The sequence below is a fragment of the Theobroma umbraticum genome, unplaced genomic scaffold, assembly GCF_002168275.2.
Source record: "Theobroma umbraticum cultivar Fairchild unplaced genomic scaffold, ASM216827v3 scaffold_4.1, whole genome shotgun sequence".
Lineage (NCBI taxonomy): Eukaryota > Viridiplantae > Streptophyta > Magnoliopsida > Malvales > Malvaceae > Theobroma > Theobroma umbraticum.
Window position 1 is genome coordinate 6,466,956 of NW_018397258.1, and position 113,994 is coordinate 6,580,949.

At 35.2% G+C, this 113,994-nt stretch overlaps 16 protein-coding genes across 21 annotated transcripts in view; 4 read left to right on the top strand and 12 right to left on the bottom strand.

Moving 5' to 3' along the window:
• The window catches only part of UVH6 (RAD3-like DNA-binding helicase protein), a 6,416-nt gene extending 5,994 nt beyond the window's left edge, over window positions 1-422 (bottom strand). The window contains exon 1 of the mRNA XM_021423864.1: window positions 1-422. This exon is cut by the window's left edge and continues 329 nt beyond it. Coding sequence (XP_021279539.1) covers window positions 1-205 — 205 coding nt within the window. The 5' untranslated portion in view covers window positions 206-422.
• Window positions 423-787: 365 nt separating this feature from the next.
• Window positions 788-3,340, bottom strand: LOC110413152 (non-structural protein). 2 transcript variants are annotated; one of them, XM_021423868.2, is made up of 7 exons: window positions 2,975-3,340; window positions 2,667-2,724; window positions 2,272-2,574; window positions 2,143-2,191; window positions 1,963-2,057; window positions 1,659-1,783; window positions 788-1,083 (listed from the first exon to the last, which is right to left on the bottom strand). In XM_021423868.2, exons 1-7 carry the CDS (start codon window positions 3,118-3,120, stop codon window positions 1,026-1,028), a joined length of 834 nt encoding a protein of 277 aa, XP_021279543.1. In that variant the 5' UTR covers window positions 3,121-3,340; the 3' UTR covers window positions 788-1,025. The 2 variants fall into 2 exon arrangements, with proteins under 2 accessions (XP_021279543.1, XP_021279542.1); XM_021423867.2 differs by having other exon boundaries at window positions 802-1,083; window positions 2,272-2,577.
• A 539-nt stretch (window positions 3,341-3,879) lies between these two features.
• Window positions 3,880-11,585, bottom strand: SCY2 (SecY protein transport family protein). Its single transcript, XM_021424471.2, has 14 exons — window positions 11,397-11,585; window positions 10,190-10,708; window positions 9,955-10,043; window positions 9,197-9,276; window positions 8,992-9,081; window positions 8,681-8,772; window positions 7,595-7,678; window positions 6,910-7,051; window positions 6,455-6,571; window positions 6,161-6,290; window positions 5,382-5,505; window positions 5,146-5,252; window positions 4,824-4,946; window positions 3,880-4,738 (listed from the first exon to the last, which is right to left on the bottom strand). The coding sequence occupies exons 1-13, from the start codon at window positions 11,467-11,469 to the stop codon at window positions 4,857-4,859; spliced, it is 1,737 nt and encodes a 578-aa protein (XP_021280146.1). The 5' UTR covers window positions 11,470-11,585; the 3' UTR covers window positions 3,880-4,738; window positions 4,824-4,856.
• Window positions 11,586-14,085: 2,500 nt separating this feature from the next.
• LOC110414160 (uncharacterized) lies at window positions 14,086-16,516 on the bottom strand. 2 transcript variants are annotated; one of them, XM_021425227.1, is made up of 5 exons: window positions 16,313-16,516; window positions 16,114-16,176; window positions 14,708-14,879; window positions 14,525-14,614; window positions 14,086-14,417 (listed from the first exon to the last, which is right to left on the bottom strand). In XM_021425227.1, the coding sequence occupies exons 1-5, from the start codon at window positions 16,415-16,417 to the stop codon at window positions 14,275-14,277; spliced, it is 573 nt and encodes a 190-aa protein (XP_021280902.1). In that variant the 5' UTR covers window positions 16,418-16,516; the 3' UTR covers window positions 14,086-14,274. The 2 variants fall into 2 exon arrangements, with proteins under 2 accessions (XP_021280902.1, XP_021280901.1); XM_021425226.1 differs by having other exon boundaries at window positions 16,277-16,516.
• A 1,345-nt stretch (window positions 16,517-17,861) lies between these two features.
• LOC110413426 (Pentatricopeptide repeat (PPR) superfamily protein) lies at window positions 17,862-20,379 on the bottom strand. The gene is made up of 2 exons (XM_021424208.2): window positions 19,949-20,379; window positions 17,862-19,634 (listed from the first exon to the last, which is right to left on the bottom strand). The coding sequence occupies exons 1-2, from the start codon at window positions 20,237-20,239 to the stop codon at window positions 18,381-18,383; spliced, it is 1,545 nt and encodes a 514-aa protein (XP_021279883.1). The 5' UTR covers window positions 20,240-20,379; the 3' UTR covers window positions 17,862-18,380.
• Window positions 20,380-20,563: 184 nt separating this feature from the next.
• MIRO2 (MIRO-related GTP-ase 2) lies at window positions 20,564-26,658 on the top strand. Of its 2 annotated transcripts, none has more exons than XM_021424206.2 (14): window positions 20,564-20,912; window positions 21,305-21,437; window positions 21,540-21,689; window positions 22,049-22,225; window positions 22,311-22,562; window positions 23,049-23,117; window positions 23,266-23,321; window positions 23,858-23,939; window positions 24,578-24,789; window positions 24,944-25,013; window positions 25,316-25,428; window positions 25,733-25,883; window positions 25,979-26,165; window positions 26,282-26,658. In XM_021424206.2, the coding sequence occupies exons 1-14, from the start codon at window positions 20,707-20,709 to the stop codon at window positions 26,347-26,349; spliced, it is 1,926 nt and encodes a 641-aa protein (XP_021279881.1). In that variant the 5' UTR covers window positions 20,564-20,706; the 3' UTR covers window positions 26,350-26,658. The 2 variants fall into 2 exon arrangements, with proteins under 2 accessions (XP_021279881.1, XP_021279882.1); XM_021424207.2 differs by having other exon boundaries at window positions 25,733-25,877.
• A 16,065-nt stretch (window positions 26,659-42,723) lies between these two features.
• LOC110413842 (protein FANTASTIC FOUR 2-like) lies at window positions 42,724-44,038 on the bottom strand. The gene is given in 2 exon segments (XM_021424830.2): window positions 42,724-42,854; window positions 42,856-44,038. Coding segments are annotated over 2 exon segments (939 nt in total). The 5' UTR covers window positions 43,668-44,038; the 3' UTR covers window positions 42,724-42,727.
• A 4,071-nt stretch (window positions 44,039-48,109) lies between these two features.
• FZL (FZO-like protein) lies at window positions 48,110-63,936 on the bottom strand. The gene is made up of 11 exons (XM_021424285.1): window positions 63,235-63,936; window positions 62,449-63,002; window positions 62,267-62,335; window positions 52,517-52,714; window positions 51,560-51,691; window positions 50,925-51,011; window positions 50,368-50,808; window positions 50,088-50,255; window positions 49,708-49,938; window positions 48,992-49,107; window positions 48,110-48,717 (listed from the first exon to the last, which is right to left on the bottom strand). Exons 1-11 carry the CDS (start codon window positions 63,737-63,739, stop codon window positions 48,435-48,437), a joined length of 2,784 nt encoding a protein of 927 aa, XP_021279960.1. The 5' UTR covers window positions 63,740-63,936; the 3' UTR covers window positions 48,110-48,434.
• Window positions 63,937-64,689: 753 nt separating this feature from the next.
• Window positions 64,690-67,446, top strand: LOC110414186 (uncharacterized). The gene is made up of 5 exons (XM_021425262.2): window positions 64,690-64,875; window positions 65,586-66,005; window positions 66,117-66,200; window positions 66,352-66,423; window positions 66,981-67,446. Exons 1-5 carry the CDS (start codon window positions 64,828-64,830, stop codon window positions 67,164-67,166), a joined length of 810 nt encoding a protein of 269 aa, XP_021280937.1. The 5' UTR covers window positions 64,690-64,827; the 3' UTR covers window positions 67,167-67,446.
• A 1,842-nt stretch (window positions 67,447-69,288) lies between these two features.
• On the bottom strand, window positions 69,289-71,130 carry LOC110413747 (GRIP/coiled-coil protein). Its single transcript, XM_021424689.1, has 6 exons — window positions 70,972-71,130; window positions 70,703-70,864; window positions 70,469-70,591; window positions 70,110-70,346; window positions 69,848-70,012; window positions 69,289-69,756 (listed from the first exon to the last, which is right to left on the bottom strand). The coding sequence occupies exons 1-6, from the start codon at window positions 71,014-71,016 to the stop codon at window positions 69,445-69,447; spliced, it is 1,044 nt and encodes a 347-aa protein (XP_021280364.1). The 5' UTR covers window positions 71,017-71,130; the 3' UTR covers window positions 69,289-69,444.
• Window positions 71,131-71,679: 549 nt separating this feature from the next.
• CSP41A (chloroplast stem-loop binding protein of 41 kDa) lies at window positions 71,680-73,965 on the top strand. The gene is made up of 6 exons (XM_021424688.2): window positions 71,680-72,115; window positions 72,222-72,343; window positions 72,687-72,789; window positions 72,873-73,011; window positions 73,212-73,489; window positions 73,696-73,965. Exons 1-6 carry the CDS (start codon window positions 71,738-71,740, stop codon window positions 73,876-73,878), a joined length of 1,203 nt encoding a protein of 400 aa, XP_021280363.1. The 5' UTR covers window positions 71,680-71,737; the 3' UTR covers window positions 73,879-73,965.
• A 572-nt stretch (window positions 73,966-74,537) lies between these two features.
• On the bottom strand, window positions 74,538-78,511 carry RANGAP1 (RAN GTPase activating protein 1). The gene is made up of 3 exons (XM_021425379.2): window positions 78,356-78,511; window positions 78,052-78,123; window positions 74,538-76,520 (listed from the first exon to the last, which is right to left on the bottom strand). The coding sequence occupies exon 3, from the start codon at window positions 76,507-76,509 to the stop codon at window positions 74,896-74,898; it is 1,614 nt and encodes a 537-aa protein (XP_021281054.1). The 5' UTR covers window positions 76,510-76,520; window positions 78,052-78,123; window positions 78,356-78,511; the 3' UTR covers window positions 74,538-74,895.
• A 3,278-nt stretch (window positions 78,512-81,789) lies between these two features.
• Window positions 81,790-84,340, top strand: CYCP1;1 (cyclin p1;1). 2 transcript variants are annotated; one of them, XM_021424081.1, is made up of 3 exons: window positions 81,790-82,102; window positions 82,975-83,387; window positions 83,704-84,340. In XM_021424081.1, the coding sequence occupies exons 2-3, from the start codon at window positions 82,987-82,989 to the stop codon at window positions 83,957-83,959; spliced, it is 657 nt and encodes a 218-aa protein (XP_021279756.1). In that variant the 5' UTR covers window positions 81,790-82,102; window positions 82,975-82,986; the 3' UTR covers window positions 83,960-84,340. The 2 variants fall into 2 exon arrangements, with proteins under 2 accessions (XP_021279756.1, XP_089639175.1); XM_089783049.1 differs by lacking the exon at window positions 81,790-82,102 and adding an exon at window positions 82,163-82,356 and having other exon boundaries at window positions 82,965-83,387.
• EMB3129 (GTP-binding family protein) lies at window positions 84,301-88,502 on the bottom strand. Its single transcript, XM_021424080.2, has 9 exons — window positions 88,205-88,502; window positions 87,986-88,114; window positions 87,760-87,876; window positions 87,509-87,652; window positions 87,333-87,419; window positions 86,814-86,929; window positions 86,145-86,326; window positions 85,101-85,158; window positions 84,301-84,850 (listed from the first exon to the last, which is right to left on the bottom strand). Exons 1-9 carry the CDS (start codon window positions 88,358-88,360, stop codon window positions 84,727-84,729), a joined length of 1,113 nt encoding a protein of 370 aa, XP_021279755.1. The 5' UTR covers window positions 88,361-88,502; the 3' UTR covers window positions 84,301-84,726.
• A 226-nt stretch (window positions 88,503-88,728) lies between these two features.
• LOC110413314 (ARM REPEAT PROTEIN INTERACTING WITH ABF2-like) lies at window positions 88,729-93,981 on the bottom strand. Of its 2 annotated transcripts, XM_021424078.2 has the most exons (19): window positions 93,667-93,981; window positions 93,410-93,564; window positions 93,132-93,304; window positions 92,930-93,050; window positions 92,777-92,851; window positions 92,597-92,691; window positions 92,390-92,465; window positions 92,126-92,233; window positions 91,786-91,914; window positions 91,623-91,691; window positions 91,389-91,448; window positions 91,111-91,234; window positions 90,853-90,992; window positions 90,260-90,323; window positions 90,033-90,112; window positions 89,741-89,805; window positions 89,538-89,655; window positions 89,308-89,432; window positions 88,729-89,196 (listed from the first exon to the last, which is right to left on the bottom strand). In XM_021424078.2, the coding sequence occupies exons 1-19, from the start codon at window positions 93,908-93,910 to the stop codon at window positions 89,100-89,102; spliced, it is 2,118 nt and encodes a 705-aa protein (XP_021279753.1). In that variant the 5' UTR covers window positions 93,911-93,981; the 3' UTR covers window positions 88,729-89,099. The 2 variants fall into 2 exon arrangements, with proteins under 2 accessions (XP_021279753.1, XP_021279754.1); XM_021424079.1 differs by lacking the exons at window positions 88,729-89,196; window positions 89,308-89,432 and having other exon boundaries at window positions 89,537-89,655; window positions 89,741-89,857.
• A 16,975-nt stretch (window positions 93,982-110,956) lies between these two features.
• PLP9 (PATATIN-like protein 9) lies at window positions 110,957-112,950 on the bottom strand. Its single transcript, XM_021424663.2, has 2 exons — window positions 111,559-112,950; window positions 110,957-111,349 (listed from the first exon to the last, which is right to left on the bottom strand). Exons 1-2 carry the CDS (start codon window positions 112,486-112,488, stop codon window positions 111,125-111,127), a joined length of 1,155 nt encoding a protein of 384 aa, XP_021280338.1. The 5' UTR covers window positions 112,489-112,950; the 3' UTR covers window positions 110,957-111,124.
• Between the last annotated feature and the right edge of the window lie 1,044 nt (window positions 112,951-113,994).

A 113,994-nucleotide genomic window follows, 5' to 3' on the forward strand; every position in this document is an offset into this window, starting at 1 on the left:
TGATGGGGCTCTGTGGTTTGGAGAGAGAGTAGCTGGTGATGAGAGACAGTAAGGCGATGGTTTTGCCGGTGCCCGTGGGCATTTCGAGAAGGCAATGACCTCTGGCGTCTAGGGCTCGCTTCAGTTCGATCATGTAAGAGTATTGTTCGGGGTAGATGTGGTCATAGGGGAAGTAGACTGTGACGTCTTCGATTAAGAACTTCATGGTTTTTCTGGGTTTTGATTTGTTTAAATCGCTATATATGTATTTATACTGGATTTAGACGGGAGGGTTTAAGGTTTTGACGTTGGAGAAAGAAGAATGGAGAGAGAGCAGAGACAGTTCATTCAGTTTGGCTCGCTGCTTGTTGATCTTGGCAATGGCCCCCTTTTTTTCTCTTGCTTGAGTTGCTTCTTCACTTACCGGAAAAGAAAAGGAGAATGGACCCAATAGTTGGCTCGACCCAAGGCGTATGTAATGTTATGTTAATAAACCTCAGCCCTGGGCCCGCGGCCAATTTGCTTTCCAGTCAGATTACCTTAGAAACCAGTGGCGACTTTTTCCGTTTTTTTTTTTTCTTACTTGTCTAATGAAAAATAAGTTTTTTTTTATAATTTTAAAAGGCAAAAATAGAATCAACCTCTGCACTCCTGCGTGAACTAGTGTCACTTCACACAAACGTTTCAAAGCTTGTCTTTCTATGTTTTAACTTTGTGAGCTTGTGACAGAAAAAAAGAAAGAAATTTTTCCTATCCGACGTCTTCAAGTCAATTAATGCCTAATTCTTGACAAAATAAATTCAATTCCATCACACAGTATTTCACAAGTTGAAGATAATGCAGAATGCAGGTTAGCAGCTGAAGTTGAGTGCTGTAATCGGTGGCCACTTATACCCACAGCCACCAAACTTGCAGGTTTGTTTATCAATATGTACGAGCTCTTACACCGATGCATATGAAACGTTATACTTAAAAACCTCCTAATGGAACAGAACCAGGTAATGAGGTAAGAAGACAAATCTCTCGTCATGGGAAGATGAACTATCTCATTCTTCTTCGGGTATCTTGAATGCCATGCCCTTAATTGCATGCCGACATTGAAACCTATAAAGAATGAAATACACATAAGCAAGGTTGCGACAACCTCAATTGCATACACTCTGAAATGCTCCAGGATAATTTGATTGAATACTGAACCCCATGTAACACTGGCTTCCAAGCTATGCAAGCTTCAACTAGCTAATCAGCTGCCAAGTTTTCATTTGTAAAGGCATTAAAACAACATTGATAAAACCAGTGATACACACCAAACAATTTCCGAGGGCAAAGGGTAGTCCAGATGTTCTAGTAAGTGGCCAATAATCAAATGTAGGAATAACATTCTGCCTATGGAACTAGAAAAGTATAACCTGAACATATAGCTGAAGAGTTGAGAAAGACTGTGTTCTCAATGTCCTTGGTTCAGATCAATAAGTCAAAACCTTATTATGAAGACTGGACTATCTGGAGTTTGCCACCTTAACATATTATTAACCTTTCCCCTGTTTATAGTGTTTTACAACAAGGTTTAGTACCTAGAAGGGGGATATAATAAACGGTTTCCTCTGAACTACATCACTTACAGCAACTATGATATGGTGAAAATAAGTTAGGTGAAAACAAGATATCAATAACCATACCAAATAAAATCACTTGAAGAAGAATTTATCAAACCAGTTGATCTGCTGGACAGCGAACCATGACCAGAAGCATCTATTTCCAAACCTTGGGTTCTGCATCTAAATCGTAGTCTGAAAGGCACAATCTGGGAAGGAAAAATGCATTAAAAATTAAAGCTTAAGAAAATGGAAATAAACATGCATATCTCCACCACTAGTGTGTAAACAATTTGTTAAATTGTAGTTTATTAAGATTCTTAGATGATCACAGGATGTAAATAAAAAGGTCCACTCATGAAAGGCTCCTGTGTAGCTTCATCTTTACCTTTTTGCTGTATCTGAAGTCACGCTTTGGAAGAAAGTGCAAAGGCAGATTAAATGAGGTGGGAGCTTTAATCATTAGAAACAACTTCGTAGGGCCTAAAAAACAAAGATAACAGACAACCATCAACTTGACTTCCACGGACTGACTTGCATTAAGAACAACAATGTTTCAAGTAGCTACCTGGATACGAACTGGAACCTGCACCTCTTGAGATCAAAGCCCTAATAGCCTGTCAAACAGAATTACTCTTTACATGTCCCAAAAAATGTGCAATGTTAGGAGGAAGTAGAGATAGCAATCCTTAGATACCTTCCTTGAAAGCCCTTCTGCCGTTTTGCCTTTTATGAAATCAGCTTTAACAGAAGAAGCAGCATTTGAATGTGAAAAATACATCTGATAAACATGCTGCGGTCTAATTGGACTTGTCCCAAGGACCAAAATAACCTCCTGGATGTTAGGGATTTCGCTTATCATCAATTGCAATGCAGTTTGAAGACTTGAAACTGAATTCATAAACTTTTCCATCCTTCTAATCCCTTGTTTACACTCTCTCATTCTGCCAACGTGCTTTCTTCGCAAAGATGCCTTTACCTCAGTTTTTGCAAGATCCATCTCCTAAAACTGACAATTCTTAGTGCGCAAAAACAAAAGGACTAGACAAAATAAAACAAAGGCCAATAATTGACTCGACAAAGCTAACATACCAAGTCTTTATATTCAGTATGCATCGACTCGAATTCAAGACTGATATCCTGCAACATGCTGGATATAAAGTAATTGATTTCATTATTTCTGTCCCCTTAAGCCAAATATTTCATTAAAATGACTATATTATCAAGAAAAAGAAACCTTCAGTGCCCGAAGCAGATTAATTTCCAGGCAAACGATGAAGAAACTTGGAACGAGCAATTCAATCAAATTCATAGAGAAAGATCAAGAAAACTATGAGTTTCTTTTTTCTTTTTTGTTCCGATTAGTGAGTAAAGGAAAGGAGGAGTAAGAGAGAACATACGAAGGGATTTGCTGGTGCATGTAGAGAACGAAACCAATGGCGTCCTTGACGAGGTGGAACATGACAGATCCGTCCAAGAACTCAGCAGTCGTCTCAATCTCCGTGACCTCCACCTCTGAGCTTCCTTCTCCTTCCGTCAACGCCATTTTCTTCGAAGTAGAAAGAGTGTTGGTACTGTTTGTTGTTTGGATGGGGGGTTTTATTTGAATTTAAGTTTTGGGCGGGTTGAGGACTAACCGGAGCGGACGGAATACGAATAAAGATTAATAAAATGCCCGACCTCAAGTGCTTTTTATCAAAGGAGGAATTAGGAAGGTGCGACAATTGCCACCGGAAAAAGGACCAGAGGAAACGAAGATCGAGACTTCAAACAAATGTACTATGTAAAATTACTACTAAAGGAAAAATTTTATCTAGCTGACTGTTATGTTTAGCTTATTATTTAATGTTATTTGAGTGAAATTATGTCTTTAATTCTTATATTCTAAGTGATAAATTTAATATATATATATATATATAATAATTTGTAAAAATTAAGGACAAAAATTTTTCAAATTTAATTTATATATCCATCCAATTATTCAAAATTTTAAAATTTTTTAATTATCTGATTTGATATTTGATTATATTGACATATCATTAAATTTAATAATATAATATTAAATATGATACTATAAAATTATATTTGATGATGTGATATACAATAATGATGCAATAATTATATTTTTTACAATAATTATTACATCATTTATCACTATATTCAATATTACATCAATACAATTAATTACTAAAATAACAAAAAAAATTAACAATTAAACTGACATTATCAATTTTAAAAAATATAAAAATTTAATTTTTATAAATTATTATATAAGAATTAAATTTCCCACTTTATATACAAAAACTAATTACATAATTTTACCTTAAATAAGTTAATTCCACTCCTATACAGATTAAAAGTGTGCAAAAATCACTTGTTAAAATAGCGATGCATATGCAGGATCCAATTCCAGTAATCAATTATCCAAATATTTTGTAAAACTCTTTCCACATGCCCAAAGAAATGCAAAGGCGTGGCCGGTTAGCTACACTGGCCTGCTGGTAACATCATTCGTAATCTTTACAGGTTAGAAGAATCATAGGCCTTGAGATGCAGGATTTGGTTGGGCATCTACACCAATCTGTCTATGGATGATCCAAGCCACAATATTACAAAAGTTCGTGCAAACTATGTAGTGTGTAGTGTAAATGAACATAAATTCACATTCTCTCTCGTACAGCTATGAGCCCTGTGTGTTTAAGATGAATCAAACAAAATTACAGCCGTTTGGCTCTCAACCATAACCATGTCTACCCAACCGGGACTCCCACATTTTACATCAAATTGCCTTGCCTTACAACTTATATCAACCCACGGGTCAAATCTATAGAAATCTGGATATTCCATGTCTCTTCCCCATTTCTACGGGGAACCATGCTGCACCGGTTGTATATCCACTATGCATATTACAACTCTAAAATGTAAAATTCACTTCTCAGACACCAGAGAAGCCATGTCCAAATCCAGAAAAGATTTGAAAGAGCCGGAACCTGTTTGCGAGTTGTGTTGATTAACTAAAAAACCAAGTCAGGCTTTTCATCTTTCACTCCCAATGGCAGCAGCTCAAGTAACTTGTATGAATGAAATTGTGTTCTTATGTGGAACCAAGTATTTAACTCAAGGTACCACATAACAAATCAATACCAATATCTTGAGGAAGATCTCTGCACCATGTGAATAAATTTTCCTAATCATTAGCCAGTAAGAAGCAGGCATAACATTTTAAGGTGAAAATAAAATACAGAATACCTGGAAGGCCGAGAAGAGCCTCTTGTTGAAATGTTACACACCATATCGCCTTAGAGCTTTGCTTAAACTTGGCATGACATTATATGCTTGGTAGGATCTTCTTAGCTCAATTATAGAACCCACCTAATAAAAATGATGGTGGGATGCATTAGACAAAATGCAGAATAGACAGAACACTCATAATCACTCAAAAAGAATGGTATTTCATAGAAATTTACTGTAATTGCTGTAATGGTTTGACATCCTAACAAGTGTTCTAAACAATGTTAACAAACTGAGAGCATCGGTGCATCTACAAACAAGGCCTTAGAAATGCACTTACAATTATTAAAATTGATGTAAACCCAATTGCAAATCCCTCATTGATACGCCGCAAATAATGATCAAGTATGGTTGATGTAGTTGCCAAAATACTTAACAGTAGCCCTCCTGCAGATGTGTTCAAAAAGAAAAGCCAAAAAGCCCACAAGAAATGAGAAGTGGTTTCAACATATAGCCCTGACACTGGCATAAGCTTTCAAACTAAATACTGTAATTATTTCTCAGGCGGAAACATACCCCAAAAGCGGGTTGATGCCTGAATCTTTGAGAGATATTCGATAGTAGCCTTCCCAGGCTTTATATTTGGTATCCTGGCACCCATCTTATTCAGGTAATCTGCAATTTCCTTCGGCAAGTTGGCCTACACAGGAGTTTCCACACAAATTACAAATAGAAAGAAGAAGCAATGAGTACTAGCACAAGTTAATAGGTCCCAAGTTATATAATGCTTTCAGACCACATTTTGTAGCTTAATTAGTATATTTCAAAGTTTAGTGCAACTGTATACATATAGAACAAATTGAATAAGACAGTGGACCAAAGCTTAAAGTTCAAGCCCTGCTAGTATTAACCAATTCTGTTCTTTGCAGTAAGTATTCAAGCTTCAGGTTATCCCTACAATTCCATCGTCCAAGGTAAGAAAATACAGACAATACTTTGACAAGCTTTCTAATGCATTTTCATGCATCACTTGGTTCTCCATTCTTGTATTTGCCTATAAAGTGGGGAATGTTATGTTTTATATTCCAACTGTATATCTTTTCAAAATAATTCTCATCAAAAGTCCATCAGTCCAGCTAATATTGAAGATTTAAAGAAATAATAAAGCAAAACGAAGTATAAAATTCTAAAGAGAATCAAGCTTTATTTTCTTTTGGCATTCAGATACCCAAGTAACAAAGCAATAGCCAGAAGGAAGACATCATGGCAAGAGAAGCAATTTAGATAGCATAGCAGGTGACAATAAGCACATTATCATCAGAAACTTAGAATCATCAAGGCTCAAAAATACTTACAATATCAAATATATTGAACAGAAAAACAAAAAACGCATATATTGAATAGTAAACCCATGGCTCTGCACCAACAGATGTTCCAGGGTCCAATATCTCCTTAACATGCTCCCAAAAAGGCGAACCAAGGATACTGCCAAGAATGCTCTGTGTTAGATAATTGCAGGGTTCAACAATAGAAGACTTAAGGTGATTGCATAGGACAATGAAAAAACCCAGCCTATTCTAATGCATCAAAGGATATTACCCAACAAAGGATTCAAAATAAGTATTTAAATCACTTCTGGGCACAATCACCTTGCAAGAATACTTGGAAATGCTAAGAGATAAGTGGTGGTGAGAACAGGCTGCATTCCTGATGGATTAATATTGAAAGGGATATAGGGCTCTACTTCAGTAATTGGGGAATCTTCCCTGTTCAAAACACATAAGTAAGAAAAAGTGAACGAAAAATGATTGTATGACCATTTATTATCAGTTAATGAATGAACAGCAAAAGTTACAATCTCGTGGAATAAATTCAACTATGGTCACTGTTCACACATAAGTAGTCATCGTTCAGATTAGCCATGGTATAGAAGATTATTAATATACCTAGCTCCTAAGGGACTATCTGGTTTTCACAACTACCCACAGAAGTCCTCTTTTTCCTTGGCGTGCAAACTAAATCAACCAAGAAGAATTGAATTCAAAGCGTCTCTCTCTCTCTCCACAGAATGCATCTAATGTCTATGCAGTAACACTGGCTTTACCTTGCAGCAGATGCTAGTTTGAATCCATAGTACTGCAGCTTTATTTTCCTACAACCCTCAGTTACAACTACTGCCCACATTGTGACGACAGTAAAAACACCCAGTACAGCAAGAATGTATGGCCACCAACTCACAGCACTACCTGCAACCACTTGAAAACAGTGTTACACTCCGAAAATAAAAAATGTGTTACTAAAAACCAAGAATAATTGCAACAAATTCTCAGGGTACATGCTTTGTTGATGTAAAAATCTACAAAAAATCAAGAAGAATTGACAGTTTCTACATTACAGCAGAGCAATAATCATTAAAAGGCAGATCAATAGATAAATTTCACACCACTGTCATCACCTTCCTCTAACCCACATAGAGGATTACTTTCTTGAAAATATTTACAGAATGTAAGAACTGATCTCAAAAGGACCCACTCTTACACTGAAATTAAATGTTGGTACAGCAGCAACAGGCTGCCCACATAGTCAAAGCTTATTAATATGTTATTTAACAAATGTTCAAAATATATTTTTATTTAGTGCAATTCAGAATTTTGCAAGGAAAAAAAATCCAATAATCATTTCTTATATTAAAACATTGTTATATATTTCGAACTAAAGAATTACAATTGTGACAAAATCTCCACCCCACTTAAACAATAGCACGACCTCACTCAGCACACATGACATACCTGAGAGCTGAGTCAACATCTTGTATAGTGTATCAGTGTATCCGGTTAATATTCCAACACATATAATTAGAGACGAACCTTGACCTGGAACATGCACAAGCAGTCAATTAGGAACATTACCAATGCTCAAACTTTGAACTAACATGCAACTTCATCACTTTCAACATCTAAGAAGATGGGCATCTATAAATAATCACTCCAACCCATTGTCAATAATTGTCCTTGACTTTGGACAAGCCAAGGGCCAAAACTAGACCATCAGAAGCTGAAACTTTTGATGAATCTCTTCTGTTTACGATATAATCTACAACTTCTAAAAACAAAACTCATTTCTTAGTGATGATAAATTGTTGATTTCAATGGTTTACAGGAGCCACAAAGTTATTTTTCCAACAATTTGCTGCCTTGATATGGAGTGATCACCAAAAGGGCAATAGAGTCCTCACAAAAATTTGACAAATACATGAAAAATTTATAATCTTAAAAATGACATTTACTTGGAGTTCAACAGAAATGTTAAAAGATAAACTATTAATGACCCATATTACCCTTATCTGCAGAAAAGAATGTCTTATCCTTCGTGCTGATAATGACATAAAACAAATGTCTCGACTACAAAGGTGCACAAATTTTTTAGAGTCAATCCGACTATCCTATGGCAGCCATTATATATATATATATATATATATATATATCTGCCAAAGTATAGTAGGTGAAAATTATATGATATTCGGAAAACATGGAGTTCAAATTGAGAATGCGTTTTTGCAGCTTGCATCATAACAATTATGAAAATTTTTTATACAAGCATATTTCCCCTATCTCAAGGTGAATATATTACAATGAGAAGATTGCCACTATCTTCTATTATTTCTTCTCATCCAGATAAGCTCTTCTCATATCCTATAAACCTTTTTGCTTCAAGCACAATTTCCAGAGCTGTCTTTTAAAATTAATTCAAGAGAAAATGAACCACTAGTTGTTCATTAAATTTGGCTAGTTGTTGTTATTATCATGAAAAGAAAAAATTGTCCATAAAAATTAGCAACAATAAGGAATAAGGAATAAACATATTAAGAATGATACCGAATCCGGATTCTGATATCGTATCACAGATCCATGTCATAGTCATTGCACCACAAACCAATAGAAAAGCAGTCACCATCACATGCTTGACCCTGCAAAAACCATAGACTGTAATCAACAAATAAAGGCTCAGATATGGCATGCAGATGAAAAGAACATGCATGGAGCACTGGTGCAAAAATGGTTTTGACATTGACTTCACATGTAAATTATTCTAGGAAAGGCTGAATGCGTCTCATATCCTGCCAATTTCTTGCAAGAAACTACAAAACCAGAACATTGTCGACATCATGTTCGAATAGTTAACGTACCTGTCACTGGCTGCATAGATTGAATATGGAAGAGAATAACAAGCAACTATAATAGCTTCCAATATTGCAAAGCCAAGTGAAATCCACCATCTACGATAAAAATTACATGCTTTATAACTTCCAAGAAGTTTTATCAGGAAAAATACAAGTAAAAATTATGTAGCAAGGGCTCGTCTCACTGCTTGAGATGAAAAACTAGACACACATATAACTCTTAATCTTCTCGTGGCCATCCAATCCTTCCTTCCGCAACTTCACTAAGGACGGAACAACATGACAGAGCACCTGTTTTCAACCAGTTCATGAGAATCCACAGTATGAAGGTATTCAACAATCAACACCACAAGGTGGAAAAGAGAGGAAAAAGAATTAAGGATGCACCAAACAGTAACAAAAGAAACTTGCGCCAAAAGAAAGACTCTCTTCGGTATCTTTCTCTTGGCAGAAAAAAGCATGTCTGCTTTTAGTTCTTTTTGAAGCTAAGTTAACAAATATCTCTATAGAGATCACAGGCATTAGCACCAAGATTAAATGAACAAGAAAACTTTACAACCATTCATAAAGACATAATAGAAGAACAAAAAATAGCACAAATTATGAAGAGATTCCCAGTCCCGCACATTTATCCTATCACAAGGTAGTAGTTATACCAATTATTAGAAAGCAACTTCAGAACCCTAAAACACCACTAAACTCAGTACACAAGCCAAAAGAAGAATAACTTGGCACATCATGTGCGCTTCATATTAAAAATAATAACCTTTAGCCAATTGTACAACCATTCCATTCCATCTTATAAGAACAAAGCAAGGCCCATCAACATCTATCTACTGCTTCAAAAGTTCAATGTATAAATTGGAGGGTACCAAAATTGAATTCACAGCAAGAAAGGACAAAAATCAAGTATCAAGTTACACCATCAAGTAAATATAAATAAAATATAGCCAAAGAAGAGTTACAAACCTGCATAATTATGGATGCAATTATCTGAGGGCTGATACCAAGCTGAAAAAAGGACAGTTTAAGCTCCGCAGAAAAGTCACCCAGCTCATCTACCAAAAGCAAAATGAAAGGCCATACATTTGTTAACTTCTACAAAATTATTTATACTGACAAAAAAAAAAAAGACAGACAAATCTGAAAATAGCTTAAATGGCATAAGAATGCATGCAAGTTTTGAATAGATTACATAACTTACCAACAGACCCTGAAACAAAGCTAAGGTAATCTTGAGGTATCAACCTTCTATCAAATCCAGGGAGAGGAATAAAATATCCAACACGGCTAATTACTAGCAGTACAGCTGTCACAAATAGCCTACGTCGAATCTCACTCTTAAAGAATGATTCTGCAGCATTGTTCAGGACAGAACTCAGGCGTACAAAGTTTAGAAACCTATTTCTAAAATATTTTGGTCTAACATGCAGAGTGTCGATGTTATTAACACCATTAAAATTTGAAACATCTGACCCCTCATCCGATCTTGAAGGAACAACTTCAAGATTTAGAGACTCTGGGGTGGACTTGACATTCATATAGTCACTTCGAAGCTGGTCTGAAGAATTGGTTGACCACTTTCTGTTTGTTCTTGACCGTAAAAATCCATTTGGCAGCCAGAAATGGCCTCTACTAGGGTTTACCAATTTTATCTTGGGCGTATGGAGGGGTTTGGCATAGAGCGAATGACAAAATGGTAGGTCTGGAGCCACATGCCCACCTGCATAACAAATCACAGTTAGTGCACTGAATCGCTACATTAATACATAAAAGTTAACATTGTATCATTCCTCTTAGTTAGATAATATGCATGAGATACTGCCTAAAAATAATTCAAGAAGAGTTGGTTTAAGAAAATAAATATAAGCGGCAAATAACATTCTGCTCAAACAAGCGCCCAGTAAAGTTTCAATTCCCTTTCACCAAAAGTATACAGTGGCTTGCATTCAACTCCTACATCACCGCTCCCACCCACCCATTTTTGAACTAGCTTTTATGATTTTTTTTTAGCTGGAAAAGTGAAGCATAGTTAAAACAAAGAGAAAGAATCCATTTTTAGAAGCCTTGAGTTTCTCTAAACCTGAACCTAAAAGCACTTCTACTCAAAGCCACAACAGATACAAGTAATAGCTCCAATTTACCAGAACGGCATTTATCAATCCACATGAAAAAGCACGATATAAGCCGGTAAACTAACAATCCTTTCAAAAAAATTCCAAATTTCAATAAAATGGACATAAAATCACTAAAAATCACGCGTACATAAAAATTAAACTGAAATATCCAACTGATAGAAACTCTGAAAATTTGAACCAGTAGTTAACTCTTTTCTTTTTGTTTGTTTTTTTTTTTTTTTTGCTCACTCCTTCTTTTAGGTTTTCTAAGGAACCAAACAGTGGAAGACTGACCTGGAATATTAAGACGTTTTGTTGCAAAGAGGGGAGGGTGGTCGCGATGAGAGCTGAGCAGAGTTGCTTCCATTGTCGACCGAAGGAAGGAGGCAAATGACCGTTTTTGCAGTATCGGAAAATGCTAATCCAGTAATCTGTAAGGGCGTGGATCTTCTACTTTAGACCCTCAATACAACCCTTTCCTTTTCTTATCCTTTTTTTTCCAATTGGATTACATTCCTTCTACTTCACTACGTGACATCATTTTATTGGACGAGCATAATAAGACCGCGTTTGGTGGTAAATATCCTCGCGCTCCTAATTTTATTTTTACTGCTTTGCATAAATAACAAAAGAAAAAAAAATGACAAATTAGATAAAAATAATGATTGAAAAAGCGAGAGAAAATTAATAAATTATACGTTAGGGATAAAGTAACTTCCCAAGCTAAATTAATAAATTAGATATGATAAGTTTAATATTTAATTTGAAAGGACAAATATGGGTTTGAAATTCAAGTTAGAAAATTACTTTTCTTTGTGTAGGAATTTTCTGTAGATGGCTAAGCCACAAGGCCCACAACTTGTTCCACTGGCAGCTTTCTTTCACGCTAGTTATTATACTAATACAAAACAATGAAAAAAAAAAAGGAAATATCCTTAAACAACACAGTCCAATCTAGCTTTACAAATTAAAGTACCTGTCTCAATAGCTTTTTTTATTTTTTATCATCAATGATTTCTTCTTTTGTCTGACATGTTTGATGATCTTTGCCTCTTTCTATCTCAAGTTCTATAAGGAATGCACAATGAGAGAAGGTCATTAAGAAATTTGGTGGAGAAAACATAAAAGCTCATGCGTAAAGTATTGCCAAATCTGCTTGAGGTTCAACCTTTAGGCTTTAGGGCATTTTCTGCTTGTTTCATCAAGTTTTGACTGCTCTCTCTTTGTTTTAATAAATGGGTATTTTACTTGTGAAGAAAATGGGTTGGTTCTAGGACAAAAGTTATCACCTAGAATAGTCCACAACCAGTGACTTGTGGATAAAAGTGGAGAGAACACAAAAGTGAGAATAGATTTTAAGAATGTCCATGTGTCACGGATCGCATCTCAACAGATTAGAGGTTGCACAAGGATGTTTCGGAGTATCAATATGTGGGGGAATATTGCTGGGAGAAAACCTCCACTGGATAGCATAAGGTAAGTGCAGAGTGCCAGCAGGGACGCCCAGCACAGCCCCCTGGGCGAGCTAACCCGTCAAGATGCCAGCAGGGGCGCACAGCACAGCCACCTGGGCGAGCCAGCCCTACAGGATGACAGAAGGGGCGCACAGCACAGCCCGACAGAGAGCCAGGCAGACTGCGCGCAGGCGAGCCAGCCCGCAAAGCAGGGGTGCGCGGCACGCAGACCCACATGGTATGGACGCACAAAATTCAGGCCAGGCGCCAACCCAACAGGGGGTCGCGGCACGCGGGGACACACAGCATGGACACACGGTACGCAGGCCCAGGGCTCGCCGACCCAGCAGTGGTGCACGGCACGCAAGGGCGCACAATACTCAGGCCCGTCGGCCCAGCAGGGGTGCGCGGCACGCAGGGGCGCACAGCATGGGCGAGTAGCATGCAAGCCCGGGGCCTGCCGGCCCAACATGGGTGCGCGGCACGCAGGTACGTAGAATGCAGGTGCACTGCACGCAGGTGCGCGGCACGCAGAATGGCTCGACAGGGGCGCAGCACGTAGACCGGCACAGCGCCCAGACAGACTGCCTACGAGGGGCCCCTGCGCCCCAACTCGCCAGCGCCCAGGCACACAGCCTGTGCGCGGTCCAGACCCACCAGGGGACCTAGGAGGGTGCCGACCCACCAGACCCACTCTTTTGATGTATTGAGCTGCTGGAAATTTTAGCTTTCCCTCCCAAATGTTTTGGAGGGAAATATTTTGGGGGGAAATATTTGGGGAAAAATGGCTATAAATAACCTTATGTACGTTGTGTAAATCATTCAATTCATTTAATAGAAGTTCAGCTTTTCTTTTTCCAGCATTCTCTTCTCTTTTCTTCCTTTCTCTTTTATGCAAGTTTGCTTGCCGACTTAAAGCCATTGGGTGTAAGTGCAGGTGCCGGAAGGTAGTGTGCTGCGTGTGGGAGTGCTGGGTGCTTGCTGGGAGAGTGCTGAGGTACTAAGGCTGACTTAGGTTCTAGTACCGGGATAAGGGTTGAACCCAAGGCCGCACAGAGGGTGGTCTGAAGAATCGCCCCGTGACACATGGATAATATATTTGTTATTTTTGAGATATTTTATGTCAAATTTTATTATTTGATAAGGCATTTGAATTATATTAATACACTATTCAATTTTGATATTGTTACCTAAATATCTTAAACACTACCTTCTAATATATATGGAAAAAGTTGTCAAATAAAAACTAATACATATAAAATTAAAAATTATTATTTACAATCGAGTTCGATAGTAATTATCTAAGATTGGTGTTCGAGTATCATTATCTTGCTTATTAGAGTTGAGTAATGTTAGATATCGATTCACATATATAGAATGAGAAAAAAGTGTAATGTAGTAAAAGTAATAAATAAATTTTTTTGTGCCATGTGTCATTTGATAATTGGAGGCAAAACAAAGAAAGGGATGTCTCCAATTTTTTAGAAGCGAAGAGCATCTTATCCCCAAATTCTAAGAATAAGAAATGAATGGAGTATTTTTATTTAAATAAATTACGGTAATCAATCACATGGAGGATTTGTGCACTCATTATTTATGATACATTACTCGATCATTAGCACTCAGTAGCACAATCATAAACCTAATGCTTAATTTAGCTTTTATGAGTTTTGGGGGTAACAGATAAAATAAAGTTGGCCTTTGGAAGTCTTGAGAGGCTAGTAAGTCCATTCCTTGGGAAGAAATATCTCCGGCGAAGTATTTTCATTCTGGGAAATAACACAACGTTTTGTTGATACATCCTTCCCATTTTTATTATTCAATGAATTCAATTCTCCACGTCTTGTGTTATTTTTGGGATCTGCATGCAAATATATACCGTTTTAGCAACAAAAGTCAAGATTAAAAAAACTAATTAATTATTATGTGGAAACAAAAACCAAAGCTTAATTATAGTTAGAGGTATACCTCGCCGGGGAGAAATTTGCAGGCCTAATTCATGAACATTCAAGTTGAGAGCTTGAACAACCCGGGAAGGGAGGAGAACTGGAGAGCAAGCTGCACCAAACAATGAAACGTTTTAACATAATCGATTATCACAAATCTATTTGAAGCTTTGGGATTTACGTTATACTAGAATGGAAATGTTACCTGGTTTTCTGCTAGACTGAAAGTTGTTGCCAGCCCTTTGAGGAAGGAAAACACCAGTCCCGCCTGACTTTTGGCCAGAATCTAGGAAAAAAGCCTGCATTCCAGGTCCTCCTGATGCCCAGTTGCTCCAATTTCTTAGTTTGTGGTGTCGTCTTGAGCTAGCCTTCGAGTGCTTATGAAATATATGCATGTTAAAAAGGAAAAGAAATCAGAATCTCAGTGAATCAAAATCATTGGTTATCCAAGAAAATTAATGTGATGATGAATTGATCAGAAATACTAATAAAATATTACCAGAGAAATAAAAAAACAACTCCCTCGAAATAAACTAAATATTACCAGAGAAAAATGGCCAAGACCAATTAACATAAATGACTACAAATATGTTTTAATTTTATTTACCATCCTTAATTACAAATTCGCTTTATTTAACCACTCATTCAATTCGGTACATTATTATATTCAGTTACAATACATCAGAGGAAATTACTAGTTATAATTTTTTTTAAAATAATTATCGTTTGTGAAATAAATTGCACAATTAACCATAACATAAAAAATTCGATTTTTTTTTCATTTGTAAAAACTTTGATAAATGAACAAATTTAATGTTCATGTCTTCCTATGCACTTCGTCACAGATTTTGTTTATATTAGGACCATATGCATATAAATGAATAAATTTGAAAAAAATTTAAAAGATTGTGAATAAAAAAAATCAAATTATTTTAAACGACATATGAGAAAAAAAAATACATCATAAAGAAAATTACAGCTAATGATGTAATTTAATTGTCATTTTTGTGGTTATAAAAAGAAGAATACGGCCAATATTACTAATATTTCCTAAGTAGGAGTCATTGCTAGTTGGAAATTAACTTAAGGGAAGCTCAGACCAAATTTTGCTGTATAAAAAAGAAGAAGAATACAGTCACTAGTACTGATATTTCCTAATTAGGAGTAATCACTAGTTTAATAAAAGGGTAGATGAAGCCAAATTTTACTATAAAAGAAAAAAAATTACTAAAAATTTCCCAATGGATCCCATTTCCCATATGACCACTAAGAAAGTCCAGGACCGAATGGATAGTATCCTGTAAATTATCTCTCCAGTCAACAGATGCTTGTTTGTCATCCCATAATTTCCGGTCTCGAAAATTTTTATGATTTTCTCCCCAGATCCCAACATTTGCATCCACTTGTTTCAGAGTTGGCAGCATCATAACAATCCAAAAATATCTCAGAAGAATGCCCACTTTATTTCCCAAGAATATCCCAGAGCCGAAAGAAGAAAAAACACAGAAGAGGAGAGAAAGTTTTGCAGTTTCCATCAACGACGATCAAGTGTCTTTCATATATATAGAGATATATGGGTTTAAAAGGGAAATGAATAGAAGAGATGAGTACCGGTGAAAAGGGCTCAGTAGGCAACTTTGGACGATGGCGATGAGAATGATACTTCATATCATCCTGTAATTAACAGAAAATTCCAATAAATACACATAAACTTTCTGAGGAATCAATCAGCAGACTGTTTTAGTGAAACGACACTGAAGAAAGAAGATTTAGCTGTAAAGACATTGGTGAATAGAGCAAGATTCAAGACCCTATCCTTTTTGGTGTCCCATACTGCCTCATCGAGAACGTGAGAAGGCAGCCACGACATTGCTTCTTCAAAGCCAACCTCAGTATCTTCGACAACAGCAGCCATTGTCTGAATTTTCAAAGAGAGAGAGAGTTTCTTTCTTGGTTCTTTGGGAGTGGGAAGCCAGAGAGGCTGTTGAGCTCCAACTTCTAACCTGCAACTCAACTAAATTTTTACGTTGGAAAAGGTTGAGAGCAAAAGCGACAGATATATAGGAGCCAAGTGAGGCCAGATGAAGAGTTGCGTTTAATTCACTTTCAGGACGGAGCGCGTACAGTCCAGTTTCGGATTAGAAAATCCTAAAACGAACTCGTTTCTCGTTCATTCTATCGTGCGTCCAAATTAGCCTTGATTGGCGACTATAATTACGCATCAAACCACGTAACTTTCCATTTTGCCAAAATTTAGAACAATTCCATGTTGCACGTTTATGCGAACTGCAAAAGGTTACTTAATGTTAATTCCCAAGTCAAGTCGAAAGGGCCAAAAAAGAAAGGGTAAAATTGTCAATTGATCATAATTTATAACCACAAAATTTAAACCTTGAATAGCTTTGTAATTTTTGAAAGTTTGAATGGTTATTGTTTCAAATTGGAATGCAGGTCTGCAGTTTACATTATGATCCCTTTAAAACCATTGACCACCAGTTTTAATTTGAAATCTGCCCATATTCACCATCCGCTAAATATATGTGCTGAGATCTAGTATTTGTGAGTTTAAAAATGACTGTAATTTAAATACTAAATCAGAATAAATATTTCCACACTAAAGAGAAAAAGGGCATTTCAGTATTTTTGATATCATGCCAATCAGTTCAGTGGTATGGACGTGGGTTGGGTTGGGTTGGGTTCGGTGAACCCCCTCTCCCATTTTTGTTGTAGCAGTTAATAGTACATGAACACCTTTTCTTTTCCAGTTCTACAGTTTGTTTTAATAATGGCGATTTAAAACAAAAAATTAATGCGATTAAGCTTCAGATGGATAGACAAAGATTGATGACTTCAGGCATATCTGTAAAGCCATGCAAAAATGCAGCAGCTTCTGCCTGTTCTTCTTAACTACCGCACCAACTCTGACATTTTCACCCAAATCTTGAAAATGTTTGGTTTAGGAAAGTAGGTCCCCCCCAGCTAACAAAAGTATTCAAGCCTTCATCATAAAGGGTAAACCATAACAAATGGGATGATGTTGGTGAACTACAGACTGCTGGTTTGGCTGGCTTTTTGAGGACGTGTAAACCAGTTTTTTAGTTACATTCAGCAACCAAATGCACCTCAAACTTGATGTCAGCATTTACTGTCGACCTGCTTGTTGGCCGATGACTTCTGGTTTTGTCTCAAGGTGATGTCAAACTTACTAAATCTGTCAATAACAAGATATAGTTTAATCAAGTCATCTAATTATCCAACGCTTTAGCACTTGTCAGAGTGGTCATGTGATGTTCTTTTATTGGGTTGGCAAAGTCAGGTGAGATTTCGTGCTTCTGCTTTTATAGGGAACAACTGCTGGTATGCTAATGTTCTTAGCACAAAGTAAAAGTAAACCATCTGCTTTCTTGACAAAACTTCTGCTGGCAGTAACAGTTAGATATGTCTGAGTAAAACATGGAATATGTACTCATGTAATCACAACACGCACACACACACACACACACACAAAGGAGGAAATCATGGAACAGCAAGGTGATGTTCTTCAATTCAGCTAGAAAAAAGGTGCCGTTCTTCATTGCTTTCTTTGTGCTGCACATAGCAGGGAGTAGCAATTAACAGAGAACTTCCATGCTTAACAATAGCAATTAATAGACTGAATATGAAAGATGGTAATTCTGACTGAATTTTTTTTTTTGGCCAAGGAAATTCAGACAGAATGATCCATCGTTTCTGCAATTGTTTCAGCATGATAACATTTCGTCTATTCACAACAGAAACAATCAAATCATGAGTGCTGAAAGTCACTGCTAGTACTCAACTGTAGCCGTCAAAATAACTCTTCATTTATCTCAAAGTAAATTCACTCTGCCCTGTTCTCATCACAGACTACTTGAAACTTCACTGACACACATTTTGCTAGTTAAGTTTATGAGTTCATGCGTTTCCTCATCCAGTGGTACATTATCCTTCTGCATCCGCTCAGCAACTATAAGTGGCATTTTACCAGCTTTTGCATAAGCTCGTAGAAGTGAATTATACACCTTCGTACTGACATGGCCAGCATTCCGAAGAATAACTAACAACTTCTCCACCCCCTCAGTATCGCCGAGCTCCTCAAGTTTCTTAAATACTTCTCCAACCAACCTGTCATTAGGATTCCATTTTCTTACACTACCAACAGCTCGCTCAAAGCAATCCAATACTTTTTCAATTCGTTGATTCTTTAAATAACCCCATGTAAGCAGTTCCCAAGTAGTGTAACAAGGGGAGATACCCTTCTGCACTATTCGTTCATAAAAGCCTTCAGCAATTTCCATCCAATCTTGATTGATGTAAGCTGCAAGGAGTATGTTTGGAACTCTAGCATCAGCACTTCCAGAAACAGACTCCCACTCATTGTAGAGTATCTCAGCTTCTTCAAAATCCCCAAGTTTCACAAGCGAAGATATCATACATGTATACTCAGCATCATTCATTTTGCGGAAGCATGATTTCATCTTCTTCCAGATTCGTTGAACCCCATCTTTATCCCCCATGTTTGTATGCAAACTGAGAAGGGAGGAATAGGCAACTCGATTTTTCCGAGAAGCCTTCTTCTCCATATCCTTCAAAGTAGATGTTGCCTTCTCAAATTCTTTTCCTCTTATATAAAGATTGGTCAATGCACTATATGTCATCCAGTCAGGATCTATTTTTGCCTTCTTTAGGTCAAGAAGGATTTCTTCTGCAGTTTCGATTTTATTTTGGGAGGCACAAACGGATAACAATAAATTATAAGTAACGATATCTGGCGAAGCATTTTTCTTTAATTCCTGAACTATTCCAGGAACCTTTTCTAGTTGCCCTTCAGAGATGTATAGAGATAGCATGTGGTTGTAAGGAAGCGGACACTTCACAAAACCACATTCTGACATTTTCTCCGTCAGAGTCTCTGCTTTGGCAGGCAACTTGTTCTGGACATATGTGTGGAGAAGAGCTGTACATGTGGCTTGACATCTCATTTGGTCAGGAAGGTCTTCAAAGAATTTTTCCGCACTAGCTAAACCGCGGACCTTTGCAACCAAGTCCAAGTGAACAGCATAGTCACCAGGTAACAGCTTGATATCTTGCTGCAATCTCATCCATTCACATATCTACAAGAAAATAAACCACGGTGGCATATGGTCAATTCTCAAACATAAACATTTCCAAGCAGTTCTAGGTACCCAGTTTCGACAGGCAACGATTATTCTATAAATAGTACTCATCTCACGATGGGGGCAAAGATCTCACAGTAAAATATACTTTGACTAAACAATCTGTTCAAGATTAACCAGAATACAAGCAGCATTTTACAATTTTTAAGCCCTGTTCCCAACCGAAACTAAAATTTAGTTCAAACTTCCAAGGATATAAGCGTCGACAAATAAAACAAGAAGATAAAAGGAGGGGGTAATAAGCATTAGACCTCGAGGGCGTGCTTATATCGCTTGAGCTTGCGAAGCTCTCGAACGACTCTATTGAGCTCGTACTTACGGACCGTACGGCCTTCCTCTTTCCATTTCCGAATTGTAACCACAGCGCTGCGTTTTGGATACACGAGGCCTATAAGCCTCCATCCCAGCGTGTCTCGGCCGCCACCACCGCTTTTTACAGCGCCTTCTGTAGTTGCTATAGCTTTCTCCGCCGCCGCCGCCGTCGCTTGCGCCGAGTAGAAACGTGCGGCGGAGAGGGATGCGCGAACGTAGCGCATCAACATTGCCTGAGTTTTATTTGATTTGGCAAGCAAGCGATCAGGGAATAGGGTTTAAGGGAAGTAAGAATTAGGGAATCCAGATTAGAAAATGAATGAGGCTTGAAATCCAGTTCTTTTTCTTGTCTGCCCGATCCATAACCCAGTAAGGTTAGTGGCTTAAGTGGCTTTTATTTGGGCTTCAAAACTCAAAACGAACCCAAACCGACACGAGCCAATAGCCCGTCAACAAAGTCGAGTACACGCGCAATTGGTAGGCGAAAAAAATAGCCCCCGGCTTCCTCCCCACGCCAGTGAATTGAACTCTTCTTCGTTAACAATCGCCATTAGCCCACCACTCTTCCTACTGTCAGATTTGTTACGTCCAACGCGCCAATCAAAAAAGAAAATAAATAAATAAATAAAAACCACTTTCTCTCTCTCTCTCTCTCTCTCTCTCTCTCTGCTTCTCAGTTGGAACAGCAACATTCCAAATGCCAGGTAGATCAGCCGCGGGTGTCCGAACCGGCGTAAGAGTCGTCGTAGCTGGGGACCGTGGCACGGGTAAATCGAGCCTCATCTCAGCTGCAGCTTCCGATTCTTTCCCCGAATATGTCCCGGCGGTTCTTCCTCCTACTCGCCTCCCCTCTGACTTCTACCCCGATGGCGTCCCTGTCACTATTGTTGACACCTCCTCCAGGTATACTGATTTGGAGCTTTTCCCAGTTTTCTATGAACGTGAATGTTAATAATGGTTCTTTTGATCCGGCCGTGCCAAATATTTACAGTAACTTTTTAAATAGATGGTCTGTTTTGGGATTGTGGTTAACATTTTTAGAACCTATAATCTAGTTTTTTTCAAAAGAAAAAAGCACCTTTAGATGAAAAAGCAAACTATTTTTTTTCTCGAATTAAAAAAAATGTTTGAGAAACTAAATGCCTGATTTTATTTTTGTAACAAACAATAATGTATGAATTGCTATCTTATTTAAGTAGCAAATGCTAAAGCTAGTGGTAAAAGCAACGTAAGCGCTTTCTGATGAGTTTTAAATGTATGCTGATTTTTTTTTTTGCATTGCTATTTACCTTTAGCATGGAGAGCAGAGTAAAGCTTATTGATGAGTTGAAGCGAGCTGATGCTGTGGTATTAACGTATGCTTGTGATCAACCAATGACACTCAGTCGACTGAGTACTTTTTGGCTTCCTGAGCTTCGTAAATTAGAGGTTTGCTGTCAACATAATTTACTGACATAAGATGCATACTTTTTCTTGTTTACTCATAAAACGATGCTGCTTTCATTATGTTTATATGTTATATCTGAATAGGTTAAGGCATCAGTTATTGTTGTTGGGTGCAAACTAGATTTACGAGATGAGCGTCAGCCCATGAACTTGGAACAAGTCATGGGACCAATCATGCAACAGTTCAGGGAGATTGAGACTTGCATAGAATGTTCCTCTGCTACACTAATTCAGGTTTTTTTTCCTTGTTACTATTGTTTAATTTAACATAACAAGCTTACTGAATATTCTCATTTTATTTTCTCCAACACGCTACCCCATCTGTCTTTATGACATTGTGGCATTAGCATTTAGCAGTTCACTTTTTAATCAGTGGCTCTAGACTCTAGAGGGGTGCTGAGAGACAACCTTCCGGTCTTCTTTTGTGTTGGAAACTATTTCCTATTATATTATCTTTTGACCAATTGATAAATGTTGAACCCATTTACGTTGTCCTTATGTTTGTTAAATTCATTTACTATTTGTGTATTTGAGTAGCTACAAATATTCGGTGGGTCGAAATCTAAGGTTTTTTCTTCTTTTATTGTCTACAGGTTCCTGATGTGTTCTATTATGCTCAAAAGGCAGTTCTACACCCAACAGCACCATTATTTGATCAAGAGAAACAAAGTTTGAAACCACGATGTATCAGGGCATTAAAACGGATATTTATGCTTTGTGACCATGACATGGATGGAGCCCTTAGTGATGCAGAGTTGAATGAGTTTCAGGTTTGTTTTTCTTTTTGTTTCTCCTTTTCTAACCATCTCTCTTATGAAATTGGAAAAGTTTAACATGTTGAGCAATGATAAACAGGTTAAATGTTTTAATGCTCCGTTACAACCTGCTGAGATAGTGGGTGTAAAGAGGGTGGTGCAAGAGAGGATAAGAGGAGGAGTCGGTGACCTTGGTCTTACTCTTGAAGGTTTCCTATTTCTTCATGCTCTTTTTATAGAAAAAGGGCGTCTTGAGACAACTTGGGCTGTCTTGAGGAAGTTTGGATATGATGATGATTTAAAGCTTAGGGATGATATTCTTCCAACTCCAACCAAGCATGCCCCTGATCAGGTAGCACTTAATTTGGCCTTAGACGTACTATTATTTATTCGCAATAGGTGTTAAGGTTTATCGGCTTGCTTCTCCTTGCATTTATATTGGTGAAGTTCCTAAGCACTTGATTAAGTATTTGGTAATGCTTGTTTGGGTTTTTCTATGGTTGTTAATAGTGATTGGAAGATTGCTCTTTATCTGACTTGTGAGGGCTTGTTCCAAGTCAAGATTTAGCCTAGTGATTTACTCTAATTGTATTCAGCATATGTGTGATACATCATCAATATCAATATCAAGGAATTATAGAGCTTTTGTTGCACATATCCCTAATATTGAAGTTTTACCTAGTTTGCCGCATTTTTTAACAAATACACCCCCCCCCTTTCCCCCCCTTTCCCTAGCAAATTTATTTGACTGTTGAATACTTCTACTTCCTATAATTTTACCTTTCATAATACCTTCCTATTGGGAATTGCGATACACTTACTTCTAGATATCTTGTAGAGTGTGGAGCTGACAAATGAAGCTGTAGACTTTTTGCGTGGGATCTTCCAATTGTATGACATTGATAATGTACGTGTTAATCTCCCTAATCCTTTTCACTTGTACAGAAATAAGAAAAAAAAAAGTTAAATCGCTAGTTCTTTATCATCCTTAGAGTGTCTATAATGCTAACTTATGTGCAATCACTGAATTTCTGCTTTGGTGTTGAGCTTACCAGGATGGATCCTTGCAACCTTCTGAGATTGATGATATCTTCGTAACTGCTCCGGAAAGGTGAATGTAGTTAGTAGATGTGTTTTCTTTTATTTGTAGACTCGTAAGATTTAACAGTGTTCTCTTAGCACATTTCTGTTGCTCCAATTATCAAACAGTTACATCACTTCAAGATTTGTGTTGATTGATTCCAATTAGCTTCTGCAAATGTTGGAGATGGAACAGCTAATGCTGAGGTTGCAAAAGAATTCAACCTGAACCAAATTGATTAACCTTGGTTTGGTTCATTGTTTAGATTACATTTGTTAATGTAGTATTTCTAGTATTTAATGTTATAGAAATTACTGTGAAGCATGTGTGTATGTGTGCATAACACGCACACATATGCATGCATGTATAAATAATCATACTGATTGCTTTTAATCTTTTCCTGCAAAAACCCTTAGCTCCTAATGGTGTTATTAATGATCCTTGTTATGTCGTATGGCAAATTAACTTTTAGACCTAGCCCTCGTTGCTGTTTTTCCATTTCCCCCCTGATTCTATTTGATTTTCCAGAATATATTTTTATGAACATATGTGTTCTCTGTGTTCAGTCCATGGAGTGTGGGCCCTTATGTAGATGCTGCAGAGAGAACAGCTCTTGGAAATTTGACTCTTAATGGGTTTCTATCTGAGGTTTGTTGTGCTTACTACTCCTTCCTTGATTTTTACTTGTGGTATAACACATGATGACATTTTTAGTGGCTATCTGGGTGAATTTTATCTATATCTTAAATTTTATTCATCTTGGACCTGGACAACATAGGGTCTTAAGGACCTTACCCATTCCAGTATCGTTTGAGGATTTTGCAAGTTTTATGTGCATTTTCTAATTTGCGTAAGTAAATTACATTTCCAATTAGAATTGACTGCTAGGATGCTGTTCAGCAGAAGTCCCACTTATTTATAGTACATCTGACTACAATGGCTAATATTTATTGGTTTATATTCTTATATTCTTTCACAGAATTATCTCTCTATGAAAGGGCCTATTTTACCACTTTACTACTTTGATGTCAATATCACTGCTTTGATTACATGTAGGCACAATATCATATTCTACTCTCTGACTATTTTGGGTTCTTCTGTTTCTCTCTTCTCTTGGTTCTCTTAGCTTGCGACTTAATCCACAGTTCCAACACTGACATGATTTATTTCTTGTATTTCTTGTTAAATAGAATAGACAGGTTTTCTTTGTCCTGTTGGATATTAATTGGTATTTGAACATTTTCAATTTTGTTTAACTGTAACTCTCAGTATATATGTGGTTGCAGTGGGCCTTGATGACATATCTGGATCCATCATGTAGTTTGGCTAATTTGATTTGCATTGGATATGGTGGAGATCCAACTTCAGCCCTTCGTGTTACTAGGAGAAGATCTGCTGATCGTAAAAGGCAACGGACAGAAAGAAATGTATTTCACTGCTTTGTTTTTGGTCCTAAAAGATCTGGGAAGTCTGCTTTGTTGAATTCATTTTTAGGAAGGTGTTGACTCCAGACCTATGTGATCAGTTGATGTTGATCGTGCTAGTTTCATCTGCAGCTTCTTTGGTTCATCTAGTAAAATTATACTATTGTTTTGTCTTTTCAGAGTCTAGATTCTGTGACATCATTTATGAGTGTGAAATTTGAACTGCAGGCCTTTCTCAAGCAACTATACTCCAACAAATGGTGTACGTTATGCAACGAATGTTGTTGAAGAGATTGGGGTGAGTAATAGCTATAGATATAATTCATGTCCCGCTATTTTCATGTAACTCTCTTTGTAACCTCTTTTCTTTTCTACAACCCCATGTTTCCCCTGTGAGATCATTGACCATGATATGGTGAGTAAAACTCTTGTGCAATAAGAAAAGGTGACTGCATATTTCCTTGTGAAAACAAACAAAAAGTTTTCTTTTTTTTGTTTATCTCTTTTCTAATTCTTGTGCATTGAAAACATAGCTGTTCATGTCCAATGAGAAGTTGTGGATTTGATGTGGCAATCTTTTTGACTCTATTGGCTTTGCAGGGTACTCAGAAGACACTTATTTTGCAAGAGATACCAGAAGATGGAGTTAGGAAATTCCTGTTGAATAAGGAATGTTTGGCTGCCTGTGATGTAGCTGTATTTTTGTATGACAGGTAATGTTAAACAATATTCTATTTGTCCAAAGTAGCAACATGAGAATAACATGGTGAATATGCTAAAAGCGAACTCATGGACTAGTGGTTATGAACCTCTTGCAATTAGCTTTTTAGTGGGTTTTAATGTTCTTTATTACTCATCCTACTTTCCCCTTTTGCCTGCTTCTGTATTGTACTCTATTTACAAACCTGTGGATATCTGGAATTGAGGAATAATTAGCACCTCAAAGGGCTGTGGAAGTTTATTGATTTGTCAGTACGTGGTCACTTATCTTACATGGCATTGTATTCCTATTGCCAGTTCAGATGAATATTCATGGAAAAGATCAAGAGAACTGCTTCTGGATGTTGCTAGGCAAGGAGAGGAAAGTGGTTATGGAGTGCCTTGCCTCCTCATTGCAGCAAAGGATGACTTGGATCCATATCCAATGGCACTACAAAACTCGGCAAGAGTATAAATGATTTCATTGGCTTCTTTGTTTGTCCAAATCCTACAAAACTATGATGATAGATGAGATATGCTGTTAATTTCAATTTTCTTTTGCAGGTTACTCAGCAGTTGGGAATGGAAGCTCCAATACCTGTAGGTGTGAAATTAAGAGATTCCAAAACTGTATTTTCTAGAATCATAAATGCAGCAGAACACCCTCACCTGAGCATTCCTGAAACTGAGAAAGGGAAGAAAAAGAAGCAATATCGCCGGCTTGTTAATAGCTCACTTATGTTTGTTTCAGGTTAGTTGTATCTCACTTCCCCATCCAACTCATTCCTTCCAGCGGAAATGAAATTTGCATGGTGCTTGTTTTCATATTTTACTTGTTCTTGACTGGGTTTCATGTTCAAATTACAGTTGGGGCTGCTGTTGCTGTTGTTGGACTGGCAGCTTATCGTGCCTATGCTGCAAGGAAGAATACTTGAAAGATGATCTGTTTGTTCATCAAGAACTATTGCTTTTTTTGCTGCATTTTGCAACTCAAATAAATGGTCAGTATTTGTATCCTTGTTTGGTTTTTCTACCTAAAACCTGTATATAATTTTTTGCAATTATTTCCAGCAAGGCTGGAGGTAATCTTTTTGACTTTCACTCATTTTGAACCTAATAATCTCACTTTTCTTTCGTTTATTCATTTTTTGTTCCTTGTAATACTGAAATATTTGTAAACCGCATGCCAATTATCTGTCACGAAAGTATAAGATCTGTGAACCTTGAAACATAGTGTTATTATATATGTTGGCTTGTGGTTGAGGCATAGCCATTATAGTAGCAACACCTCTCCCAATATTGAGATTCCAAGTTCAAATTCTCTCCAAACTCAAGTCGTTAATGGGCTTGGATGAGGCTGGTAGGCAACTCTTGTTTGGAAGGGGCAATGTTTGCTGCTTGTTTCCTTGTTGCATGCATGATGTGTTGGTTACTGTTAACACTTTGTTATGGTTACACTAAATTAACACTTTAGAAGGAATGAACTGAAAAAGGTAGGACTTGAACTGAAATAGTAGGATACCGGTTTCAGTTTATTCTTCTTATCCTTGTTTATGGTAGAATACATGGGTGAGGTTTACCAAAGAAGTGGTAATAGATACTACTCCTTTCCCATCATTTTCTTGTCATCTTCTTTAATGTCTTAAATATTATTCTCTTTTTCGGAACATCTAATTTTCTTAACGTTTTTTTATATTGCAAAATCATTTTCATGTTTTTTTTCTACGTTTTGACAATTAAAATCATGCTGCATTAATTTTATTAAAAAAAATTAAAATTTGAACATAAAATATATTAAAATTTGTATATATTATTTTAAATTTCTTGAAAGTGAATAAAAAAAAAACAAGTAAATGAAACTGAAGGGGTATTTTATTCTTTTATGACATTGGCGAAGTCTGTGGGTGAGAAAAATATTTCCTGTTAAAGCCCGAGGAAGCGATGATTTTGACTTTTGAAAAGTTATTCTGTTAATTTAAACTTGTTTGTTTATTTATGCACTAATATTTTTGTAGTGTTAATATAAGTGGACGGATCACGTTTACCGAGACGAATCTGGACTGCCAAATGTGGCTTAGGAATAGACTAGGTCAATACTATTGTTGGATATCTGGGCTGAGAGAAGCCCAAGCCCTGGTAAAGGGATTGAGCTCCATTCAGCCATAGGTGGGTCGACTTGTTTAATTATATTCAGAGTCAGCATGAATTAGGTGGTGCGGGCCGGGGAAGGAGAAGGGAGAAGAAAAAAAATATTATAATTTTTTTAATTTTTAATTTTAATTATTGTTGTGAAAATTATAAAATTATTTTTAAAGAGTTATTCAAGATTTTACTCAATCAATAGAATAAAAAAAAATTAAGCACATTTATAAAAACACAAGAATTTATGTGGTTTAATCTTTTTATGATCTACGGGTTCACTAAAAGAAAAATAAAGAGATTATAAGAATAGTCTCAAATTCACAACTTTTGTCTCATGTACATCTAAATCATTCTATCTAATTTTAAGTGATAATTATTCTTTAACCCTATAAGATCCTTTTATAGGGAACAAGTACAATAATTTTATTCTAATACAATTAAGATATGTTATTCTAGTTTAACTCAATTTAAAGACTATCTTTACAAGATATACTAGTTTAATTAAAATTAAATTATCTTAATCAAATTACAATTCAAAACTATATTAACAAATCTCCACTTTAAGCTTGAATTCACCAAACTCTACCTTATGAACCAATCTCTATCGACATCGCCATTGCCTCAACGGGCCTAAAGCACTACAAACATTGATCAAGTTCAAGCAATGCTTGAACTTTATCCTAGAAACTGACTTAGTCAACTTATTTGTCGGATTTTTGGCTATAGCTATTTTTTTCGCTATAATCTCACATTTAAAAACAATTTCTTGAACAAAGTTACATTTGACTTTGATGTGTTTGGTTTTCTTATAAACCCTTTGATTTTTAATCAACTGTATTATATTTTGACTATCACAAAACACAAGTATATATGTTTGTCCAAAACCAAGATCACTAGCCAAGCTTCGAAACCATAAAGCTTCCTTCGCTGCCTCTGTCACAGCCATATATTCATCATCAATTGTAAACAAAGCAAATACTACTTTTCAATTAATTGCAGATCTTGAGAAAGTGAACATATACGCCATTTGATATCTTCTACAATCCAAATCACTAGTAAAATCTAAATTGGAGAAGCTAATTACATTACAACTAATGTTTGCAACTTCTTTACACACTAAGCCAACATCAATTGTACCTTTAGGTGTTTTCACAAGCTCCCACATTTGATCCTAATGGAGAGACTTAATCTTCTTAAAAATCTCGACATATGTAAAGCTCACCATTCTCTACTTTCACAGATAAAACATAAGAATCAAAATCACCATTGACACAAGTAATGCTTCGTTGAGATACCAATTATTGTACCTTTCGTAGTTCATTCTGGATTTCATTATCATTCCCCACAGTTTTGGGAGTATTGATTTCAAGCTCCACTTGCTTGTTAACTTCCTGGTCTGATGTGTTTACAATTCTATACTTTATCCTATGAAGTAAAACAGACTTGTCAAAGGTAACATCTTGATTCATCATAAACTTAGAGGACTTACAATCAGTACACCACAATCGATAACCCTTTATCCCATAGGTATAGCCTAGAAATATGTACTCTGTCACTCTCAACTCAAGTTTATATCACTCACATGAGCATGAACAGGACAATCAAATACTCTCAATATAGAGTAATTAAGGAGTTTACCAGACCAAACTTCCTTAAGAGTCTTAAATTCAATTGTAGTTGATGGAGATCGATTTACCAAATAGCAAGCCATATTGATAGCTTTTGTCCAGAATACTTTGGTTAGGCCAACATTAAATAACATGTATTTTGCTCTTTCCAAATGTGTTCTCTTCATGCATTTTACAACATCATTTTAATGTGGTGTTTTGACAATAGTGCGATGTCTAATGATTTCCTTATTCTTGCAGAACAAACCAAATTCACATTTGCAAAATTCCAAACCTTTGTTTGTTTGAAAACTTTTGATCTTTTTCTTAGTTTGCTTTTTGATCAATGCCTTCTAATGCAAAAAGGTGGTCAACACTTCACTTATAGCTTTCAAAAAATACGTCCACACCTGTCTTAAAAAATTATCAATAAAGGTCTAGATGTATAATAGTCCACCTTTTGATGCCACTAGAGAAGGATCCCACAAATTTCAATGGATGCAGTTTACTGCACTCTAAGTTTGATGAGTTGTAATGCTAAATTTCAATGTATGTTGCTTAAAGAAATCTAGCTTCTCAATCTGTTGACTTCATAGCAAATTATGCATACTCAGTTTCTAATCCCTCTCTCGCTTATACGATCCAATCTCATATGCCATAAACATGTTACATCATCATCAAGATCATTGGATAAGACTACGAAAATAATTTCAATGACTGTGTTTCCCACTAGACGATAAAGGTCACCGAATAACTTGCCTTTCATGATAGTTAAGACTCCTTTAGATACATTTAAGATACCATCTTGGTCACTATATTTGTAGCCCTTTTTATCTAACAAACTCAAAGATAACAATTTTTTTTTCATGTCAAGAACATGTTTCACCTCAAGTGTCCTTATCATACATCAAACATCTCAATTCAAATTGTGCTAATCCCAACAACTAAGAGAGAGAAATCATCTTCTAATTGTACAGTGCTTATATCAATAAATTGTTAAGTTGTAAACCAATCATGCTTAGGATATATATGGAAACAACAAACTGAATCTATGATACCGAACATCCCACATCTGATATGAATGTAATTGTTAAGACCTATATAACAATCCAAGCCCACCGCTACTAGCAACTTGAGCTTAAGCTTTTGAGGGCCATGTGGTTTAGGCCCAAAAAGTTGTTGGTTCAGTAGTTGAACTTGGGTCGTTACAAATGGTATTAGAGCTTGCGTCAGTCCAATGTGAACTTTCACATTGCTCTGGTGAAATCTTGATCTTATGGATGTGATGTGTGGCCTTGATGAGGACATCAAGGATTTGAGTGGGTGAGATTGTGATATCCAACATCTCACATTTGATGTGAATGTGATTGTTAAGACTTATATAACAATTCAAGCCCGCCGCTACTAGCAATTTGAGCTTAAACTTTTGAGGGCCACGTGATTTAGGCCCAAAAAGCGGTTGGGTCAGTGGTTGGACTTAGGTCGTTACAAAATTCAATATCCATGTATCCATCAGGTTAACTGCAAGAACACTATTAGTTTCCCCAAAAGTATCAAAGTTATCTCCAACCACATTTGTAGTATTCTCAAATTTATTAATCTTTTTGTCATCCTTGAATTAGGTACAGTCTTGACGAAAGTACCCTTTTCGATCGCAATTTCAACAAGTTTTCCCCTTTACTCTAGATTTACTTTTTCTATCTAAGCTTTTTTCTCTATTCACAATCATGCGTTCTACTTGATTTTTATTCTAGATATCACCAGCTTTCTTCTTCAATTCCTTGAAATTTAAATATGCCCTTACATCTACGAAAGTGAAAGTGTCTTGGCCATTTAACATAGTATCCATGAAGTTTTCATACGATGGAGGTAAAGAACATAAAAGAATTAAGACTTGGTCTTCATTCTTAATTATAACATTGATATTCTTTGAATCAAGAATAACTATTAAATTCATCAATGTGGGTATTTAATGAACGTACCTTCACACATCTTGAGAATATACAATCGTTGTTTCATATAAAGCCGATTTGTTAGGGATTTAGTTATATAAATACTCTCGAGTTTAAGTCACACTACACCAGCACTTTGTCCGTGACTTCTCTTAGCACCTCATCAAACAAAGCTAGGAGAATAAAAATTAGAGTTTTAGAAGATTTGAAAAAATAAAAATAAAATCTTAACTGAATCATGATGTATGAATTCAATTTGTATAAATTGTGTGGTTAGGTGTCTATTTCTCTTTTTTTTTAAAGTAAAAATTCAAGTCGAAATTAAGTAAAATTGAGTGATTGGTCATACAAATGTTTATTGTAAAGTACATTACAATTTCTTTTTTAGGTAAAATTCACTAATATTTTCAAGTTTTGCTCATAATTCCATGCGAATCCATTAATTTTTAAAATGTCCAATTAGCTACAAACGTGTATAGAGCGTTAATAGTAAACATGAAATGTCTAAAACACTTTTATTCTTTCTTCACTTTTTTTCATTATTTTTTTCTCAAGTCAGTCGGCAACGCTCTTTATGTCACTCAGTCATCCTGTGATCGGATTTGGCCAGTTGAGGGGGGGGTGCGGCTCCCCTGAAGAGATCCAATAGCAGCAGAATTTGATGCTACTCGACAAGAGTATTTGGTGCTTTGGTTTCAGGAGGAGGTAGGGTAGAGATTTTTTTTTTTTTGAATAGGAGAAAAAAATAAAAATAAAAAATTATAGTTTATATAATGTGATAATTTTTAAAATTAATAAAAAATAAAATTATATAAAAATTATTATTATATTATTAAAGTAATGAAAATATTAATAATTAACTCAGGACTAAATGATATATCGAATGAAATATTTTTTTAAATAAATTAAATATATTAAAAATTAATAAATCTGTATAAAGTTATTGATAAAACTTGAAGATATTAATATATTTTATTTTATTTTTTATTTATTGAGATCGAAATAAGGAGGCCCAAAAAGATCTCAGGAACGTCAAATCGTTCTAAAAGTTCAAAAGGCAAATAACGGAGCCATAGGAATTTTGTTTCATCGTCTTTTCAGATACCAGATAGTAATGGAGGGAGAAGAAAAGTGAAGATAATTTATTAGCAATGTAAATAATATTAATGAGGTTACTATAGACTTGCTTCTGGTTTAACAGAAGTGGTTCATTTTCTTTACATTTCGATTGGAAAGTATCACATCCTCGTATTTGGTATAAAATATATTCATGAGAATGTGCTTCCATATAAACGTGATTCTCATTAACCATGGAAGGAATCCAACTTACTCATTAAAGTTCTATAATAAATTTGGACAAGTGTACCAAATCATGCACGAAGAATTGCATTAGCATAATTTTCATTTCCCTTTAAACTTTTGAATCAACTTACGTAGAGAGATAAAAGATGGAACCGACAATAGATAATGCTAATGTCTCTCTCATTTGAAATCCAAAAATGAAACTTGTTTAATGTCACTTTTCTTGGTTTCATTTCTCTTTGCTTCCTGTCAACACCAAGCATACTCGCATCAAACATTTGGGAGAAAAGAAACGAAGGGGACAAAATCCCTCCAAAATTCATATAAATCTCACAATATCTGTGTGTGTGTGTTTTTTTTTTTAGTATTATTATTTTAGGGGTTTGTGATTTGGTCAAAAAAATAATAATCAAAGGGAGGAAGAAGCGAACGAATGGAAATCTCCGAGGAGATGCGGTCTCTCAAGTTTCCCTACTTTGTCATAAAAAGAGAGCAGGCTTGATGTGAAAGGGTAGGATTCTGTTAAATGAAGACGAGAAGAAAGAGTTAAAAGGAAAGATGTGTGGGAATTATTGTTGTCATTACTCCCAGGTGGGAACTTGGTCTAGTACCATAGTCTATCGTCCAGTCTCTTTCTCTGCGTTAGTAGAGTTGACCCAGGGAGTCTCTTTCTTCTGCTCTACTCTACGCACAGAGGTGGAAGGCCTGCGACTCTATATTCTGATTTTCTGCCGCGTGCTTGTGGATGTGTTTCTCTACTCTTTTAATTTCCAACCATCATATTCGATCTTGGCTCACCATCTTTTGTCTTCTGCTTCCTGCTGCTATTGTTGCCCCAATGAAATGCAACAAAATCTCCTATCAACTAGGCTCACGTGTTTAACACCATTGCAATTTCCATCTTTTCTTGTTTGGTTTTTTCTTCCCTAATCTGTTCTAGCTAAACAATGTGGTTCCAGTAATGTTAAGAAGTAACTATTTAGGCATCTGAACTGAATTGATATTTTAATTACGTTAACAAATGCCTATGATATGATTTGAAAGTCTGTTACCTTAATCATGAATTTAAAGATGATTTGTTCAGCCGGTGGGAAGCATGGACGGTTGTGATTCATTAAAGCAATAATAATTGACGTCAACAATCAACAATGTATGATCATCATCAATCTACACATGAGTGGGCCCTGTCTAATAGCCATAGTCAAGACATATTACTAGAAGGATATTAAAGTGAGAAGAAAAAAAAAAAAGAAGCAGAGGTTAAAATAAGTACAGTTGAAAGAAGACAAGAAATCTAATCATTCCAATATATCCCAACAGAGGAAAGAGCCGCAGAGGCGGATATCCAGAATCTAATGGTAACAGGATTATGTCGTGGGTCCTGTTTTGAGACTTTGATGGACTGGATCCTCTGAAAATCCACCATTGACAAAAGAGCCACCCTGCTTCGACTACTCCTCCTACTACTGCCACTACCACTCCTACTTACTTCGTCGCTGTATGTATTATGTGAAACAGAGCGCGAGACAAGTTGGAAATTTGGTTCGAATATTGGAAGATGGACTGGAGCTCCTCTGCCCCTTTGCTAGCCCCCTAGCTCCACGCGGCTGTCCCAATTGTGCACGCATCATGATTTGCTGCTGCGATTGTCACTTCATTAATTAATGTTTTGTTTTGCATGCTCAACTTTCTCTTCCACGTAAAAACTATATCCACTCAGTTAATATCTATATATATATATATATAGTAGCATTTCATTTTCTTAACCTATACTAAGATTCAAAGAAACTTATAAGCTTCGCAGAAAGCAAAACCAACAGCTACAGAAGCAAAAACATTAAAATAATAATAATAATAATAATAAGCATCAAGAACTCTTGGGTGGCCTTGGTCGTAAGCCACTGTTTCTATATATGGGCCCTTTCAGGGGCTTATGGTTCTCAGCAATTCTTTCTATTCTCTCTCGCTTCTAAGGAGCTATCAATTGAAAGTTTGAATTGCTCGTTAAAGTTCAAACCTGTGTTACAACTCAACTGACCTGGAAACATTGTTTAAACCTCTCAGGAGAAAACATATTGTTGTTGCCACAAAAGCAAGAACTAAGAGTTATGCAGTATTTTCTAAAGATTGTCTAAGAAAACTCTCAGTTAGGCAATTATTAAAAGGAAACATCAAGGTTGTGATTGGAAGGCTTTGAGGTCATCTTAGATATGAAGGGATTAAAGCGAGAGAAACTAGATTAAGTTGGTGACATGGATGCCAAAGGACTACATAAAAAACGTTGCAATCAAATACATGGGGAGAGCAATGAAGTTGAACACGTAGGAAAAGTGGGTGACATCAGTGGAAGACCACAAAAATTGGTGGGGGATATACAATTCTTGGCGTTGGCACGATGAGGCCGACCACGGGAAAATGTCCCCCTCTTCACTCTTGCAGGTATTAAGGTTTGTTTTTTAATTGGTGCGGTACTCTTTAATATGTAACATATATTGTCGTCTGTTATGTGGTGCATTTTTCAGGTACATACTTGCCTTGTCACCCACATACATGGACAAAGACAACTCAATCTTAGCTACACTATTAGCTAGAGAGAAAGAAAAGCACAAAGAGCAAACTTCTCAAAGAGTTGTAAACGGGAGTCAAAACAAACAAAGACAAAAGTCTGTTTCTTATTATTCGTCAACTTTGTGGAGCAGTTGCACTCAAATATTAGATTTATTAATTAGTACATAATTTTTTACTTAAAGAATAAGGTTGAAATCTCTCTTTTCTAATTATATAAAAAAAAAAAACTTTATGAGCCGGTTTGCCTCCATGACCTTGTGATGGAGTTGGCAAATTAAAAGGGCTAAAACTTTATCCTTTTCTGGTTGATGCTGATGACTCATGATATCAACTGACCCAGCAAAACCTAATGCATTATGCTTATATATTTCCATTGGAGTTATCCTATATAATTTCTCCAATTTTTGTTTATTATTAGCTACTCTATGAAACAAAACGTAATAAATAATAATTTTCTAAAATAACTGGATATAATTTAAACATATCTATTTCGATATTATCTCTTTGCTCCTTAATTCGTTTATTTTCATACGTCCATTGCATTATTCAACGTTATCATAGCTAGTCACCTTTTTGCCCACTCTTGGAGCTCCATCTTCCAAAAGTTTTGGGAGGATAAGATCTCAGAGTGCATGGAGGCCACCCCCGTTTCTCTTTCCCTTAAATCTCAAGTGGAGACAAATCAAATCAATAGAATTTCACAATAACACGTATTCAATCATATGAAAGACTAAGACCATTACTAATTTAATGGCAATATTTTCTTTCCCTGTTTGACGACAAAAACAGTAATCATGTGACTCGTTTCTCTTATTTTTTTGATTGGAATCAATACTTGAACAAAACAAAGAACAAATTCAAGATTGAAGGCGATGTGTGGAGGCTGTCTTTATCAGAAGGACAACCCGACGAGTCCTTTTCCATTTCGCTGATTTTTTTTTTTTTAAATCAAGTTCTTAACATGTACAAGCCTTCAACTAACGTAAGACTAAAATTACACTCCACAACCTTGTTATTTGTTGTATTTGTTAATATTAAAATTTTCATCCTCCTCCTATATGAAAGTTTTTATATCAAGATCAGTTGTATTAATTTTATCTTCAACTTAAAATAATGTATAAGTGTATTTAAAAAAAAAACTTGCTTTGGCAATAATGATTAATATTTCCCAATATATATAATGTAAATGATTTATTTATATGCAAAGTCAAGATATATACACGCTACTTAAAGAATACAATTGCATCTGATATTTGATTTGAGAATAGATGCATGCATCCCATATTTAAAGAGTTGAGTTTAATTTTTTTTGTATGAAAAATAGTAGTAATATAAAAAGAATACAATTGAATATGCAATGTAAGAATTATAAGGTAATTTATACATAGATGAAGTTACTTTTGCTGAAATTTTCTTTAAAGGTTAAGGGATAACTGAATACTTTATTAAAGAAGCAATAAATCTAGCATTTGGGTTATAATTTTGATGCTGTCAGCCCTGGTATTTTGTTAGAGGAATATAAGTTAACTACTCGGCTTAAATCTGGAGAAACCCTCCTTCACCATGCAATGACATTCTTGGTATGTTTTGTCCCAAGAATTGGATCAACTATGGTGTACACCACAGAAGCATGTTAGCTGAAATACCGAAGTGGAACTCTGTTTTCTTTATAATGCAAAGTGTCAGAGGTCAGAATTAATTATTGGAGGAGGAGAGCATGAGCCTGGTGGTACACCAACAGTGCAGGAAAGTAGTACGACGAATAAAAATAAGATTGCAAATTTATTACTTACGAGACATTGCAATTAATGCGTGATAAAACCGCTTAATTTCTTTCGCCATTCTTCTCTTAAACTCAAGATGGGCTGCATGCCACGTATATAAAGGTGCCGTTCACCTACTAATTGGAAAAAGCACAGATCAATTATTTTGTATGGCTAACCTTATTTTCTGAAAGTAATACTACCCATCACTTAAGTTTCATTTCATAGATACTTTTGCCTTTTGTTTTTGGATTAATTTTTTATTAAAAATCCAAAAGAATATCATTTTGGATGTCGAAACTTCAATAAGTAATAAATCATTAGCTTTTATGAGCATAATTAATAAAAAAGCAGTAATTAATAGCATATTTAGATTATCAAATGGCATATATCTAAAATGTATTTCAAAAAGGAAACATAACCACTACGCGTTAGGTAGAATAAACAATCAAAGTAACTGATCACTTGAAAACGGGCCATGACGATATGATGCTGACATCCCCGTATGTTTAGGAAAAGTCTCACACTGTAGTGTCTATCCAAGCAGCTAAGGGGTTGACTACTTCTACTATTCCTGGAAAGTTTGCTGATAATTCCTTGCCACATAGACTAGATATTGACATATGTATTTCTTGTTTTGTGGAATCTAAAACCAAGTACGGCCACATTGAATTTAATCAAAATATATTCAACTCCTTGAACTGATCTCATAAGTAACCAAACCTTTCCACCTTCTTAGCTAGCTACCTTCCTCCATGCATCCTATCAAACTTCCTATTTGCATTCAACACTTTTAATCTTATCCTCGACTTGAGATTATCAAGTTGTCCTGTGTGTGAAAGGTTATACTTTGATACTATCTTTAGTAGATCTAATTAAGGATACACACAAGAGATAGTTGTTGGGTATAGCATAAAAAATATGAAAGCCAGTGAATGCTTGATAAAAGATTCATCGCCCTAAATGATACTAAAGAGAATATCCCAATTGCCTCTTAATAAGTAATAATTGAAAAAATTTCTTGACCAAGGCAAAATGAGATTTAGAAAATGAGTTTTCTGAATCTTATCATGGAGTTGATTACAAGCATTAAGTGTTAACATGGCAACGACAATGCAAAATAGACATCGAGCCAAGTTCTATGTTTTGTTGAGATGTTAGTAAATAAAAGGATATTAGTTGTAGGGGAAGACCTTTTACTGAAGGGTTGAGTCAAATTTCTTTAACTCTTCTTAACATCTGGATAATCATGACAGGAGTTAGATGTCAATCTTCACTTATAAATACAAACTAATTAATTTCAAAATTGATGATGAATGCAAATGTGTTTGATTCATCTAATTTGAAATTTGTTCAAGATTATAGTTCGTATATATTGTCAACATGTTAAAAACATAATAACTTAGACACATTTAAAAAAATATCAATTTAAAAATGTAAAAGTTGAGGATTGAGTTGGACTTAATTGAAAGAAATTATAAACTTTAAAAACTTAATTGAATGTGTTCAATTAAGTTGGAGAAATTTTTGTAATTAATATAAAATTTATATTAAGCCTAATTGCCTCTATATAAACTATGTTATTCTGCCTTCAAAGACACTTCTTTTTTTTTTTTTGAAAGGCTAGTATTCATTCATCACAGAGAGCAAAATTACAACCATATCAAGCAGAAAATCAAACCCGCCACCACCAAAAATATATCTGCAGAGTCTAAACTTACCCTTGATTCCTAGAAAAACAGCATTTACAACCCCATTTCATGCAAAAGAGGTTAGCACAACCTTGTCCTAACAATTGGAGATAATCTAGAGTCTAGACAGCATCACATAACAAAATTAACCCCTGTACAAAACAGAAAAGAGAGAAAATGGTTCGGCTAAGAGAAAGAGAAACCCTGAAATCATTTCACCTTTTCTTTGTGTCGTCACTTGGTAACATAAAGATTGAGTTCCTGTAGAAACATTGATATTGATTTTGTGAAATGCATTAATAAAAGGTTTTCTTTATTAATGATTTATACACTTTATTTTGGGTTTTTTTCAAAATACCTTTCATACATAAAATGGTTTTAAAAATAGCCCTTTCTATAATTTTAATTATTTTTAGTTAAAAGAAATTAATTTTGGATAAAATTACCTTGAATAAATTGACTCATATGTTTAGATTTGTACCTCAAACTGACTCATATCCTTTGAGCTTTTCTTGTCAGACCATTCATCTTTAGAGTACTCCTTCCTAGAAAAAAAAACTTTTAAGCATTTTGAGTATTTTGGAGTGGTTTTTGATACACAAAGAAAAATTTTTGAGCGTTTTGAACATTTTTAAGCATTTTGAAATGGTTTTTTATACATAAAGAAAAACTATTGAGCATTTTGTACATTCTTTGTCAAGTAAGCATATTTGTTGATATGTTGTTAAATGGAATATGGTGTATTATTTGAAGTTATTAATTTTGTTAAATAAAATTGAGTAGTTTTGGTGGTTTTTAGGTATTATGTAACCGATTTTTGGGTATTACATAACTAATTTTTAAATATTATATGACTGATTTTTAAGTATTATGTGATTGGCTGATATGGCATTACGTGACTAGTTGATAGCCATAGCGTGATTAGTTAGTAGGACATTGTGTGACTAATTTTTAGACATTGTGTGACTTAGCTATTACCTAAAAATCAATCATGCAATATCTAAAAACTAATCATATAATATCTAAAACTAATCACACAATGTACAAAAATCAAAGATGCAATGGTTATGTCATGCAATGTCTAAAAGCTAATCTCACAATATCTAAAAATTAGTGACAGAATGTTTAAAAACTAGTAATGCAATACCTAATAAAAAATTAATTTGTTTGCTAGTAACTACGTTTAAGTTACCAAAGTAATATAGTGTCCTATTTTTTATATATATCTAACTAATTTTAACCCTTCAACTTTGGAGTTTTATGAATAAACTAATAAACCTAAAATCCTAAAACACATACCTTGATGTCATCGCTGCTCTTTGGGATGCCGAGAAAGAATTAGATTGCGAGATAGACAGAATTTGGAAAGAGAAAGAAATCAAGATTTAATTTTAAAATTTTTGTCGGGATTGTGAGATAGAAAAAACTGAAATCATTTTAATTTGTCTAAAATTATTTAAAGGGTATTGTTGTCTAATCATGTCAAAAATTGATTAAAAATAATTAAAATTATAATGTATAATATTTTTGAATTGAACTTATGAGGAGGGTTATTTCTTCTTAAATATATATTTTTGCTGTGCAAGACAACCCTTAGAAATTGGATACACCTCTAAAACCCTGTATATTAATTTTGGTGCACTGTTCGTGGAATTATCAATGGTTGTTCTTTCTTCCTTTGTTCTTGCTCGGTTTTTGGATACTCCTTAATGAAAAGAGAGAAACCGAGAGCCTCTAACTAGTTAGCACTAGTCTGGGTATCACAGAGCAAATCCTAATCACCCTTGCTGTTATTCTACTTGGATCTGTGTGGATCACCATTGCCCTTGATATCTTAGCATAAAACTTGTCTTTGCTCTCGTCGCCTTTTGATTTTGACTTCAAAAGATTAAAAGTATAATGAACTTCTACCTGATATTTAGGGTTATCTATATTAAACAATCAAAGTATGATCTTGCTTAAGAGAGAGGATTTAAATTTTCACTGCATGTGTAATTTGATTGCATATTTTTCCAAACATATAGGAGTTTTTTTAACTCTTAAGATTGATTGTGTAAGCTTTTATTTGAGCTGAAGATTGGCTTCATGAATTTTTACTTGTCTTAAATATTTATGTTTATGTTGAACTTTCCTTTCTATGTTTGGTTGCATAAATGTTAATTTGTTGAATAAATATCTATTCATCTTAATATTTTACACATAATCAGTTCGATTTCAGTTATTAAATTTTTAAAATTGAACTTATCGAACCGACTAAATGTTAGTCTCTCCACAAGTGGCACCATCACGCGGTTGAAAAGAAAAGTGAATGATCATCAAAGATTGCAGTACAAAATTGTCGAATCCCTGCGTAGCTATGTAGCTGGAGGAAGAGGTCTTTATATCACTTAAGCATCTTTTATTTTTATAGCGAACACAAAAACAAATTTTTTCCCATGTGACAGTAAAAAAAATGTGGAGACATGCTGATTGCCTAAAGATTTTGCTTACTTGTGGAGTGATATGGTGAGAGAATATGTGCTTAAAGGAGGTCTATAAGGTTCTCAAAGCACATGATGTAAAGACACAATGATGCATATGAAATATTGTTTGACAATTCCTGCATCCCCCTGCTAAAAAACACAAAAAAAAAAAAAAATCTAGTAAAAATAAATAAAGACCCTTAAAATGTATGGATACCCAAACTCCACGATGAGACACTGCCCTCTTTTAAGGAATGTTACCCACCCCCCACGTCTCTTCCAATCAATTCCTAGCCTTTGCGCGTATCCCAAAGTGACCCGGCCCTCGCTCTTCACATCCGGAATTTAATTTGTATTATGAAGGCTACAGGCTACAACGCCATCTCATTCTTCGTGTACGTACAAATCATACTCTCAGCATGTTGATCTCTTTCCTCATCTTTGATCGGGTTTCCTCACCTTGCGGCTTATCTTACTCTTTCTCAATTTTAAAGCGAAACAGAGGACATGCGGTTTAACAATTTCTCAGGTTGAGCCAGAGGTGGGCCGGTTTTGAGTGAAATTGTCTGTCACATGAGAGAAACCTCGTCAGCAAACGCTTGGAAAGAAAGAAGTTAACTGCTTGAATCTGAGAAAATAGGGAAAGCAGCTACCGAGCACATGGATGATCATGTGTAATGAGGTCAGTTGCATGTTGCCTTGGTGGGTCCGAAACTTTGACAGTTACCAGCATTCGTATCCCCAGTCGTACACCCCAACTTGCCCTTCCCCACACTGTAAATTAACTACCACAACCCCACCCCTGCCAACCTCTCATTCCCATTGATTGAACCTCAGTTATCAATATTCTTTTCTTTTTCTCTTATTCTTCGATACGCATTAGACTGTAATTCACTACTGTTCGACTCCCTGCTTTGACTCTCCCAACCAACCCCAACCGTCCATCACCCAGCCATCTGACAGTTGATGAATAATGAATCGAATTGAAGGACTACCAACTCTTTGAGAAATTTGATGGTTTACGTTTCACAAAACCTACCATATACACCTTTCTGTACGGAAATTTCATTTGGAAATTGAAAAGGCAAATGCAGCTCAGTACCATTTTAGCAAAGCACGTTTGAATTGCTAGCTTGCGGTCACATGCAGTTTTATTCCAATACGTACCTCTAACAATCAAGTAAGGAAAATGAGAGCTACTCTTAACCCCAATCACCTTCATCGTCATTAAGCCATATGTTCAGTGTCACCTAGCAATTACATAATCTTATAGATTTAACTTATTTTAAAGTTTAACAGTTAAGGTGTCATACTAGTAGTATTTTACTGTGCAAGTACAAATTTGAGCCATATATTTGGAGGTTCATAATACTTCCCCATTTCGTATATACTTGTCTTCAATGATGGTCCAAGAAGTGTGACATGAAAGCGACGAGCACAAATATAAGAGGAAACCCATTATTGCTTGTGTTTGGGACCACCACTTCACTATACTTGGTAGTTGGAAAATTAGGCCAATCCTTGATCGATGTCGGTTGTTTAAATCAGAAAGATGCCCCTTCTTTGTGTAAATCTGCTTAAGGAATTACTGTTAATATATCAGGTAAGTAAAGCGAAGACTGGAGCAGGAAATAGGGAGAGACACGAGGTGGTCCAATAACGATAATAACTACCATAAGCATATTTAGGAAATCCATGGTACGGAAATCTCAAACTTAATAACAGAAAATTAGAAATAAAAATAAAAAAAAAGTGGAGAAAAATGGATTAGGGAATCCAATAATAGTAATTCTCCGCGGGTTGAGAAAATCTTCAACTTTTAGCTTTTAAGTTGCCACCCAGAATGCTCCCAATTGAGCAAACCTTTGTGCCCCGCCACTTTCTTTGCAGCTGCTTGGCCTTGGCAACTTCCCTGTCCCAATTTCACCCCCAACATTCCCACTATTTCCTTCCTATCCTCCCCCCATAACACTCCTCATCCTCAACTTCTCCGTCTACTCCATGTTCGTCCTCTTCTACTACTTCTTGGTCTTCCTCTTGGCCGTCTTCGTCGCCGAAAATCGGGGTTGCATCCTTCAAAAGGGAAAGCCTAAGCCTCCCTTCGCTTCGTTCTGCATGGAAGTAACTATGACAAGGAGGGATGCTGACGGCTTGAAGAACTAGGCGGCCGCCTTCCCGGTGAGACCTAACTTGAACACCATTGGAACCGCTAATGGATGTCAAAGGAGGTGGAAAGCTGCTGCTACGAGTCATTTTTCTTGCCACCAAACTTTCCCTTGGTTTTGATGGATTGCAAACCACGGTTTCTAATGAAAGCAAGGAAATGTCATCGCTGCTCTCGCTAACTTCACTGCCGGTTTCACTCCCTAAGCTTTCGGTGCACATTTCAAGACTCTTTTCACTTAGCATAGATGCTGAACGCTTAACAAGAGGGTGCACATAAACTTTGCCATTCTCCGTAGAATCTTTGGCGTTGGCGGCGAGGGACTGCAGGAAAATCCACCCACCCCTGTCAATATTTTGATTGCCACCTATCAGTTTGCAATCATTGGTGTCGCTCTTATTGTGGGTGATGGTGGTGCTCTTTTCTTCGTTATAGGGCGAAGGCTTGGTCTCAGGAAGGGCAGGGTTTGTGAAACAGGGCCTAGGAACAATGGAGCCAGAAAAATTCGTTTTTGGTGGAGCCAGTTTCAGCCTCAAAAAACGTGATTCGACGAGCCTTGGCTCGAGGCATGATTGCAACCCTTGACAGACATTTGAGGACATTTTCTTATCCACAATAAAATGTTGGGAAAAACAGAGGAAACAGGGGAGAAACAGGGGAGCTTCGTTTTCTTGGATTAAAAATGAAAGGGAAAGAAAAAACCTTCTTTTTTCCTCACCTCTTTTTGGAGTTTTCTGAGATCAAATGGAGAGGTGGGGATGCAGATGAAAGAGAAAGCCTTTTATAAAAATAAAAAAAAAACCAAAGAAACCCCAATGTATTGGTTTTTGGTTGTTAATGAAGATGGGTGGCTTTGGGGAGGGAGAGAAATTGGTAAGGAACAAAGCAGTGAACATGAAAGAAAATTGAACGGGGTGGGGGATGATTTATAGTAGGAGAAGTGAGCGACAATGTGTGGAAGGTCATCGCCACAGTGGAATGAGGGAGAAAGGCCTTTTCACGCCCACTAAAATTTTTACAAACTCTGTACTCTGCCACACATTAGAAACCATAAAAGAAATAAAGAGATAAAGTAGATTTCTATTGGATTTAAACTTTTATCAAAACATGGTAAAGACATCTTTGCTGTTACAAATGATCATAAAGTTAACTTGTTTCTTGTTTCAGGATAAAAAACACAACAAAGTAAATAGTTGCTAAAACGACCAAACCCAGACTCCTACTTATGTACATATATAATTCTATTTTTAAAATTTTTTATGTTAACCAAAATAAGTTATTATGAGATGTGGGTTTTGTTTTGCTATCAGAAGGAAACCAAACATAGCAACCAGAAAGAAAAGCATTGATTCTACTTATGTACAGTTTTAACCATTGCTTGAAGTTGTCTTAGCTTTGCCTAATTTTCTTCACAGTCGTCATGCACTCCCAACTAGTGAAACAAAACCAAACATAGCACAGCATTCAAGTGAAAGGACACCCAAACCCGCATATCTTTTGCTCTTCCAATAACTAACAATTGCATTCACCCTTATTCAATCAAGTTACTAAAGGATTTAGTGATGTTTGCAAGATTCTATTTTAATTAGATTGGGTCCTAAAGAATTAGATCAATGATCATCTTTAGTGTAATTAACTGAAATTATGTGTGAGACAACCGACCAAAGGAGAAGAGTTAATTGGCAGATGATACTAAATTTTATGAATGAACCTTTACTTTTAATGTCTTCTAAGGCAAGAGGTCTTATAACTTTTCATTCAGCAATCATAAAGCTTACTATGCACACCTTAAATCTCACTTCACATTAATTCTATTTTTCTAATATGGGGGCAAAGGAAAGCAACATCACCTTGCTTTTTCACATCTCTGACCTTTATAATGGACTAATATAATATAATATAACATTTTATTTTTGTTTGTTAAGTAATTGCCAAAAAATAGTACGGACTGGATTGTTTGCTTCTAAGATGTTAGTAAAATTTTCTGTCTCGTACAACATTATTTCTAAAAGCCTCGGCATAAGGGCAACAAAAATCTTTTCCACTATCTCCTATCTTGCTTCTGTTGTTGAGGAGACTAATTTCTTTCTTTGCTCTCATTATAAGCGTAACCCCACATTGTTATTAAAGAGATGAGGGGAAAAATGTATGGCAAATAGGTACATTCAAGGGGATAATAATGGATGGATGGATGGACCTCAAATTGGCACTTCCCTTCTCTTGTTTGTTGCTAGCAAGCTACAATTTCTCAATTGAGCTACCTGGCAACAACTTGGAACAGGCAAGAAATGCATGTTAATTTAGATATCAAGGATAGACGCTTTGTTTCTTTTCTTTGTTAAACGTCAGAAGGATGGAGAGTTTTAGATCCTCTATTATAATCCCCCTCCCTTTTTTTTTTCCATTAACATGTAGTATTTTTAATCACAATTATTGGAGCACACCCTGACCGTGACACCTCCAAACTAGGCATTTAATTATTGGCATCTAAAACTTATTACGGACTTGCACAAATACTACTAACAAGGAAGTGAGTGATTAGTAAGTTAATTAATTGAGTTGTCAATTCAATACCTATCACTTTTAAGTTTCAATAAGCATTTTTTTATTTTTTTTGATATATGTGATTGATAATCTTGGATTATGTTGATTCATTTTAGAATTCGAAATCTTAAACTTTAACCGAGGATGTCTCTCCACAACTCTCAGATTTTATCTCTTACTATTATTGTCACCAAGGGATTAAAAGAAAGCATACAAGATTGTGGAACATGGGAGGTGTTAAACTCCTACGGGTCATCTGCCCTAAAACATATTCCTGGTATCAAGTTGGAGAATTTTAAGTTTAGTGGAGAGAGAGAACAAATTTTCCAATCACTTAAAACCCCACAGTTGCAGTTGAAATATGGATGTTTGTCTCCAATGCCTCCTCCATTGGAAGACAGTAAGTTCCTTATTCAAGAACTGAAGAGACCCTTTTCCAATAATGGGGCTGCAACCCCCACTTTTATCTGTTTTGTCTTTTGGTCCTTATATTTTTTATCCGTGAATAGGGGAACCCTCGTTGTTGTAGACTTAATCATCATCCAATAGTCCACGCTGTCGTTCACTAATGAGGAAACAATGGGGGAAAGTATACGCTTAAGATCAGTTTTCCAGCATATAGCAAATGGAAGGAAAAGATTTGCTATGCACAAGTATCAACTGACACAATGGATGACAGTTTGTTTCTTCTTTCTTTTGTTCTAATTAACCACCCAATTCAAAAAGAACAAACAAATTAAAAAGATAGTTACTTGAATATGTCATCCTCATCTGGCCAAGCAATTCGTGCTGATGGATAGCATGTGTTACCTCATGAATTGTACTACTACAACCTTTTGCTTTTCCAATTTATTGTTCTTTGTAAGTAGTAATTTCCACTTATCTCGATTATAAATTTAATTTAAACAAAGTTAATAGAATGTAATTCCTTTTTCCTTTTACCTCCAAACTAATTATTACAAGGTTGCAGTTGAAGCAAAAGCAAGTCAAAATTAGCTGCATGCCTGAATACCAAGTTGAACAATGGAAATGTCCATACAGAATTAACGAGACAGACAGGCAGGAAATGTACACATGAGATTTGCGAGCATCAAAGTTTTTCCCCGCATCCTTGTCAAGCACTTGTTGTTTGTCCATTGGTTTTGAGCTCCCATCTTTCTATAAAAGTTTGTCTGAGGGAGGCAGACATGGAAGGGCAGCTGATACCTGACCCAAGTTCCAAAACAAGTAAATCAAACTTTATATGAAGCAGTGTATGCAAATGCATTACAGCATTGGCCATGTACCAAATCCATCCCTTTAAGATACTCAGCTAGGACATACGCACGCATTTAGAAATATATTGATGTGTGGTAACTAGAAATTATCATCTTTGTGACACTTACAACTTCCAAACCAGAGACATGATACAATTATTTGGCAGTACGCCTTAGATCTCTCTGTACTAAGATTAGGTCCAAGGTCTCTGTCTGAATTCCAATTCTTACTTCCTCTTTTATATACACTCAACACCAGTGGAAAAGGGTACGACTGTAGAGTTGCTTAGGCAGTCTTGGAGGTTCTAGCCTTAATAGGGAATGCTTTAAAGCACTACTACGTATCCAAGTAAAGAAGTCTACAGTACAGGCTCTAGCCTAGTTTTGAATTTTGCTGTTGAGGCCGGCTTGACAAGAATATGTGCCAATTGCACACACTCTTTGCCCTAACCATCGAATTTGCTTTCGAAATCTGCCCCCCTTTTTTTTTCCCTTGTGTTTCTTTTCTTTTAAGGTTGGCCAACCAGCGGAAAAGCAGACTCTTTGCATGGCAATGCCCCATTGGTCTCCATTGGAAAAACCTTAAAGTTAGGTCTGTTTTCTTGCCCTTATTGCAGTCATGTTTATTGATTTGTCTCCTTCCACTTTAAATATCATTACCAAGAAAGATGATGGAATCAAATCCATGGCTTATGCAAACATGTCAACCCAGGACAGGAGGCGCACCCTGGTACACAATAAACTTTATGACTATTTCAGCACCCCATTTTTTCCTTCCATTGTTCGTAGGAGTTAGTAAAACGATTTAAGTTGAAACCATGTACACGTGCCTTGACATCAATGGTTGCAGCTTTGTTAATTACCATGATTATCTATAAAGGGCTGACGACAAACTTTGTGGCCGGTCTATAGATATCATTGTGGACCAATGGAGCTCGAATCTCAACTAGCACTCACTAAATATAATAATACAATACTAATACTAGTAATAACTTATTATACTATTTATCTAAACCATGTTTTATACTTTTGCTCTCGTAATAATTAGTTTTTCTTTAAAAGAAGCTTTTTAGCTTTTCTAACGTGCGATTACTGGTTCAGATTTCAACAATGGATGTCAAAAAATTTTAATGTTAGCCGACAAAGTTGAGAGGCACGACATTGGCGGGAAAAAAACACATAAAAATAAAAATAGACAAAAGGAATAATCTTTCATCAAATTCTAAGTCAAAGCTTATACACAATTAACTGGAAGATGCATTGTTCTTTACTTAAAACCTCTCATCCAATATAAAACGTAAAAGCAGCATAAGATGCTTGCTTACACTGCTTACATCTGCAGCTGCATACAATTCCTAAAGTATTCCGTTACAACATTCAATAACACCTGCTGACCAGTTTGAAGATGCTGGAAAATTTATCTGCCATTGCTTATTTTTACTAGTACGTGATAACATTGTACACTCGACCCCAAGAACTCGGGATAGAGACGTTATAACGCAGATACAATAACCTTCCCTCCACTACCAAAGAGGAATGCCCAAAAGAAATCTGCTCATTAAACTGGTGTCATGATACATGAAGATTTTGAATTTCCACTTGTAGCGTTTGAAGTGTTTCCCTCACGTTTGATAGTTCATCTTTTATCTCTAGAAGTTTGTCCAGTCTCTCTTGTGCTGCATCTCGATAAGGCTCCCCAATTATTCTTACAAACTTTCCCAAATTCTCAGTAGTTTCTAAAAGATCCTTCTGCATTGCATCTTCAAGCTCCCGTGCCAATACATTTGCTGTCTTTTTCACCTTTTCTATCATTTCTTGTCTCCGCGCTGGAAAATTTGAAATGGCTATAAACCTATAATAAGAGTATTTACTTAATTATTGATTCAAAACACAAAATATATTCAGAATATTTAACGTCAAAAGAAAGTAAAATCCAATACCATACAAAATGAAGTCTGACGGTCACTTAGGAAAGGATTAACGCACAGAATGATCAATAGTTTTTATACAATAGAGACCTTATGTCACACAGATTACTCATTATTAGGAAAACTTAGGCATGCTCCTTGAAGAAAACAAATAAATCATGAAGAACAAAGAAAATAGAAGTTCAAGAAGATACGTACCCTCCAGCAGAACATAGGCCTAGAGCAAGAAGATCTTCTAAAGTGGTAGGTAATATAGATGTTAGAAGTGAAGCAGACAAACCAGCTGCTCCAAGTCCACCAAAAGTCCCCAAGAACTGAGGTTGAAGTAAAAACATTTCAATTCAGGTGAATTCAATCATATTTAAATTAACATTGAAAAATAAAATTATACAAATATAACAACAATAAAAGAGCAAATTCAAAAGAGTTCCAAAAGAATGTTCAGTTACAAACAACTGTCAACATAATCTTTCTGATCACCCAAACAATACCTAAATATACCAGTTCATTTATTATCATAAAATGAAAAAACAAACTTCTGCAAATAAAACATGGCCCCCTGGGAGCTCAAACAAAAACAATAGGACCTGGAGTTTTTCTAGGGACAGTAAATAACCATTCTTTATAGAAGTTGCTTCAAACTTTTTTTCGTTTCCTGGACATCCAACATATAAATATAATTGCACACCGACAATGGTGACTATCAACAATAACCAAGCAAAAGGTAGAATGAGGAGAGATACAGTTTCAGCTTATGACACGCATGCATGCCACCCTTCCAATATTATTGTGGTTCCAGCTTTTCTTTCAAATGCCTTACATTTAGACATCAGAGAGACTACTGCCCTGTTACCATATCTTACTTTATTAGTTCGGGCAAGTTTTAATTTTATTTTGAGAAATTCTTAACTCACCACTTCACGAACTTCTTGCTCAAATAGTTTGGAAGCAGCATTGGCACTGAAGTTCTCTATCACTCTCAAGCTGAGTTGATCCAATGTTCTCAGCAGTTCATAGGTCTCCAGATGATGCTGTTTGTCTGAATAGGCAAGGGATGGCCATCTTTTCTCAAAAGATTCCTTATACAGCCTTCCTTGACGAGCATTATTCGATTGCAACCATGTCAGATATTCTCCAAGCAAGTTCTGTTATGCAATTACATACAATAAATTCATAAGCAAGCAACTTGCATATGCAGCTGTATAAAGATGGGCTCCAATTAACTTGACACTGTAAATAGACATATACTTTCCACACAACCTAGATCATGAAGAGGTCTGAGCCATTAACTCACTTGTGCATCAGCGAGTGCGGGACCAAGTATATCATTTTGAACCCTTGAAGTGGCAGGCAGTGTGGCAGACGATCTCCCCTTGAGTACATATGAGGCAACAAGATCAAGATTTGATAACTGTAGTGTAGATTCTATGAGCTCCAGAACACGTGATTTTGTAGTATCAATCTGCAAAACGATGCACAAGAATACACCATATAAATATAGACAACACCATGTAAAAAACAAAGTCGCCTACTTGCCTCCGACTCAAACGAGTTTAGTATTTCTAAAATTATACCATTGACAAAGCTCGTCTTCTCCAAGAGATGCTCTCATTTTCCATCTTTATCACATACTCTTTCACACTATCAACAATTTCATTTGCAGATGTCAAGTCCTGCTCAGCAGACTGGCTGTCTTTTCTATTAAGAGTTTCACAAGCAGAAAGTACTCGCTCTGCAATTGCAATTGGAGTTCCAAGTTTGAGCTTCATTCTCTCCATTCCTTTAGCAGTTGATCCATCTAGAAAACTATACAAGAAGTTTTCAAGTTTGTAAAAGCTACTGGTTCTCCAATTTGAATCAGAGACTGATAGTTCTCTGTATTCTTTTCCAACACCAGATGATGCTGAAAGCTTTTCTTCAAGAACAGATCGTGCAGCCACTGGATATAATGTTACATCTTCCGTGTTTAGCAACTTTTGTGTATTCTCTTTGATGAAAGATATTGCCTCCTCTAGCTGCAGAAAACAAAGATAAATAGTAAACTCTCAGAAAGTGTCTTAGTAGGTCAACTTAAATGAAGTAACTGACTTAATAGTAGCATCCATAATCAGTGGGAGGTGAAAAATTAAACCTCCTGAACGTTCTGATAAAGATCAGCCTTGTTCAACACAAACACAACTTTCTTCTTCCACTGCTGAGTATAACGAAGAAAAGCAACCTGAAAAGAACAGCATGTGCTGAAGGCATTCAGTTCACTTCAGATCAACTTAGAAAATCTTCAATTGAACTATTTCAGTTGGCAAAATCCACGTTTAAACTTTTCTGAAATTCAAAAGGGTAATGTGACAAAAAAACAAAGATTGATGTTCATGAAGCCAAATGAAAAGCATCTATCACGATGCAACATTTCCAAAAGCAACCTTATAGGATATTCTTTGATATCTTGACTAGCATTATGCATTTGCTTAATGAACCTTTGGATTCATTACATAATAATATCAAAGAAAAAGAGAGTTAAAAGTGTCAAAGAAAATTCCCCTAGAGGCCATGAGAAAATACTCTTGATAGAACTTCAAAATGATTGAAGAAATTTTTGCATGGCAATTGTCATATCATAGTAGAACTTTTCCAGTTCCATATAGTGTTAAGTACTGTGTTCCTCGACAACAAGCAGCATTGACTACAAAACTCAGCGCCCACATAATTTTAATTTATTGTCTCACACAACTAATGAGAACAAAAAGAAGCATACACAACTAACCATACCTCACTCTCAGTTAATGGCCGATCAGCTGAAATAACGAAAAAAAGCAGATCTGCACGAGGGACAAATTCCTCTGTCAGGCGTTGTTGCCTCTGAAGAATCACATTCGTCCCTGGCGTATCAACAATATTCATCTGTTTTCAAGAGGAACTATTAAAAATTAGTTTTATAACATAAACAGTTCTATTTCCAGGAAAGCAAACACAATGAGGAAAAAAGGCAGCAGAAGATAATCAGCTTTCTACATGGTGTTTACTTTCACTAAACTTCCCTATTCATCAATCTTGCCTTTTTCTCATTGTTCATGTGATATGCTCAACCTATATGATTCTCAGCACACATCTCAAATTTTCATTTGTAATATAGATTTGAAAGTTCACTTATAAGCAACTAGCGTTATGAACTATTGTGCTTGATATATATATATTTTTAAAAGTAAAACTGTCAGTGATCATTTCCCCATGTAATAAACACATATAGCATCTTCACAAAGTTTTATTCACAATTAAAATTGCATGTCACATTCAAGAATAGTGCACAATCCATCAAAGCAGATTCTGGATTTTTTTTTTTTAAAACTAAAGGCAACTTGGCATGAATGAGATCAGCAAGTTCGATAAAAATAAGCAAGGTGGATGTATCTGGTGATTATATAAACTTTCAACAAGATTAACAATTATAACATATAGAGAAGAGTAAGTTTATTTAAGCAACAACTTAACATGAAGAACACATACACATGAAAGGATCAAAATTTTGAAGTATCAACTAACAACTACCTGCATGAAATTTAGGCTTCTAAACTAACAAATATTTAGGATGCTTGCATGCAAATGCAAGCACAAATACAAGAAGTATTGTTAATAGGTACAGAGAAACCAACCACTGACATAACCAGAAGAAGGGATCTCTGACCTTAAATTCAGGACTAGAAATTAGGAAAAACCAAAAGCACTCACTTCCTTGAGAATTGGAGCAGGAAGGTAACATTTTAATTGACCATCTGGATGCCTTTCACAACGCTGTAGGTCCTTGCCATCCAACTCAGAGTAGCGCAACAAAGTGATTTCATTAGTTGTAGGAACAACACCCTCTTTGAGGTATCTTTCCCCAAGAAGAGCATTAATGACAGTGGATTTACCAGAATTGAACTCACCCTGAGAATCCAAATGACATAAGAAAATAATTCACTACAAAGCCGAAACTTATAACAGGATCAAGCAACAGTCTATGCATGAATAAAAGAACAATTTACAATGTTTAGTTTCCTCACTGCAGAACAAATAGAATTTATTGATTTAATAAGGTCAATATATTCAGAATGGAAATACTATTGCAAATTTTAAGATTACGATTAGGGAACATTCATACAAAACAGTAAAAAAAATCAAATCTATACATGTTAAAATTAAAAGTTTAATTAAGTCCAAGTTTTGATTTGACAAACTAAAGTGATCAAAACTGATTTCAGGTTTTCAAAAAAGTCCAAACAGTCTTTAAAAAAGTAAAGTAAAAAGAGCTTAGCACCCTAAATTGAAAACAAGCAAAAAGGCTCTTTAATCTTGAAAAATGTCCCTAATCTATCAATAAATGTTCTTCATCTATCAATAGATAAGTCCATCTATCAATAGATGAAGAACATCTATTGATAGCTGAATGGTCTGGCACTTGGACTACATAGACTGTGAAGATCTATCGATAGAGGCCGTGAATCTATCGATAGATAGCCATACGGGAGCAAAATTCAAAAGGATTCTAACTTCAATCTATCCATAGATACATGCATCTATCGATAGATAGGTACCCGAAAATTATTGAAGAGGACCCTGACTTGCATCGATCGATAGATAGCCACTCGAGGATTTCAAAAATAAGTTCTGAAGTGAATCTATCGATAGATGATTGCATCTATTGATAGATGAGATCAAAGTTGAATGATATTGAAGACAATCCACCGATAGATCATGAAATCTACCGATAGATAATGGCGGTTGAAGTCTGAAACAGCAAACTAAACGACTATTTTCGCATTTAATGCACTCCCAACTACTTAAAGCTTCAGCAACTATAAAATCAAGCTCCCCCAACATTTATGAAGGTGAAAACACAACTCCAAGAGGTGATTTCACTTTCAAATCATTAAACACTTGTTGTACTCTTCCTTTTGTAATTAAGTCTTCAAGTTGTACCATCTAAAGTGCATTTATTGCTTATTTTCTTACTCACCAAACATTGTACCCAATCTGACTCTCAGCCTTTTAGAGGCATTTCAACTAAAATCTTATCTTCCTATTTCTTAACTTGAGTTATTATACCTTAACCAATTGAAAAGGTAGAGTGGTTATGCTTTAACCAAAACAAAAAGACATTATAGGATTGTGCTTAATCCACAAAAGATATTATTGTAAACTCTATCTTAATAGTGGATTTTAAATTCTTAGTGAATCTAAAAAAGAAGACATAGACAAAGAAACCAAACCTCTATAAAATTTATGTGTTGATTTTCATCTTCCTTCCACTGGCTTATTTTCATTTGTGCTTTTCAAATTCTCCAACTTCAGAAGAAACCATCCATCTTGATCATGTTTTTAATTGGAAACTTCCTAAAAAACTTCATTTTCTCAAAATTGAAAAGGGATTTTCAAAATTATAAATATAATCCAATTCACCCCTTTTGGATTCAATCACATTGAGCTATTTGCACTAACAATTGGTGTCAAAGCAAGGGCTCTTTTTTGTAGGTCTAACAACCTTGAAGTGATCCGAAAGCTAAGCTCAACATGTTACAATGAAATCTACTTCAATTGTTCTTGGTAAAGGACATTCAACTCAATGACCTCCATTTTTCTCTAGTACAAATTAGCCTTATTGAAAGAAAAAAATGAAAATGTTCATTCAATCAGTTGATCTAGATGTTTGGAATGTTATCTTGGATGGTCCATATGTTCCCACTAAGGAAGAAAATAAAAAAACAATTATAAAAACTATAAAAGAATGGGATGATAAAGAAAAGAAGTTAATACAAATAAATTGCAATGCTTTTAACACACTCCTTAGCTCTCTAAGTGCTAATGAATTTAATAGAGTATCCATGTGTAAGAGTTAAACAAATTTGAGATATTCCATGTGTGAGACAGTTAAACAAATTTGAGATACCCATTAGAAATAACTTATGAGGGAACAAACCAAGTTAAAGAATCCAAAATGGGACTTCTCACACATAATTATGAGCTATTTAGGATGAAAGAAAGTGAGACTATAAATCAAATGTACGAGAGATTCACAAACATAGTTGGAGGATTAAAAGCCTCAGAAACTTCCTAAATGCTCAATTGGTTAAAAAGATACTTTATAGTCTTCGCAAATCATGGAGAGCAACAGTGACAATTATAGAGGAAGCAAGAAATCTAAATGATTTTAAACTAGAACTTATACAATCCTTACTTATGAAATGATCTTAAAACATGAAAGTGCTCTAGATGATGAAAAGAAGGAAAACACCAAGAAGAAACAAATAGCATTAAAATCTACAATTGAAGAACATGAAAGAGCCATAAGAAATGAGAGTGAGGAAAATGAGGACCTAGCCATGCTAGCCAAAAGATTTAGCAAATTTATAAGAAAAAACTATAAAGGTAGAAAACCCCCTAAAAGAGACATGCCTAAAGGAGAACATAACAAAAACCACTTAATATGCTGAGTGCAGAAAATTGACACACCAAGTATGAATGTTCAAACAAGAACAGTGCACCAAAGAACTTTAAGAAGAGAGTCATGGTTGCCACTTGGAGTGATAGTGACGACTCTTAAGATGAAGAAGATGAAGTTGCCAACTTTTGCTTCATAGCGCTTGAAGACACCAAGGCATGCTCAACCTCTCATAACTCTAGTTCCTACATCAAGACTCAATACTCATTTGATGAACTACAAGATGCATATAATGATATAGTATTTGAATTCGAAAAGAAGACATTGAAATACAAAAACATCATATCCAAGCTTAAAGTGAAAAATGAGTCACTAATCAAGACAAATGGAACTAAAACATATAGTTAAAGACTTGAAAATTGAGAGAAATGAGCCAAAAAAGAAAATGAGATTTTGCATATTACATTCTCAAAATTCAAGATGAGTCAACAAAAATTAAATAACATGTTAAAAATACAGAGAATTCTTTAACAAAAAGGGAATAGGTTACGACGATACTCAAAAGGAAACTCACTTTAAAAATTTCTTTGTTAAAGAAAATGGAAAACATAGCTCACTCACTAGAAGCTTTTATAGTCATAAAGTAGGACATTCTACCTACTCTGGGCCTTTGAGAACTATCACCTTTAAAGGTAGGAAAATCAAGAGTGTATGCATTCCAAGGAAATAAACCTCCACATGATAAAGTGGTAAAATAGGAATGGGTTCCAAAAGGAACCAAAAACACTATCTCATATGGACTCAAGAAAATTTAGGTACCAAAATCAATTACTTGAATTTTGTTGAACACAAGAAAGAGGGAAGTGGCATCATGATAACGGATGCTCTAGACACATGACTAGAATAAACGAATCATTCAAGGAATTAAGACCAAAGAAAGGAGGAAATATAACATTTAGTAACAACTCAAAAGGTAACAATGAAGTTATTGGTACCATTAGTAAAAACTCCTCTTAAAGAGAAAATGTTTTATTTGTAAATAGTCTTAAAACATAACTTATTAAATGTTAGTCAACTTTGTGACAAGAGTCTTAAGAGTAATATTTGAATTATTAATTGGCCATGTTGTTGACATTAGAACAAAGGAGACCCTGTTTGTTGGCCATAGATAAGGAAATACATATGTTGTTTTCTTAGATGATTTATTTTCTAACAATGTATGTTTTATGGCTTAAAAAAATGAAGACAGCTAGCTATGGCATAGGAAACTAGGGTATGCTAGCATAAACACTATTTCAAAACTACTATCTTTAAATCTTGTGATAAGGCTCCCTATGCTTAATTTTGAAAGCGATCAACTTTGTGATGTTTGTGCTAAAGGCAAATATAAGATAAGTTCATTTAAATCCAAAAAAGATGTAACCACCATTAGAGCCTTACAATTATTTCATATAGATCTTTTTGGACCCACTAAGACCACTAACTCAGGTGGAAAGAATTATGGTTTAGTAATTGTGCATAACTATAATAGGTTCTCTTGGGTTTTCTTTCCTACTCACAAAGATGATACCTCAAAAAATTCACCTCTTTTTGCAAAATAGTTGAAAATAAAAAATGGTACAAAATAACAAATGTTAAAAATGACCATGGAGAAAAATTTGAAAACCTAAGTTTTGAGCAACTTTGTGATGAGAATGGGTATAACCATAATTTTTCTGCTCCTAAGACTCCACAACAAACTGGAGTAGTGGAAAGAAAAAATAAGACTTTAGAAGAGATAGCTAGAACCATGCTACGTGAAAACAATTTATTTAGGTACTTTTAGACCGAAGCCGTTAACACTTCTTGTTATATTGTGAATAGGGTAATGGTAAAGACAACATTAAAGAAAACTCCTTATGAACTTTACACAGGGAAGAAACCTAGCATTGCTTACTTTCGTCCATTTGGTTGTAAATGCTATGTATTAAATAATGAAAAAGATAATCTTTGTAAATTTGATGTAAAAAGTGATGAAGGAATATTTCTAGGATACTCCTTAACTTTTAAAGCATATAGAGTGTTTAATAAAAGAACATTAGTTGTTGAAAAATCTATTCATGTATTATTTGATGATTTTAACTCCTCTTAGAAAAGAAAATTTTGATGATGATGTAGGTATCCTTCAAGAAGAAATTGAAGAGCTTGATTTAAATATTGAAGGATCCATAGTAAATGAAGAATCACCACAAAAAGAAAAACACAAATTGAACAAATTCGTGAGGAAAGTGAGCCTATCTAATTATTCTTGAGTATGTTAGTACCAAGGATCAATTAGTTGATATCTTTACTAAGCCTCTTGATAGATAACCATTTTGCAATATATGAAGTGAATTAGGCATCATGAACACACCTCAACTTAATTAGACAATGAAAATTGGATGTTCTTGATGAATCTTGAATTGAAACATTCGAACTAATAGAATATACTTGTCTATCCATAAATTTCTTGACTTAGTGATGATGAAGATGAACTTCTTGCCTCATGTTTGATTTTTATTATGAGATGTATGTTTTCGCATTGCACTCAACCATGCATACACATACACAACCATCCAACTCTAGCAACATTTCACTAAAGTGTTGAAGAAATCATTTTCTGTGAAAACTCCAACTCTTTGATCCTACAAGCATCACTTACACTGGTCCAAACTACTATTTGTTATGTTTTTCTTCAAATTTTTGAACTAATATTTAATCAAATATTCAATTTTGGACCCTTCTGCACATTTTGAAAGCAAAAACTTTGATTTTTTAAGGCTCCAAATGAACCTTTATCGATAGATTGTCAATATCTATTGATAGATCGCTTAACAAGACCAAAATATACTCTCTCATGCCCAATCTATCAATGGTTCAATCATGTCTATCGATAGAAGCAACGAAAAAAATATCTAGGCGTTATACACCATGTATCAACAGATGAAAGCATCTATCGATAGATGAAGTCTCGTGGTCTTCCTAAGACTGTCTGACCACATCTATCAATAGATCGCATTATCTATCAACAAATGAGGACCCAAGACAAACATGAAATGATTCTCGAAAAATCCATTGACGGATACCACAATCTATCGATAGATGCGGTTCTTTAAACGTTTCTGACGTTTCAATTCTTTTGAAAACTACGACCTTACCCTCCCTCTCCCTCCCACAGTCTCTCAACTCTCCGTTTGTTTTCCACATTTTTTCCTCCAATCCAAGCATTTGCTCCATCTTTTTCAGCTCAACCTACAACTAATTTCCTCAAATCCGATCAAAACTCCTACCCACATCTCTGTTCACCATCCCCAAACCCTCAGTTCTCTCTCTCTTTGTTTATTCCACCTTACATCACAATTAGCAGCAAAGCCCTCCAATTATCTCGCTCTACTCTCGACCCTTACCCTCTCTATCGAATGTTTAGTCCAAATTCCATCATCTTTTTCAAATTACATCATGAGTCCTAGGCCCAAACAAACCAAGGTCACCACTCGCTCGAAGTCCAGTGGCCCTATTAAAGCCAAGTCCTCCTCCGCCCCAAACTGGAGCTCTTTCCTTCAAAACTTCACCCATCCCTCACAAGCTCAAAAATTTAGCGACAACTTCACCAAACAGAAGGTAACGCCTGGGCATGTTATTGATTTTGATTACCCGGCATCAATTAATTTTTCGTATCTTACCAATCTCGAATATCAAGGCTGGACTCATTACTTGAGATTAAATCGAAAATATTATGAAAACTTGGTCAGAGTTTTTTACTCCAATGCCACTCAAAAGTTTCTTGAGTCAGAGTCTGATGAATTAATCTCCCATGACAAGAAGTTTGTCACTCACGTCATGGGCAAAAGTATATTGGTCACTCATGCTCTCATTGATATGATCCTTCGCACTCAATTCCGCCAAGATGATCTCCGATACATTTTTTATGATGGCAACCTTAGAGACATCTTTATATCAGCCCCCAAATGACAAAGGCAATTCCAGCTACACTTGACTATGCTTTTATGATCGTATGTTCCACTTGATCATTACCCACACCATCCGTCCTCACGACTCCAATGATTCAACCGTCACCCAATAGGACCTTTGGTTCCTATTCAACATTGAATTCCAATCTCGAATTGATCTCCCCAAGTTTATCATAGATGACAGGTTTTGTACCATCCAAGGCAACATTAAAAATCTCCTTTATGGCATGCTCGTGAGTACGATCATTAATCACTTCTCTGTTGACACTCGTTTGTGACCCCCTCAAGTCCCATGCCCCGTTCAACCCCATTGATGAGCATACTATCAAAAAGCTAGGGTTCGAATTCAAGAATGGTACTTGGGTGGGTGCAAAAGGCAACTATAGATCTCCCGATCTTTGACTATGAAGCTCAAGACGACCCTAATAACAATGACAGGGAATCACCTGCTTATCCTGCTGGCCCGTCCTCTGCTCAACCTAGTGCCCTACCTATGTCCACAACGTTTGATCTTGAGAACACCTTCACTCAAATTCTCTCATTCATGGAGACTATGGACTCTCGTTTGACTGCCCATGTGGATGGCATGGGGGCCCAGATTCACAAAATATTGCAACATCAACGAGACTTCGAAGCTGACTTTCACTCCCACTTTCCACCGCCACAGTGATCTCTCACGAGAACGTTTCTTCATCACAATTTTGGCCCACATTGTTGGATGGTTTCCTGTGCACTTCATCCCATGCATCATAACATGTTTAGCTCTAATTTGCTCTGTTTTCTGCTGTCTCTTCAGATATTTGCTTCGTTAGTCTGGATATTTTGATTCCTCTTCTCAAATATGTTTATATGCTGGATTTTGTTTTGATTGTCGGGTATTGTTGAATGTTAGTCGACATTGGTGACCTTTCTGTGGTTAAACGCATCTATTTCCTCTATGACTGTTTTCATTTCCTCATCACTCACTTTTTGAGATGACAAAAAAGGAGAGAATGAATTCAAAAATTTATATTTGATATTCATACAAGTAAGCAATTTAAAAAGCAAAAATTTAGGGGGAGAAATTCTTAATAACTTAGCATGAATTCAAAAGAAGTCTCTCAAAGATCCAAAAAAGATTTTTTTGATTAATTGTTTTATCACATCAAACGGGGCGAGATTGTTAAAATTAAAAGTTTAATTAAGTCCAAGTTTTGATTTGACAAACTAATGTGATCAAAATTGTTTTCAGATTTTCAAGTAAGTCCAAACGGTCTTTAGAGAAGTAAAGTAAAGAGAGCTAAGCACCCTAAATTGAAAACAAGCAAAAAGGCTCCTTAGTCTTGAAAACATGTCACTAATCTATCAATAGATGTTCTTCATCTATCGATAGTTGAATGGTTTGGCACTTGGACTACATGGACTATGAACATCTATTGATAGATGCCACAAATTTATCGATAGATAGCCATACGGGAGCAAAATTCAAAAGGATTCTAACTTGCATCTATCGACAGATACACGCATCTTTCGATAGATAGGCACATGAAAGTTATTGAAGAGAACCCTAACTTGCATCTATCGATAGATAGCCACTGAATTTAAAAAATAAGTTGTAAAATGAATCTATCGATAGATGATTGCATCTATCGATAAATGAGATTGAAGTTGAATGATATTGAAGGCAATCTATCGATAAATCATGAAATCTACCAATAGATGATGACCCTTGGAATCTTAAACAAAGTGCTAAACGACTAATTTTGCATTTAATCCACTTCCAACTACCTCTGAAGCTTCAGCAACTATAAAATCAAGCTCCTACAACATTTATGAAGGTTGGAAGATCTGAAAACACAACTCCAAGAGAAGATTTCACTTTCAAATCATTAAACACTTGTTGTACTCTTCCTCTTGTATTTAAGACTTCAAGTTGTACCATCTAAAGTCCATTTATTGCTCATTTTCTTACTCACCAAACATTGTAGACAATCTGACTCTCAAACTTGTAGAGGCATTTTAGCCGAAATCTTATCTTTCTATTTCTTTCCTTGAGAGGTTATACCTTAACCAATTGCAAACGTAAAGTGGTTGTGCTTTAACCAAAACCGAAAGGCATTGTAAGGTTGTACTTAATCCACAAAAGATATTATTGTAAACTTTATTTTAATAGTGGATTTTAAATTCCTTAGTGAATCTAAAGAAGAGGATGTAAGCAAAGAGACTGAACCTCTATAAAATTTGTGTGTCGATTTTCATCTTCCGTCCACTTGCTTATTTTCATTTGTGCTTTTCAAATTCTCCAACTTCACAAGAAACCATCCATCTTGTTCATGTTTTGAATTGGAAACTTCCCTTTTAAAGAACTTCACTTTCTCAAAATTGAAAAGGGATTTTCAAAATCACAAATATAATCCAATTCACCCCCTCTTGGATTCAATCACATTGAGCTATTTGCACTAACAATACACAAATACTCAACAATGACATGAAAAGACACAAGCAATCGATTAATTCAAGTCACTATCATTTAAAATAAAGCAAAACTAATAATGGATCCTAGCTCCGAAAAGGATTGACTACAAACATATTGTCAACTATGATAGAAAAGTAGCATTATTGTTTTATTAGTAAAACAGCAAGAAGGATAAAACTAAATGAGAATTAAACTCAACTACTCAACACAGATGGGGTAAGACTAAAAAAAGCACACAATAATGAACCATTGGATAGCAAGGCTGGTGTGATGGCCTTCAAAACAAGCGCCAAGAGCATAGCAGAAAGGAGAAACATAGCATAGTTGATTCTAGTGTCTTGTGAGGTTTTATTGAATCTAAATCCCTATGAGATATGAACCCATTTCCTGAAGCCACTGTGATTAGTATATGCAGCAGCATATCAACCAACACCGAAGCCATAAACTTAAGCATTCCTTAATTTAACATTTCCTTAAATCAAACGTAAATAGAAGATAAACAGTCATCATATCGGTATATGTTTTCAAATAAAGAGTAGGCATTCTTTTGAAATTTAGAGCTAATACCAATGCATATCCCTGCAACCAGAATTTGTTGAAGTTCAGCACACAATTACCACTATAGCCAGTAGAAATGGCTCATCAATTTGAGCGACAGCATCAATAAGAAGTGAAATCTCCTCCATCTGTCATTAAAAATCCATAGAGATTCAACCAAAAAAGTAAACAACAAAAGAATTGATAATCTCATAACCATATGGAAATAACTTCAACTACCAAAGCTTAATTAAATGATCACCAGGGGAGCAGCTCTCTGGAAGACACTTATCGCTTCATTTAATACTGATCTCTCCTGCTCAATAAGCTGTTTTTCTCTATCCTCCACTTTAATAAAGCCGGCCACACCCACTTTCTGGAGGGTAACAAGATCGATATCCGCCATATTTAGTTCATCCAGACTGTCATCCTGAGGCTTATTATTCGTTGCAGATACAATATTAAACAACCGTCTCAGAACATCATCAGTAAACAACCTCAAATCTTCCAATGACACAACTAAACCACTAGCACCTGATTTGAGAATGTCCACTGCCTCAGTATGCGACGTAGCCTTTCCTTGTGAATTGTTATTTACAATAAAAATTGGTATCTTCACATTCTCAAAAACAGACTTCACCACTATATCAACATGTTCTCCTCCACCCAGATTATATATAAGAAAATCAGCACCTTCAGAACTTGAAGCATTTAAGGCAGCATTTGCAGTTTGCACAGTCCTAGCTACTAAAGGGAGAAAGACTGATTCTGATTTTGAATCCATCATTGTGTTTCTTGCAACAATGGCAGGAAGGCCTGTAAAAGAAGGATTTCCCGTAAACAATTACAACAATGTTGGATAAGATATCAATGCATTGACTTTAGCAGCTTTAAATATCGGGTCAATTTCATCTTGAAAACAATTTTACTAACTCTGATCAGATTTAAAAAAAAAAAATCAAACTTCGATTATCACTGGCCATTCTTACTTAAAGAAAATGACCTTTGAATGAGCAAAGTTTAGAAGGAAACAAAATGCAACAGTAACCTTGATCAGAGAGGACCACGCCACTAGCACCGACAGCAGCGGCAACATCAACGCGCTCCGTAATCAAAAAATAAGCGCGGTCTTTAACGACCGCCTTTAACGAACGGGCAGCTTCATAAACCCTGCCGCCGCTTCCTTCGGCCCCATTGAGCACTACAAGACCAACCCATTTAGAGACGGCCTTGTCAATAAAATCGAGCGCATTGCCATCTGCCAATACCTCCTCAGGGTCCAATTGGAGAACGAAATTAGGGACCTTGATCTCGGGACGCTTGTAGCCGCCGGGGAATAGAGTTCTGGGAGGCTGCTGGTTTTGAGGGTCTTGGGGACTGAGTTGTTGGGAAGTTGAGTAAAAAGGGTCGTTGGAAAGGGATGATTTAGTTGGAAGAAGAAAGCGACGGAGAGGGGATTTGGCGAAGCGAGGGAAATGGGGAGGGGAAGGGGTGAAGAGGAAAAAAGGGGCGGAGGTCGAGGCAGGGGAGTGGAGGGAGAGAAGAGGGGTCATGGAAAATTGGAAATGGGAATTTTGACGGATTCTTGCTAGTACGTTGTATTTGGATTTTGGCTATGGGGGGAAAGGAAAAGAGAGGGAGAGGAGGAAAAGGAGATAGAGTGGAGTCGCTGATTGTTAAGAGATGTGGTATGTTATCTCCTTATCCTTAGGGAGGAAACGGGGACGAGTGATGAGTGATCCCATTGAACCCCACCTCGGATTTTCATGAATCTGCCTTAATTTATTACATATGGACCCGCTTACTGCCTCCCTCCCTCCCTTCATCTCATTCCTACCCCTTCTTCCTTCCTAGCAGCGACTTTTCCTTGTTCCAATGGGGCCAAACTTTTCATTTTTATTTTTATTGTAAAACCAAGGCTAAATTACTAAAAACAATTACCTACGTTCTCAAATTTCTCTTAATAAGTTTATATATATTAATTTTCTCTTTATTTTTTATTATTTTTAATTGAATTTTCAAAATATTATTTTTATTTAATTAAACTCTTATTTTGTATGAAATTTTTTAAAATTTGTTATTTCTATGTCATCAATACTTGAGCGATAGTTATATTTGTCAAATAACGTCTTCATGGCAAAAAATGAAAATTTATGCTTAATTGCTTCTTTCACAACATGTCACGCTGCCTTAATGGCATATCTTATTAGCAGCAATAGATATATTATAATCAACAGCTTTCCACTATCGAGCGAATGAAGTAAAATTCGTCGTGAGTTTACTTAAATTATTTGAATTTAATTATAAATATTAATTTTTTATTTTATATATAATTTTTAATAAATTATTTATTATTATAATACTTTCTAAAATTCAATAATTATTTTCAACTTGATTTTTTTCCTTTGCTTGGTGTATGAGATGGTCATTTTTTAAAAAACCAAGACAACTATTATCGAGGTATTCCGCGGTTAAATAAATTTTCAAACGAGAGTATCCTCCACTTTGTGATAAAATTACTATCTTTTTTATATAAGAAAATATATCCCTAGCATGTAAAGCCCTTTTTATTTTCATCTTCCTCATTCTCTTTCTAAACCTTTTCACAGTCATTTTTAGCTTCTAGCCAGAGTGAGAGAAAATGGGTAGGAGACCACTTGCTCAAAGGCTTCAAAGAAAGGCTACCACGGTAAAAGCAAACTCACTTTTACATTTTTGTTTATTTTTTTTAAATGGCATAATATTTTGTTAACAAAGTTATTTCTTTTTCCTTTTCTTGGTTTCATTTGTGGGTGTTTTCTTGGTTGTTGTTTTATATGTTCCTGTGGGTCGTCCTTTGGGCAATAGGAAATTGTTTTGTTTCGTAGTTTTGCGTCTCAGTTCGTTTGTATTTTGGTGGGAGTAGTTTTTAGTACTAGTATAAGATATAAAAGAAGAGAGATTGTTCACGGTTATGGGTGATTTTGATGACAATGGATTGTGCGAGTAAAAGAGGGTGCCTTGTCATTTAATTATCTTTTCACCATGACAATGACTCTTGAGATTGTAGGGCCTTTTCTGCTCTAAGCTCTGACTTGTAGTCTTTATGGGCTCTAATTGTCTAAGCAATTCTATGTACCCTTGGACTCTTGGGTTTTGTCAACAAAGTAACCTCATAGGCCAAGTTGCATGTTGATCCGAGAAAAGTGATTTTGCATGTAGATTTGTGTTCATTTGTGCACACAAGTTCTCCTTGTATCTGAATCCTTGTTGGTATTCTTCTTTTCTATTCCTGTGCTTTGCTTGCTACTATGTTCTCCAATAGCTAGGAAATTCAGAATTTTGAGAAGAAATTCTTTTCCAGTGAAATGGATCATAGGACTCGTATCTCATTTTTATTGTATAACTACAAAATTCTAGTCTAAGCCTGACGTTGCGGACCCTTCTGGGGGACTGGAAAAGCAACCTGAAAGCTCCAATCCTTCATCAGAGAAAGAATTGCAATTTGAGAAAACGATTCCTCAATTGGAGACAATAGAACCACAGACGAAATCTGCTGATTTATCGTCAGTAACAAAGGCAAAGAAACACATTGCTGGTACTAAGCTTAGGAGATCTGGACGTCTTTATGGTGCAGTTACTCCTCAAGACAAGGATGTTGATCGTATAATTGAAGAGATGACTCTGACTGAAAGTGAGAAGGACGAGGAGCCATTGAATTTTGAGGAGGGGAAACTACCAGAGCCAACCGTGGCAAATAAGAGCTTGGAAGAAAAAGTTGACTATCTTTTACAACAATTTGAAGAGCAACAAAAGACCATAGAAGAATTAAAATTGAAGGTATTCAGTCTTTCTTTTGCCTAAATGTTAACTGTTTTTTGCTGATCATAATATGTTTCTAAAGGCAAAGACATTTGAATTTTAATAAAATGTTTTATTACATTAAAACAGGTTACAACAGATTTTTCCCCAACTGGAAGCCCTAGGGCAGCAGATACCAGATACAGAAACTTGTATTTTGGCTCCCAAAAGAAGGTTACTTTTTCACTGCTATATTAGCTTTTCTTTTGAAGGTTTAAGTTATGCCTTTTCCCCTAACTGGAGATTGAAGTCTTGCTTTTCCTTTTTTCTTTTTTTTTTTTCTGAGGTTTAAGTTATGAAGTGCTTTTATCCTGCCTAAATGCAGATTGAAGCCCTGACAGATGAAAATCGCCAGCTTGCTCTCAAGTTGGAGCATGCTCTTGGCAAACTTGAAGCAGTATGTCTCTACAACACTATCTTAGCTAAATATGCAGCCATAGAGCTCTGTTACCATCACAAGAAAAGAATGATCTCTTTATATACAGTTCATACATAAATATTTATTAGATTCTTTCATAGTCTATTGTACTAGAGTGGTGCTGACTGTAAGCTTTGCAAGTAGATATGTACAGAATAGAGGCATCACTTCGATCCCTTGTGGTAACAATGAAGCAAGAGTCGGGATACACTTTTGTTTTTCTTTTGCCAAATCAAAGTGTCTTTCTTTATCATGTGTAATTATTTGTAGCCTTTAACAGCTGAGTCATAAAATTCGACCTTTTTATGTATAAGGAGCAATATTATAGCCTAACTGAATTATTTCACTTTTGATGTATTAGTTGCAATCACATGTTTACCTCCAATGTTGCTTTCTAGGCATATTTTAAACCTTGTTATGGGTTTGATATTTCTGGTAATTATTCTTAAAAATGAAAAATATGGTGCTTCTACTATGGAATCTTAAAATTGCGCCTTTTCCTATGTAAACCAATAACATCTTGTTTTTTCTTGCAGTACGAGAATGGGGCCCATGTATTATCTGAAGGACTTGATAAGCTGAAGGATATGATCTTGGTCACAAATCTGACAAAAGCAACTGAAAGAGCAGTGAATTTATCTTCTCAAGCCTTTACTTCAGTGGGTGCTGGTGCTGAGGCAAAAACTGGTGCTAAAAGAAAGAGAGTCCTTGCTGGTAAATAAAGTAGCAAAATTGAGCTTATACTCAAGAAACTTAGTTGTTCTGTTAGCATTTTGATTGGTATGGAAGATCTGTACAAGTTTATGATGCTACTTTATCCTAGGGCTTTGTTGTTGAACTTGTCTGTGTGATGCTACCTTATCCACACTTGGACTTGCGTTTAGATAATTGCTAAGTACTTAACGGACTTGTGTTTTGATGATGCCAAATATTTTGAACTTTTAAAGCATATGACAAGTTTGTAGGCTCTATGGACTTCAATTTCTATCTTGCCAACTAAAACGAAAGATAAAATATTCATCTGAATTGCTTTTACTTTGTAACAAGCAGATTAGATTCAATTGTTAGACGTTTGGGGATTTGAACTTATCTTAAAAGGGGATATTTAGGAAATACTACTGTAGTTCTGTGAAGTTACTTTGATTCGGTTGCAATGGCGCTAAACGAATTTCAGAAGCAGATGAAAAGCAATCTTTTGTTCTCTAATGCAATGGTACCTTCAGGTGACTTTTGGTATCGTTTGGGGGAATGAGTGAAGCGATATTTAGTCATCACAACGTACTTACTTTCCAAAAGACAATCCTCATTCAAAAGTATCTTGAAGACACTATTCGCTCTTGCTCATACTTTACTTCTGCAGATGTTGGTGTCAATCGATCTCGTTTGGAGTTGTTGATCGGATGATCTCCATCGTTTCAAGATTGGATGCTACTAAACACTGATGGAGTGCTTTGAACGTCATGCCATCAACCTTCGGAGAAGGCGTCTTTTGTGATCACTTTGAAAATCGGAAATGCAATGTTTTGGTCAAACTCAAAACTGATCTGCATGCATGTCGAGTAAACTTATGTGGTGTTTATCTAGATTTGTCAATGACATGGGATGAGACATGTTCCATAAATTGACATGTAATTATGATTAAAATACCCGCACTCCTTAACTTTTAATCATAATTTTATACAGGTCCATTAATTTTTAAAATTGACAATCCATCCCAAAAGAATATTTTCTGTTAGACATATAAATTCAACTATTAATCCACTATTAATATTTTCGTTACTTTGATAATATGATAGTATTAAAAAGATAATTTTACCTTTCATCAATTATAAAAATTACCATACTATATAAATTATAATTTTTAATTTTCAATTTTTATTTAAAAAAATTCCCTTGGGTGCGATGCTCCTTTTCATGTGTTCTTTAGAGAGTAGAGATCTGGTGCTCCTTGAGAAATCCAATTAGATCTAAGTTAGATTCAATCAAGAGTGGTTGGTCAAGTAGGGAACATCGTGAACTTATTTAAAAAAAGAATGATATTTTAGACATTTTAATTTAAATATTAACACAATTTAACTTTGAAATGGAGAGTTCATTTTACAAACTAGTGAATCCATGTGTAATTATAATTAAAAGTTAAGAGTGATTTAGTATTTTACTCCAAAATTTAATAAAGTTGCTTTATTATAGAATAAATTTTCAAAATTTTAAATTATATCACTTAAAATAATAATTTAACAAAAATAATATAATAATATTAATAATTTAAATGTTGAAATATGTGAAGTTACTAAATTTTTATTTTTTTTACTAATGCCTATAACTAAATTTTTATTTTAAGCTGTTGGCAATTTTGTTATTACTAAGGAACAAAAAAGAAGAGAAGCGAAAGCGATGGAAATTTCAGTTAGAGAAAATAAGACGATGCAAAAGGCAACGTGGTTTCCATTGCTTTGATGCGACGTAGTTTTGAGGGCTTTTGCTGCTACCGCTTAGGCATCGTTAACAGGCCAGTCTCTGGCTCCATTTTTTTGCTTTCAGCAAATTTTCATCAATTTGTATTTTTGCGTTGATTAGTTTACACTAACTGTTGATGTGGCAACTTTATGATTAATATTTTTTTACAAAAATTATTTGCAAATTACAAAAAAAAACAGTAAATTTTAGGCTTTAAATATTAAATTAATATGAAAAACTTGATGCACGGAAAATTCAATTAAAGTTGAATAAAAAGAAGAAATTGGGAAGAAAAATACTGTAAATTTTCCCAAAATAATGTAAAAATTTATATTCTTTCCATTTTTAATAAAAATCAGATTCTCATAGCATCAATCAAAGGCAACCTTAGAAAACAGGAGTTATATTATTTGAGATATAAAGTAATTAATCATAAAATTTTTCTTGTTACAGCCAAACGATCACCTCCAGTGACGAGACATTAAACTTCCACCTACATTAACGGAAGTGGATGCAAAATATACAACTCCAATTACGGGTGACCTATTGCTGCTCTTCATCGAAGTAGTCGTCAAGAGACGTGGATAAGCCGAAGATATCCGTTTGAGGTGTTCGTCTAACTCGCTTGTCAGCATCGTCACAATCTCCATTGATTTCCTCTTCTTCTGCTATAGGGGATGAAAAGTCTAAGCACATTCCTCTTATTACTTCCTCATACGATGCAGAGAGATCTTGGGAGGTCATTTGATGGTACTCTACAAGCTGGTGAAGGCACTGATTTTCCCTTATCAGATTTGCATTTTCATTTGCTAGTCTGGATTTCTCTGCGAGCAGTGCTTCTAGTTGAAGCCTCACCTGTCAAAGTTTACATCAATTTGGATCAGAAATATACAATGTGATAAGATGACAAAAATTTTGTTTCTACTCCAGTGGATAAGAAACTTACCAGATCATCTTCCTCGGGTCGGATCCCCTTACCAAATCCATCTCGAAGCCTTCTGTTCTCTTCCTCAAGCAAACCGCAACGCTCTTGCATAAAACATAAATCAGATTTTATGGACTTCAACTCTCTTGCAAGTGAAGCGGCTTTGGTCGCCATTGAAATTGCAAGCTGCAAAAATTGAAAGAGAAGGTTAGAAACTGGAGAGCTAGGAGTACTACTTGGGTATTGATCAAGTAAATTAGATTTAAGAGAGGGAATAGCTAACATTTTTGGCTTTCTTTATCATCTTCTTGTCTTTGGGGCTTTGCTCGTTCTCTTTTTGCGAATCATCTCCTTTGTTATCATCTGACAATTCACTGGAATCAAATTTCCTCTTCACACCTATCTTACTGTCTTCTTCCTTTCGTTTTTGTTTTGGATCTTCCTCTTTAGCCTCTGAATTCTTCAGGTTGCTATGAAATATATCGGTCAATGTGGGAGGTTTAGCTAGCTCTCTAGCTCCCTTAAAAACAGAGCAAACAGAAAACACTTGACTTTATCAAATTTGCAAATTTCTTATAGCTAGAGCTACAAAACTAAAGATGATCTCATAATCTTTAATCTAAAGGACGTTTTCTGGATTACCTGAAGAGCATTGTCGAGATTGTTAGACAGCTGAGATAGAGTTTGTGACATGGAATCAAACCCTCTTAGCAAAAGCAATGAATCCTCCTTCAGTCGCTTAGCTCTGTTGGATTTTCCTGAATTCTGCCCAAAATATCAAAATAAGGAACCTTGTCAATTGAACACCAACCCCAGAAGCAAACTTTCATAGCATAGCAATTAGCTGTAAGAAGTTGAAGAATAAAGAAAACTTACAATCTGTGTGGGCAAAGACGGATCAACGTTTTGGACGGTGGAGAACTTGGCATTCCGATCATCGATGAGAGCATCGACCCGGTTACGAAGGGTGCTCCAAAAACGCTTGTCTGAAGCTGGACTGAAGAGAGGAGATGACGAAGCCATCAAGCTTGTGGGCTCCTGTTAATGTATCCAAACAAAAGAAAAGATATATTAGAAGAAAAGGGACAAAAGGGAAAAGAACACCCCCATTAAAGGGGGAAAAAAGGTGGAAAAGGAGAAAGGACCTTGGTGAGATGAGGTGGAGATGGAGTATCAACTGAAGCAGCCATGGAAGGAAAAGCAACAAGAGAGAAGACAGATGTAGCGCAGCAAAGGGTAACGGCTAGTTAATGAGGGAGCTCTGGATTCTGGGAATTTAAAAAAGGTGCGCCGATCGTGGCTAACGTTCTAAAATCAAATCTGAAGTAAGAGTGAAGTTGGGTCCACTCCTTTTAATAGATCATTCAAAAAAGCGCGTCAAGTAGGGACCTGGTGAGAATCCGACGGCCCTGGTTTCTTGATGCATTTGGGGGTTTAAGTTGAAAAGATTTAACTCAGTGTGTAGGCTGATTTGATGCAGTAACAAACTTTTTGTTTGTTTATCATCCACAAGATTCTAAAAGAGTTTTTGGATTAGGATTTTGTTTGTTTGCATGTATAGCAACAGACCCTTCTTTGAATTTGAGCATTGTTCACTCCAGTCTTGACCATCCTCTTTCTTTATTGCTTTGCCACTCTGGAATCTGGACTTAATCAAACGTTTGGGCTCAAGCCCAAAGCTTGCCTTTGCTCTTGCTACTCTATTCAACATAAAAAAGTTTAATCTACACTAATTCTCATTAAAAAAAATCAAAAGAAATAATTTTTGACATTTAGAAAGTTCATTAACCGCAGTTCCAAAAGCACCCGGGAGAAATAACTGTCGTGGGGTAAATGAAGGGGGCCAAACCGTTACCTTTATCTTGAACCAAAAATTGCTGGTTCTGAAACAAGCACCAAAAGTAACGGTCAATGGCTGCTCTGGCTTCCTCATCCTCGTCTCTGCTCTTCTCCTCTCCTCCTTCCAAGCTTCCTTCACCTTCTCTCTATCCTCTTCCTCGCTTGTCTCTTTCCACTTCCTCTTTTCTCTCTTCTTCTCTTTCCATTTCTCCTTCCTTCTTTGCCTACCCCACGAGCTCTAGGAGATACTCTGCCCCTTCCTTCACTGTCAAGGCCAGTGCTGGAGAGAAGAAAAAGGTCCTGATAGTTAATACAAACAGTGGTGGGCATGCGGTGATTGGTTTCTACTTTGCAAAAGAGCTATTGGGTTCTGGCCATGAGGTCACCATCTTGACTGTGGGAGATGAGGGCTCAGATAAAATGAAGAAGCCCCCATTCAACAGATTCTCTGTAAGATCAAATAACCATTGTTTTCTGCTTTTCGTAATCATTGGTTTCTAATTAGAGTTTTTTATTTATTTCTTCTCATTTTTATGGGATTTGAGAATGCTTCTAGGAAATTGTGAGTGCTGGAGGGAAAACGGTGTGGGGAGACCCAGCAGATGTTGGGAAGGTTGTTGCAGGAGCAACATTTGATGTGGTGTTGGATAACAATGGCAAGGACTTGGACACCGTGAGGTTTGTTGCATTAATTCTGTATAAGTTATGATAGTTTTCACTGTATTCTGCTTGATAGATCCGGCGGATATGGTGAGTTTTAGGCATTCAGTAGAGTACATGGATCAAAAATATTTAATTGTGGTTGCAATTTGCTTTCACAATTTTGATGATCAGAATTCTAGCATTTGATTTTCCTTCAAAATTAAGGAAAAGATATTCAAATCTTGGACCAACCTTTAGGCTGAGGGTAGATAGTTAAGAAAAGGAAGTAAGAAATTAAACCTCCCTGCATGTAATTTAAAGCAGTTAATTATGGCCAAAACAAAAAAGCGGCTATTCTAATTTTAATTTTCTCATGTAGGCCCGTGGTAGATTGGGCCAGGAGCTCTGGGGTGAATCAATTCTTGTACATCAGCAGCGCTGGAATCTATAAGCCTACTGACGAGCCTCCTCATGTTGAAGGGGTATAAGATAGTAATGCGTTTATAATGCCACAGGCATGAATAACAATATTGAATCGACTCAAGCAAAATCTTCATTATTGCAGGATGTTGTTAAAGCTGATGCTGGTCATGTTGGAGTCGAGAAATACATTGCCGAAATTTTCAGTAGTTGGGCTATATTCCGGCCACAATACATGATTGGATCCGGAAACAACAAAGACTGTGAGGAGTGGTTCTTTGATCGTAAGTGAAGCAATCTTTTAAGCTTCCTAAGCCATACAACAATTTCACCGTCGGATATATTGGCATAGACTTTTGCCTTTAAAAATACAAATATATTGCCATAAACTCTTTTAAGGCTTCATTCCCTTTTCTTGGAGGTTCTGAAAGCACTGTATCAGTGTCAGTGTGTTAAATAAGTGCATGACATTTATTCTCGGCAGGAATCGTTCGGAAGAGACCAGTGCCAATCCCTGGCTCAGGGATGCAACTTACAAACATCGCCCATGTTAGGGACTTGTCCTCTATGCTTACTCTGGCTGTTGAGAACCCAGAAGCTGCATCTTCTAATATCTTCAACTGTGTCAGCGACCGTGCTGTGACTCTGGATGGAATGGCCAGATTATGTGCTGAAGCTGCTGGCTTACCAGTTGAAATTGTTCATTATGACCCAAAAGCTGTTGGAATTGATGCAAAGAAAGCTTTTCCTTTCCGTAATATGGTAATATCGTATTTGTTTACTGTTTTCCAAAACAAAAATTTGATTTCACTGCAAAAACTGCAATCGCTCAATAATAAACCATGGGTTATCTTCATCTCAGGTCCACCAATTTAGATGATTACAATGTATTCTATACTGTAAACTAACTCCTAACCCAGAAGTTCTGCGAACTGTAGTATAGTTACCATCATCCTTCCATTGTGCAGCACTTTTATTCAGAGCCAAGAGCAGCAAAGGACATATTGGGGTGGAATGGCACCACAAACCTTCCAGAAGACTTGAAGGAGCGATTCGAGGAGTATGTAAAGATAGGGCGAGACAAGAAACCTATGCAGTTTGAGCTCGATGATAAGATACTAGAGTCCCTTAAATTTGCAGTTGCTGTTTGATCAACCAAAATCAAGCGTCATTTTTAACTGAAACCAGTCCGTTGGACAAGACTGTATGAGATGCAATTTTCATGTTTCTTTCCCCTGCATGCCATCTCAATCTTATATATTCGTTTCTTTTCATAATAAATTAAAAAAAAAAAAACTGTAACCTCTCCATAAACCTCCTGATGCATTTCAAGACGAAGGTAAATGACATTGGAAAACCATTAATCAGAATCACATAGGTAGCATTGCATATTGATATTATGGTGTGGTAGCTAAAAAGGTAAACTTCGTTGCAAGAGGCCTGCCAGAACTGGGCGAGGGTATATTCATTACTAGACCCTACCAGGCATGTATTTATAATCAAAGCAATGACCAGAACACATATGAATGCAAACAGCATAACAACTAACACGAACAACTGGGTCATCCCAAAGGCACTGGGTTGATATACTTGAACGTCAAGATAAGGTCCCACTTCAAAAGCAGTCAAAAACCAAAATACCAAGTCCACAACAGAAAAAGAGTAAAGATGAATCCAAGAACATATTACAAGCACACTTCAACAAAAAAAATCCCACCATACTAATTCTCTTAAAGATTTTAAAAAAAAATGCATGAAAGTGGAAGTGAATTAACTATTACTTGCTACTTCATATGAAATCTCAGAAACATTTGAGAAAAAAATTGCATATTAAACTGTTGAATAATGATATCTGAAACAGATGACTGCTGTGTCTCAGGTACATTGCAGCTACTACAAAAGGAATGATAACATGCTGTCCAAAGAGTATGTTGCTGAGTAAATTTAAATTTAATTTAGCTTCCAGCTAATTAGAGCTACAACTATTAAACTCAGACTGTTCTATTATCTGACTTTGAGGAATTAGTCCTCAAAAACCTAACCTACATTAGGTAGATCTCCCACATTAATTTTGTACCTTAGACTATAATAAGCAAGATTGAAAGTAGAAGATTATTTAAATGATTTTCAGCTGAATATAGCAATAACAGCAGACATACACAGCATGACTATTCTTCTTGCTTGATCTTGAGATCCTTAAGCTTGGATTCCAGTTCACTCTCATTTTCTGCATTCTCCTCTTCAGCATCCTCATCATCTTCTCCTTCTGGATCATTCTCATCCAAAGGACCAAGCATATCAGGGCAACTTTTAAATGATTCCATCACCTCATCTATCCCATCATCAGAAATGAAATTTCCATTGATATTCAGCAACTTAAATCCAGGTTTTTTCACAACAACCTGAGCCAAAAGCCTTGCCCCAGCTCTCCTTATGGCATTTGAGCTCATATCAACTTCATTCAACTGACCATGACCCTCTCCTATTGCCTTAGCAATCAAAATAGCACCTTCATCCTTAAGTTCATTCTCTGCCAAGTTTAATTTTGTGAAGAATTGTTTTGATGCAATACAGGCTGCTAAAGAAGCAGCACCTTTGGCTGTAATGTCATTTCCAGCCATTTCCAGAACTTCAAGAGAAGGTGCACTCTCTTTCAGAGCATTGGCGAGTGCTTCTGCCCCCTCATCCTCCAGGTTCAAAAAACTGAGGTAAACCTCAGTAAGATCCGCAAACAGGGAGAGAGCTTCGCTCAAAGCAACTCCAGCTTCCACACCAAACATGTTGTCACGCAGATCAAGCTTCTTTAAATGGGTACATGTCTTTAGTGCTTCAGCTAGAGCCACACCACCATCTGCACCAACTCTTGTAGAAGAACACCGGAAATCCTCCAATGCATGGGAGCGCTTCAAAATCTCAGAGATAGCAATTGCACCTTCATCCCCTGTCATGTTATTGTGAAACTGAAGAACTTTCAGCTTCTCAGTAGAAGGAATTAGCTCAGAAACTGCTCGAGCAGCTTCTTCTGAGATACCATCATTCATCAAATAAAGTTCCTCCAAGTTATTCTGTGACTTCAAGAGTGCCCCAAATGCTCGGACACCCTTTTCACCCAAGGCATTATTTGAAAGGTTCAGGTACCTCAAGTGACAACCTCCTAGGACTGAAGAAAAAATATTCATGACTTCGAGAGCTTCTGATTCTGACCTTCCAGCAATAAAATCTGAAAGGTCTACCTCTGTCAATTGATCTTTAATGGCTGATAAGATGGGTGCAGCAACATTTGCTGCATCCAAGCCAAAACTTCTGTTGCTAAAGCATATCTTAGTGTAGGAATTTCCTGGCTCTCTAAGTGGTTTCAAAAGGTCCTCAGCCTCCTCTGCATCAATAAATGCCCGGCGACCTCCAGATATATCAAAGACAGTTTCCTGGAGAGCAGTATTTTTATCCGCTAACTCTCCATCCTTGACCGTAGGGCCTCTTTTAATAACTTCCAGCATCAGTCTACTGGATTCTTTTGCATATATTTGCACTGCAGAACTTCCATCACCATCAGGCTCCTTCTTGTAGTGTTGATCTGCAGTTGCAAAAGCTAACTCTTCTATTTTCTTGGCATCCTCCTCAGCCTCTTCATTACTTAGTAGGCCATACTTTCGAGAGAAAATGGATGGAGTTGTAAGATTCTTGGTCATCCGCTCTACAAGCATTAGCCTTGTACTATAACTAGGTGGCCACAATTTCACTGACAGCAAGCGGTGTTGTAAAGCTTGTGATCCAGATTCCATTATTAATTAACCTAGGAGCATCACATATTACAGATACATTATAACAAAACCAGGATACATGCTAGTGCACAAAAAGAACAAAGTACAAGTTAGTTAACCATTTGAATTTCATAGCCAAAGAGATCTGTAACCATTGCTCAAAACTATATACCATAATTTCAGAAATGCAGTATTATAATCATCAAAGTCAAACTGCCGAGTGCTCAATAATTTTCATTCCACAACCTAAAGCTAATAGGCCACTTAGCCAACACATTTCTTAAGTAACATTGACTAAAACAAAACAATCAATAAAGATGAAATGCCAGAATAAAGGACCCATACTAAAAGAGCAATGAAGCTGGACTTCAAAATAAGCAAATATTTTTACATGAAGTAATTGTACAAAATAATTAAACCATAAGTTTAACTACAACACCAAAAAAGGGCATAGCAAAAATAATTTTGAAGAAATCAAAATCTCAACAAGTTTGTTTAATTCCTGTTACACTACTAAAAGACTTTAAGTTACAGTTTAAAAAAACAAAAGAATTTTAAGTTACAAATATATCCCCTATGAACAGCATCAAATATGTTAGTGCCATGAAATTCTTATCATGATAGATCTATTAGCCAATTACCACAAAATCAGTTCAAGCAACTTTTGAAAGAATTAACCAGAAGCAATCTTATTTAATTGGCATCAGTTACCTTTCAAAGATTGTTTCAACAGAAGCAATCACCAAATGGTGTTACAAGTAGTAGTGGTGATAGCATACGGCCATCAAAAGATTGGACAAAAGGATAAGCATTGTCAATGATGGCAGAGTGGCAAATCCGAGATGCCACAAGCCATGGTTTTGATGGAAAGTGGACAACAACAAAGGCAGTGATAATTATGGAGGAAAGTCAATAATGTTACATTCCCTTAAGCTAAAACCTAGAACTGGCCAATATACAAACTTAATTATTGATCCAGGTTGACTGTATTTTTGTTCGATAAACATTTTCAGTAGCAACATTATACCAGCATGTTAAAACTTCTGCTTTTAACAACCAATCACCCAATCAATAATGGCAAGTTTAGGTAGTGCACACCTGAGGTGGAATAATAATACAATCCTTCTTCCCAAATTCTAAAGCTATTGAGCAAAGATATCAACACCAATGATTGATTGCTTATATCAAAAATCATCTCAGCCTATTTCAATTAATGTAGAAGTTGTCTACTAAAGCCCCACATATATGATTATGAATAATATTCTCCCCATGCCCCAAAAACGGCTTATAATTTTTCCCTTCAAAAGCAGAAATTAAAGATATCTAAAATCCATCATTAGGTTGTTACGAGATCATACAGAAATGAAAAAAAAATAAAAGTTAATGTCGTCCAATTCAACATTGAGAAACTAAGAGGAAAAAAAAAAAACAAACGTTATAAACAAAGCGGAAAATAAGGAAATAGTGCACGAAACCCTAAAATGCCAATTCACAAAATCGCTAATTGCATAATAGATTGCCCATGAATAAAAAATAGATTTAAAAAATGGTTCAATTTCTCACCTGTATACCGCCTGGTACTTAATAAAAATTTAAAAAAATCTTGAATCTTGCACGAGCTGATTCACCGGGAACCTGAAATAATAAAAAGAATCCAATGATTACCCACTTAGATTTCAAGTTGTTGGAATTCAATAAACCAACCAAACAAATAAACAACCTTACGATAAAATTAAAAAAAAAAACAGAGAAGAAACAAAAACGCTACACTGTTTCTTTTCTCCTGAGAAACAAAATAAGAATAACAAACCCTAGATAAAAAAAAAAAAAAAAGGGAAGGGTTCCATTGAGAGCAGAGAGTTAATACCCTTTTTTTTTAATTTTTGAAATTTAAGAAAGAAAGGAGGAGAGGTTTCTTAATAGTGAAGAGGTGCAGAGTAAAGCAATGATGAAAATGGTGATGAGGGAAAATCAAAAGAGTGCGTGCGGGAATTGGAGGGAAATGATGGCTTTACTTAAATTTTATTTTTCGAGCCAAAGATGCGTAGGATTTCCGCATCTTATTTTCATTTGAAATTACTATATTACCCCCTACTTTTTCGTGTCCGAAGTTGGTTTTGGATTTTTTCTGTTCGTGTTTGGGCTTGGCCTGAACGGCATTATGCAATTTATATCTCATTCAATTGATATATTTATTATTTATTTATTTTCCATTTAATTTTTATAAAACAAGTAAATAGTATAATTTTGCTTCTTATTATATTTTTCTATTTTATGACAAACATTATAAAATAAACAGGCAAGTATATTAAAAAGAAAACAAATAAAGCAACATTTGTCAAAGTTATACCTAATATTGTAACGCAAAATAAGTTCTCGTGATCATGACAATTGATTTTTAATGATTATCAAGCCTTACTATGTTAAAGGACAGTCATAGATTCTTCAACAATTAATCATGTCCATGATTAGTTATAATTAATGGTTTAACCATTCGTTCTAAACTCAAAACAAAAAAACTAGAGAAAGAATTTTTTATAATTAGCGTTGCGTTCAATTTATAAAAGAGCTTTTATTGTAAAAACAAAAGTAAGGTGCTTGACTTTTGAAATTTTAATTTTTACGTGAATAATTAATTTTAATTTTTAAATGAAACTATAAATAAAAACTTTTTTTAATAAATCTTAATTCCTAATAATAATATTTAATGAGATTTTTTTATACTCTCACTTACTTTACCTTTTAGTAATTTATAAAATTATATTTTTTTCGTATTTATTTTTTATTTGATTCAAGTTTTTACTATTAATTCCATTTATTTCTTTCGTTCTTTTATGAAATTTATATTTATATTTATTTTTCTTATTTATTAAAAATATTATCAAGATAGTTTTTACCTTCTATAGCATTTATGCATTAAATTTATCAAACGCTATTTTAACTCCTTTTCATAGCACTTGTAAAAAAGTTATAGTAGAATTGTATCTTTTATAAAAGCTCTAACTGGACCAAATAGACTCATAGTATTAAGTATGGAGGTGAACGATTATTAATTATTGAATTAATGAGTAGCGCAGCATTATTATAGATGTTGATGAGGCACAAAAGTAGCTTAGGACAGTGACAAACTGCTTTGGGGTGAAAATTAATATTTGGATTCTAAGATTAGATCCAAAAAAAAAAAAAAGAGCATCAATCTTACCTAACATAGACTTGACAACTACCAAATCATATGTTGCTTTTAGGGTGCCCAATCTCATGATCAAGCTGCAACATTTGTTTGGGTAATAGTTTATGACATTGCTTTTAAAAAGAGTTGTATTAATATTATTTATTTCATTAAAATATAATAAAATATTGTTTTTATATAATTAAAATTTACATAATACATGGCATGATGGTCTTATATGGAAACCGACACATTGCCAGCTGTAAACTAACAAGGTCTTGTTCAATACGATGCAGGGCCGTGGTTTTTGGTGAAATGGACGTGTCAACTATTTCAACTTTTTTCTATTCACATCCATTTTGTATTTTGTCTGTTTGCTCTCTATTTGTTAATAGATAATAAATCATGTGAATATATATAATCATCAACAAAAAAAATGCAGTAATCCTTTTTAAAAAGCATCCAGGCTTATTAATTAACAAAATACAAAATAATATTTCAATGATTTTAATGATTAGTAAATTTTGTGTATAATTAATTTATATTAATTCAAATTTTATTACAACCTAAATTTAAAACATACTTAATTATTAATACATGATTTGATGTCAAAAATAATACTAACAAAATTTACTGTTATGTTAATCTATTTACACTTCAAAAAGTGAGAATTTTAATATTTTTTAAATAAGAAAAAGGACTTATATAGTTAATTTTTAGTTCTACTCGATTGAAAATCCTACATAAGTGCACACTTCTCATATGTAACATTGTAGTTTAACCCATTTTATTAAATCATTGTATGAACTATAATATTATATTTTCATTAAAATTAAATTAATTTATCTCGATTTGGATAGAATACAAAAAATAAAAAAAGTAAACACACATTTTCATTTTATAAGAAAATTTGGCATCATATAGCCACAATTAATGTTTCCATTTTTGTTATCTTTTTAAATTTAATTAAGAAAAGCCTCTCCTAGGTTTTACCTTGAATGTGTATCATCGAAACGCGTAACTGTCTTTTTGCTCATGAAAACATTGCATGTGCTTTGGCCATTTATAATAATCTAGTTTATTTTCTTTTCTTTTTTCTCGTTCAATGCAGTCAAAAAAAAAAGATTTCCTTTTTTTTTTTCATTTCTCTATCCCTTTCACAAATTAATTCAAAACGCCCACACTAAAACAGCTCAATTACGCTGGAGTGGTCCAATCAAAGCTCTAAAGTCTAATGCTAACACAACACCTAACAAACAAAATAGTGCAATACTTACTAGTATTTTTTTTTATTCTCAACTTAATTAGTGGGTGGTGTTTCATTAGAAGGGAAAACAAAATAAAATAAATAAACATCAAGGTCATTATCGCTAGGGCTTAGAGAAAAGCAAGAAACCCAAATTTTAAAAAATAAAATCAAAGGAAATGAAGCAATGAATACTTTATTTTATTTATGTATCGTCAAAAAAGAAAATATAGAGAAGAAATGATTTTTTAAAAGAGGAGTGAACCCCGCTGACGGTGGCTAAGTTTGCGGCATAATTTAATACTAGGGCTACACTAGTAAATTACATGTGAATGCAGATCCACCCTTTTTCTCCTTCTCTCTGAAGTTACATGCAAATTACGACTCATCTAATATAAGCTTACTAATCTTTCAATGGGCTTAGTTTTATGCTGTTGTCTTTCTGCAATATAAGCGCACTAATTATTCTTTTTGCAATAGTGTTTAATATAATATGTATACTTATAAATTTTAACAAATAATATAGAGAAAATATAAATACAAAATATTTAATGAATGTAAGTACACTGTAATATAATTTTATATTTTAACCTTTGATTTATTAATTCGTACGTCACTTTTGCTTTAAAAATAAATTAAATGCAAATTTTCTCTTTTTATATTTAAAAAAATCTAAAAAACAACTAATCCATAATGGACGGCGACGATGATGTGAGATATGTGGGGCCGGGACCTTAACCTAAGGGACAGGCAAAGCTTGATGAGAATTGAAAAGGAAAAAGAACGAAGTATGAGTTATATCCTCTTACCGTACACTTACCAATGGTGAAATCCACTACCGACAGTATCTTCCGTGTAAAGCTTCAAACACATCAAACTGTGAAGAGAGAGAGAGAGGAGGTGAGATTGAGACACCAACGCAGACTTCACAATAAAAGGTACAAAGTTAGAGAGAGACTCGTGGAAGGAAGTTGAAATACTCGTAAACTAAAAAACCTGAACAAATTTATTCTTCCCCTCTCTCTGTCTCTGCGAAAAAAGTGGAAGAAGGGGACAGAGAGAGAGAGAGAGAGGAGACAAAATGGCTAAGTTTATGGAAGGATAAGATTTGATCTCTCTCTCTCCCTACATCTTCCGTCTATCTTCTTTGTGTGAAGAAACAGATTCCAGGACTTTGTGAAGAGGTTTCTAAAGATTCTGTAAGTTCTTTATGACCTCTGTTTGTTTTGTTCAGTCTTTTTTCTTTCCCTTGATGGAAATGGGTTGCCATGTGTACTAAAAGCTAGTTCTTTTCTAAATTTGGGTTTGGTTTTGTAGTTTTTGAGCTGGGTTTTGATGAATAGTGTGTTTTAATCAGATTTGATTCGATGGGTTTTGCTTTATTTCTCATATTTCTTTTTGTACTCTTCTGTGAACAAAGCATGTCGAATTTTCAGAGGATTTGTATAGAATTGCGGTAGTTTGGCCGGTTAATTTGTTTCTTTGGGGGGTTGTTGGGTATTGAAATTCAAACCTTGTGAGGATGGAGAGCTTACTTGCTTGAAAAGCTTATACATTACTTAATTATGAAAGATATTTCAACATATCATATATTGGGTTGGAATGAAAGGGTGGCAATGAGATCTGATACATAACTTGGTCCATGGGAAGAAGATCAATGTGGCGCGAAGCTGCAGGGCCTCTTTTGCAACATGGACTTGGTACCCTCCTTGTGGCATTGCAAATAGCCTCATAACATTGCCTCCTACTCCATGTTTATGTAGGTTACTTGTTGATCCAGCAGATAGGGGGCACTGAAAAAAATTTCCGACCAAGCAGATTGCTACTGATATGAGAAGAAATTGCATTCCATTACATTCTTATATTTCTGCTCTACATTGCCCTGTTTGATTCAAAAGTTTTACTAGTACTTTTTACCGTCCAAAAGAAAATGGATTTGTTTTACGATGGACATGGTAAATACTGCTATTGGCTGGTGTGGTTCTTATTCAATCTCTCGCAGTCTCATACTTTGATGATGCTTTTCTCACTCTTTGAGACTAATGAGCTCATTAATGTTGATCATTTGCAGTTCAGGCTAGCCATGGGAACTCTTGCAATTGATATGGAGGATGTAGACTCAGATATATACCTTGCTTTGGGACTCAAAGAATTGGGAAAAAGAGCTATTGGAACTCCACGGATTTTATCACTTCTTTCTTCACTTCTTGAGAAATCTGTCAAGAAAAATGAGATGCAATCAGAGACAGTAGACATTAAAGATAGCGTTGCAATCTTTCATGGGTTAAGAGCTCCCACTATAAGCATTCAGCAGTATATTGATCGCATCTTCAAGTATGCTGGCTGCAGCCCTTCGTGCTTTGTTGTTGCATACATTTATGTGGATAGATTTGTTCAACAAACTGATGTGCATTTGACTTCCCTTAATGTTCATCGGCTCCTTATAACAAGTGTTATGCTAGCAGCAAAATTTATTGATGATGCGTAAGTAGTAACCTTTCTCACAACTGATTACTGATGCTGAACTCTTTACCACTGTTCTAAAAACTAGGGTTTCTTGGGTGGAAATGTATAACACTCTTATAGAAAATTACACATAGATTTTGGGTACCTTTCTTTTTTGTTCGGTTAGTTGGGATTTTATGGGCTGATAGTCCTACTAGGAGAAATATCTATTAGATTGTCTCAAGGCTGATTGTATGTATCCTTTTGAGCATGAATCTCCTAATATAAAAGGAAATTTGGTTAGAAGAAAAGTATATCCGGTTTTGCAACAATTCATTCCGTGCATCTTTTGCAGGTTTTTCAACAATGCCTATTATGCCAGAGTGGGAGGGATAAGCACAGCTGAGTTGAACAGGTTGGAGATGAAATTTTTGTTTAGTCTAGATTTCAGACTTCAAATAAGTGTCAACACATTTCAAAGATACTGTTCTCAGCTGCAAAAGGAATCTTCGGAAGGGCATCAAATTGAACGGCCTATCCGAGCCTGTGGAATTAAAGAGAGTTGGTCAAGCAAAAGTGATACGCAATGCGCCCCTACAATTGCGAGATGAAGATATGAAGTTATCTTGTTGTATTAAGTAAAATACCACGTGATGCTTGAACACAGTTGAAGTTAGAGAATTTGGATGATGAATAGAGATGTCAGATGTAGTTCTAGTGATGATTCTTGAAGAAGCAGCAAGCGTGCTCGGTTGCATCATTTTTTTTTTCCTTGTGCCATTACTTAGCAATGACTGGTTCATGTTCCACGCTGTTGTTTATTTCTCAGCGTGCACCTTTGTGGCGTTGCATCTTGTGTTTCCAGTATCCTTGTGCAAAAGTCATGTACATTAAAGATTGACTTTGTGGTCATGAAAATTAGCTGCTAGAGCTTCCTCCCCTATATGTGTGATTGAGATAAAAGTTAAAATCATATGCTTGGATTAAACTGCGATTCAATTCTCTTCTTGGGATGGATTTAGACACTTTTCTTTTTTTTGTCATGAAGAGGTGTAGTTTACAAGTAATTGCTACACATCAGGAATACAAAATCCTACTGAGGTTATTGTAGGAGAGATAAGCAAATTGTCATCACGGTGAATCTACGTTTTCAATGGACTCCTTGCACATTTAGCCATTCCCAAATTTCTCAACCGCCAAGCTGCATCTCTTTAATCAATGCTGTTATGATTTCCACTAAAATAAAGCTGTCTCCTCTATATGGCACCTGGTTTTTCCAACATCAGCAAGCCATAGGTATCTGAAGTCTGTTTCTGACAGCTGTTGTGTCCTCAAGTCGAGACAATTTAAACTTGCCAGCAAGATACATCCTACAGCATTATCTGGGAGGTCTCTCCAGTGCAACCCAACCAAACTTCCCTTTCCGGAAATCAGACAAGACGCGGAATGCTGCTTGCTGGATATCCCCATTGAACAAGCGAAGGGCTAGCTTCTCAATAAATCTGAAAGTCAAAAAATTAACAACCAAATCAATCTGGAATTCATTGAAAAGGAAATGCCAGGATGACTTTTAACTCCATGGAAAGCTTCCTAAAACTATATTATTAATCAGAATGTATAGAACAGGTTTTTATTTGCTCATGGCAATTTATTTGGTTGGTTTTTCGTTCTTCCTGACCGCTCTTTTGGAATCTTTTCCTGATCATCAGCTCATTTCACGTGAAGATTATAAGGTCCCAGATTAAGACATACATTTTACCACATTGACCATCCAAATCCATCTTGTAGCGGTTTTGAAGAGCTTTCATCCCTGCAAAGTAAACATTAAAATCTGTTAGCAGCAGCTGGTTTCAGTCAAAAGAGCCTCAAGGAAAAATGTAGAAGTAAAATTTATGCAAATGTGAATTGCAATCAAACAATCAACTAAATAGTTTCCTTGCTATAGAATACCATGACTATACCACATTTTCCGTAGAGAATAAGTGTTACTTGTTGACAGAGCATTGTTTCTACGGTCTAGAAAAAGCAACAGTTTTAGACAAACAAAAAGCTAAATCTATCAGTTTCAATAAATAATTTAATTCTGCCAACTCTTCCTCAAGCTCTTCATCCAGGATTTACTGTCTACGAAGAAATAACTACATAGATTTTCATCTACTAAAAATCACTTGTTTTCCTTGCTTTTTCTTCAAAATTCCCCATATCTGTCGAGATTTGGCTAGAAAATTTTAGCCCCAAAGTCAAAAGCTTCTCACCTGAATCAAGGTTTCATCCATCACTGATGGGATCTAAGCAATAGCTAAAACTTGTTGATATGGTTGCTAGCGTGTCTTTGGCCAAGTATAATGTTGAGAAACAAGGAAAAAGAGGTATGACATCTTATTATGAAATGGCCCTCTTGAGATACCCTGTCCCTATTTTGAATCCCTATTCTCCTGTAACTTTGTCAGTTCAGCTTCCCACAGCTGTTAAGATTATCTAATGCTTGTTACACCATCTTGATCCAAAAAAAAAAATCACTTTTCTGAAAAATTTAGTTTTGTTCTCACCATCCATAATTTGAATTATGATTGTACCACAGAAGTTATATGCTAACTCTCACTCACTAACATAAAAGGTGCCAACACTGACCAGTCTATCAATTTAGTCCTTTGCAATATGTGATGCAAACTGACATTGTGTAGTAAAATTCACTTGACATGAAAGTCCTAGCTATGAAACTAGAGTATTTTCTTGACATTTATTGCAAAAAAAAAAAAGCCACTAAATGAGTAAAACATAATCCATCATGCATACCTACTGTTGGAAGCTTTGCTAACATCTGCACAAGAATGACTGCAACATCAGCAACGTCATATGACCTCTCTCCAATGTCATCACAGATGGCAAGCTTTATCGCAGCTGCTTGATCACTAATTCGCATTGGGAGTATTCCAGGAGAGTCCAGCAACTCAAGATCTTTCCCAAACCGAACCCACCTTTCAAAGAAGTAAAAGAGGTAAAGAAATGAGTATAAGAAATATGTTTTATCATGCCAAGCTTAAAATAAACTTTGGAAATGTTGTTTTGCCACCACAAAAGGAAAAACAAAAATTAGTTCTATTAAGATGGAATAATACCAGAACTCTTTAGTTCTGAAATTCTTATAATATATATTTATCCAAGAAAAGAAATATTAGTAGTATACAATAAAACTCTAAACAAAATTTCAAACCATTGAACAACTGTAAATTAATTGCACACCATTTCAACATTTTTTTTTAAGAAAAAGTGACAAAATACCTTTTTATACAATTTTTTCCACAATGACAAACTCTGAATTTCTTAGTATTTCACAGTGCAGGATTAGACATTTTTCATACTCATTGAATGCTCTGCTTTTCCAAACCCTCACCCTTTAATCTTCTTCATAACTAGTTTCCATCTAAACGACAAAAAAGAAACAAAAAGCACCAAAATACATACTTCAGTTCTCTTGTAACTCCAGGTCTAGGAGCTGCAGGACACATTCTTCGTTTCAGCAAACGGTTGATCAAAGATGATTTCCCAACATTTGGATACCCAACTATTCCAGCTCGAACCTGGACAATAATATATAAAAACATAAACAAGTATGTTAACATTTGATGCGAAGCTTTACAATATGGATTCAGGCATTCAGCACTGGTTATTCCAAAGAAAATCTATACTGATATATTAACTTTTTCTGATAAGCATTATTAAAGGGCTTATCTAAATAATTCTACCAGTTTTACAGACCTAATTCATACAAGTCCAGCAAGTGTTGACTCCTTATTGCTCAAAATTCATTAGTCATATTTGGACATATAAAACTTGTAATCAAGCCCAATGAATATTTCATAATGAAGTTTATAAAATATAAATAAGCAACAGAGAAAACTTGCAAAAAGCAGTGAACAAAAGAAGCTACGACACAACTCCAGAATTAAAAAATAGGCATGCTAACAATGCAGAAAAACCCACCGGACGAGGAAGGAGTCCTTTGGCTCTGCGTTTAACATTTACACCCACCGCTAATGACTTTGCCAACCGACCTAGCTTCATAGTCCCCTGTGTTTGCCAAATTTAGATAAGTTATTTACCAAAACATGCTCAACTACAAAAGGAAAAAGCTCAAAGAGAATATCTTATTCGAATACCATTCCAAGTTGCCCATTGGAGAAGACAACCTTCGTCCCCTGCTTTGAGAAATACATTGCCCAAGCATTCCTATCTGCAGTAGATATCATGTCTTCTCTGTTTAAAACTAAAATCCTCTTTCGATTACCAAGCCATAAATCCATCTGTGCTCATTCCAAACTCAGCACATAACAAGTTAACAAAAGCAGCCAAAAAAGGAAAGTGCTAATTCTGCTGAAAACGCAATAACCAAATGACAGAAAAGGCTAACCTGGGGATGAGTAGTAGACAATGGAATTCTAGCATCTCGTACTTCTATAACAACATCCATCAACTTGAGTTGCCCTTTTAGTTCTTTTTCTGTTTTTGCAATATGACCAGGATACCACTGTACCATTTGCCAAAATACCCGACACCCAAAAGACACCAAAAAAAAAAAAATCATTTTTAATGCTCATCAGAAATTTTAATCAAAATAAACAACAACCTACTTATACCTGGACTGGACGCAGTGCCCTGGTCCAGTAGTAAAGATCAGCATCCATTTCAACCCAATCAGTTTCATCTTCAACCGCGCCATTGACATTCTCATTTTCACGCCACGTCGGAGTTTTCCCACCGACAATCTGCAATGATCGGGGATTGAGTTAGATTAGTTATTAAAGAAAATGAAAACATGAAATTATGGATTAGTTCCGGGAGATGAGCAAGCTTGCCCGGATGGTGGGAGGGGGCGAGGAGAGAGAAGCGGTGGCTGAGAGAGCTGTTGTTCGAGAAAGTTTGGGGTCTGGGCTTGGAGAAGTTGGGCATTGAATAAAGTGAATGGGGATTTTGGGAGAGGGCAACCACAGTCCTGATAGCTGGACAGTCATCTGTGTATCTCTACAAGGCTGCTCTTCAGTTCGAGTTCCGTTTAGATAAGTTTGGAAAACTGGTTATTTTATTAGCCTACTGCATCTTTTGGACTGTTCTGTTCCGACTGAATTTTTGCCTACGAATAAGATTTTTGAGAAAGAAGTACAAAAATATAAATTTTTAGTGGTAAAAGAACAACCGGAGAATGAAGATATAGATGAACTGGGCTAAGAAGTAAAAGATAGCTCATAAAAAGGCAAAACTATAAGTGGATTGATATTTTGGGTGAGGCCATGAACCGGCCCACCTAATGCTGGCCAGTTCTTTTATTACCCACAACTAACGCTCCAGCCATGACCCATAGGCCATAGGCGAGACCCAAAAGCCAAGCTCATCAATCTGCAGCCGTCCCCATTGATTTAAATAGATTTGTTGTGGTACGTGGAGTTAGAACCAGGAGACGTGATGGCAGTTTGCATCACAAATCACAGGACTTACACGCTTAAATGGCTAATAAACCTAACTGAAAGTGGAGGATAAAGAAGTATGGGGTTGGAATGATTTTTTTCATTTTTTTTTTTACTTAATCCAAATAAAAGAGATGTTATTAGTTACAGTGAACAAAATACACAGGTTATCAGCAAAATTTCTTTACATCAGATCGACCTGTAATTTCTAACTCCTAAACTATTTATACGTGTAGATGGTGTTCCAAGTTCCAACTCTAATGTTAGTCCAAAAGTAAGGCAAAATCATTTATAGTTGTCTTGCGTCAATTTGCACAGGCTTCGCAAGTGCTTTTATAAAGTAATTGCGTATATCTGGAACCATGCGTTGAATCAAACGAGCACACCTGCATGATTCGAGCCATGAAAGTGGAAACAGCTTATAGCCTGACAAGTTTTTGGACAACAAAACACAATTTGTCCTCTTATTATAAAAGGGAAGGGAAGGAATAACATACCACGGCTTGGTACTCAGTCTTTCAAAGTGCTCTAATATGAAAAGTATGCATGCTTCCCGCAGCGTCATGGCATTAAAGGCCTCCGCTAAATCATACATCAGCGTAACATTCTCCACAGAAATATCCTTAAGAAGGATAATGGAAAGCCATTTCTCTTCAGTCATCAGAATAACAAACAGCTTATGTATCTGTCATAATCCAAGTACTAGAATTATCACACTAAAACACACCTGGGATATAGCATACTCGCAAAGATGCTTAAGGCCATCAAGAAGATACTGATCAGCAGCTCTAAGAAGATCTTGAGCAATATCAATCTCCACATTCACTGATCCTGTGTATATATACCTAGAAGCACAAGACCAGAATAATACAACTCAGGTTGTTTGAAGAAATTCATTTTATACTTATAAGGGAAAATTCAAAATTCTACCTCATCATTAACTCAAAAACATCCCATCTGATATTTGGAATCTCCACATCTTTGGCATCCCTCTCCTGCAATGCCCATTTTCATGTTCTTAATACAATACCTTGAGTTACTCCACATCTACAATATTAAAAATTATTTATTGTACTATCCAGTGATGTAATCCTCAAACTTATGATTTCTTTTTCCATCTTGTTAGTTATGTTAAGCCTTTTATTTCTATGGATGGTGACAACAAAGTAGCATACGTTACAAACAGATCATGAAAAAAATATACTTGAATTGTATAACTCACCCGGTAACCACCATCAAACATTGCACGGAATGTATCCGAAGACGCAAGAAGACAAATTCTGTGAGCATAGAATCGTTTACCTGAAAGAAGAATATGCAAATTGCAGGTGAATACAACTTAAGCAACAATTTTTTAACTTAATATAGAAGAGGAAATATAAAGATTTAAACTGAATTAAGAATAATAACAAGCAAAGAGCAAAATCATTTCATAAGAAATGTCCATACCTTCAACCAAGAATGTAATATCAGATAATGTAGGATTATTTACATACTGCTCACCCAAGTACACCTGCATTCCAAAAATAAAAGACAAGAGAAGACCACTTAAATCTAACGGGAAGGAAATTTTTAGCATCATTCATATCCCAAGCTAGTAAAGATTTACCCCTAGAGCATCAAATTTTTATCAGTTTTTAGGCAAAATAATGCCACACAAGGATTACATTGCTTAAAGTAATAAAAAACTACTGCTATGTAGGATCTAATGTTAAAAAGAAAAAGGTGGCAAAAAAAAGTAGTCACCAGCCTCATATATAAACCATGACCTTATAAACAATAATAATTAGACAAAAGAATTTGAAATTTAGGAAATTTTAGGTAAATATGAATAATAACAGTGATACAGATTATGAAAAATTAACTACAAAAAGGTGGTTATAATAACAAAAAGAATCCTATCCTGCTAGCGAATTGTTCATGCCACTCTCAAGAAAAAGCAACCAATAATCTGCATCCATATCATCCTATACTCAGAAGAGTTTAAAACAAAACTGAATGTAAAAATGTTCTCACAATAGACCAGCTAGCAGACAAATTACCTGTGGAGTTGGTGATGGCGGAGCTGCATCTGCAGATGAGAGTGGATTGCCCTTAGTGGCCAACTTATACAAGGCTGCTGAACCATCTTGCTGTTGTTTGAAACTTGTAGACTCAAGAAGGCCTAGTAACAGCTCCAGTCCTGGAAAACATTGATGTGCATTCAGAGAATTAGAAATTCAAAAACAGAAAAACTGCAAAAGCCAATCATTTTGCAAGAACAGAAAGTGGTGACAAGAATGGGAACAAAAAATTTTTACCATTATTGTCAACAAAAATATATTGCTGATCATCAGGGGCACAAAGATGAGCAAGAGCCAGAGCAACTTGTATTTGAACAGCCTTGTCTGCTAAACGCAACTGGTATAATAGGTGATTCAGTACCTGTAAAGAGTATGATGCATTAATCTCCCAAAACTATGACTTGTAAGTAACAGTTGGATAAATGCCACTTTCTAACTTTAACAAACTACAGGCCTACCCAAATTGCAAGCACACAACTATGAAATGGTTGAGAGTTAACAATAATTAAACTCACTCGTCCATGAATCTTCTCCTCCAATCTCTTCAATGTCTTTGCCACACAATCTTTAGTTGGCTGCAAGTATTACACAGTGCCTTAATGACTAAAACAAACCATCAAAAATGTACGGACTAGAAACATTTATAATTCTCCTAACTATAAATTCTATGGGTATGTAAAAGGAATGAAACAATTCAATAACCTTGAACATCAGCATATACAAAAGCACAAGAAATTAAAAAAGCAGACCTGGACAATAAACTCCCCTTCCTGGAGTTTCTGAGCACCTCCAGTCCTGATAAGATCTACAACATTATCCTACAGAATAAACCACATGTAAACTTCACTAGACTCCCAGTGCAAGTAAAAACTGCAGTTCAAGTTCAATATATCATAACAAACCAATGGCTACCTCATTATCAGCAAGACCATATAGAGCAAATGCAGAATTATGTTGCAGAGGTTCATTTTTTGAATCAAGAAGCCTAAGCAAGGGCACTAATCCACCGTTTTGCACAATTCCAGCTTGATTGTGTGTGTCCTGAAAGAATAATTGTTTTAGGACAGAAAATACATACTTCAAATAACTATTATTAAGCATTAGGGGAAGAAATTAAAACAAATATTCATATAGCATAAGATAATAAATTACTGATGGGATAATTTAAGTCCACCGACAGACATAATGCTTAAAGTTCTTATCTAGATAAACTGTTCGAACCAATACAAAATAACAGCAAAGAAATACAAACCTGGGCCAAACGTCCAAGTGCAAATGCAGACATTTCCTTGAGTTGCACGTCTGAAGACTGAAGCATTTCAATTAAAGGAGGAACAGCTCCTCTTTGGACAATGTGAACCTGCAAGATCTCCATCTTCATAACTTTTAACAAGAAAACACATAAGCCCTGTGTAAAAATGTAACTAAAACAGACAATCAACAACAAATAATAATCCATATCCTTCACTTATGAGCACAATTCAAGTATCAAACTAGAACCAAGATCTTAACAGACCTTGCAATCAGAATCAGCAGCAGCAAATTGACCTATTAGTAAAGCTGCTTCCCTTTGGCTCTCCAGACAGCTAGAACTGTTGGCAAAGTAACATTTTAGAATGAGCGTGTACTTGCAATACGATTAAAACTAAAAATATTATGAGACTAATAAACGACATGATTCTCCTAAGCAAAAAAGAAAACCTAATGTAAAACTCAGGATCACCTAAGTAATCCAATAACAGGCTGCAGTGCTCCAGCAAGAAGAACTTGTTTCTTTATGCTTGGAGAGGAGTGGACAAGGTTCCCAATCACGCCAACCTGAACACCCTTTATGTGAGTTTATAACAGGAACAAAGCTCCAAAACATGTGTTTTCAGATATAAACAGTTAGATGAGAACCAACCGCTTCATAATGAATAGAAACATCCTCAGAGCACAGCATTAGTATGAGGGTGGGTAAAGCATTGCATTCAACAATCTGCAAATTTGCAAAACATATTCAAATGCACAATAGAGCACCAAAATAATACGACATATTGGAAAAGATTAACTTTACCTGATTTTTATTCTCATCATTCTTAAATGCTAGGGTCCTTAAGGCCCCAGCAGCTGCCCTCTGCACCTTTATATCATGATGCTCAAGCAACTCTACAAGCGGTGGGATTCCACCCTCAATCCTAAACATATAGAAAAAGAACCATTAAATATGTGATAATTAATAGTATGAAAATTGAGAAGAGATATCCAAACAAGCGAACCTGATGCGGGTTTTAATGCCGGCATTTTCATGAGCAAGATTTGTTATAGCATCAGCAGCTTTCCTTATAACTCCATTGACTGCTCGAGAATTACAACCATCCTTATGGTTTTTTAGCAGATTCACGAGATAGGGCAGAGCCCCAGCGTCAACTATGAGTTGTTGATGCTCTGGCTACTTAACATGAAATAGCAAACAGAGTAACTACCAATGTAAGTGGGGAAAAGAACAACATTATAATTGAACCGAAATCAAGTAACTAAAAGTCTTAAATCCAACCTTGACGGCGAGTAGTCCAAGCGCAAACGCACTTCCTTTCTCCACTTCATTCTCCAATGGCATCGCGTCGCCTTCTCTCAACGGTGGTGGCGTTTGAAGATGCTTTACCAGTGCAGGAACCGCACCACACTCCACAATCAAATTCACAATATCCTCTGCGATCGTCAAAGAAAATATAATAAAATAAACACCGAAATCTTTGTAACATTCTAAACGAACTACTGCTAAAACAACAGAAATGGAGATTTGAAATATACCGTTCTTGGCGAGTTCGGAGAGGAAGTGAGTGGCGCGTTTGGCGGCGGAGCGATCGGCTTTCGAAAAGGAGAGAGTGGAGTTGAGAAGGCCGACGTAAAGGCCAACCTCTTGAAGGAGATCTTGGTGAGTAAGGCGAGATTCGACGACCGGTACCTTGCAGCGATCTGCTTTGCCTTCTTCAAGATCTTGCTCCAACTTCCGCTTCAAGCTTCTTCGTGTTTGGGGCTTCTTCTGGTGATCCATTTGGAGAAATCCAGAGGAAGAATGGAGAGAAACGAAGAGTGTAATCTTGGAAAAGTGAAAAATAGGGAGGAAGATTTGTTTTTTTCAAAACAAGCGCGTTTCAGTTTTGGGTTTTATACCGGTAAATTGTTTTGGTGGAGTAGAAATTGGGAAAAAGGGAGCCCGCCAACTGTTTTCAAAACTTGCGCTCCCGCCCTTTTTTAATGCTAACTTGCGCCTGCCTAATTTGGGCTTCGGTTTGGATTTTAAAATTGGGTTTTTTTGTGTAAAATATTTTTTAAAAAACATTTTTAAGACTTATTCTTATTTTAAAGTAGGGAAAAAATCTAAAAACATCTTAGGGTTAATGAAAAAAATAACCATTGATCCAGAAAACAAAAAAACTCTTTTATTATGTTCAGGAATATATCTTTAATAAATATTAAAAAAATAAAAATATGTTGACATTTAATTTAAATGTTTTTAAAATATTAATATTTAAATTATTCAAAATTACTAAAATTAAACAATATTTTTTAATGAAACAATTCAACATAATTAAATTTTTTATTTATAAATTAAATAAATTTTACTAATAATTATAATAAAATAAAAATATAAAAATATTTATTTTGAATGTCTTATACAATTGATAAATATTGATATTTTTATATTGAATACACATAAATACAAGATTTGAGTATCGTACGTAATTGATAAATATGAATATTTTTATAGTATTGTGTTAAAAAAGTTATGAAATATAATTTTTTTTGAAAATTATAACTTACTTTAATTATAAACTAATATTATCTAAAAGTTATTGTGTGAATGGCTATATTGCACTCATAGTTAAATAAAATACTCAAATATGAGATTTTTTTATTTTTTGTATTTATATTATTATTTATATTTATTTTTTAATTTTATTTGATCATATCTTCTACGTTTCTATAGATTTTATTTTTCAAATTTTTATGAACCATCAATCATTTTTTTTTTGTTATGTGATTGTATATTTTACTTATCATTTTTTTTCTTTTTGTGTTATGTGAATTTTTTTTTGATGATTTTATTTATTAAAAAATTATTATGTAATTTTTAAATATGAGTTGTAATGTTGCATTATGAGTTGTTGTTTAAAATTTCACCATCATGCCATTTTTTTATTAGTTATGATTATATACGATATTTGTTATGTGCTTTACGTTTTATATTTACTTGAAAGAAATTATTTTTGAGTATTTAGTCTTTAAACAATATTGATTATATGAGATCAAGTTATTAATCTTATATATCATATTTAATTATTTATATTTTATATATTATTCTTTTTCATCTTTGACCCTGTCAATAAAAGTTGATCAACTCTACCCTTACCTAGAAGCCTCCAAACTTAACTAACTCACATGCCAATCAATTAGTACTCCACAGGATACAAAACTATCGTTTCATATGGTGCAAAGATAAGGCACTAAAGGCTTCATTTTATATATAGTTATAGATACGTGATTAAATATTGTAAGAAATATCATTTTTGATTTTATCCATTTTTATGTCAATTCTTTATTTTGATCTCAAATTTGTAAAAATCAAATGATATAACTGCTTTGTAATAATCTCCTATTTATCATCTTAACAATCAAATAACTGTATTAATGATACGAAAAATATTTTTCATTAGATGATTCGAATGATAAATTGGGAAAAGCAAAACGCTCGCCAATTTAACTTTGAATTTAATATTAACTTGCGTTCCTGCCAACTTGCGCTTCAATTTGGATTTTAAAGTTAATTTGTGAAAAGAGAAAAAAATATAAAGACAAAAAGAATTTGCCACGAGCACACACAGACGTTATTGTACATTTGGTCAATAGTGACATAATAATTCAAAAATATTAAAGTTTAAAATAGAAAGATTAAATATATTGTGAGTAACATTTCAACTGTTCATTATTAATATAATGAATGAATAAACATATTTACACTAAGTTTAAAGTTTGTATTTAAACTTATTTGATAATTAATTCATATATTTTCAAATATTTAAAATTACATTAAAATAGAAAAAAAAAAGATAGTTCTTGAATGAATAAGGTTTAAAATTTTAATATAACATCTCCCATTGAAATATAAAAAAAAATAAAAAACCTCAAAAAGACTTATAAAAGTTGATCCCAAAAGTTAAGGGATTAATTCATATTGGACATAAACTAAAGGATCCCTTGCTGTTTGCTAAAGATTGATCCCCTTTCACATTTTGTTGAATTTCAAGTGAAAAGACCAATCCCATGAAAGAGGGGGTCAAATCCAAGGTATCAATTGGTGCTAATGAAGTTAAAGTTTCAGCAAAGCATCAACTCTTTTTCATTCAATACTATGCAATGATTCTAGTGTGATTTGCAAGCATAAATACACCATCCTTGAGTCATCTTTGCAAAAGGATAAGAGAAGAAACAAGGCACAAGACACAAGTTTAAAGCAAATTTTTTCACATTCTTTCAAGTTTTTCATATCACTCGAGCCTTCATTCATATTTGATATTATCTTGTATTCATTAAGCAATACATACTAGAGGCTTTGTTTTTTTATAGATTACCAAACATTGAAACTCTTGAGAGATGAAGACGTTATATTTTGATCCACAAAAGTAGTGTTAGACGTCCTATCTCTAAACTTTTGAAAGATAAAAAGGGTTACAGCTTAACCTTGACAAGATATTTGTAGTAGTTGAGTTGAACTCTTTAACAAGTTAAATGAGAAAGGATCGATTACAAAATTTTGGTTCTAAATTTCTTTTAAATTTCATAACTACAGTGAAATGTATGTTTAGTACTTGAATCTCCCTTTTAATTAGAATGAACTGGATAATCAATAATTTAGTCTAAATTATATATAGAATTGGTTATGTAAAAAAAAAAAATCTAATTTTCATGAAAACACATTTTTTTTGCTTAAATATATTTGTATGTCTTTCTACTTTAAATATTAATTCGGGTAAAATACACTAACACCTTCAAGTTTAAACCATAATTCTATACGAGTCAATTAGTTTTTAAAATGAACACTTCACTTCAAAAAAATATCTTTTGCTAAACACAAAAGTTAAGTCGTTAGTCAACCATTAATATTCCTATTTGTGTTGATGATGTGATAATATTAAAAGGATAAATTTACTTTTGATTAATTTTTAAAATGACCTAATTATAATTTTTTTAAAAAAAATCAATCTCACCTTTCACCGGTCTGCCATCTTGCAACCAGATCTAGCCGAGGAGTACCAAATCTAGTAAGGGAGCATGCATCTCAATGTTTTTTGAGAAGCACGTTTTGGTGCTCCATTGGGGAGATTAGGCCAAATTTAGCATTTCATAGCTAAATACAACCACGAGGTGGTTGGTTGGTGTAAAGGAGCATTATTGGCCAACCAGAAAGAAAATAAATTAGTGAAAAAAGAAGAATAACATTTTAGATATTTTATATTTAGACATTAATGTCGTTTACACATTTGGGGTGGAGTGTTCGTTTTGAAAATTAATAGACTTACGTAAAATTATGGTTAAAAATTGAAGGTATTAGTGTATTTTACCCTTTTAATTAATTAAAAATTAATCTCATCATGTTTCACAATTTTATTATTTTTATGGTTATAATTATGACATTTACGCATTAAATTAGTCACATGCAATGCATGTATTAAAAAACAAGTATTAAAGTAAAACTATATCAACACAAAATAAAAAGAACTAGGAGTATAGAATCATATATTTTGGTTATTTATCAAAATTTCAATTTACAAATTTTAATCTTTTATCCAAATAATTTTTAAATAAAAGTTAAAAAAAAGCAACAGTAAAAGTGTCAATTGAATGGACTGTTAAGAAATTATTCACCATCTTAACATCTACCTATTATTGAAAAATTTTAAAAAATCCACCTCATTTGCATGTGCATAAAACAAGGATTTCACAAGATCAAACCACTCATTAACCCCTATTTTAGATGGATACCTCGTTAAAGTATAGTATTGAACTTAAATGGCTCGAATGACTTGAATAAGAGCCAGATTAATTTTAGTTTAACCCAATTTGGTTTTGGCCAGTACAAATTGGAGATAGAAATGTTATTTGACCGTATATTTGGTTTGCAAAATAAAATATAATAGAATAAAGTAGTTATTTTATAGGAATAGAATAAGAATGCCATAAAATAAAATAGTTATTTTGTGATATAGTTTATAAAATAGAACAAATAAGAATTGTTATTATAACTCGTTCTGATGTCTGGTTGATATGATTAGTTTTGAAATAATTAGGGAATAATAAAATGATAAAATTACCTTTTGTTATAATTTAGTAAATTAGACAAAATTACTCATTATTATAATATAAAAATATATTTTTTAATCTTTTAATTTTTATTTTCAGTAAAATTTTAAAATATTAATAATTTATAATTAAATTATTAATATAATTGTTATTTTAATTTCTTTTTATTTATTTTCATTAAAAATTTAAATATTAATAATTTAATTATAAATTATTAATATAATTTATTATTTTAATTTCTTTTCATTTTTTATTTATAAGTTGTAATTATTTTCAACAAATAAAGACATTTTTGTTCAATAAATTTTTGATTGTATTCCATAATCATGAAAAAGCGAGGAACATGGAGGGGTGAGGAATGGCTAAACCAAAATTTTAGGGATTTCAAAAACCAACCAAACTAAAGAATAAAATGTGAAAAGAATAAGGATATGACTACTATTCCTCCATAGCAAACGTGCCATGAAATCCTCAATAACATTTCCAAACACTCTTTGAAGCCTTGGATAATGATTTCAGCCCAGACTACAACTGACAATCCCACAATCCTATGAGCTGTGCATATGTTCTTCATTTTTTTTCCCTCTCGTGATACATTGGGCCAAGCTTCTTGGGAATTTAGATCTCGAAGGTCTTCCAAATGAGGTGGAAACAGATAAACAATCTTGCAATACGGGTTGTACGTAGTAGTTCTTTGCATTTGGCAAGGAAATAATATCACAATGTTTTGTATTTAAAATACTGTAAAAGAAGCGGCATTAAGTTCTGGTGGATGACTTTTTCTCTATTTATGATGCCAGTTACCACGCGCCCCAACTTCTGGTCAGGAGCTGTGGTCACGACGAAGCAAGATAAAGACGGCTGGTTTCACTTCTCCGCCATAGTAGGCACTCTTCTACTTTTCTGAGTCACGTTGTGAGGAGCCAGGGCGTTTTATCTTATCTCATCTCACCGCGGAACTATGGTAAAAATATAGAGATGAGCAAAATCTTCATATCATGGAATCGCGAAAATCTGATACATGCAATGTAAATAAATTTCTGCCCAACGTCAAATCAGGTAAACTGTAAGGTGTTCACTGTATGTTTGCTTTAGGGTCCAACAACATAATAAAAAAGGAAAGATTATTAATCTGATTAAGAGCCAGCTGCAGCATCCCTTCTTGCTATGCCTATGGTCATGAATCATGATCTCATCTTGGTTCCATAAATAGGCATTTAATTTGAAACAGGCCTTCCTGTTATGAGGTCAAAGATGCCACCCCATGGAATGTACAAGTTTCAAACAGTGGTATGAAGGAAGTGTATGATGTGAAACTTGAACGTCCCATATTTGTACGAAGATTGTGGGGATTCTTTTCTTTGTTTCTGGGTCTCGAGACAATCTGTGTGGGGTGCTGTTCCCATCAGGGAGTTGGGCCCTAAGACGAAGGATGTAAGTGGTAAACCAACCTAAGTTGAAGCTGAACAGGGCAGGCCCATATACAGCCAACTATTTCTCACGACGCAACTTTTTTTGAGTCAGGACAACTTACTGATTTTCTTACAAGGAAACAAACAGGCAAATGAATCATGAGAATCTTGCAAATTGAAAAGGCATAAATTAAAAAAAAAAATCAGAACACATACGGCAGCTGTACCACTAAAAGACCCTTTACCATGCACAAAGAAGTAGTTGTCGGCGGTGTAAACCAGTAATGCTAGTAGAAAATAGGCATGAGAACCTTCCCGCGGTCTTTCCTAAAGACATGGCCCCCTTCAGATTCTCCCACCAGCGCATTTCCTGCCATGTTCAACTGCTCAGGAGTCTTGTCCTTTTATTATAATATCCTTCTCAGTCTCTCAGCAGGACCCTGCTTTCTCCTTGTGAGTAGTACAAGAGTCCTATTCTCTCTCTACACACACGAAAATGACAAAAAAGTCAATCACATCGAACCATTGCCAGGTGTTTGTCTCGGAAACAGTGAAAAGGATTTCACCATCCTTAGCCCCCTTCTCCACAACCTTCACGGGCTCCACCTCTGTGCACAAATATGACTGTTTTATATACCATCTAGCTCATCTACTTGCCACGTGACTCGCACTGTCCAGTGTCACTGCCACTAGTACCGGAGCTATATTCACTCTTGTTCTAAGAAGGTCTCTCCCCCCAATATACACACACACAGAAAAAGAACCAGTAAAGCAACTGTACTTATTAAGTAATACTACTATAAACAAATATTGTTTGAATTGTTTTTGTCGCTAAGAGCCACTCAACCCAGCTTGATTTTGGGGTTAGTTGTGGTCTACGCTGCATTAATTGTTTTAACACCAAAGATTATCTTGCGTCTAGATACTCTCCTATAGTTTGACTTAATGCCAGTTGGCTTGAGACCCAAAAGGATCTTGCCAGTCAAACTACAACCTGCTCACATGATGTTCTACGTCTAATAAATCTTAACAAAGGGTTAATCCATTTAAATATTATGATCAAGAAATTCCGAAGTTGGTGTATTAGTTGTGCATCAATCGACTGTAGAAGATTGCACACGAGGTCTATAGAACCACGATCCGTAGCCCCCGCATGGGTGCCAAGTGCTCCCGTGTGGTGAACTTGGAGGGCATAAACTAAGAATCCAATCTATGTTATTCAGCGGAGATCAGTTTCTTCCTCGCAGTGCTGCCCAATTCTTTTCAGCAATCTCAATGATTCCATGGACGGAATAACATGGTTAATCGGATTCCCAAGGTCATTATTAAGACTTTTTATTCAGAGTTGACTACTTGAACCACAACCACAGAGATTATACCATGCCTGTCTCGACCTTTTTTGTTTTCCTCGTAATACCCATGCCCAACATAATGAAAACGCATACAGATAAATTAAATAGTAAATACACAACCAGTTTCTTTACAGATTTAACAAATCCAAAATTACATGGCCAAATTTATTCCCCACCCATCGCATGGTTAGCTAGCTAGTGGCTTTGCAGCACATGATAAGAAAGCTAATTGGAAAAAGCAGGAAAGGAAGCAGAATGGTGAAACTTGAGCTGGACAATGTGTATGTACAATAGAAGAAACAAAAAATGTGGTTTTCAGCGGTTCTTTGTTTTACTTTTTGTTCCATATCTCAAGGTTTTGTGGAATCTCGTGACACTCCTTACAGATAATGCAAAATCCCCATCAGAGGCGGAGCCTCCCTATAGGATTGGGGGCCATGGCCCCCAAAATTTTAACAATTTTTTATATATTTTATAAAAGTTTTTAATAGCTTCTAAAATAATTTTTTATTTAATAATTAATAAAAATAAAAACTAACAAAATAATTTTATATGCTTGACTTAGTTTTAAAGTTTTTTTTAAATTTTTTTAATTTATATTATTTTTATATTTATATTTTTTTTATATATTTTAAATCTCTATATATTTTCTTTTACAAATTTCTATGGAATATCAATTATATTTTTTTCTTTTTTATTATGTCATATGTAAATTTTATCTTCTACTTGTCATGTGTTTTTTTATTATTATGTTAATTTTTTTCTTTGATTTAATTTTTAAAAATAAATAAATTATTATATAATTTTCAAATATAAGTTATGGTGTTGCACTGTTACTTAGAATTTTATCAATATTTTTTTTTTCAGAATAACCAATTCATTTGAGTATGTATGTTACAAATCTTAAGTAATAAAGATATACATATAAATTGATAGAATAAAATAATTATATTTTTAATATAATTTTATTTATATAATTACTTTATTTTATTTATTTTTAATAGGTTTTAAAATAATTTTTTATTTCTCAAACTTTTTGATAAAATTAAAGTCATTATGGCTAGCATATTATTAGGTAAGCTCAACCAATAAATTCTAAATTAATATGTTAAGCCTATCAAATTTAAAAAAAAAAACTAAAAGTGAGTCTATTAATCCAAATCAATCAAGTTTTAATATAAATTTAAACATATCATAACATATTATATTTTAACTGTTTAATTTAATAACCTATTATAATATATTATATGTCAATAATTCAATTCTATAACTTTATATGTTAATTAACAGCGGAGAGTTAAAACACACAAAGTAAAAAAGTAATTTATTTAAATTTAAAAAATTATTTCTCTTTCACTTTTACACATAAAGAGAGAGATTTTGTTTATAATTTTATTAAATTATTTATATAAATAACATCATCATTATAATTAATATATATATTTTTATATATAATATTTTTAAAGTTTATTTAATTTTTTAGATAAATAATAGTTAAATTATATATAAAATTTCTTTCTATTTGACTTCTTTTTAAAAATATTCTAACTCTATCCCTAATCTCCATTTAAGTAGCTTTTACATAAAACCGGGGGTTTCCGCTTTTTCAATCGACACAGAAACAAACAAATACCCCCGCACCAAAAAGATTTCCAACATCTGAATGACATGTTGCCCATGTATGCTAGAAATTTCATCCGGTAACCAGTCACTTTCTCCGCTTTATTAATTGGGCTAGGAACAGATCCGGAAAATATGCTTGCTTGATCAATGTATTTGTGGGGTACGGTTCGTCTGTACTTTGGATTCCATGGTCAAGACTGAGAAGTCGGGAGCATAGCTTATGGCACGCTTTATATATCTACTGAAATCGTCTAGTAAAGTGATTTGGGGGAAAGAGAAACAACACGTCTAGTTATTGTATATGTAGATAGTTGAATTTCGTCGTTATTGTGCAGGAAGAAGAAGACAAGGTGAGATTGGAAAGCAGAAAGTTAACCCCAGCAGACAAGATCTTATCATAATCTCTGTATAATCTATACATACATACATCAAACATGCAGTTCACACGCACACAAAAGGAGAGGGGGGCACACGTGTGCGTGAGAGATATGGAGGAGACATGGTGGCATGGGTATTGTTTCCAACTGGTGCTTCTTGTTGTTCATCAAGAGTCCACAGAAGGCAAATGTTTGACAATATTTATTTACTTTGTTGAGTCAAAAAGAGTCTACTAGAGCCAGCCAGCCAGGCAGGTGATCTACTAAATATATAGATATATTTAAACTATTCATTAACGACCATTCCGAGTAGTACAACTTCAACAATAATTGCAATTGAACGGACGCATGCAAAGGATCATCTTCAGGAATACTGTTTCAGGGATATGTGCTAAATCCTCTTTATAGCAACATAAAACTATAATAATTTCTTTTAATTTTATTTTGGCACATATGTACGGTTGAACCTCATTTGTACTAATCCTGGAAATTAATGAGACATGTATAGGTGTTAACTTGTGAATATTACAGTAGTTTATTTGAAGGTTTTGATATAATTAGAGATTAGAGAACATCTCAAAAGTTAATATCTGTATAAAACTATTTTGAATAATTTAATTTGAAGGGGTTGAGAGTTGTGAAATGTTAGGATATAAACTGCTTTTTAATTGTGTGGTTTAAGTCTAACCAGTACTATGTCTACATGTAACTAAAACAACTGAACCTGGAAGGTCGGATAATTATTGAATGGAAACCATTGAAGGCGTCCTGCAAGGCTAGCTGCAACAAACAGAAGATGTATTGCTCAACTGAAATTTTACAACCAATAATGCATGCTCTATATATAATTGATTCAGTGTGTCATAATTGCAGAGCTATGTATAACCAAAAGAAAAAGCAAGGAATTATTATCAAGGCAGTGGAAATTTATCCTCTATTACTTGATCACGGTGGTTGTCTGTGGGTGAGTTGAGATGTTCAAAAAGAGTAAATTATTTTACCAACTAGGCTGCAGTTTAATTAGAAGCCTAGGAAGGGGTGGGGGTGGAGCCCCTTTGCATTAGATGATATTTTTGCAGGGAGGGGACAGCTTGCTGCTCGCGTACTTGACTGGGCAATGCAAGGGGGAGAATTACTATCAGAATATCTCTCCCAACATGAAAATAACCAGAGAGTGATTGGCTATATCTGGTAGACCCCATGCTTATTTATACCTACTGTTTACAGATTTCATTTATAAGGCAGCCGTGCAGTGAGTACAAAGTGCAATTTTCCTTAGGCCCACTCGTCGAACCGACCTATCTATTGCTAGGATCAGGACTGGATTTAGCATGGCCGGTCAGCCGAATCAGGTCGAATCTATAACAGATCACGACTACACAAGAGTAAAATTTATACGGAAACCCCAATGGTGGGTGAAGTTGGCAAAGCAAATTGACAATTTTCTCAACTCCAATAAATTAGATTCAAGTAATTATAATGAGCCGCCAACCCTAAACATTTATGCATAAATTAGCTTATTAATGACAAACTAAGAGCCGCCATGCCAATACCAAACATACAATTCTTAAATGGCTTGAGAGAAGGTGACATAATTAAGATCAACAAACTTGATCAAGATCAGCCGAAAAGTCAATGAACAAAATACCTCTTCTTTATTTGTTTTATGCTACAATCTTTCCTTCCATATATTGAAGTCGACAACCTACTTTTGGTTTATCAATGAGATAAAAGTTCATCTCATTTTGCCGCCCGAGTCAAGTTCAAGTGCCACTTCAACATTTCGCAAGGTTCTTAAATTCAGACCTGCTTTGCCTTCTTGAGTAAAAAAAATACACATTAAATCTTCAAATTCTTAATTATACTAATTCCCAAGTGCTGGGAAACCATAGGACTAATTAAAGTTCAAACTACATCACCTCATGTAGATGCTGCCAATAGCACCAAAAGGTGCTTGGCATGGTCCTTAATAGGGGGTGAGCAACGGTTAGCTCATGATTTTAGCCAACTAATCACCCCTCATCAATGACCTAATTATAGGATCGAATTTTAAACCAATTTTAAACAATAATGATTATTTAAAAATTATATATAAAAGAAATTAAATATTTACTAATTGTAAGACTTAGATGCATAAAAAGAGTAACTTTAAAGATCTTGGCTGTAAATTAAACAGTTATGTATCTAAACGTTTATATCCAATGTATACAAACAATTAATGAATAAATAAAAAAGAAAAGATGATCACCAACATATACTAAACAAAACGTTAAGATTGGCTTCCCCCTGATTCATTTTCCCAATTAAATAAAAAAAAGGTTAAGATTTTAGAAGTAATAAAACTTGAAAAATAAATGAATTATAATGTGAATTGTAATGTCAATGTGTGAGTTTACTTGTAATATATTTATGAATTTAGTGTATTATTTGATAGTAATATACACTTATAATAATGAAATATTAATATTGTAAAAAAACTTATAAGATTCAAGATTTGATCTTGGATCACATCGTATCGTAGTATTGATCTTAAAATTATGAATTGATCCATGATCCAAAATTTTAAGCTAAATCCTACATAAGTTGTCTGCAATCTAACGTCAGGATCATTCACCAATAGATCATACTCACCCTAATCCCAAGTTAACCTAGATAGAAAGAATGTAGCGTATAAAGGCTTTAGTCACAATGTGCGTACAAGCATAATTGAATACACTTTAAATGGCCATTCCCTAAACCAATGCGGGTAGCTAGCTTGAAGTATTTTCCAAGCATGCGGTGCACGTTTCGCTTGTACATCACTGTCTTTCAATAACCTTTTCGGCGTCGTCTTCTGTTTGGAGATTGGTGGCACTAATTAAATCTGTTATGCTTTGCTCATTATAGCTAAAGGTGTAGATGAAAGAAACATTTTTGAGTGGGCTAATAAAAGGTTTAAGGGAGCTACAATGCTTGGCTCCGTGGTAGTGGCGAAAGATTCTCAAGAGTATAACTTGGGTCTTAATCTATTTGGGGGTTCTTTCTTTAATTGCCCTTTGTTCACTTGAACCTTACACCACTCTTTCTCTCTTTTAGTTCTCCCACTGGTGACTTAGGTCTTAATCAAATTGGAATTCTTAGATTACGTGGTCTTCCTCAATTGAATACGATCGGCCACCAACCACTTAAAAGCTCACAATCACTCTTCATTCTCTCTTTGTTTTTTTTTTTATCAATGAGGTGGTTAAATATTTAATTTACTAATGATTGGGGATTATATAATTTGGTCTAGCTAGCCACCCAAACCCTTGATTCTCTCATCCTCTTCATGATGTTGGAGAACTTAATCAAATTGGGGATAGATCGAGAAACCAACTTATTATCCACTAAATCTCTTAATTTGCTAGGGAAACTGGTTTCTTAAGCTTCTCTTGATGGAGCGAGGTTGCTCGAATCTGCTTTACTAAAAGAAGAAACAAACTCCCCTTAAAATAAGCACCCGATGGAAAACCAATAATTAAGACAGGAAAAGTCTACTAACGATAAAAGAGATGCTACTCTAAGCTTTTTCAACCTTTATAGCCATAACCGTATTGCTAAACAGGGAACAAGGTTAAAGTTAAATCCTACATATTTCCCAACTTTGGAGCTTCCCTAGGGTAGAATCTAGCTTTTTTACCATAGTGCTTAGTGGCTTCTTCATTTTTTTAGACAAATTTAAAGTTAGTTAGTATTAATTAATTGGTTCGGATCGATGTTGCTCCTTTTCCCAAGGAGGCCCTCTTGCATATCAGTGTAAAATAGGAAGACTCTTGTACCCCTATTTTATCATTAATGCTAGATTTTTTCCCTTGCAAGAATCTTATAAGTGATCATGGCATGCCCTAATATACACATTGGATGTTAAATTTAGTACTACGATATATAGTTGAAGACTTGAAGCATTATACACGTTGGATGTTAACTTCAAGGGTGAAAAATAAAAAATTTAGTGTATAACTTAGATTTCTTTTGGTTTGTAGTCTTAATGATATTTATAATGAGCATAAAAACATATATATAACATATATCTATATGATTATATATCTCATATCTTCCTACTAGAAACAGTTAATGCTGGTATGTTACCCAAATACAAAATGCTAATAATTCACAGCAAAGTCATTATTTGTACCCGAAAAAGAAAGGAAGAGAGTTAAGATGAGAAACGGGATCAGAGCACTGAATTTGATAACAAGAAAGATATAGAGTTTGCATCCAATGTCGGGGCCAAAAACCAAAGGGCAACAGTGGGTTTTAACTCTCTACCAATTCTATATATGATTATTTGTGTATAATACTATGAATTGATTCTTATACTATCAACACATTATTTACTGTTTCTTAAAAAAAGAATGGGGCACTCTAACCGCTTGTTTCACGTTTGTGACTAGAAAAGAATCTAACCAATATTATAACAAGTATGGTACAAATAAATATCTATAATAATATATGAATTAAGGAATCTAACACTAAACAGGAAAAGCATTGAGCCACGTATTGAGCAGCAGTAGTATTATCATAAACTTTTCTTTTCACGTAAAACAAACAGAGGCGACCAGCCAAAGCTGCAAGTAAAAGGGTTTTAGTATAAATTATAATTTTTGAGAGGGTAGGGGATATATGGGTCCAAAAGGCAGGGGACTCCATCTTGTCGGGTTCAGGTGGTTTGGCTTGGGCAAGGGTTTTTGGCATTAGCAAAGTGGGGAGCCAGGAGCCGCTTACTACAAGACCTTTTGAGCTGCCTGCCAAGCGAAGCCTAGGTTGGAAGATTTTTAGGTTTATATGTTGTTGTAACAAATGCTAACAAGGGATTAAATACGGATTGGGGCTACAAGGCTTAAACATATCTTTGTGTGGGAGATGGAGGTTGTTCCTTGATCGAGAAAGAAGACAACCCCCCTTTTTTTGGAAGGGTGCTCCAACTGCATACATATCAATGGTGGGGTTGATCAAGATCTCCATGGCTCATATTCTTGGTTGCAATTTATATTATTTTTAGTCATTTGAATGGAAATTTAATCAATTAAAATGTCAAAAATGGAATTGAGATATGAGGGTCGGTGTTGGATGGTGCAAGAAATTATCAATACTCAAATTACATAGTCACATGCAAGCCATATATATATATATATATGTATATCTTGATTCTTGGATGTAATAATATGATTTGTGACCTAGAGATTTATTAAATTTTTTAATCAGTAAGTTTGTTTTTTGCTATAAATAGTTTTGGAGTCAAATTCTATCAATGATGTCTTATTGACAATAATTTTAAATATATAAATTTACGAGATAAGACATATCTCCTTCAAATCTGAAAAACAAAACAATTTATTTATTCTTGATTTTTTATGTACCACAGAAATAAATAACTAGAAATTTGAAAATTAGGTGAATTTTTCCATTACATGTGTTCATTAATTCTTCATTATATCTTCATACACATTGTTGAAATCAAAATCACCAATATTTTTGCATGTTATGGTATTTTTACCATAAAAATATTGTAGCTGGACAATATTACCATTTGATGAAATACCTCAAATTGCATTTCGAATCTTCTTCTCATTTTCCCTATTTAATTTCAAAATAAGAGTAAAAAGTAAAAAAAAAAGAAGAAAAATGAATAAAAAAACAAAGACAAATAGTAAGAGCATGAAACAAAGGAAGATTTAATTAATAATAATGCCTTACACATGAAAAACAAATCTTGTCAGCTTAATCCAAGTGATGAAGGAAAAAACGCAAAGCAGGGTGTCAGATAATGGTACGATTATTGAACCAAAATAACAATTTCCTTAACCAAGCATCCCCGGTTGAATAGCAGCTTCTTAGTTTGTATGTAAAAGTTAATTGGATGAGAATCAACTTGTCTGTTTTCATGTTTTGATACAAATCTAGCGCTGTGTCGTCCTCAGCCAACATAATAAAAAGGCAAAATGAATCAGCGATTAAATTCCTTGAGTGCTTGATCGACTCATGTGAGGTCTAAGCACGTATGTCTGCTCCTATGAAAAAATATACAGTAGATAGTTTACCTCGAAATGAAAATTTCCAAAAGTCATGTTCACAAACACAATCACTCCCTATATATAACTTGTTCGAGATAAACGGAATTGGAATAATTAACTAGCTAGCTAGTCACGGTTGACGTCTCCCTGCCATTGGAAAAAGAATTGACTTGCAAAACTAGATTGGAGGTCCCCCTCCCTCCCCACACCATGAAAACTCAACGTAAAAACCGTCGGGGGTAGGCCGTGGGGGGTTCAGAGCTCAGCAGAGTCCACATCAAACAGGTTGGCCAAGCCAGAAGGGGGTGGGGGGGTTCGGACCCTATCCAGGAACTGAAAAGGTGAAAACAATCCAGTTTTGTTTAATGACGGCTGTAAATGTTATTTTAACTAATGTCATTATCATCCCCAAATTGAAAGATACTAGAGAGGTGAGTGGAGTATATTCTACCTAACTGGTATTAAAGTATCCTACCCTCTCAGAATATGAAATTTCATAAAGCCAAAAAACCCAAATGGGAAGCCACAAGGCAACAAATCGGGGACCATTTTAAATCCAAGTAAGTGAAGGTGAATAGTGGGATTGTCTCATGCCAACTCGCAAGTGGAGAGAGAAATAATGGCAGTGGGAGAAGTACATGCTGCTCCAATCCTCCACCAAACTTACCTACCATAAGAGGGAACAAAGAAAATTCAGAGGAGCATGCTACAAATGAAAACTAAAAAAAGTTGAAATCATTGAGGGAAAAAAGTTTTATTTTTTTATCCCTCCATACTTTTTACTGATTGATGTTAGAGGTTTTTTTGGCTGTTGACAGTGTAAGATATCCATCTAACAGTAAGAGGATTTGATTCCTTTTCCATGTCTATTCTTCTGTTTGCAACCACGGCTACAACGTTTACAAAAGGGATGGGAAGGGCATAGTTAAAAGGGAAATTTTATTTAATGCAGGTGGAGTAATGTGCCCCACTCTCCAAGTTGGATCCCAAGGCTTATGCTTGGCAGGGCCCCCTTCCCCGCTCTCTGGTTGCATGAACTTGTCTCACAATTTGCTCGGATGAAAATAGTTCTGAGTTGTCATGGTAGCTCAGGCTCAGCTCTACCTCAATCTAAAGATAAAGCTTCAAATTCATTGATGTGTAAAAATGATGAACTCTAGAAGTGTTACCGCTTGTCCTCGCAAATGGTATAGAAATTTCTTGCATTGCACAAGCTAAAGATTTTCGCAAGGCTTTCAATTCACAAATTGTTATTTAGCCATTTAGTAATAGATCTGGGTGCTCCTTTGGAATTTGGACCTTAATTCAACAACTGGAATGTAGACATGTAATGGCACTAATTTATTTTCTCTTATAAACTCCTCCACATCCAGTTACCTTGAATCCCCATCGCTTAGGACCGCTTGATAATTCTCATTATTTACCCTTCACATTTGGTACATATAGATGGGAAAATGAAAGCTATCATATAGGCATTCTTTTTATATATACTTAGTGAAGGATATTTTTGCAATATTATTTGATTACTATGTTAGTTAGTTGAAGTAATTTTAAAACTTTTTATTTGATTTTTTTTTTCAAAATTAACAGCAACACATTAATTGCTGAGCTTAAAATTTTTCATTAATGAAAAAGAAACAATGCACCAACGAAGTAATGTGGCATTCTCCGTTAGAAAAAGCTGGGAGAATTAACGGTTTAAATGCACAAAAAACTGAAATTTGGACTTAAAAACATTAACAACACTGCTGCCGAATAGTTGCGCATGACAATGTTTGTAAGGGAACAGAAAGAAGTCGGTTGAATTTGGCATTGGAGGTCCACCGGGCAAAGTTAATAATAAAAGAGATACACTTAATGTTGGCAATAATAATGGCATGTCATTTAAATCATCATTAACTTAATACTAATTAATCTACACTAATTCCGCCACAACCCAGACATCCACTAATTAGCAGCAGCTATTTTTGCTCCATATGTAGGGCACGGTTAAAGTAAAACTCGAGGTTGGTAACTTACAAAAGGGTTAAGAGAGAGAAAACAAAAATAAAAGTAAAAACAAAGGAAAGGACAAAAAAAAATTTATGAAAAGAAAAGGAAAAAGAAAGTAGCTAACGGCCGTTAGCAAGTGGGCTAACGGCCGATTCCTTGCAGGGACTTGGAGGAAGGCTGGATTTTCCGGAGGCAACAAGACGTTGCACAAAGCTCTCAATTCTCTGTCCATTAGTCTCCGTCAGTAACCGCTTCCCGCCAAACGGTAAGGACTCGACTCCTTTCTCCTTCAGTACCTCCTCCATTCTCGGCGCCACCATCCTTTCTCTCCCCAGTCCGTTTGCCTGTACCGTCGATCACAAATTGTATTCAGTCCAGAAGGAAAAGAAAACCTAAAATCGTTGAAATCTGTTTGGCCATTTAGAAGACCGAGGAAAATTATAAAAAAGACTCACTTGAATCCAGTCATACTACTTTAACCACGGATTAACGATTTTCTTAAGAACCAAACAGAGCAACGGTACATGAAAAGAAAGTATTATGACACACACACCTGAATTCTAACGTAGTCCGTACGGTTCCAACAAAAAGCGTTCCCCAACATCTGGTCTACGGTCTCCGAGACTCCGTCCAGCACAATGTCAACAACGGAGGAAGTTGAGCACTCGCCGTTATCGCGGACCTTTGACCTTCCGCACGACGGACCGTTGCCTAACGACAAAACCAGCAGATCCTCCACACTATTAACCGACGGGAAATCCCTCTTGTTATGGAGCACGTGTGTAACCGCCGCGGCTGTAGGGTTGTTCATGACCAAACCGCCGTCCACAGCGGAGCAGGAGGTCTTACCGTCGATAGATGTCAATGCGAAAGGTTTGAAGAGGCGGGGAGTGGCTGACGTGGCGCGGCACACTTTCCAAAGCTCGAAGTTGAAGCTAGGTGATTCGGAAGCGTCGGCGCGAGAGAAAACAAAGGGAGCAGAACTCTTGAGGTCAAAGCAAGGAATCAGGAGAGGCTTACACGTGTCCTTCAGTGTTAAAACCGTTCCATCTTCTCTCTTAAACATTTCCTTCAGCGCCTTATCCATGCTCTTACCCGAGAATCGCTTCTGCCGGTGCAGAACTCCGGCAAGCTTATTAACTTTGAACAGCTCGGAGTTATTCTGAGTGACACACTTGACAGCCTCTCTAGCAGTGAAAAGCGGATGGCCTGTACCATCATCGGCAGAGAGCATGGCAGCAAGAACAGCACCGACACCGGTGCCAGCGATCATGTCGAAGAAATCAGCAATTTGAGCATGCGGATCACCAGTTTTGAGGCGGATCTGCTCTTCAAGGTGGATAAGAGCGGCACCAGAGACAATGCCGGTGGTTCCACCACCGTCGATGCAGAGGATTCGAATCTTCTTAGTGGTTTCACAGTGTGATAGCCATTTTTGCTCAAGTTTCGTGAAGATCTCCAAAGTTACCTTACTCAGCTCCATTTCAGGCAGTTCCACTCTTTACCACCCCCACCAAAAAAAAAAAAACAGAGAAAAAAAAGCCTTGGAGATTTTAATAATTTTTTATCTTTTGGTTTGATTGATTGCTTTCTGGCGTCTTGCAAGTCCGTGAAAAAAGCAAAGAGAGCTTGGCTCAAGTCACGGTTTGCTGCTGATAAGCATTAATGGTGGCGATCAGCAAAAATATAATGCTTGCACGCTCTTTCTTTCTTTCTTTCTCTCTCTCTCTCTCACTATCTCTCTGACTTCAAATCTCTGTGGCCTGACGAGTGAAAGTTGAGAGAGCGGGGTGTTATAGTTTTCTCCGTGGGCTACTGGGCTCTCAGATGAGAAGCAAAGAGGTTAAAACCGGGAGTGAATGAGGAGAGGAATAGGAATCGGATGGTCTGGCCTATTGGTGATGGTGGTGGTGGTGGTTATCTTATATACACGGAGTGCTTCTTCAGTTGTCCTTTGTCGTTTATTTTTTAAATTATTTTTTTTTATGTTTTACGGAGAGTTTACTTTCTCTAATTTGGTAGTGAGAATCTTACGTGTTTGGACTGTCCTTGCACGTGTTCTTTTCGGGTTATGGGAAGCGCCAACTTCGGCTTCTTACTCGGCTCGGCTCCCGCTTTCCCTTCTTTAATGCTTTCGCCCATCTCCTTTGCCACTGCGACTTCCTTCTTCACTCTTTTCTCTGAATTCTCTCCATTTTTAATTCTCAAACTGAAGCAACGTAGAAACAGCGTTGAACCTCCATGTAAGCACCTCCTTAATAAATAAAGTTTGATTTTAATTTTCTCGGCATATTCTCTATTCACTCTTAATTGTTTTGGACCTTATTTTTCTAATTACTTTCCATTTTGGTAATTAAATTCTAAGACGATGTACTTGGGGTCAATGGCTTGCAAGAATATGATAGTGTGATTGAATTTGCTAGCCGGCCGCATTCTGTTGCTAAAACAGGATTGAGGAAGCACAAAGTTATCTCTTCATATATGTTGATTGAATCCAACATACGTATATAAAAGAGTAAAATCTCATACTATTTTTCTATGCCAAAACAGGTAAATAGGGAGACTAAAGTACCTGTGACCTTTTATTTCAGTCTATTGATTTTTTTTGGTGTTCTAATTCCCAGTTATTATTAACTTTATCGATGGTGAATTACTTCATCCAACATTATTTCGTTTTCCTTGTTATGAAAGGATGATGAAGGTTTGGTTAGAAACGCCTAAATAAGTGAATTAAACAAAATACTGGCCTTGGAGGAATTTGCTGCCTCCTTTATACTTTTATACATCTCTCTCCAAGTTAAGACACCTACCAGACACACCCTGCACAGTCACAGGGTATCCAAGACATATATTATGGCAATTCTAAGTCAAATTGTTGTCTTAAAGGCTCACTGTTGTAACTCTTTAGTGTTAAAGCTGATGTATAAATGAAAGCAGATATCTTTGGTCAAGACTCAAGGCATTCATGTGGAATATGAATATTACCATC

Excerpts from the sequence above, each read along its gene's own strand:
- LOC110413152 (XM_021423867.2), bottom strand. The coding sequence starts at position 3,120 with ATGGCGTTGACGGAAGGAGAAGGAAGCTCAGAGGTGGAGGTCACGGAG. Across the intron at positions 2,578-2,666 it reads ATACTGAATATAAAGACTTG|GAGATGGATCTTGCAAAAAC; the intron begins GTATGTTAGCTT and ends TGTCAGTTTTAG. Across the intron at positions 1,084-1,658 it reads TCTTCAAGTGATTTTATTTG|GTTTCAATGTCGGCATGCAA; the intron begins GTATGGTTATTG and ends CATTCTTTATAG.
- SCY2 (XM_021424471.2), bottom strand. The coding sequence starts at position 11,469 with ATGGAAGCAACTCTGCTCAGCTCTCATCGCGACCACCCTCCCCTCTTT. Across the intron at positions 8,773-8,991 it reads ATCTATGCAGCCAGTGACAG|GGTCAAGCATGTGATGGTGA; the intron begins GTACGTTAACTA and ends TGGTTTTTGCAG. Across the intron at positions 6,572-6,909 it reads AAACTAGCATCTGCTGCAAG|GGAAGATTCCCCAATTACTG; the intron begins GTAAAGCCAGTG and ends TGTTTTGAACAG.
- LOC110414160 (XM_021425226.1), bottom strand. The coding sequence starts at position 16,417 with ATGGCTGCTGTTGTCGAAGATACTGAGGTTGGCTTTGAAGAAGCAATG. Across the intron at positions 14,615-14,707 it reads TCAGTCTAGCAGAAAACCAG|CTTGCTCTCCAGTTCTCCTC; the intron begins GTAACATTTCCA and ends TGTTTGGTGCAG. Across the intron at positions 14,418-14,524 it reads GCAAATTTCTCCCCGGCGAG|ATCCCAAAAATAACACAAGA; the intron begins GTATACCTCTAA and ends ATTTGCATGCAG.
- LOC110413426 (XM_021424208.2), bottom strand. The coding sequence starts at position 20,239 with ATGTTGATGCGCTACGTTCGCGCATCCCTCTCCGCCGCACGTTTCTAC. Across the intron at positions 19,635-19,948 it reads GATATAAGCACGCCCTCGAG|ATATGTGAATGGATGAGATT; the intron begins GTCTAATGCTTA and ends ATTTTCTTGTAG.
- MIRO2 (XM_021424206.2), top strand. The coding sequence starts at position 20,707 with ATGCCAGGTAGATCAGCCGCGGGTGTCCGAACCGGCGTAAGAGTCGTC. Across the intron at positions 21,690-22,048 it reads CCTCTGCTACACTAATTCAG|GTTCCTGATGTGTTCTATTA; the intron begins GTTTTTTTTCCT and ends TATTGTCTACAG. Across the intron at positions 24,790-24,943 it reads TTGAATTCATTTTTAGGAAG|GCCTTTCTCAAGCAACTATA; the intron begins GTGTTGACTCCA and ends TTTGAACTGCAG.
- FZL (XM_021424285.1), bottom strand. The coding sequence starts at position 63,739 with ATGACCCCTCTTCTCTCCCTCCACTCCCCTGCCTCGACCTCCGCCCCT. Across the intron at positions 50,256-50,367 it reads GAAGACGAGCTTTGTCAATG|ATTGATACTACAAAATCACG; the intron begins GTATAATTTTAG and ends ATCGTTTTGCAG. Across the intron at positions 48,718-48,991 it reads GGCCTATGTTCTGCTGGAGG|GTTTATAGCCATTTCAAATT; the intron begins GTACGTATCTTC and ends CTCTTATTATAG.
- LOC110414186 (XM_021425262.2), top strand. The coding sequence starts at position 64,828 with ATGGGTAGGAGACCACTTGCTCAAAGGCTTCAAAGAAAGGCTACCACG. Across the intron at positions 64,876-65,585 it reads TTCAAAGAAAGGCTACCACG|TCTAAGCCTGACGTTGCGGA; the intron begins GTAAAAGCAAAC and ends ACAAAATTCTAG. Across the intron at positions 66,006-66,116 it reads TAGAAGAATTAAAATTGAAG|GTTACAACAGATTTTTCCCC; the intron begins GTATTCAGTCTT and ends ACATTAAAACAG.
- LOC110413747 (XM_021424689.1), bottom strand. The coding sequence starts at position 71,016 with ATGGCTGCTTCAGTTGATACTCCATCTCCACCTCATCTCACCAAG. Across the intron at positions 70,592-70,702 it reads CGTCTTTGCCCACACAGATT|AATTCAGGAAAATCCAACAG; the intron begins GTAAGTTTTCTT and ends TATTTTGGGCAG. Across the intron at positions 69,757-69,847 it reads GACCCGAGGAAGATGATCTG|GTGAGGCTTCAACTAGAAGC; the intron begins GTAAGTTTCTTA and ends AAACTTTGACAG.
- CSP41A (XM_021424688.2), top strand. The coding sequence starts at position 71,738 with ATGGCTGCTCTGGCTTCCTCATCCTCGTCTCTGCTCTTCTCCTCTCCT. Across the intron at positions 73,012-73,211 it reads TGAGGAGTGGTTCTTTGATC|GAATCGTTCGGAAGAGACCA; the intron begins GTAAGTGAAGCA and ends TATTCTCGGCAG. Across the intron at positions 73,490-73,695 it reads CTTTTCCTTTCCGTAATATG|CACTTTTATTCAGAGCCAAG; the intron begins GTAATATCGTAT and ends TCCATTGTGCAG.
- RANGAP1 (XM_021425379.2), bottom strand. The coding sequence starts at position 76,509 with ATGGAATCTGGATCACAAGCTTTACAACACCGCTTGCTGTCAGTGAAA.
- EMB3129 (XM_021424080.2), bottom strand. The coding sequence starts at position 88,360 with ATGACTGTCCAGCTATCAGGACTGTGGTTGCCCTCTCCCAAAATCCCC. Across the intron at positions 86,327-86,813 it reads GGAGTTACAAGAGAACTGAA|GTGGGTTCGGTTTGGGAAAG; the intron begins GTATGTATTTTG and ends CTTCTTTGAAAG. Across the intron at positions 85,159-86,144 it reads AGCAAAGCTTCCAACAGTAG|GGATGAAAGCTCTTCAAAAC; the intron begins GTATGCATGATG and ends TTTACTTTGCAG.
- LOC110413314 (XM_021424078.2), bottom strand. The coding sequence starts at position 93,910 with ATGGATCACCAGAAGAAGCCCCAAACACGAAGAAGCTTGAAGCGGAAG. Across the intron at positions 93,305-93,409 it reads TTGGACTACTCGCCGTCAAG|CCAGAGCATCAACAACTCAT; the intron begins GTTGGATTTAAG and ends CATGTTAAGTAG. Across the intron at positions 92,466-92,596 it reads CCTGTTATTGGATTACTTAG|TTCTAGCTGTCTGGAGAGCC; the intron begins GTGATCCTGAGT and ends CTTTGCCAACAG.
- PLP9 (XM_021424663.2), bottom strand. The coding sequence starts at position 112,488 with ATGGAGCTGAGTAAGGTAACTTTGGAGATCTTCACGAAACTTGAGCAA. Across the intron at positions 111,350-111,558 it reads CGGACTACGTTAGAATTCAG|GCAAACGGACTGGGGAGAGA; the intron begins GTGTGTGTGTCA and ends TCGACGGTACAG.